A 114,331-nucleotide genomic window follows, 5' to 3' on the forward strand; every position below is an offset into this window, starting at 1 on the left:
CCCCCCAAAGAAATTTTCTCTGTTGCTGGCTTGCTATTGGCTGCCATAGTAATGGGGGAGGGGGACTGTATAGCAGGGGTGGGTTCTACTTACCTTTACTACTGGTTCGCAGCGCATGCTCTTCTGCGCATGCGCGGAAGCGTTTTGATGACGTCGGGGTCAGTGGGTGGAACCTCCCGCTGGTTTTACTACCGGTTCTATAGAACCGGTACGAACCGGGGGCAACCCACCACTGCTGTATAGGTATTTGGGATGGGGAGGTGAGCTGGTGGAGATGTCTCGTGAAAGGGGGGAATTTTCTCATCGTCTTCAGCGCAGCTGAATAGAGTTGCTGATAGTCCGACAAGGTCAACCGTTCTGGCATACCAGAGGGATGGGAACATCTGAAGATGCACCTCACATGATGCCTTGGGGAGGCTGAGGATTGGACATTCAGCCAGGGCTGTTGGGGGGAGGGATTTGGACATACTTTCAATAGGTAATTTTCGCGCCTATTGCCTCAGATCTTGCTTTCTTTTCATTGCATTCAGTTCATGCTCAGTAAAAGTACCTTTCTCTACAAACATGGAGTTGGGGTTTTTCCTTCTTGGGTTTTGAACGGAGGCACACCTGACACTATCTCAATTTTATTTTATACCAGTTTTCTAAATAAATATATCAGCGAAATAGTTCACTAGTACTAAAGGAATTGTTTGCTCTTACTGGCAAAGCTATTTACTGCCTGTAAAGACAATAGTCCCATCTGCACATAGGGGTTGTACTCATTTCAGATGTTTTCCCATGATTCTATGCTCTTTGGGAAGCACATGTTCCAGAGGAAATATGACGAAGAGAATTTTGCAGCATTTCCTCAAGAGCTGCAGAGCAGATGGTTTCCTATTGGCAAAGGCTTCTGCTTGATCATCTGTGGAGATTCTCAGTCATCCACGTCATGGTTGCCTTAATGGTGCTTTTTCAAAAGGCATGTTTTTGTTTTTCTTTGTTTTTTCATGTTCATGAACTGAAGAAGCTTCTTGGATAAGAAGCAAAATGTCTTCAAGGAAAAACAACAAAACTCTACTTACCTTTTAAAAAAGCAGTTTTGGGACTTCTGCTTCATCCCATTTCCCATCTCCTAAATGTTTTCCTTTCTTCTGCAGCCAGAGGTACCTTGCCCTCAATTTTCTGTTTGCCCCAATCGCCCCTCAATTTTTGGAGGGTCCGGAGGCCACACAAGAGCACATCCAGGGGTGCTATTCAGCAGATTCTGACAGGTTCTGGAAAACCGGTAGCGGAAATTTTGAGTAGTTCAGAGAACCAGCAAATATCACCTCTGGCAGGCCCCAGAGTGGGGTGGGAATGGAGATTTTGCTGTATCCTTCCCCTGCCACGCCCACCAAGCCACATCTACAGAAACAGTAGTAAAAAAATTTGAATTCCACCACTGAGCACACCCCATTCTTGCACAACCTCCAGCGCCTCCGAAAAAGACACAAAAATGGGGCTTGCTTTTGAGAATAGTTACTGGGTGTTGATCAGTGGTGAAATCTAAAATTTGTTACTACCAGTTCTGTGGGTGTGGCTTGGTGGGGGGTGTGGTAATGTGACTGGGTGGGCATGGCCAATTTTTTTTTTTTTTTTACTTTTAAAACCATTTTTTCTACAACCTTAAGAGGTTGCAGAAAAAAAATGCTTTTAAAAGTCTCTGACGCTCAGGCAACTCAGCTGGGATCGTCAGAGGCATTTAAAAGAAAAAAAGCCTCTGATGATCGTGCGACTCAGCTGGGCATGGAGGGTGGCAGGGATTTTTGCTACCGGTTCTCCGAACCACCCGCCTCCATCACTACCAGATCGGGCAATCCGGTCTGAACCGGGAGCATTTCACCCCTGGTGTTGATGAACACCTGTGTATCACCCAAAATGTTGTGGTGTGTCACCTTTGAGTCGCGTATTGTAAGTTTACCATCACTGATCTAGAAGCATTTGAACGAGGGAGAACTTTTCAACTACAAGTGTGGATGGAGCGAACACTTGTGAGACTGAGAAGATGGATCCATAGGCTTGCAAGCCTATGAATGAAGAAAACAGATAGTCCTTGACTTACAATCACAATGGAGCCCAAAATTTCTGTTGTTAAGTGAGACATTTGTTAAGTGAGTTTTGCCCCCATTTTATGACTTTTCTTGCCGCAGTTGTTAAGTGAATCACTGAGGTTGTTAAGGTAGTAACACACTTGTTAAGTGTGAACCTGGCTGCCCCATTGACTTTGCTTATCAGAAAATTGCAAAAAGCGATTCCCTGACCTTGGGACACAGCAACGGTCATAAGTATGAAGCAGTTGCCAAGCATCTGAATCTTGATTGCATGATCATGGCGATGCTACAAAGGTTGTAAGTGTGAAAAATGGTCATAAGTCACTTTTTTCTGTGCCGTTATAAATTTGAATAGTCATTAAATGAACTGTTGTAAGTCGAGGACTACCTGCAATAGGAACATATAATTGAAATATTGTTTCTTCATTCATTCAAAATTAAATATTTTAATGTTACGTGTGATAGGATTCCTGTGGGGGGAAATGAGTAATTTACTTTTAGAAATTTAATTTGGTGGCGCTATGTTTTTATTTCAATATTGGTCTCTATGTGATGTTCATTTTCAGTTCACGTCTCTCCCCCAACTAAGTATGGTTATTTTCACTAACATAAATGAAATTAAATTTCTGGTTAGATGTTCAGTCTTAATTTTTTTTAGAAATGAGTTCTGCACACATACAAGCAAAGGTACTAACATACTGACATCTCTAGCTACTAGAACGGTTCTTTGTTTTATTTGCTTAATTTTCTTTTGACTGTTATGAACTCTGGAGAGCCCCTGCAGGAGTATATTTCACCACATATTTTCTTTAATGAAAAAACAAACAGCAATGCGCAGTTCAGTTGATAGGAAACTTCTCCGAAGGACTTGGTTCAAACTGGAAAACGTCTCACACGTTTTTACTGCAGTGGCCCAGAAATCCCTCTTGGTATAAACAGGATCTGCTTTCTTATTCATATGATAACTCATCCTTCACCAGCCATTGACATATAGAGATAGTCCTCGATTTATGACCACAACTGAGCCCAAATTTTTCATTGCTAACCAAGTCACTTGTGAAATGAATTTTGCCTGATTTTACGACCTTTCTTGCCACCGTTGTTAAGTGAATCACCACAGTTGTTCAGTTAGTAACACGGTTGTTAAGGGAATCTGTTTCCTCCATTGACTTTGCTTGTCAGAAGGTCACCAAAGGTGATCACGTGACTCCGGACAATGCCATTGTCATAAATATGAGCCAGACGGCTGTCCAAGCAGAAAAATATCCATGGGTGTGCTACAATCGCATGCAAATGCTTCCCTTTAAGATTTGACCTGGTGCTGTGCTGCCACGGAGACCAAAATATAACATATTTCAGTGGTCTAGCAATTAACAGTGGAAAGGACCAAAAGGGCAAGTTTCCTAATTCATCAAGGGATTGTATGAATTGGTCAAATGAGTGAGGGAAAAAAAACCCTGTGGCTCAGAAGAGAAGAAGGCTGAAGTGCTTTTGTGAAGAAATTGCTCAATATTGAGAAGGCTGATTCAGCATCAAGTGCTCAGGTAAGCACTGTGTGCCCAGATGTTTATGGTTTTAAAGATCAGTCCTGAGTATAACAGTTGGCTCTGGTATGGCTTCTAGCAAGATCTTCTAGAGCCCTGGTGGGGCAGTGGTTAGAATGCAGTATTGCAGGCTAATTCTGCTGACTGCCAGCAGTTCGATTTGGCTCAAGGTTGACTCAGCCTTCCATCCTTCTGAGGTCCCAGAAGGACCCAAATTGTTGGGGGCAATATGCTAACTCTGTAAACTGCTTAAAGAGGGCTGTAAAGCACTCTTTACATCTTAAGTCTAAGTGCCAGTGGTGGGTTTTAGATTATGTTACCGTGTTTCTCCGAAAATAAGACCCTGTCTTATATTTTTTTGAACCCTGAAATAAGCATTTGGTCTTATTGCCATGCGCTCAAAAGCCCGATTGGGCTTATTATCAGGGGATGTCTTATTTTGGGGAAAACAGGGTACCACCAATTCGTCTCCTGCATGCATGCATGCTTCACGCATGTATGCGTCCAGTTCGTGCATGCACCTTCCTTCCGTGCATGTGCCTGGCCTTCCACGCATGTGCTTTGCTCGCACCCAACCTCAAAAACGTGCCTAAATAGGATGTTATAGAGCCAGGGCAGGTGGGTGGGCCCACCAGCAATTTCCACTACCAGTTCGGGCGAAACGGTTCGAACTGGCTGAATGCAACTTCTGCTAAGTGCTATTGTTATCTTCCACATTACCCGCGTGCAATCATATGTGTGATAAGAGTAACTGCTAGCACCAAAAGTTTTATGTTTCTCAGAAACCGGCAAACACATGCTCAAACAATCCTGGCATTGGATGGAGAGCTACAGCATAGAACAGGTTAACCACATTTCTTAAACAGGACCTGCTGCTTCCTGATAAAAATGGACCAAAAACTATTATTTCTCCTCCACAAATGTCTGAGCCAAAACGATGCCAGCCTCTGAGTCTCTCGGTTCTAAAAAAAAGTCTTCCCATTTCCTGTTGTTGAATTTGTATTGCTATTTTTGTGTGTCACACTAAAATTGGTATTACGTGTTCTACTCTACTCCCAAGCTAGCGAGAAGTCACACCACAGCAAAATATAAACTCCTTGTATTTATGGCTTCAGAATTATAAACAGCCTAGTTTGTGGTGTGCAATCCTTTCTCCAGAAGGAAATATCCATTATGTACACACACGGTATATGAAAAGTTCAAAGGCATGTAAATGGCTAGAGTTTTGGCAGATGGCAAATGAGACAAAGATGTTGTAAGACAGATCTATAAAGGGCTTTGTTTTGACTCAGAAATGTTTTGTAATAGAAGCACACATGCCTGCAGCTCCATTACTGAACCTTGTGTCCAGTATTAAAACCATTTGCAGCATTGATCATTGCTGCGCCATCAGTGTGTCTGTTATACCCATTTGCTCAATAAAATCAAAAAGTGAAAAAAACACCAGAGGGAGAGAGGGAGGGAGGGAGAGAGAGAGAGGGAGAGAGAGAGAGAGAGAGAGAGAGAGAGAGAGAGAGAGAGAAATGTAGCTCAAAACCCATTTTCTCAATTGCGACATGTCTGCCATAGCTGTGATGTAGTCCAGACAAGAAGCACACTTAGGAGTATCACCTGTATCTTTATTGTAACATTACATTTATTTTATTTATATTTTTATTTTATATCCAATTTATATACCGCCCTTCTCCCTGAGGACTCAGGGCGGTGTACAGCCGAATAAAAACATAAATTACAAACATTAAAATAGTATTAAAAGAATATATATAAATTTGGCCCCGTAATTTAAGAACAATAACAAACCCATTTGCCCGGCTTGCTGAAAAAAGAGGGTTTTAAGGGCACGGCGGAAGGCACCGAGGTACATTGACTCTTGTAAGTCTAAAAGTATATCCCCCCACCCCTGTCGCCCCACCCACTCATCTTTACAGTCCAAGAAACTACCCTGTTTCCCCCAAAATAAGACATCCTCTGATAATAAGCCCAATCAGGCTTTTGAGCGCATGGCAATAAGGCCAAGCACTTATTTCAGGGTTCAAAAAAATATAAGACAGGGTCTTATTTTTGGGAAAACACGGTAGGAGAGTCCCTTCTGAGATGTTTGCCATGCCTCACTGTGGGCTTAGGTGCCTCTTAGCTGCCCATTGCCTAACCTGTGGCTCTTCCTCCTGTCTCCCAAGGCCATTCTCACTGCCATTAAAATGCCCTTCCACACTTTCTCTAATAATGCAGAGGCGGCTGAAGTGAAAATTCCTGTAAGACTGTCAGATAACCTGTCTACTTAGAATGGTAGATTTAGTAAAAATGTACAGAGTATAGGTGAATTATAGTGTGATGATATGACAATGGTTACAGTCATGCACAAGAAGTGAATAAGAATTGTTTAATTTGTGGAAAGTCAATAAAACATTTTTTTTTAAAAAATGATGCACTAACACTGATGATGTTACCTCGTTTGGTAATGAAACGTCTGCAAGAAAACAACCAAGTTCTGAGAGCACCAAGGACCCCTCATTTCAACCCTGAGCTACAAATATTCTCCTTTATTGATAAAATGACTAAACAAACACTGTTATGTGCAACACTGACAATATTAGGTTTTCAAATTTATTCATTTATTTATTAGGCTTGTTTGCCACTCAACTTTATTTCTTGTCCTCCAACTTCCTTCACCAATTCCCCACCCCCATTTTCCCCCTTCTTCTTGGGAATAATTGTGCATATACAGATTCTTCTCCTTTGCAACTTCGGACCAAGCATCTGAGAAAGTAGATTGAAATCCACAGAAATGCATATAGTGGTAAATATAGACCAATCTCCAAGGTATCACTAGATTTTTGTTTACTTGGATGGCTACAAAAGACCAATATTTTGAAATATGAATTGGAAATGCATGATAAATAAAAATAAACATGGATACATCTCCAGAAAATGTTATAATGTTTGTGAAACACTAGAGGGAATCATAGCACCAAGCACCAAGCCAAGGGAGCACAACAGACCCATACAGTAATAACTAATTCTCCAATTTATTTGGACAGCTTACAACATTACACTGATCTGTACTGGTGATTATTCTAGTAAGTTGCTTTTGTGTGGCATACTTAAAGATGGACAGCCATTAATTCATAGGATCAGCCAATGGTTGTCATATTAGCATTCTTTATCCAGCTGAGCTGATTTAATTCCTAAAATATGTATAATACTGAAACCGCTATAATCAAGTTTTCTTGGGATCACTAAAGCAGTCTCACTGTGGACTCCACTGCAGGGAGTCTTACAAATTCTGGTTCAATGTAGGCTAGCTGTAATGTACCATAATGCACTCTGGTAATCTCCAGAGAACAGGAAGTGGTGGGTGGTTGCTTAACAATTGTTGAAGTGTTCCCCTGTGATTTTCTGTAGTTCCATTCACGGAGACGTCATAGCGGTTACTGAATTTGCCCATTTCCTGGGTTCGAACAGTACACTGAATCATAAATTAACCAACTGATCATAAGTCAGAAACCGTCCAAAAGCTCATCTATGCTATGCTTAATTAAGCTTACTCTAATATTCCTATCACCCATCCCCTCCCACTTATGACTGTATGACTGTAACTTGTTGCTGTATCCTTACGATTTATATTGATTGTTTCCTAATATGATTCGATTGCTTATTTGTACCCTATGATTATCATTAAGTGTTGTACCTTATGATTCTTGATGAATGTATCTTTTCTTTTTATGTACACTGAGAGCGTATGCACCAAAGACAAATTCCTTGTGTTTCCAATCACACTTGGCCAATAAAGAATTCTAATTCTAATTCTAATATATGTTGCAAATAATGTTAAGTGAACTCTGTTAATCAGTGTTGTTTTGGGGAAACTGGAATGGCTTTTTATAATCTTGGACATTTGTTACTTGGATTGTAGTTCCAATTATTTTTAGTTTTAATTCTTGCGCGCAACCCAGAGACCTTGTTGTATAAAAGAAGCAGCCATATAAAGGATTTAATATAAATAAATCAAATAATGCAGCCATTGTGTTTTTAATTAAATGCAGTTAAAGCCTGTGTTGTGAACACAATCTCTAAGAAGAAGAAACCAGCTTATGAAACATGTAGAATTACATCCCTCAACTGGAAATGTCCTACGAATGTTCTCGGAAGATGAGTAAGAATTCTGGAATCTGCAGCATCAAGATTTCCAGATCCTGAAGGGATGCAAAATAAGGAAACCCAACATGGATCATCATTATTCAAACCATCCCCAAAATACACATAACAAGTTTGTCGACAATCATCTCATAGACTCATACCCTGCAAAATGTTAATCAGAGCAAAATGTTAATTCTCACCATTCGATTCCCATCTTCCCTTCATCTTCCATTTGTCCATAAAATCAGATGTCTCTATTGTCTCCAAGAAATATTGACTCAATCAAAAAAATTTATTTAATTTTATTAAAACTCCAAAATTAATGTGAGCGAGAAGATCAAATGAAAATCTCTCTCTTTAGTCATCTACAAAATGTTTTGGGGTACTCCAAATCTTTTGCAAAACATGCTTAATTAGATCCTTTAAGATTTTCTCTGGTTAGTTTTAACTTGGTTAGATTTCCGTGGTTTGGCATTTTGTACAAACCCTACTCACTTGGTTAGTGTATAAGTCAACATTTTTTAAGATCTCAGAAAAGGTGTAATTCAAAAACTAAATTAAAAATATTAGGTTAAGTAAAAGCCAGGGAGCTCAAACAGGAACATATTGATTTCTATTTTTATTGCCTACATTTTGAGGCCAGATTTCTAGATGAAAAATATCTAATGTGATGTAATGTAAGTCCATGTAATACAATGCTAATTTAACACAAGATATATGCAAGCAATTAATTAAAGATGTTGATTAAGCATCAATAAAGATTTTAAAATATATTTGCAGTAGGAAACTAATCATTGAACCATGGAATAATGGAGTTGCTAAAGATGCATTAGAAGAGGATAGAAAACCCCCAAATAGACAAATCTTTACAATATCTAATACTTCATATATTAAAGGCAGCAAGGATTACTGTCGCACAGGGATGGAAACAAAATAATGCACCAGGAGGGGAAACAGTAATTCGAAAAATTCTACAATGTGCAGAAATGAATAAGATGACGCTGGAAATTAAGAAAAGGGAAGAGTCGGAGTATTATAGAGTGTGAAATAAACTATATGATTGGTTAGAAAAAAAAATCAAAATAATTCGGAATGTTAATTTAACCGGGTTAAAACCAGGAAGTGTAAATTGCTGAACAGTGTCAACCGGAAAATGATGGTTTTGTAAATAGATACTAATGTAAATATAAGTAGGTAGATGAAAGATTGAATAAAAATAGAGAATACATATCCATGTCGATACAGTAAGCTGTAAAATAATATATGATGTAATGTTATATTATGTTTGTTTTAATGTATTTTTGTTTTTTGTTGTATTTTTCTTTACTTTGTTTTTAAAACTTAAAAACTCAATAATTATTTAACTCAAAAATTATTTTTTTAAAAAAAAAGAAGAAGAGGACAGAAAAGTAGCACAGAAATGGAATGTTTTGCTTGTCTTCATGTGGAGGACACAAGACACACATCTACACCTCAGCTGGTTTCTTCAGAAGGAAGATTAGACCATTTTTTAATTTTTTTAAAAAAATTTGATTTATATGCCGCCCTTCTCCGGAGACTCAGGGCGGCTTACAATGTGTTAAGCAATAGCCTTCATACTTCTGTATATTTATACAAAGTCAGTTTATTGCCCCCACAAACTGGGTTCTCATTTTACCTACTTTAGAAAGGATGGAAGGCTGAGTCAACCTTGAGCCTGGTGAGATTCAAACTTACAGTAATTACAGACAGCTTGATGTTAATAACAGTGCTTTAGTCTGCTGAGCCACCAGGCCACTTTGCCACAAAGTGAGATACAGGTTTTTTGAATGTAGCTAAATTTACTAAATTAGGCAGATTCTGGGTACCCATTATGATTTCATCATCAATTGCAGTGGTGGGATTCAAATTTTTTTGAATCCCACCACTGCAACCGGTTCTGTGGGCGTGGCTTGGTGGGCATAGCAGGGGAGGAATACTGCAAAATCCGCATTTCCTCTCGATCAGCTGAGACTCGGGAGGCAGAGAATAGATGGGGGAGGGGGCCAGTCAGAGGTGGTATTTACCGGTTCTCCAAACTACTCAAAATTTCCGCTACCGGTTCTCCAGAACTGGTCAGAACTTGTTGAATACCACCTCTGATCAATTGTAATACTATGTCCTGTCCTGTCCTGTCCTGTCCTGTCCTGTCCTGTCCTGTCCTGTCCTGTCCTGCTCTGTTCTGTTTTGTTAGGTTTTATTCCAATATTTAACTTTGATTTTGGCCTGTGACCATAGTAAAGGTTGATTTAAAATTGTGACAAAAAGAAGTAACAAAACATGTCATAAATCAAATTGACAAACTAAAACCAAGTTCTCTGAGACCAGATAATATCCTCCAAAGAATTTTTGAAGAACTGTAATATGAAATTGATGTTCTTTTCACAAAAATATGTAACCTATTTAGTTTTAAAATCTGTTTCCAGGGATTGGAAAATAAACTCTGTGACTGTTCTTTTTCTTTTAAAGGGATTAGGTAACATTAAAAGAAACTCTGGGCTACTTTAGTTAACAACAGTTCTTGGGAAAGTGGCTAAAAATATTATGGAAGAGAAAATAATGATAATTCCTAAACAGTTTTCCTGTAAAGGAATCAATATGTCTTCTGAAAATGTAAGTTTTGATTTACAACTTCTAGACTTGTTGAGGTTAGCAACAAGTGTGTAGACAAGGGTGATACAACAGCTCTTATTTATAGGTAGTCTTTGACTTATGACCACAATTGAACCCAAAATTTCTGTTGCTAAGCAAGATAATTGTTATAATGAATTTTGCCCCATTTTATTGCCTTTCTTGCCACTGTTGATAAGTGAATCACTGCAAGAGTTAAATTAGTAACAGGGTTGTGAAGTGAATCTGGCTTCCCTATTGACTTGTCAGAAGGACACAAAAGGTGATCACATGATCCTGGGACTCTGCATCTGTCATAAGTATGAATCACTTGCCACACATCTGAATTTTGATCATGTGACCCCTGGAATGCTGCAATGGTCATAAGTGTGAAAAACAGTCATAAGTCACTTTCTTCAGTGCTGTTGTAACTTCGAATGATCATTAAATGAACTGTTGTAAGTCGAGGACTACCTGTACTTTCCAAAAAGCTTTTAACTTCAAAAGTTCCCTTGAGTTTCCAATTGAGTTTCCTCATCAAACTCAATTGTCACGGAATAAGTGGATAAGCAATCTGAGCTAACACAAGAAAAACAGAGCAGAAATAAAAGTGAATTTCTGAAGAGGAATCCCTCAGGAACTTGCGTTGGGATCAAGATTTTTCAATTTGTAGATGCATGCTTTAATTGAGGATGAGCACTGAAGTGACCATATCGATGGACAATACCAACTATTCAGAGTGGTTAAATCAAAAAGAGATAATGAAAAATAGTATAAGGATCAAAATGGCAACAGTAAGTCAAAGTTACCACAAGTAAAGTGAAGCAAGCTGAAATAACAATTTCAAATGTTACATTAAGAGGATCTGGACCAGAGGTGGGTTTCAGCAGGTTCTGACCAGTTCTGGAGAACCGGTAGCAGAAATTTTGAGTAGTTCGGAGAACCAGTAGTAAAAATTCTGACTGGTCCCGCCCCCATCTATTCTCTGCCTCCCAAATCCCAGCTGATTGGGAGGGAATCAGTGGTGGGTTCCTCCCGGTTCCGCTGAGGCGGTAGCGATGACAATATGATGTCACCAAACCAGTTCTGCCCCCCCGCCCCTCACCAGAATAAAAGGTTATTCTTACCTTTTATTTGGCCCCACCCCCAATCTATTGCTGCCTCCTGAGTCCCAGCTGATCGGCTAGAAGGAAAAAAACTGTTTAAACTCTTGCCGTGGGCTTCAAAGGGCCACCCTACAGCTGATCAGTGTTAAAAGGCAGTGTGGTGGTAGATCGGTGCCTCCAAAAACAAATGGGTAGACCAGTGCCTGCAAAAATAAATGGGTAGACCAGTGCCTGCAAAAATAAATGGGTAGACCATTACAGCTCTGCAAGCTGTTAAAAGCCTGGTAGACCAGTACCTCTGCTAAATCCTAAATAATTGTCACATGACCATCAAGCCACGCCTACAGAACCGGTAGTAAAAAATTTTAGAACCCACCCCTGGAGGGAATAGATTTTACAGTATCCCTCCCCTGCCACACCCTTTCTGTATGGTTTGCCAATTGCACAGTGGCAGATAGGACAGTGCTCCAGAGGGTTAACATCATTGCCCAGAGGATCATTGGTTGCCCTCTCCCCTCTTTGGAAGAGCTTTATAGCTCCCACTGCCTTTAGAAAGTCCAAAACGTTCTTAAATATCCATCTCATCCTGGGCACCCTTTTTTTTGAACTATTACCATCTGGCAGACGGTACAGGACAATAAAACAAGGAGAAATAGGCTGAAAAACAACTTCTATCCCAGAGCAGTAACTATATTGAATTCTATTGTATAGTGCAATATTAATGCAATATCAGGGGTTTTCGATTCAGTTGTATAGATTGTGAAGGCTGTGTGTTTGTGTTTTATTTTTATAGTTATGTACACTGAAGATGGCATTTAATTTCGTTGTATGAGGTGCAATGACAATAAAGTAAACTAAGCTAAACTGTAACACCAACATCCACAGTGAGCATTCAGTGTGCGGCTAATATTTTTTTAAAAATACATGCTTGCAATCATTAGTAGCACAGTTCAAAATAGAACTTCAGGTGTAATTAGGCCTGTTATGAATCTATGGCAAGATTGCCACTGCTGTATAGTATATAGCCCTCGCCATCACACCTTAAAAGGAATATAGAGATAGGAAAGCTGCAAAAAAGGGGCAGAGAGATATCATAATATTCAAAATCAAAATTACTGGCTAAAATTAAATGCATGCGGATGCAGATTGCAGCATTCTCCACCATCTATCCTTCTCATCTTTCCTATTACCTATTTCCTTATCTTCTTGTGACTATAACTTTGTTGCTTGTATCTTATGATTTATATTGTTTTGTTTAATATCCTATCATAGTATGATTTATGTTGATTGATTATTTAGTATCCTATCACTATCACTGTTGTATCTTATGATTTATGATGAATGTATTTTTATTATGATGATGATCATGATTGATCACTTGTTGCTTCTATGTACAGTGAGAGCTTAGGTACCGGAGACAAATTCCTTGTGTGTCCAATCACACTTGGCCAGTAAAGAATTCTATTCTACTAAGTCAAGGATAGCTAGTAGCGATGGCTTTATTAAAAGGGGACTGAATTAGTTCATGGAAGATCAGATGGCTATTTCTTACCTCTTTTAATATTGCCTTCTGGGGAGTGACAACAGAAGGGATTCATCCATCACCCTCCAGTCTTGACTTGAGAACTTCCTGAATGTAAAGTTGGCTACACCACACAGAACTCTTATGACCTGATTCAGCAGACTTCTTATGTTTTGGTTATAAAAATATTTATTCTTGGTCCCAAGCTATTCATTCAGGTAACTATGGAGCTTCTCAGTCATCCAGGTCATGGTTGTCCCAAAGGTGCTTTTCCAAAAATAAACTGAACTTTCTTGGGGTTTTTTTTTTCTTTGAAAAAAAAGAAGAAGCTTCTTAGATGAGAAGTGAAAGTTTTCAAAGAAAAAAACCCAAGAAAGTCCGGTTTATTTTTGGAAAAGCACCTTTGGGACATTCAGTCAGATAGGCTTCCCAAGATGCCTCTGTCAACAAGAGAAGATGATTGATTGATTGGCTTATTTATTTATTTATTTATTTATTTAATGTGCTGTCTAGAAAAAAGTGGAATGCCACCTTGGTTATGGGTAGATCTCCTACCTGCCTTTTATTCAGGGCAAGCTATCCTAAGATAGTTCCTCTGTGATTGATTGATTGATTGATTTTATTTAATTCATTTATGTGCTCTCAAGAAAAAAGTGGAATGCCACCTTGGTTGTGGACCTGCCTTTATTTGAAGACAAGCTATCCCAAAATAGCTCCTCCATGAACATGAGGGCTTCTTTTGGCAAGCATTATCAAAAAGAACTTTTTGCTTAAGTGTACTTGAGTTCTAAACGATCTTCCTGGATCCTTAGGACAACTATGAAAGATGGATCTTCACCAGCTCTCAGTCATGCTGATGGACTGCGTCAAGAAAACCATTGGCTCCAGCTCAGCATGGCAAAGCTAGGATGCAAAAAAAGTTTGTAACAATGCTGGCCTTGGATGGCTTGGAAGATATGCAAAATCTCGCATGTATTCAGAAAACGGTGTCCCCAGATTACACTGTGAAAGCCCTGGATATTTGATTTTACAATGGTTACATTTCTTGTCAATACAGTATTTAAATATGGAAGGCATAGTAGTCCTCAACTTATGATCACAGTTGGGATCAGAATTTCAGCTGCTAAGAAAGCTAGTCATGCCCAATTTCCCCTTTTTTTGCCATCTTTGTTAAGCAACCACTGTGCTATCATGTGCCAAAAGCTGGGGGGAGCGCGGGGGGAGGGTCATATGTGCACATGCCCACACTCATAATTCAATGTGCCACGCCCCCTGCACATGCGTGCATGACCCCCGCGCTCCTCCCAGCTTTTGGCACATGATGGCCCAGTGGGCCCAGTAGGCCCATTTTTTGCCCTCCCCAGGCTCCAAGGCTTTCTTGGAGCCTGGGGAGGGCAAAAATGGCCTTTCCCACCTCCCAGAGGCCCTCTGGAGGCCGGAAACAGCCCGTTTGCTGACTTCCAGTAGGACCGGAAGGCCCGTTTTTTGTTCTCCCCAGCTTCCAGAGGCTTTCTAGGAGCCTGGGGAGGCCAAAAATGGCCTTCCCCACACACACCCAGAGGCCCTCTGCAGGCCAGAAACAGCTTGTTTTCTGACTTCCGGTGGGCCAGGAAGGCTTGAAAATTAGATGGCTGGTGTGTGCATGAACGCTGAATTAGGGCAATGCTCGTGTGCCCACCGATATGGCTCCGTATGCCACCTGTGGCACATGTGCCATAGGTTCGCCATCATGGCCCTAGTATGACCATCATAGGTGAGGGGAGAAGGGACAGCTTTTGTGCTTGAAGGCCTGACAGAAGAATTGTGTGTGGTGTTGTGAATTTTATAAAGTACCCAGCAGATTTTAGTGTTTACTATCTAGCACAGTGTCCCAAAGGTGCTTTTCCCCCCATCATCCAGTCAGAGCTGAAGAAGCTTCTAGGACGAGAAGCGCAAGGTCTTCAAAGAAAAACCAGAAAGTCTAGTTGCCTCTTGGGAAAAAAAAGGCACCTTTGGGACAACCATGACCTGGATGGCTGAGAATCTCCGTAGACATCTAGCACAGTGGCTCTCGACCTTTTCTTCAATACAGAACCCCTTTAAATATCCTTTGTGGCCAGGGACCCCCAAGACTTGTAACTCACTCAAGATTTAAATCATAAATCATTTCTTCAAGCCTTCGGGGACTGTCCTGTGATGTGGGGCGTGCATAAGCGCACCAGCGTGCCTACCGTCCCCGTCCTAATGTTTTCTCTTATTCATATCCTTTTCATGTATTTATAATTACGTTTACACTTGTAACTGTTAATGTTGCCAGGTGTCCACTATTTGAGCGGACAGTCCGCTTTTTTCACATTATGTTCACTGTTTTTTTTCACAAAATAGTGGACATTTTTTTTATTCAAAAGCTTTATTCAAAAGCTTTATGATGAAATTAAAATGTAATTTAATATTTTACATATTATTATAATTTGATATTTGATGTTTTGAATTTTAAGTAAAGTTCTGAAGTGATTAATACGTGTTAAAATGTTTGTAAGAAAATATATAATTTAATTGTAAATTTTTAAAAAATTTTTTTACTACTTAACCACCCACCCCACCGCTATTTTTTGGAAGCAGACCTGGCAACCCTAGTAACTGTCATAAAAGACATGCTTGATGAAAAATAAATAAAATTTGAAAATAAAATCTGTTAAAATAAAATGTAAAAATAAAATACACCCCCCCCCTTTAGGACCACTGATCTAGCACTAACACGGGTGCTTACTCCTCAGAGGAAACATAACATGTGAAACACGCCACCTCCCCCAACCTGATCCTTTCCAGGTGAGTAGGACTACAAGCCCCACCAGAGCCAGAGTGGCTGTGGATGAGGGCAACCTGGCATATGCGAATTGTGGAGGGGCACGTGTTTCCTCAAGGCAGGGTCTGTGGAACGGTGGCTGGCGGGTCTGGAAGGGGTCCAATGCACGGATCCCATGCAACGGAGGTGCAAGAAGAGACAGTCGTCGGCTATTACGGATTAGAGAAGGCCCGTCGGATTCTACGGAGCAGAAGCTCCTCGTCGGTCTCCGGGGACATTCTGGGGGGGGGGGGTCAAGAACCGAAGAGCCCTGAAAATAATAGGAAACATCTCAAATGAAACATTTGCGACAGAGCAACTCCTCCCTTCCTGTCTTCACCGCCCGCCTAACCAGCCTTCCACCCCCCCCACCCGCGCCGCATTTGTCTGCTGCCCGCCCCGCCCCGCCCCTTTTCATTGTCCTCCCCTTCTGTTTATACACAAAGACCCCCATCCTCCCCCTTTCCCTCTTTTCTTCCCGTCTCGGGCTCCGTCCTCCGTTCGCTTTCGATCTTTCCTCCCCTTCACATTCCCTCCTTCCTTCTCTCTCTCCCTCCCTCCCTCCTTCTTTCTTTCTCTCTCTCTCTCTCTCTCCCGTCTCCCTTCTCCTCTGAGGGGATTTTAGCAGCCGGGCGGAGGTGGAGCTCGGCGGCAGAGGATTAGAAGTGGATGCGCTCAGAGACCGGCAGAGATTTCCCCCACCCACCCCGTCGACCAACCCGCCCGCCAGCCCGCTCCGCCGTCGTGTGCCCTCGCCTCGCGAACGCGTTTTCTTGGAAAGCAGCCGAAGAAAGAAGAAGAAAAGGAAAAGGATCGGAGCGCCCCAACCCTTCACCTCCAGCAAGAACCCTGACTCAGATCCGCCTAGATCCCTCCCTTCCTTTGGACTGGGGGAGGAAAAAAAAAAAAAAGGAAGAGAAAGCGAGGCGGCTGGAAAAAAAAAAAAAATCCCCTCCATTCCGAGCCAACGGACCGGCTGGAGCCAGACGAGCTTCCTCCAAGCCATGGACCAAGCGAAGGATCTTCTCGTCTCTCGCCTGCCTCGGGCTTCCAAGATCCAGCTGGCTTGAAAAGCGTACGTATAGGAGAGAGATCCATTGCTTTGCTTCCTGGTTCGAGGGATCGGGGGATTCCTTGGAGGCTTGGAGGAATCGACGACCCAGATCTTCAGTTGGGGTTCTCCTCAGATGGTGTGGGGGGGATCCCCATCTGGTCAGCCTCCAGATCCCGTCTGATTTTCCTCTGGATCTTTGAAGCATTCCGCGGGAGGCGGAAAGTGGAGGGAAAGAAAGGGTCTTCGGATCATCTCCCTCTCCTGGATGTACAGTACACGTGTTGGTTCCTTTCTGACGTTTCTACGGATCCAGCTCTAATTCATCGGAAAAGAACTAACCCAGCTCCTCAAAGGGTTGTTGTTTTTTTCATCTGCATCACTTTTGCATATCTGAGGACTGTGGGACGCACTAACGTTTACTAAGAAGATTATTTTAAGGCTTCTTTTCCAAATTCCTGGAGGTATCAGTTCTTGGAAGTCTCTGGATGTACACAATTCTTTTTCAGGGAAAATTACCAAGCAGCATTAATCTTTTGGGCTCCTAGATTTTAAATGAACCCATCGTCTGGTTAGATGTCTTGGCTTTCCACAATATAAAAGTTGGATTGTGGTACCAAAACGTACTTTGGTGTTTCCATTTGTTCCATCAGTTGTTTTTGTAGGCTTTTGAACAGCTGGAATTAACGTGAAATTCTGACGCTTGGATTCCGGTAATTTTGAATTATATTTATCTTATTGGCCTTTTTGTCTATCACAATCCTCTTCCTGTCCAACTTTGGGGGTTTCCTTGAACCAACCCAGATCTCTTTTCTTTAATAACATTCAGTTTCATCCTAATTCGCTTTTTAAAATTCTAACGTTTATCACTGTTGCTACATTTTTTTGTAAAAATTCATCAAAATCTGCCAATTTGCCAGTGACAGGTTCTCAAAAACCACCTCCCAGTCTAGTTTCAGACTAAAGACATGTCCGCGATCACTCTAGAGATCTGTGCAAACATTTGTGTCTGAAGCACCAATTTTACTTAAACAGACCACGAGAAGGGGAAATCCACTCTATTCCTCCCGGATCACCTTTGTTTGCAATCAGATTCCCTCTCTGGGGTGAAAAGCCTTCTCTATTCTCTTGCTGCAATCCTGTACACCCGTTGCCTGTTAGTAATTCTCGCTGCATGCTCATTTCTGAGCTGATGGCATAAAACTGCTCTGTAAATAAACCTGCCCCATTGTCATCCTCTTGCAATGTCCCTCGCCTCTTCCATATCACTGCACAAGGCGTTTTTAAAAAATAACTAGATTGCTTACTCAGGCACAACTATGTTCCTTGCATTTTTTTTTATTAACAGCCATTAAGAAAGGTTAGATTAGAACACCGATAGTGACACAAAAACACATGGAAGGAAGCTGTTTTTTAAAATCCCCCTTAGTTCCTCTTCTCCTTTTTCATGCTCTTCCACTCTTTAACTGCCCTTACACTGGCCATCAAGATGGGGGTCAAATCTTGTAAACAAACCTAATCTTTGCCTTGCAAGGATGCCTGGATTCCTTGTGTAAAGAGCCTCCCCCCCCACCGTGTAGAACTGTCACCTCCCCAACACACCAGAGACAGTGTGTGTGACATGAGTTGGAAAGAGTGAGCGGATGAGGAGAGGGAGGAGGAAGGAGGAAAAACATCAAAGGTTGAGCCTGAAGGAAGCCTTTTATCTCTCTCTCTCTCTCTCCTTCCCTCCCTCCCTTTCTCTTTCTCTCTCTTTCTCTTTCTCTCCCCTCTCTCTTTCTCATAGCTAAAGGGACTTAATTTTGCAATATCTTCTGACAGATCATCTTCCTCTTCCTGATCCTTTAAGCTACTCTTTCCCCTTTTCTTTCTTCTGAATGTATTCCTCGGACTCTCCCACCTTTCCTTCTCCTTTTCCAATCCAGCTCTCCCTCATTCCACCTCCATCTGTCACTTCCTACCATTTTTATTTCTGGAGCCTCCATTTTCTGTTACTCTAATACTGTCTTTCTTCTCCTTTCCAACCGTTTCCCATTTCTCTAAACCCCCTTCTACTCATTTCCAAGTCCATTCCAGATCCTCTTCTTTCTCTTTCTTCACTCCCCCTTTTATTCCATTTTTTTCCATTGCCTCTTTTGTTTTTGTGTTGCTTTTCGTGTTAAGTTGCTCTACCAAGCCCCTTTCCCCCTCCTCTGTTTTCCCTTGCTTTGTACCTTCTCGCTCCTTGAACATCCTACCAAATCTTTTCTTTTCTTTTTTTCCAATCCTTTCCCCCCCTAGATTTCCCTCCTGTTTCCTGCTATCTCACACCTCCAGCAAAGATGTCTTCAACTCCTCCACTGCCAGAATGGAAACTTCAGTTGCTGGAGCGTCGGCGAAAGGAGGAAGAGGAGGCTCGGCGGCGGGAACAGGAGCAACAAGACCGCATGGCTAAGATGCCGGCTTGGAAACGGGAAATCATTGAACGACGCCGGGCCAAGCAAGGTTCAAGCACTTCTTTTTCTGAACCAAGCGGACCAGGGGAAACTGAGAGCGGCCCATCCTCCGTGCCTGCTGCAACATCATCCTACCAAGAGGGGGAGCCAGAGAGTTCTGTGCTACAGGAGAAGATTGGGCCAGTCCACCAAAATCCTTTCATTCAGCTAGAGAAGCGCCGCCATCATCATGAATCTGGCCCTCCAGAAAATGAACTTGCAAACACCAAAGCTAAACAAATAGTGGATCTATGTGGTCAGATTCCAGGCGTCCGGACCCTGCGGGCAGACAATGTCATTATAATTGAAACAGCCCATGGGGCACCACCGGCACAGCTGGCTAGTGACCGCCACTCGGGAGAAGCCAAATCTGGCAGCATGGAGTCCCTCAATGAGCTGTTGGCCCGCCGTGGGGGCAGCGTGACTGAGATCCGTGCAGGGGAGGTCTTCATTGTCAAGTCGGCTTTGAGCCGCAGCGTGGAGGATCTCAATGCTGTGGGCCGAGCTGAGCATCGGGCATCGCTGCCAGAGCAGCGCCAAGGACGGGTGAGCAAACTGCTCAGCCGGTTTAGCCAAGAGGACGGTGGAGGGATGGTGATGCCATCGCCCCCGGTGAAGTCCCTCAGCACTGAGAATTTAACTGAAAGCAGCAGCTTTGGAGGAAAGAAGCCAGTCCATTCTCTGGCAGACCCCATCCCGGCCCGGCTGCCCTTTGTCAATCGCCTCCCCAGTCCTCCCTGTGACCTCCCGGGACTGACACCTCCAGGACCTTGCACTGTGGCATCTTATCGAAGCCAATTTGAAGCTAAATCAAGCAGTGGGGAGGGCTGGCCAGATAGTCCCCCAAGGCGCTCACCCACTGGGAAAAGATGGGGAAGGGAGGCTGTGTCCCCAGATAGAGGAGCCAGGATGGAGAGCAGTGATTTGGAGGCGGCAGTGGAATGCCACTCAACTGAGGACGATGTCCAGGGCAAAGCCTTGGCCAACCTGCGCCTCCATTCCAGGAACTCCTTCATGGTTGTGCCACCGAGGGCTTCGGCCTCCCCTCCCCCAGAACCCAAACAGGAAGCCAGCCCTTCTCCTCCTTCAGCCAAGCCCCCAGTCCCCACTTCCTGCTCTTCACCCAGCTGTGAACAACTTCTCCCGGACGCTGTGGAGGAGCCGCCGCCCGAGGCTGAGGCCATGAGACGCAGCGGCAACAGCAAAGTTAAGGAGGATGTCAGGATGGGAGGCCTGAGCCGGGTCTCATCCCCGCATCCAGCAATGCAGCGTCGCAGTGGCAACACCATCACAATCAATCCTCGGAAGGCCCCTGTGTCACCTGTCACGGCTGTGGAGAATGGCATCGAGAGCTCCCCGCCAATGGCCACGATGCCCATGAAGAAGCGCTACCCCACAGTGGAGGAGATCCAGGTGATTGGAGGCTACCTCTCCCTGCAGCGATCGTGTCTTGCAAAGAACGACCGGCATCGGAAAAAGGTAGGTGATCCTCCAAGCCCTTCTGAAGGCCAGCTTTGCAGCTGTTTGCATTTTGTAAACATTCACACTTTTGCATTTGTCTCGTTCTAAGGCCTTTGGGCAGCCACAACTTTTTCAGGTGACTGGTGTTGCTCTTTCACTTGCTATGCCCACCAAAACCACCATCCTGTCATTGCTATTACCTTTTCCTGCATTCTTGTTCCTTTATTCCTCTGACACTATTGGAGATATTTTTTACCTCAGAAAGTGAATATTTCTAGAACAATTCAATTTCTATAAATTCTTGTTGCAGGATGCAGGATTTGGTTCAAAGCTGGTAACCAAACTACACTTTTGCCTTATTAGAACTTGATATTTTTAAATGTAATACAAAACTTTGGCTTCTGTAAGGCAGATCCCGAATTCCTCCCCTTTTTCAGATGAGCAAATGAAGCAAAGAAAATTGAATTCGTTCTTGGTTGGCACGCAAGTTCAGGATACCAAGGCTTTAAATCCCTGTCTCAAACTCAGTGCTTTAGCCTACAGTCCCTGACTTTCCATTGACAATGCACTTGTAATACTAACCTTTCCTTTTATGCTAACTACAATAGTGCAAAATATATTTTTTTTGTCTGCTGAAAGGTCCTTGGGATACAGGGCAATTTCACACCCTGCTACACACAGTAAAACAATTAATCTCTAGTACCTCTGATCACTTGTTCTGCAGAGGTCAGTGAGGTTGCCTCCAAACTGAAGACTTGGAGATCCACCTCTTCAAGGATTTGGGAGGCTGCTGTTTTCTCTGAATGAGCTTTCCACACTAAGAACAAAGATGGAAGGAGCCACACAGAAAACCAACACCACCGTCCCAAAATTCCATGAATGATTAATTCTTCACCCAGTCACGCTTTTTTTTTTCTTCCTCTGTGCTATATTGTCCCCAGTTGCTCTGTGTTTATCTCTTCTACACGGTTCTGCCTTTTAATTTCCTCCTTACGTTGAGTGGTCAGCAATGCTCAGAGGAAGACAGCTACATCCTGCGAATTGCATTAAGGTTTCTTAACGTATGATTAAAAAAAAAAGAAAACATGCTGGATTTGAGGCTTTTGATGTTTTGTTTTGATGATTTGAGGCATTTGATGTTTTTGTGCAAGTTGCAAAATACTCTTTGGAGCTTCCCTTGCACGTTTCAGGGTCCACATGATGCCTAATCACAAGGAAATAACTAATATAGATAGGCAGGTAGAATTATTTTATTCATTTGCAAATTAGTTTCGCAGGCCAATCTTTAATGTCCTTTAGACACATGTGACATTTATAGGCTGACCTCAGGAGTGGCAACTATAGGCCAGCTCCTTTGTTGTGTTGACTGCATTTTCCAAGCACACTTCCAGAATACAAATCTTTGCTTATTTCAAAGGGAGATCTATATCATGGTTGTAGTTAATATGCAACCACCTGTTCATCTGAAATTTCACTGGGTGTTGGCTGTGACCTCTTGAAAGCAATTCCTGCTAAAAAGTCACTTGTTCCTATTATGGAATGAGACATTAAGCACTTTACTAAATTTTAGCATCCATTCTCCAAAGCATTTATTTATGGGGTGTGTGTGCTACCAAATCCATATAGATTCACAGTGGTTCATGGCGCATGAACAAACTAACAATATAACGTTATTAGTTAATTCTAAACCAGTAACAAAATCATACAATAGTGGGAACCCCATGATTCACATAATGACACTCAATCACTTTACCATTTTCTTTGAGCGACATATACCTTATGTATTTGTATAAAATGATAGGATAGAATAGAGACATTAAGAAAAGAAAGGTTTGCATTTCCTAAGGAGCATGTCAAAGATGAAGGTTTTTTGAAGCTAAAATACTTTTTTTCCCAGCTAAATATGACATTCGAGCACAGATTTTCACATATTCCGCTTAGAACCAAGCATTGGGGTGGAGACTGAGGACTAGAAACCTTGTTCACTGCGGAGCATGGCAGGATAAAGAAATTGTGAAGAAAGGTGATTTGACTTCCCCTAAACAGCATCTCCCCTTAACTTTGCTTTCCTTCATCATCTGCTTTCTAAGTGCTTGCTTAGAAACTTTCTCAATTTTCAGAGGACAATATGGTAAAAATATGAGCAGAAGAATTAAACACCTGTATACCATTACTTTCTATCGGCCGGTTCCCCCATTTAAGATCGTAACTCTGCTTTAAAATGGTTGTTCCTAGACACAGCACATTATTGAGCATGTTGTTTTTTCTCTCAAAGCGTCTATGTGCAGATCAGGTGTATATTTTTAGGATGATGTATGAACTGGGCCTGTTACCAATTTTCCTCCCCCCCCCAAATGAAAGTGGAATGGCAGGAAACATGTGTAGGTGCCAGTTGGACCATTTAGTAAGAAGATTGATTGAGGTTTAGGGCTGGCAAAGCAGAAGTATATAAAAAACCAGATGAGGAGAGAATGTAAAGAGATCTCTAGAGTAAGTGATATAAAGACAGGAGAAGGCATGATCAGAGCAATGAGCCAAGGAATAGCCTGTAGCAGCCATGCATTTACTTTTTAATGGAATAAGATCCACTATGAGACTTCCAGATAGAACATAAGATGGGAAATGCATTCTCACGTTGAGGTTCCATTGTGACTTTGAGAGACAAAGGGATGTCTGGTCATTTGTACTCCGTATCTGCAAAATTTATTTGGTGGAGTAAAGATCAGTCATAACTGGACATCATATTAATTAGCTGGAGATTATATTAGCATCAGTAAAGGTTTCCTCAATTTTCATCCAAGTCTGGTTGCCCTCCATTACTTGTACAGGAGAGACAGATCTCTATGGTTTTTTGGGAGGCGGGATATGACATTCCCTCTAAAGCAGGGGTGTCAAACTCAAGGCCTGAATCTGGCCCGAAGGATGCTTAGATCTGACCTGTGGGGACGCTCTGGAAACAGTGAAGGACCGGCCTGCAGTGACTCTGCCAGCGAAAATGGAGCTCGGGAGGGCCGTGTGCAGCCCTCCCAACCTCCATTTTCGGCTGCGATGGCCTCCTGCAGCCGTCTGCCACAGGGGTGGGTTCTACCTACCTTTACTACCAGTTCGTAATGAGAGCGCACATGTGCACTTGCTTCGCTTGCGCACACGTGCGCATGCTTTTGCGCATGCACAGATCATCAATGATGACATCCGGGTGGGTGGGTGGAGCCTCCTGCCTCTTTTACTACCGGTTCTAAAGAACCGGACAGAACCGGGAGCAACCCACCACTGCTCTGCCAGCGAAAATGGAGCTCGGGAGGGCCGTGTGCAGCCCTCCCAACCTCCATTTTCAGCTGCGATGGCCTCCTGCAGCCGTCTGCCACAGGGGTGAGTTCTACCTACCTTTACTACCAGTTCGTAATGGGAGCGCACATGTGCACTTGCTTCGCTTGCGCACACGTGCGCATGCTTTTGCGCATGCACAGATCATCAATGATGACATCCGGGTGGGTGGGTGGAGCCTCCTGCCACTTTTACTACCGGTTCTAAAGAACCGGACAGAACCGGGAGCAACCCACCACTGCTCTGCCAGCGAAAATGGAGCTCGGGAGGGCTGCATATAGCCCTCCCGAGCTCCGTTTTCGCTGGCAGAGTGCTCGGGCTACCACAGGCGCCCCCAAAATGAGTGACATTGAGCTGACCATGCTGGTCACACACACCCAGCCCCCGAGCTGAAACACAATCCTGTTGTGGCCCTCAATGAAATCGATTTTGACACCCCTGCTCTAAAGTGTCATGTTTAGCAACCTAGGTCCAAGCATGTCCTCTTCCTTGAGTATCAGTTTAACATACTTGAGCCTGAGGATCCAGAATTTGCTGCCCAGTGTGTGAAAGGGGTTGGTGGTCAGGCTGGCATTGAGAACATCATGGTACTGTTTGCACACAGATTTCCACAGACGCCTTAAGTCCTTCTCCACAAAAGCCTTTTCAACCTAGCAAGTCTTACCCCATGGTCTCGGGTCACCAGATACACCCCAAGCAGAATAGAGGAAGCTTGTTTTTTTTCCCCGTCCATCATAAGAAAGTTATTTAGTTAAATCATTAGCAGTTGAAGGGATTTATGAAGACTTTTTTGTTGTTGTTGTTGTTTTCTGCAGCTGGCTTTAAAAATGCTGCTCGCTTTCTAGCCCCTTGTTGTAAATCTCTTCCACTCCTCCTTAGGCTTATGAACTGGGTTTCTTCTCAGTCCTTCCAGTTTCATGGCCAAGAAAATGGCATACATGGTGATGAATTCAGTCATTGATGAATGAAGCCACTGGAATCAAGCAGGACCCAAAGGAAACTGCATTTATAAGCCACGTATAATATCCATGATGATCAGTGAATGAAAAGGAGGTGGGGTGCCCGGAGTAACTAGCTAGCAATTTAACTAAATATAGCCCTTACGCAGATCTTTTGTCAGCTTTTCATTATCACTCATTAAGGAGAGCCCTTCTTCTGGTAATTAGTTACTGCTGGAACATGGGATTCTGTATATTATATTGCACTCAGCTAATAGCTGTAAATGGATTTGAAGATTCTTGACTTTTCAAAAGGAATTTTGGGCTTTATATTTAAAAGACAGAGAAGTGGTGGGGGAAAATGGCCAAAGTATTTAATGTATTTTAAATGATTTTTAACACTTGTATTATGTATATTTTACTTTTTTGGCTATTCACCGCCCTGAGTCCTTCGGGAATAGGGCGGTATATAAATTTAATTATAAATAAATAAATAAATAAATTTTTAAGAAGTTCAATTAGGCATATTCCATGCTAATGGCTCAGGGTCTTGAGTATCTAGGAGACCACCTGTCAGGCACAGAAAATCAGAAGTTCAGATGAATAGATATAGGTTTACTGTATGCTGAAACTCTACAAGAATCTGAACTACTAACGATCAAAGTTGATGGTAGATAAGAGTCAATGGAAATCAAAGTGGGCTGGATTTTGATTGCTTGTGGACACAAAGGTACTTGAGACTGATGACGTGTTTGACTGCTCCCTCAGGCTCAGACTGGTCACTTCCTACATCAGCTTTCCACAACAGTTTTCTCCTATCCTGCCCAAATAACTGGGAAGTACCTCCTGATGGTCCTCCTAGTAGGAAGAATGTAAATAAAAAGCCCAGTGGTGCACATACTCTATAGTGGCCCCTCTTCTCTGGAACAGCTTGTTTCCTGGAACCATATGGTCCCCACCCTCATAAGCCTTCCAGAAGATGGTGAAAATGTGGCCCTTCCAGAGGGCCTTTGGGAGGATTGACAAATCATGATGCCTGTCATCCCTTTGAGGAAGGTCAAATCAAGCAACAAGTACCACCAAGATTCCAAAAATCCTCCTTTATTGTTGTAGGCTATATTAAAAGAATTTTGAAAGCCTGTTCAGAGCCTTCAATATCCTTTTCTAAAGACAACAAGGTCAAGGCAGGGCTATTCTGAGTCTCCTTTTTACATTTTCTACTTTCCCAGCTGCTATTTCTTCTTTCCCACTTCTCCCTCAAGGCCAGGGCTCAATTTCTTGAAACCATTGCCTTTCAATTTAATCATTTTTAGTGTTATAGTTTCATTAATGTTGGAAGAGCCGAAGCACCAGGTGAAGGGGGGGGAGGAATGGGTCATTGTGCAGAAAATGTATCTATGTGGTTGTTAGGAGTCAAAGCCAATTTGTGGGCCTATAATCAGTCTAATCATAAATTAATTTTGCATTTGTATCTTGTTAAACCCTCTAACGCTGCCTAGAGTTTGGCTGGTTTCAGATGCTTAGATAAATTTTAGAAATAAATTAAAAATAGGGTTACACTTGTAGCTAATGCTATAGCCAAGTAGGGCTTCAGATTGGCTAGAAAAGCATTTATTTAAGTTGCCATTGTCTTTGATATATAAAAATCAGCTTGGGAATGGTCCAGTGGTGGAATTCAAATTTTTTTACTACCGGTTCTGTGGGCGTGGCTTGGTGGGCGTGGCAGGGGAAGGATACTGCAAAATCCCCATTCCCACCCCACTCCTGGAGGAAGGATACTGCAAAATCCCCATTCCCACCTCACTCCTGGAAGAAGGATATTGCAAAATCTCCATTCCCACCCCACTCTGGGTCCAGCCAGAGGTGGTATTTGCCGGTTCTCCGAACTACTCAAAATTTCTGCTACTGGTTCTCCAGAACCTGCTGAATAGCACCCCTGGAATGGTTATATATTGGTGATAGAGAGTGATATGTCGGAACAAAAACCTCTTTGCTAAGACCACAGCTATGGTTTACTGGTAAGGATCTGAATATCCCAAATGCATCTCACTGTCAAATGCAATCATCTCCAAACTGTTGTGTTGCAGAGATGCAGAGTCCTGCACGCAGTCAGGAGAAGGAGAAAAGAAAACCACAACAATGTTTTTCCTCATATCAGCCTATAGACAAGTATTGCATATTTACAGGCAGGATTCTCTGAATTCCAGCTAATCTTTGTTTGAAGAAATTCAGTGACTCACATTCCAGAGGTAGAGACAATTGCCAGATCTGTATTTTCTGAGAATTCTTCACTACCATAAATACATTTTACTTCTTCGTTCTTTACATCATAAATCATATGTAAAGAATGTAAAGTACAATTCTGCAATTCATAATCATATTAAAGGCGAAATTCAACCAGCCAAATCTTTTTTTTTTTTTTTAACTTGCTGCAACAAGTACAATGGTGTAGAACAGAAACAGTAGCAGCGGGTAAAATTCCACTGCTGATGTAACTGAGGGTGTCAGAACTTGACAATCAAGCAAATGTAGTTTGATGTTTCATTTTTGGGACCTTGGGATTTCCAGTTAGTATCAATCAACAGAGGACCGAGGAATAATCCTGCTCCTGCTCTCTAACTGCAGCTTTGCTTGCCAGAATCAGCAGATGAATGTTTTCACAGCAAAGGCATAAGAATGATCACCTGTTTGTACCTTCAGATTAAGCTTTATTAAAGAAAGGTAAAAAGTAATTGCTATTGAAGAAAAAAAACAGGCAGCCATTGGCCAGGACATTAGAGAATGCAATTCCTTTGTGTAGATCAGGGGTCAGCAACCTGCGGCTCTGGAGCTGCATGTGGCTCTTTCACCCCTCTGCTGCGGCTCCTTGTCATTCAAAATATGCATCACAACCAGCAATGTGGGACACCTGCCGGCACATGATTTACTGAGCTTTTCAACCCCCGGTAGGCCAACCATGTATAAATCCAAGAAAAGAAAAGTTTCAGAAGAAAAACAGAATGTTTAATTCAATTATATATGCTGGTTTTGTGGCCGCTTAAAAAATAGTCAGGCATAGGAAGGGTTTTGTGGCTCCCGGTGTTTTCTTTTCTGTGGGAAACGGGTCCAAATGGCTCTTTGAGTGTTTAAGGTTGGTGTAGATAGTGGAACTGTGAGGTTTTCTGATCACATTCCTGAGAATTCGGGTAATTGATACCTGAAGGAAGAAAATGTATATGGTGCTGTCTTCACTGGTCTATCCCTATGACGGGTGAAGGGTTGTTGGTTTTTTTGCTTGATTTGCTTTTTTTTTTTTTGTGCATGTAGTGGACTTGTGATGCAATTGCTCTTTCAGGAAAAAATAAGTTCATTCTGGTATTTTAGATCATAGAACATAGAAATGAGAAAGAACCAGTCGTTAACAGTTGTGGCCAAAATGAAAGTTAGATTTTTTTAAAGAGAGACATGCTGCTTCAAGGATCAACCTCTACTGCTGGACTTGGCTGCCACAAACTCTTGAGTTCAAATGGATTAATTCTAATTCAATTAATGGCTAACCTTTTTGCCGTCGCGTGCGAAAAGCACGGGGAGCGTGGAGGGGTCACGCGCACACATGCCCACACCCATAATTCAATGTGCCCCGCCCCCTCACGCATGTGTGCATGACCCTCCCCTCCCCACACTTTTGGCACGCGATGGCCCGGTGGCCTGTTTTTCGCCCTCCCCAGGCTCCAGAGGCTTTCTTGGAGCCTGGAGAGGGCAAAAACGGCCTTTCCCACCCCACCAGGGATCCTCCGGAAGCCGGAAACAGCCTGTTTCCCGACTTCTGGTAGGACTGGAAGGCCCGTTTTTCGCCCTACCCAGGCTCCAGAGGCTTTCTAGGAGCCTGAGGAGGGTGAACCCCCCCGGGGGCCTTCCGGAGGCTGGAAATGGCCCATTTGCCGACTTCCGGTGGGACCGGAAGGCCCAAAAATCACCTGGCCAGCACGCGCATGCGCACTGGAGCTGAGCTAGAGCAACGCTCGCGTGCCCATGAATATGGCTCCGCGTGCCACCTGTGTCATGCGTGCCATAAGGTTCGCTATCACAGTTCTAATCCATGACTTACAACCATTTGTTTAGTGAACGTTTAAAATTACAATAGCAGTGAAAAAAGTGACATGACAATTTTTCACACTTATGACCATTGCAGCATCCCCATGGTCACATGGTCAAAATTCAGATGCTTGGCAACTGGTTCATATTTATGACCGTTTCAGTGTCCCGGAGTCACGTGATTACCTTTTGTGAGCAAAGTCAAAGAGAAAGCCAAATTCACTTAACAACCGTGTTACTAATTTAACAACTGCAGTGATTCGCTTAACAACTCTGGCAAGAAAAGGTCGTAAAATGGGGCAAAAACTCACTTAACTGTCTCGCTTAGCAAAATAAATTGTGGCCGTAAGTTGAGGACTACCTGTAATTTATCATGCAGTTGGAATTGACCTGTTCACTCACTCCTGTTCAGGCATTATTTTCCCATGTTCCGTTCTCATTATTCTGAGCATGCAAATGAAGAGAAGGTTCCTCTGCTTACAGCTTCACTGTTGGCAGTGGAGAACCGAGTTCCGCATGAGATTGGTTTGAGGTAATGTACAAATTCAGGGTTGCCGGCAGATGTTGGCTTCCTGCAACAGACAATCAGGTTTTGAACATGGAAACTCCCTCTTCATTTGCTGCATGACTAGCAGAGCCGAGGAGCAGATTATCTCCTCTCTATGTTGGGCATAGAAACTTTTTAACTCCCTGCTAAGTGCATTCCTGGGATTGCTTCTGCATAATGGGTGAAGTCTTCTGGATAGAATTCATTCCTATAGCTTCAAGAAAAACAAATTCATAAAAAAGAAAAAGGAGAATTGAGCTGGGGGCTTTCTTCTACTCTTTTGAGTGATCAACCATTACATAGACCAGTCGTTCTCAACATTTTTCTACACTACAGACCTTCTTTAAATGCCTTTTGTGGTCATGGACCCCCAAGATTTAACTCCCAAGATTTAAAGCACTGGACTTAATGAATGAGGTTGAGAACCACTGGTGTAGACTCTTGATCTCTTCTTCCCTTTGCCAATCAAGTCTTTTCATATTCCTTCGCTTTCATCTTTACATCAAAGGGACTTGTGTTGTAGAAGCATGGCTGGCTGGGGAATTCGTGGATTTGAAGTCCACAAGTCTTAAAGTTGCCAAGGTTGGACACTCTCTGGTTTAGAGCATTCCCCATAATGAGATTCTAACACACCTATTATGATTTATTAGGTCAACCTAGCAGCTTTGGAACATGAGTTGAAAAAAGGCCACGATTCTCTAGTACAGAGAATTTTTATAGTGTGTCTGCTCTGGTATCAACTGATTGTTGTATAGATAAAGGCTTTCTCTAATTTTATTATCATGCAATATCTTGTTCTTAATTTCTATATTTAGAACTTGGAATCTACCCAAGACCTTTTTCTGCTTTAGGCGTGAATGAAAAGGGGCTTTCTCCTTCCATCATATACACTAAAAAAATGTACAAGCCATTCGACCTTAACTATGAATTATTGCTTTTCATTAGATTTTCAAGGTAGTATCCATAGCTCTCTTGCCTCCAATCTCTTCCACCCAACGACAGCCTGAGCATTACATTGTCCTGAGTTAATCTCTAGCCAGAAATGCATAGCTATGTTCTCCAACAGAACAAATAAAGACTTAGGCATTTTACAGTCCCCAGGCCACATTCAGCCCTTTGGGTATCCCTATCTGGTTCATGTGGATTGCTTTTATTTTTAAAGATGATTACTTTTTTTTTTTTTCAAATTGTGTGTGTGTGTGTGTGAGTAGACATCTTCACAGCCCTATTGGTTTGGTCCTCCATGACAGTCCTAGTTTCCCATGTGGCCCGTTGGGAAAAATAATTGCCCACCCCTGGAACAGAGAAAAAAGGCTATTGTATTGCTGCCTGAGACAATCACCTCCCTTTAATGTAGTGGTTCTCAATCTTCCTAATGCCGCGACCTTTTAATACAGTTCCTCATGTGGTGGTGGTGGTGGTGATCCCCAACCATAAAGTTATTCCTAAAACCATTGAAAATACGTGTTTTCCGATGGTCTTAGGCGACCCCTGTGAAAGGGTCATTTGACCCCCAAAGGGATCGTGACCCACAGGTTGCGTTAATGGAACCGTGAGTCTACTTGCCTCTCAAAATAATATCCATCATGGGAAGCAAGAATTTTCCCCGCAAAGATTGACAGGATTTCTGAGAACCCAAACACAGCTGATTATTTAAGGTTTAACAACCTTAAACTAAAGAGCCTCTTGATCCGGGTGAAGAAGGAGAGTGCAAAAGTTGGCTTGAAACTCAATATTAAGAAAACTAAGATCATGGCATCCGGCCCTATCAATTCCTGGCAAATAGATGGGGAAGAAATGGAGGTAGTGACAGATTTTATTTTCCTGGGCTCCAAGATCACCGCAGATGGGGACTGCAGCCAAGAAATTAAAAGACGCTTGCTCCTGGGGAGGAAAGCTATGGCAAATCTAGACAGCATTCTAAAAAGCAGAGACATCACCCTGCCAACAAAAGTGTGTATAGTCAAGGCTATGGTTTTCCCAGTTGCAATGAATGGCTGTGAAAGTTGGACCATAAGAAAGGCTTAGTGCCAAAAAATTGAGGCCTTTGAACTATGGTGCTGGAGAAGACTCCTGCGAGTCCCTTGGACTGCAAGGCGACTAAACCGGTCAGGCCTAGAGGAGATCAACCCTGACTGCTCTTTAGAAGGCCAGATCCTGAAGATGAAAATCAAATACTTTGCCACCTAATGAGAAGGAAGGACTCACTGGAGAAGAGCCTAATGCTGGGAAAGATTGAGGGCAAAAGAAGAAGAGGACGACAGAGAACGAGGTGGCTGGATGGAGTCACTGAATCAGTCAGCGTGAGCTTAAATAGACTCCAGAGGATGATAGAGGACAGGAAGGCCTGGAGGAACGTTGTCCATGGGGTCGCAATGGGTCGGACACAACTTCGCAACTAACAACAACAGCAAACCTTAAATAAGCAATGCTTAGCAATGAAAATTCTTGTCCTAATTGTGGTCATAAGCTGAGGACTACCTGTATGCATTCCATATTTAAATACTGTATTCCATTAATATGAAACCAAACAAACAGGATTTTCACACTGTGATCCATGGACACTGCTGTCTAAATAGATGCTACATTTTGAATATCTGGTAAGCCATCCAGAGGCAGCATTCCGCTAAACCATGATTTGCATCCTAGAGCCGCTACTTGTGACCTTCCCAATTGGTTTCTGACAAGCAAAGTCAATGGGATAGGTTGGATTCACTTAATGACCATGTGATTCACTCAACAGTTGCAGTGATTTGCATAATAACTGTAACAAAAAAGGTCGGAAAATTGGGCATGACCCCCCCCCCCAATAGGGCCCATTAACATCTGCTCTTGAGTAGCCATTAAAGGGAAACAGAAAAGCCTAATTTTTGATATTCGTCCTGCCCCACCCTTGCCTTTTCCATCTCTCTGACTTGTCTTATTCTGTCCAGTCTCTTTTGTGGCATTCCTTAGGAAAATTCCAGCCTTTTATTTCCCTCTTGGATTCTTTTTCCTTTCTTCCTTCACAAATAGTCCTTTTATCTAGTTGCTTGCCCAAAGCAGCCAGCCTTCATTGGATTTCCCCCTCCTGCCTCCAGGCTGCATTTCATTGGCGTGAGCTGTCACCGCTTGGCTGGTGTCCAGAGCTGACACAACAACCTCTCAGAGGAAGCAAAGCCAGCTGACATCAGCTGAATGCAAGTCTTTGCCCGTTGGCCTTCTTCTTCCTCTTTTGAGCAAGCAAAGCGACGGAAATCCATGGGCTCTGACTTCTGGCCTGGGCCGAAAACCCCAATCAGGAAAGACAACATTCAAGAGGATTTTTCAGAGGACCTCACCAGCTCACGTGCTAGGGGAAAAGTCAGCTTAGTAGTCAGCTCAGTGTGTTTAGCAAAGATGGAAAACGCATGAAGAAGACATTGAGGGCCCTAGGAGGATCTCAGGAGGCTTCTAGTTAGCATAAATCTTCATAAGCAGCAGTTGGTCATTTTGTTCTTCGAGATACTATCTCTCTGAGGAGCACTTTTGCTGAATTAAAACACCTATGAGTCAAACCTGGCCGAAGGATACAGGCTCATGTATGGAGAATTTCCATGGAACTGCTGGGAATGGCACCTCCACTTCAGGGTGTGAATCGTTTAAAGAGGAAGAACAAAAGTGGAATGTTGGAAGTCTTTTATATCATAGCAGCTAGTTGAGCTGCTTGCTGAGGAAGGAAGGAAGGGTGGAAGGAAGGAAGGAAGGAAGGAAGGAAGGAAGGAAGGAAGGAAGGAAGGGGAAAGTAGAAAGAAACTGGAGATATGGTTGCCTTCATACCTGAGAAGGCTTTGAGTCATTCCTCAACTTGCTGAGCACATTGTAAGCCGCCCTGAGTCTTCGGAGAAGGGCGGCATATAAATCAAATTAAAAAAAAAAAACTGCAGGGCAACGAAGGAGGGAATCAACCATACAAAAGAGCTTTGCACACTTCGTGTTTGTTGTCAGTGTCTCAAATACCCTAATTCTGGGCCTCAAGTAGGACAACCTAATGCAAGAACTTCCATCATGACATTGTAGTGGGAGAAAGCAGCTATTCCATGTATACATCATTAGAATCTGAGACACATGGCAGCAATTTTAATTCTTTCCAAATCCAGAGCCACTTTCCTCTCAAGAGGCAAACTGAATAGTGTACTTTGCATATTATTTTTACTTTCATTAATTTACCTGACAGTTGTGTATTTGGGGGGAGGGGGGTGTCTTCTCTCCTCAGCTGAATTGAACAGGTGGCCGGAGGCGATAAAACCAGGATGCATGGCATCTTCCCTGTTTTGATGCCTTCAAGTCAGCGTTTGCAGGGACTTTTCTTCAAGATTTCCAAAGAGGCTCTTTCCTTAGGGCTGAGACAATGTGGCTGGCCCAACGTCATCCAACTAGCTTTGTGCCTAAAGCAGCACCTGTCTGTACTAACAGCACCATGATTTGGTAATATTCATGCAGCACTTATTACAATGGCCTGTAAAAATCCAGACAACCACCAGGTGATAGGAAAGTGTTACAGAAATGTCTATTTGCTGCCATCTAATGATCATTTCAGTTACTGCAACCCAGATCTAATACTGTAGTCTCAATTCACGGTTGGTGAGCCAACCTTTAGCTATCTTCTTAATTTCCTCAGTACTATAGTAGCCTTTTAAAAGATTTTTTTTTAAATGCTCATTTTTTCCTGGATAATACAGGCCTGTAGCTCATTATTAATTACAACATTACAAATTGTATGTGTTCTAAACTGTTCAATCTTCACCAGATCTATTCCGTATTGAGTCCCTCTGAGCTTACAAGAGTTTATTTCTCAGGGGCTAAATTAGCACATCATATTCAGTTTGTTTGTTTTAACTGTAGATGAATAACTACATTACAGCCAGCTGGGTCCACACAGAATACCTGTCGCAGAAGGAAAGGTTGGAAGGAACTTTGAAAATTAGCTAATCCTGCTTAGTGTAAGACTGTAGGGTTTTATTTATTTATTTATCGGTTTGATTTATATGCCGCCCTTCTCCGGAGACTCAGGGCGGCTTACAATGCGTTAAGCAGTAGCCTTCATACTTTTGTAAATACCTGCTTAGTAGGGCTTTCAGTCCCCCCTGTTCTTTTTTATGCAAAGTCCTCATTTTACCTACCTCGAAAGGATGGAAGGCTGAGTCAACCTTGAGCCTGGTGAGATTTGAACTTGCAGTAATTGCAGGCAGCTGGTGCTATTTAACAGCACTTTAGTCTGCTGCGCCACCAAGGCTCTTGGGTTATAGCATTCCCAAGAAAAGCCATTTTGCCTTTGTTTAATGGAATCATATGCAGGCGGTCTTCCACTTACAGCCATTCATTTAGTGACACTCAAAGTTACAACAGCCCTGAAAAAATGAATTATAGATGTTCCTCCCCCTTAAGACTCCTGCAGCATCATGTGATCAAAATTCAGGTGCTTGGTAATCGGCATATATTTACAACGGTTGCAGCCTCCCAGGGTGATGTGATCACCATTTTCGCGACTTTGCCAGCCGACCATCTCCCAAGCAAAGTCAAGAAGAAGCCAGATTTGCTTAACCACCACGTGATTCACTTAACAACTGCATCGTTTGCTTAACCACTGTGGCAAAAAGGACATAAAATGAGGTGGTGATTCGTTTAACAACCCCTTACTTGGCAGTGGAAATTCTGGTCCCAATTGTAGTTGTAAGCTGAGGACTATCTGTAATGTAAGGATTTGGATAAACCACAGATTTAGGAGAAAAAAAAATCAGTGGTTGGGTTCTTACGCTAAGCCAGTGGTTCTCAACCTGTGGGTCGGGACCCCTTTGGGGGTCGAACAACCCTTTCACAGGGGTCACCTAAGACCATCGGAAAACACATATTTTCAATGGTTTTAGGAATAATTTTATGGTTGGGGGTTACCACAACATGAGGAACTGTATTAAAGGGTCGCGGCATTAGGAAGGTTGAGACCCACTGCGCTAAGCAAAAGAACAAGCACGTCATATTATGGCTTATTACAATCTAGGAACGCGCCCATTATGCTACTAGACAAGAAGAAGAATACATTGTTTACATCTAACCCAGTGGTGAAATGTAAAATTTGTTACTACCGGTTCTGTGGGCGTGGCTTGGGGGGGGGGTAATATGACTGAGTGAGCATGGCCAACTGTTTTAAAAATACTTTTAAAACCATTTTTTTCTACAACCTCTTCAGCTGAAGGGGTTGTAAAAAAAATGCTTTTAAAGCCTCTGACGATCCCAGCTGACTTGCCTGATCGGCAGAGGCTTTTTTTCCCTTTAAAAACATTTTTTCTATAACCTCTTCAGTCGAAGAGTTTGTAGAAAAAATGCTTTTAAAAGCCTCTGATGATCCCAGCTGAGCCGCGCGATCATCAGAGGCTGTTTTTTTTACTTTTAAAAACATTTTTTCAGCCAAAGAGGTTGTAGAAAAAATGCTTTTAAAAATAAAAAAAGCCTCTGATGATTGTGTGGCTCAGCTGGGCAATTGGGGGGGGGCAGGGATTTTTGCTACCGGTTCTCCGAACCACTCACCTCCATCGCTACCAGATCGGGCAATCCGATCCGAACCGGGAGCATTTCACCCCTGATCTAACCGCCCCAGTCTATGCGATTGCTTCACAGGCTAGGCTAGGGCTACAGATCTGGACTCCAACAATCCAGTTGATCAATAGGTGGCTGTGAGGAGGACTCTTTGCTGCCATCTAGTAGTTCTCCAGATGTTTACATGACAAATCTGCAGAGTATTTTTAAAACGGTTATCTATCCTGATGCTCCAGCTTCAGATGTCATGCTTAGCCATGGAGAAATCACAGACTCCAATTAAAGGATCTTGTGAGAAAGGATGGAGGCAAGGCAACCCCATTAATCTTCTAAGTGGCTTAGTAGGTCATGTAGATATGTTCACTGAACTTGGCATGATTTATTCTCAAGGAACCGTTACAGCTTATTATTTGCATCATAATATCATATAATTGCGGCTTATTTTTTGCCCTCATTATACCCATTCATACATCCAACATTGACAGAAAGCATTGGTGTGGCAGTGTAACTATCCCCAATGAGCATATTACACTTTACCAGACAAACATGTGTAACGATGCAATTTGAATCTCTCCTTTCTTTCTGGCACAGCCCTTCTATTGGCAGAGAGTTCCATCCAGGACCCCAGCAGATAAGATAGTTTTCCTTCCTTTTTGTCTGGATAACCGTTTCTGCCAAGAGAGAATTCTTCTTTTTGTTCTGTAATTTCTTGGTTCTTAAGATGTTGGCTGCTTCTCAACTTGACCTGTTTCTTGCCAGCTTCTGGCTAGCCATGTGGCTGCTGAGTGAGCACCGAGAGGCCATTAAGGCATTTGGGTGACGGCAGCGCTGTGACAGTTACTAACAGAGGCATGGTTCTTTTCACTTTTTCACGCTGTTGCAATCTCAGGGAGCTTTTTATCTGCAAAGGACTTGCTCTCTTGTAGAGGAATTTCATTCTTCGCCTCTGGATGCCATTCCCATTCCTCACTGCAAAAGATTTTCTAGGGTTTTAGCAGAAGAAAAGAAGAAAGGAAACCTTTTATGGCGTACGCCTGTGCTTTTCACAGCTGCTTGACACATAGAAATCTAACAAGGGAAGCTTTTTCCGACATTTAATTTTTAGTTTGGAAAAGCTCAACCCATTAACTTTCTTTTATTAGGTTGCAGATCAACATACAGTAACGGGGCAAGCCCAAGAGAGAATAAAGTTGGCTGTTCTTTATTTTGGAACGAGCGGTTTTCTTTATGTCCATAATGAGATAGTTTATGGCCTAGAAAATCTGTATTAATCTTTTCATTTTTTTTTTGCAAGAGAGTAATACAGCTTTCAAATTTTTCCATCTTGATTTTGACTATTTCCCAATTTTAGGGTGCAGTACAAATATGCCTTGTAAATATAGAGGAAGTCTCTTTAATATATCACATTTATATATGATATGATATCAACATACATTACATACATATTCTGTATTGATATATAAATATGATCATGAGTGGTGTGGTGGCTTAGTGATAAAGACACTCGCCTCCCACTCGAAGGGGTTGAGAGTTCAATCCGAGGTAGTGCTAGATGTTTCTCTCCTAGGGCGCAAAGAAAAAATATTTACTGCAAACTCCGTGTGGTGTCAGGAAGGGCATCCAGCCAGTAAATGCTCAGCTCCATCCACTCACCCCGACTCTACCCCAAATTAAGGTCGTAAAAAGGGAGTTATATAAATATGATCATTTATCATTTCATATAGACAGAGAACAAGGAGAGAGAGAGAGATACGGGGGGGGAGAGAGAGAGAGAGAGAGAATGAATATTTGGTAGCTTTACAAACATGAGGTTTAAATGGCATCAGTGCAGAACAGTAGGTCAAGCCCTCCCACTCCTAAAAATAAGAGTTTAGCCCCTGTCTTTCTCTTTTATAACCATCAGTAAAATTGGGTAGATGAGGATAAAGAACCAGGGTAAAGATAATATTTGGCAAACAGATTAGCCTTCTATGGTTGAATTTATTTTGTGATGCTTCCAAATGGCAGGTATTGGATGAATTGGATTCAGACTAGGACTGTAGTGGGCAAAAACTTTTGTTTACTCTAAAATAAAACTTGGCTGTAAAGGCATGAGAGACCACTCAGCTCTATCAAGGGAAGCAATGAAACTGAGATCCAAGTTTAGTGGTCAGGCAATTATTCTGTGAGGAGAAGAAGGCAAGTTCAGTTTCTAGCATGTCCGGAAAAATTGGACTGCAAAGTAGTTAAATTTATATTCATTAAATTTGGAGACTACTCCTGTCACTCACAGAGTTCCATTGGGCACTTATCATATGATGAAGTGGCTTAATGCTGCTTTTTGGTTTGTGGCTTAGAGTAATGGGTGACACAGATAATGTTGACTGGCAAATCATGGTTTATATCTTAATATTATGTTATGAACCAGGCTAGTTCAACAAATGTGGCTGAGCATAATTTGTGAAGCCAAGCACTGTAACGGGTGAAATGTTCCCGGTTCGGACTGGATCGCCCAATCCGGTAGTGATGGTGGCGGGTAGTTCAGAGAACCGGTAGCAAAAATCCCTGCCCCCACCCCTGCATGCCCAGTTGAGCCGGGCGATCATCAGAGGCTTTTTTTTTTACTTTTAAAAGCATTTTTTCTACAACCTCTTCTGCTGAAAAAATGCTTTTAAACGTAAAAAAAAAAAACCCTCTGATGATCGCCCGGCTCAGCTGGGATCGTCAGAGGCTTTTAAAAGCATTTTTTTTCTGCAACCTCTTAAGGTTGTAGAAAAAATGCTTTTAAAAGTTAAAAAAAAAAAAAGGTGGCCACGCCCACCCAATCACATCACATTACCACCCCCACCAAGCCACACCCACAGAACCGGTAGTAAGAAATTTTACATTTCACCACTGCACTGTAAGATAAAATGGAGAACATACAATCAAAGGGACCTAAATGCTCAACATTATTGCAGAAATCTGCTATCTGGTTTTAGCCAAATGAGATGCTCCAAAGTCTTTGAAATCAACAGGTAAGAGGCCCAACATTTGCCTGACTTCATAGTTCTCACAATTAGGCTGTAATGGGAAGCTTCTTCATCCATCCCAACGATGCTTTTTCAAGAGGCAACTGGACTTTGTTTTTCCTTGAAGATGTCTCGCTTCTCATCCAAGGGAAGCTTCTTCAGTTCTGACTTCTCATCCAATTCTTCTCATTCTCATTCTTCAGAACTGAAGAAGCTTCCTGGATGAGAAACGAAACGTCTTTAAGGAAAAATTCTTGAAAAAGCACCTTTGGGACAACTATGACTTGGATGATTGAAAATCTCCATAGACCTTGCTTCATCTAAATCTGCTAAGCCTAGGAATGTATAGCTAGTCAGCACCAGAAAAGCCCAGTTTCTCAGGTATGTTTTTGCCTGAGAAAAAAAAAATTACAGCTTGATTTAGAAGAAGCAAAGGGAAGTTTCCCCTAGCAGAAGCTGCTTGCTGTGTTTTTCCAAAGGAAGTCATTAACCAGTACTGAGGTATGAGTTGCCACAGTTACAGTAGAAGGCCTCTTTTCACTCTTCACCTCTCTATGCCAAATGCCTTTAAGCAACCACCCAATATATTCGGCTCACCTCCAATCCATCCCTTCTCCAATTGCCTGAACATGAGGAGCATTCTTATTTATTTATTTATTTATTTATTTAATTTTTATACCACCCTTCTCCCGAAGGACTCAGGGCAGTGAACAGTCAAAATAACATACATATAAAATGTGAAATAAAGCAATTTAAAATGATTAAACCAATTTGGCTCATCGGGTTAAGAATCTTCAGCATAAAAATTTAGAACAATTAGAAGAAATTTATGCCAGCCCGGCTTGGTGAAACAGAAAGGTCTTAAGTGCACGACAGAAAGTACAGAGATCTGGGATCATTCGTATCCCTGGGGGTATCCTGTTCCAAAGGGTAGGTGCCTTTAATTAATTAATTAATTAATTAATTAATTATTTTTTTTTTTAACTGAATCCAGCCATTTGGGTGACAGTATCTGATAATCCAGTTGTTGGGGCAGGGGGACTTTGTGTAACTCACTAGAATCCTATCCTTTAGGAGTGCGCCAGGGTGTAAATATTATAAAATAAATAGAAATTTAAAAGTTTTGCTTTTTATCAGCATCACCTGTTCCTCCCTTTCTCAAGAAGCAACGGATGGAAACTAATCAAGGAGAGAAGCAACCTAAAACTAAGGAAAAATTTCCAGACAGTTAGAACAATTAATCAGTGGAACAATTTGTTTCCAGAGGTTCTGAATGCTCCATCACTGGAAGTTTTTAAGAAGAGATTGGACAATCATTTGTCTGAAATGGTGTAGGATTTCCTGCCTGAGCAGAGGGTTGGACTAGAAGATCTCCAAGGTGCCTTCCAACTCTGTTAATTTGTTATTACCCCTCAGACATTTGATGCCATCTTTCAGTGTCAACGTCCTTGTCCTAGAAAATGTTCTGGGACGCTTTGCAGTCCATTTTAATAGCTTCCTCTTTGGAGAAATATCGAGCGTAGCCTGCTATTTTTGGCCGATTGCCTTCGAACAATCTTAAGATAGAACGTGCCAGATCTCAGTGATTCCATTGCTAACTCTTTCTGACTATCCTATCTTCAGCATATATATTTTTGCTCCTCTCTACATCCAGTTCCATCCAGTTTTGCTCCTCTCTATATCCAGTTCCATCTCAGGTTGTATCTTTCTAATCAGAAGAGGCTCTCCTAAAAGCACAATTTATTTTCCCACTTTATGGCCAAAGAGGGGATTAATTGTTAATCAGAGTGCTTGGGAGTTGTCATCTTTCACCACTACTCTTTATCAGCTGTTTGCGGTGCCAATCTTTAGAGGTACTTGTGTTCAGCCTCAACTGGGAAAAATCTTTGCCAGCTGATTTACACACATCAAGTTTATTAAAACGCAAGTATATTTTGAGCTGGGTCCCCCCCACCCAGAAAACTGGAAAGCCTTTCTGTAAATAATAATTTGGAAAGACATGCTTGCAAATGCTCTGGGACCAGACAAAGGAAGTATTTCTTCATCCCTGGCACATTTTGTTTAACTTCTTATCCAGCTGTTGAGGTAAATAGGCAACTGATTTGCTGCACAGGAAGTAAAGGGACAGATGGCTAACAAGACTATCACTTGCACTCCTCCCTTTGCTTCCAAGGCATGTATCGGTGGGTTTCCTGATCTTTCCCTTTTACAGGAATTACATTATTTGCACAATGACATCATGGCACATGTGACGTCATCGTGGCTTGTAAAAAAACACTTATGTTGGGAAAGAAGCTGAGAGAAAATTCTGGGATGGGAGTCAGTGGGGTAACAAGGTAACTAATTCTTAATTCTTAATTCGGGCTTAATGGTTTTGTGGAAAACCCTTTAATTTGAAAATAGACATCATTTTGTTGTAGAAAAACTGTGGGAAGGGAGGGAGGGAGGGAGGGAGGGAGGGAGGGAGGAAGGAAGGAAGGAAGGAAGGAAGGAAGGAAGGAAGGAAGGAAGGAAGGAAGGAAGGAAGCAAGCATCTGTACAGGTAGTCCTCTTCTGACAACCATTTGTTTAGTGACTTGTTCGAAGTTACAGTGGCACTGAAAAAAGGGATTTACATCTGGTCTCACACTTATGACTGCTGCAGCAGCCTCACAATCACAGGATAAAAAAATGGGCACTTCATAACTGGCATGTGTTTACAACAGTTGCAGTACCCCGGGGTCATGTGATTGCCATTTGCGACTTTTTCAGCCCGCTTCCTACAAGCCAAGTCAGTGAGGGAAGTTGCATTTACTTAATGACTGCGTGATTCACTGAACAACTGTAGTGTTTTGCCTAACAACCATGGCAAAAAAGGTCATAAAATCTCCTAACACCTGCCTTACTTAGCAATGGGAAATCTGATCCCAATTGTGATTGTACGTTGAGGACAACCTGTGATTATATATACGTTTACCCCAGCAACTATTGAGTATAAAATGTTTTTACAAATATAAGCAGGAGAGAAGACTGCACAATCAGCGGGCCCTGGAATGCCATTTATTTTATTTTACTTAAAGGATTTATAAGGCCACCCAATTCTTGTGATTCTGGACCATCTCAAGTCTGGTATTGACGAAGGGCTTATATGCTGCTTTTCATATCATTTGTCCCTCTCTGGTGATCACCTGGGCTTTTCTTGGGCTGCATGGCCCCAGATCTCTCCCTGAGGTCTGTCTCAGAAAATGGGGGATGCTACAGATCCAGTATTTTTGAAGTGAAGCTGATTTCAGAATTCCGACTTGGTATTTTCTCAACTGGCAATAGCGGGTTTGTATCAGTGGTGGGTTTCAAAAATTTTTACTACCGGTTCTGTGGGTATGGCTTGGTGGGCGTGGCTTGGTGGGTGTGGCAGGGAACGGATACTTTAAATCTCCATTCCCACCCCAATCCAGAGGAAGGTTACTGTCAGGTTTCGAGGTTGTCTCAAATAAATTGCATTTCAAACAAAGTCTTTGATAAAAACTCCCATTTATTGAGCACGACATTCTAAATCCGACTCCATTGTAGCCAACACTGACTTCCAGACTCAAAACCCTCCCTTTCTGTTCCCCACTCCCCTGCACTCATTGGCCATCTTCCAAGTCACTCTACCCCTAATCTACTGCTCCAGCTCAAAGGAATTTCCCCGCTCCCATCCCATCTCCTAGGGGATATTATCTCCAGGGAAAATAAGTAGGTGAAAAGTCAAACGTCCTTTTCCAGATGCCTCCGCTTCTCCTTCTTATGTCAGCACTAGAGTAAATGCAACTTGAAGTGCTGACAGCTACTGAAAAATCCCCATTTCCTCCCGATCAGCTGGGACTTGGGAGGCAGAGAATAGTTGGGGGCGGGGCCAGTCAGAATTTTTACTACCAGTTCTCCGAACTACTCAAAATTTCCGCTACCGGTTCTCCAGAACTGGTCAGAACCTGCTGAAACCCACCTCTGGTTTGTATCGTCAGCCACATAAAGAGTCACATCAAATCCATAATTTTTACATTGCTCTTTTTTTAGTTTCCACTGGTACAGTCTATTATCTGAATTCAGTTGAGTTAATATATTCATGATTCCAAGGGATGATCTGCTGATTTCCAACTCTTAGCTTCCTCCTTGATTTCCTGCCCTTTGGAAATGACAGTCCTAGTCACAGTTGTGCAATTTTACCTTCTGGGTAGCTCTTCTTCCTTCTGCCTCCTCATATTTTGTTTATTCTTTCGTCACAATGTATTAGGGCTGAGTGAGCAGAGTTGCACAAAGTAGCATGGAGAAAATGCAAAACAGCACATCCTGGGTGGTATGGCAGGCAGAGGGTGGGTGGGGGAGAGACAATAGCACAATTGCACACTCTGGGTTGGGATTGCAACCACTGCTTTCCTGTTCTATTTCTTTCCCCATCGTGGCTTCATTTGTTCAACTGCACAATTGTGTCTGAATCCTCAGAAGTCAACAAAGAGGACAGTCCCACAGTCAACATTTTTTATTCAATTCTTTTTTTATTCTGCTTCTGTATGGGTCACATTCTCTGATCTTCCTTTGGTGTATGGGTATCAGAGGTGGGTTTCAGCAGTTTCTGACCAGTTCTGGAGAACCAGTAGGGGAAATTTTGAGTAGTTCGGAGAACCGGTAAATACCACCTCTGACTGGCCCCGCCCCCATCTAGTCTCTGCCTCCCAAGTCCCAGCTGATCGGGAGGAAATGGAGATTTTGCAGTAATCTTCCCCTGGATTGGGGAGGGAATGGGGATTTTACAGTATCCTCCTGCCACGTCCACCAAGCCATGCCACACCCACCTAGCCACACCCACAGAATCGATAGTAAAAAGTTTTGAAACCCACCACTGATGGGTATGTTTTAGGGGTGAAATTGTGGAATTGGGATCGTAGAAACCAGGGTGGATTTGATTTAAATCACAATTTAAATCATGATTTAAATCACTAGTAAAAAGGCTTGATTTAAATCAACTCGATTTAAATCATAATTTTTAAAGAGCAACTGTCATCTCTGCTACTCCTTTGACCCACTGTTGACTCACTGATAGTCCCAGTGTTGCAGAATATACAGCCTCATGCTACATAACTAAGCTCCATTTCATACTGAATAAACTAAATTATTTATGTATCTTAAATAGAAAACTATCTTACGATAGATTTTTACCCCAAAAGTTTTTTATTAAAATAAATTCGATAAAAATCAAAAAAATCTGATTTTTTTTATTTTTTAAAAAAAATCATTGATTTTTATCCACCCTGGTAGAAACACCCAGGAGCATAGAAGAGTTCAGAGGCAGATGCATGAATAAATGTCTTAAATGTATTTATTCATATATTAAAGCATATTAACTGTACAAAGGCTGTCTCAGTATTCATTATAGGATAGGGGGCACACAGTGTGTGTGACTACCCTGATCAGAGATCAAGTCTCATGAGGAACAAACACAAAGAGAGAGAGAGAGAGAGAGAGAGAGAGAGCAAGGTGGAAAAGGTTGGAGGGGGTTTTATACTCAGGGTAAGCCCCTCCTTTCCACATAGGGGTGGAGACACTCTCTGCTTCCACTGGTGTCTATATGACACATGTGCCAATGGCTTGCAAATACTTGACAGAAATGCTACCGATTCTGGCTGGTTCGCCTGGACCGGTAGTAAAAAATGCTTTAAAAAAGTAAAAAAAAAGGTTCCGGTGATCAGGTGTGACAATCAGCTGTGCCGCGTGATCGTCGGAACCTTTTTTAAAAAACTTTTTAAAAGAATTTTTTTACTACCAGTTCGGGCGAATAGGTAGTAAAAAAAATGCTTTAAAAAGTAAAAAAAAAAAAAAAGAGTTGGCCACACCCACCCAGTCACATGACACCCCCCCACCAAGCCACGCCCACAGAACTGGTAGGGAAAAATTTTGGATTTCACCACTGGTATGTTTGCTTTAAAGCTATATTTTTGAATACATGAAAGGAGTAAATAAAAAGGAATATTAGGACAGGGACAGTAGGCACGCTGGTGCACTTATGCACTCCCCTTACAGACCTCTTAGGAATGGGGTGAGGTCAACAGTAGACAGTCTAAGGTTAAAGTTATGGAGGTTTGGGGATGTAACCATAGAGTCAGGTAGTGCATTCCGGGCATTGACCACTCTGTTGCTGAAGTCATGTTTTCTGCAATGGAGTTTGGAATGAGTTTGTATGAGTTTGTATTTATTATTTGCTCGTGTATTGTGGTTGAAGCTGAAGTAGTCATTGACAGGAAGGACATTGTGGCAGATAATTTTATGTATATCTATTTATGTGGGGTGCATGCCTTACCAACAGTATACATTTGGCTTTGCCTCTTAGCCAGTAAGATGGGCAAAAAAGATTATCACTTCCATATTTATTTATTTATATCCTGTCATTATTATTTTTATAAACAACTCATATATACCTAATGTTCCTTCCTTCTCCTATTTTCCCCACAACAACAACAACACCGTGAGGTGGGTTGGGTTGAGAGAGAATGATTGGCCCAAAGTCACTCAGCGGGTTTGTTTATATGCTTATAAAACCTATGCCTTGCTTATCACATCTCGAGAGACTATAGCCGGCCTGGGATGTAACAACAAGCTGGTTGAGAGCTAGTGTGTTATTTTATTTCTTCATTTAATTTAAGGACATCATACAAGAAAATATCTTGCTGGATTATAGCAAAAAATTATCCAGTTGATTGTGGGTGGGTGGCATATTTGGCAACAACCGTGTTACTAACTTAGCAAGTTGAGTGATTCATTTAACATCTGTGGCAAGAAGTGGAGTAAAAGTCATTTAACAACTGTCTTATACAACAACAGAAATGAATGTTGGGCTCAATTGTGGTCATAAATCGAGGGCTATCTACATACATATACACATGCATAGATACCAATTAACAATTTAATTGTATAGAAATAAAATAATAGAAACAATAGAAATAAAAATAAATAAATAAATAAATAAAATAAATTTACAAAAAAACCCCCAGAAGAATCAAAGTGCAACAAACAGACAAAATAAATGGTATGTTACTGGCCACATTATATTGTATCTTGCATCTTCACCTAGTCATAATGAAACTCTCAGGATGATATATGCACTCCTCTTTCCTTTTAGCTCTCAGTGCAGAAAGATGGAGATGTTCCTATTCTGTCATGCCCCCTATGTGCAAGTTTTTACAAAACTTTCGACCCCATAGAGCAGTGCTTCTGAACCTTGGCCACTTGAAGATGTATGGACTTCAACTCCCAGATTTCCCCAGATAGCCAGGCTGGCTGGGGAATTCTGGGAGTTGAAGTCCACACATCTTCAAGTGGCCAAGGTTCAGAAGCACTGCCATTGAATTCTAGGTATTTGATTAGTCCCAATAGGATGAATTGGTCACATGCCAATAGGATCTCCTATTGGTCAATGTACCCATGAAGAGTGGGCATCTCAAACAATATCAGTGAGATAGATAGGTTCACTCACCCAGGAGTGGATGGGACAGCATGGCCAGGTTCTGGGATTAAACTGTAAAATGATTTCTTTCGTTTTTGTTTTGTGAACCATCTACTCTGGTTTATCAAGTATGGTTTAGCATGCTGTATGAATCCATTCAGTTGTGGTTCAGTCCACAAAGTATGGCTTGGTTACTAGATTGCCAGTTCTTCATGCTGGCCTACTTAGGCCAGGACTTGGGAGAATTAACATTGGTGGATTGTACGAAATACTGTAGGAGCAGCTCCAAGCTTCATAGCAGTCCTGAGCAGGCTGGGCCTGAGCAATGATGTTTATTTATTATTTATTTTATTTTATTTCGAATTTATATACCGCACCTTCTCCCGAGGGACTCAGGGCGGTGTACAGCCAGATAAAAACATACAATACAAACATTAAAAACAATTAAAAGGATATATATTAATTTGGCCCCAGTTTAAGATAACAAACCAATTAAAAATATTTAAAAAATATGTTAAAAAATATATTAAGCCAGCCCGGCTTGCTGAAAAAAGAAAGTTTTAAGGGCACGGTGGAAGGCAGCGAGGTCTTGGATTCTCCTTAGATGTTTATCCCAACTCTATTACTTTATAAGTAACTCAAGGCTGTGAATATTTATTTATTTATTTATTTATTTATTGCAATGTATATGCCGCCCTATCTCCGAGGACTCAGGGCGGCTCACAACGGTAAAATGCATAATTCCTTATTAAAACGATATAAATTAAAATCCAATTTAAAACAGTTTAAAATTCATTAACCCCCCCCCATCAGTCCAGGCTAGGGAACAACCAGGTCTTCAACTCGCGGCGGAACGAGCGAAGGTCAGGGGCCATCCGGAGCCCCAACGGAAGTTGGTTCCAGAGGGTGGGTGCACCCACAGAGAAAGCTCTCCCCCTGCGGGTCGCCAGCCGACACTGTTCTCTCTGACCGGTCGCAGTCTGTGTTGACAGGGGGGCAGAGATCGACCCCGAGGCCCCTTATATGTGGGGTGCCGCAGGGATCGGTTCTCTCGCCCCTTCTGTTCAACATTTATGTAAAGCCGCTGGGCGAGATCATCCGTGGTTTCGGGGTGAAGTACCATCTGTACGCTGATGACACCCAGCTGTACATCTCCACCCCGGACCACCCCAACGATGCCCTTGAAGTGATGTCCCAGTGCCTGGAGGCCGTGCGGATCTGGATGGGGAGAAACGGGCTCAGGCTCAACCCATCCAAGACCGAGTGGCTGTGGTTTCCGACGTCCCGATATAGTCAGCTGGCGCCATCGCTGGCTATTGGGGGCGAATCATTGGCCCCCACGGAAAGGGCTCGTAACTTGGGCGTCCTCCTGGACTCATGGCTGTCTTTAGAAGAGCACTTGACGGCCGTGACCGGGAGGATTTTTCATCAGGTTCGCCTGATTCGCCAGTTGCGTCCCTTTCTAGATCGGGACTCGTTACGCACAGTCACTCATGCCCTCGTCACCTCTCGTCTGGACTATTGTAATGCTCTCTACATGGGGCTCCCCTTGAAGTGCGGCTGCCGGGGCCTTGGACCGTGTCGTGCCTTTGCGGCCTCTGACCCGGCACCGAACTCACCTAGCTCCTTGGTTCTCCGAGGAGCTTAGGGAGATGAAGCGCCGGAAAAGACGCCTGGAGAGTAGTTGGAGGACCAGCCGCTCCGAATCCGACCGAACACTGGTGAGGTCTCATATTAAGACCTACCTAGTGGCAATAAAAGCGGCAAAATCTAGCTATTTTGCCGCTCTTATCGCGTCATCAGATAATCGCCCGGCCGCCCTGTTTAGGGTGACCCGCTCCCTCCTCCATCTGTCAGGGCCGAGCTGAGGACTTTGTGCAGTATCTGTATGATAAAATCGCTCAGATTCGGGAAGGGCTGGCCTCTGACTGGGTATGTCCGGATGGGATGACTGAGGCAGGTCTTGAGAGTGTTATCTGGGGGGAGTTCGATCCTGTGGCTCCCGAGGACATGGACAGGGTCCTGGGACGGCTGAATGCGACCACATGTTTATTGGACCCGTGTCCCTCCTGGTTGGTACTGGCTTCCCGGGAGGTGACACGAGGCTGGCTCCAGAAGATTGTTAACGCTTCTTTGAGTGAGGGGGTCCTGCCGGCCGCTTTGAAAGAAGCGGTTGTGAGGCCCCTCCTCAAGAAGCCCTCTCTGGATCCGGCTGTTTTGGCTAACTATCGTCCAGTCTCCAACCTTCGCTTTGTTGCGAAGGTTGTTGAGAGTGTGGTAGCACAACAGCTTCCCCGGTACCTGGATGAAACTGTCTATCTAGACCCGCTCCAGTCCGGCTTCCGACCTGGGCACAGCACGGAAACGGCATTGGTCGCGTTGGTGGATGATCTCTGGAGGGCTCGGGATAGGGGTTGCTCCTCTATCCTGGTCCTGTTAGACCTCTCAGCGGCTTTTGATACCATCGACCATGGTATCATGTTGCACCGGTTGGCGGGGTTGGGGGTGGGGGGCACCGTTCTGCGGTGGTTCTCCTCCTACCTCTCTGACCGGTCGCAATCTGTGTTGACGGGGGGGCAGCGGTCGACCCCGAGGCACCTTGCTTGTGGGGTGCCACAAGGGTCGGTCCTCTCGCCCCTTCTGTTCAACATTTATGTAAAGCCACTGGGTGAGATCATCCGTGGCTTCGGGGTGGAGTTCCATCAGTACATCTCCACCCCAGGCCACCCCAACGATGCCCTTGAAGTGATGTCCCAGTGCCTGGAGGCCGTGCGGGCCTGGATGGGGAGAAACAGGCTCCGACTCAACCCCTCCAAGACCGAGTGGCTGTGGCTTCCAGCGTCCCGATATAGCCAGCTGATGCCATCGCTGGTTATTGGGGGCGAATCACTCGCCCCCACGGAGAGGGCTCGCAACTTGGGCGTCCTCCTGGACGCACGGCTGTCTTTAGAAGACCATTTGACGGCCGTGGCCAGGGGGGCTTTTTATCAGGTTCGCCTGATACGCCAGTTGCGCCCCTTTCTAGATCGGGACTCTCTACGCACAGTCACTCAGGCACTAGTCACTTCCCGCCTGGACTACTGCAACGCTCTCTACATGGGGCTCCCCCTGGGGTGCACCCGGAGGCTCCAGCTGGTCCAGAATGCGGCCGCGCGGGGGATTATGGGGGCGACGAGGCGCTCCCATGTGACACCTCTCCTGCGCGAGCTGCACTGGCTCCCGGTAGTCTTCCGGGTGCGCTTCAAGGTGTTGGTGACCACCTTTAAAGCGCTCCATGGCTTAGGGCCGGGGTACTTACAAGACCGCCTACTGCCACCAATAGCCTCCCACCGGCCAGTACGCTCGCACAGAGTGGGCCTCCTCAGGGTGCCGTCCGCCAGACAATGTCGGCTGGCGATCCCCAGGGGGAGAGCCTTCTCTGTGACGGCGCCCACCCTCTGGAATAACCTTCCCCCGGAGTTACGTATAATAACAGACCTCCGGATTTTTCGTCGGGCCCTGAAAACTTATTTATTTCAACTAGCTGGGCTGGCTTGAGCTAAATTTTAAATTGGTTTTAAATTGGGTTGTTTTAATTTACGGCCAGAATATCTAATTATTTTAATACTGTTTTTTAAATTTTGTATGCTTTGTTTTTACTTAGGCTGTGCACCGCCCTGAGTCCTATTTGGAGAAGGGCGGTATAGAAATTTAAACAAATAAATAAATAAATAAATAAATGTCGGCTGTCGGCCCCTAGGGGGAGAGCCTTCTCTGTGGGGGCACCGACGATCTGGAATGAGCTCCCCCCAGAGATACGGAGGATTCCGGATCTGCGCACCTTCCGCCGCGAGTTGAAGACGCTTTTGTTTCATCAAGCTGGCCTCGCCTAAATCTTCTCCCTTTTAAGTGTAAATTCTAAATTTTTAATGGATTTTAAAATATGGGTATTTTAAATTGGGTATTAATTCAGCCAAATTTATTTAATTCATTTTATTCGATTTTAAATTTTGTATATTTATGTGTTTTATTTCATGGCTGTGCACCGCCCTGAGTCCTTCGGGAGTAGGGCGGTATAGAAATTCAATAAATAATAATAATAATAATAACTGTCTGGCCAACGGCACCCTGAGGAGGCCCTGTCTGTGGGAACGCACCGGGTGGTTGGGGATTGTTGCTGGCTGCAGGGGGTCCGGCAAATATCTCGGGCCTAGGCCATGAAGGGCTTTATAGGTGATAACCAGCACCTTGAACCTCACCCGAAGGGCAACCGGTAACCAATGCAAGCCACGCAGGAGGGGTATAACCTGATATACCTGGAAGGAATATACCTGATATTCCTTCCTTCTCCTACCGGTATTTCCCCCCACAACATCAACCCTATGAGGTGGGTTGGACTGAGAGAGAATGACTCACCCACTGTCACCCAAACAGATTTCATGCCTAAGCAGGACTAGAACTCAGAGTCTTCTGGCTTCTAGACCAATACATTACCCACTACACCAAGCTGGCTCTTGCAATTGTTCTTGCAAGTTATAGTCCAAATACAACTGTCGTGTATTTTTATGTTTCTATTAGGTAATCCTAAGCAGTTTGGTCTCCCTTCATAAGATCCAGTTCATAGCTTATTTACATTGTGTTCTGTACACTACCTCCACTTCACAGTTGTTCTGAAAACAGGAAATTGCTAGGGTTTTTTTGGTGGTGGGGGGGAGGAATGAGGGCAGGCGGGCGGAAATGAGAGATGCAGAGGCCTCTACACAGAAGTAAAACTCAGGAAGTGGGTTACTGCATTTAGTGAAGAAGGAAGGAAAGGACATAATCGTGTGCCAGAAATGACTTGGTGTAGCAAAGTTAAGAACAGGGCAAAAGAACAGAAGATAGGATTCTGGGATTCTTGAAATTCCCTACTTAGAAAAGAGAAAATAAAGTCTCCAGTCTTTACTCCCTTAAAAACATCTAGCCATGTGACTTTCCAAACTTAGAATGATCCATAAAGGCCTCTGTATCTTCTGTACTTTGTATGATGAGGTTAGCAACTTGACATGTTCTCCCGTGGTGATCCCTGATGGAAGGATTTGGAGATCAGAAATAAAAAGGAAAGTACTCAGCTATGAAAATCATCATGGTCTCGGCTGGGTTCACAAGCCATGATTTCTTTAACCAAGTTATAGGTTGTCCTTGACTATAATTGAGGTCAACTATAATTGACCCTGGAATCACTGTCATGCCAGTTGTTAAGAAAGTCATCACACGATTGATCCAATTTTTGCAGTGGTCATTAACCAAATGCCACAGTCACTAAGTGAACCGATTGTCCACAATGGATGGTTTTTTTTGCCAGAAATTGGAAATGCAGAAAACAAAGTAAATTGCAATCTGCAGCACAGTGCAAAGTACCTTTTTTGGCGGAGAGGGGGTTGTCATAACTTTGAACAATTCCTAACCGGAACTACCTGCATGTTAGTAAGCTAAATTTGATTGTGTTCAGGGATATCCACAACATGGCCGATGCAACTGTGCAATTTAAACCCCACCCTTGTTTACATGCATTATGATACATGTCGAAAAGGGAGAAGCCTTATATCAGTGATGGCTAACCTTTTTGCCATCATGTGCCAGGAAGGGGAGGGGGGGGGTCACGCACGTGCGTGCCATACCCATAATTCTATGCGACCCCCCCACCCCCCTGCTCACTCTGCTCCTGGCACGCAATGGCCCGGAAGGCCCATTTTTCTTTCTCACCTGGCTCCAGGACCTCTCTAGGCATCTGGGGAGGGCGAAAACAGCCTTCCCCACCCCTCCGGAGGCCGTCCAGAGGCCAAAAATGCCCCGTTTGACAACTTACAGTCCCATCGGAAGCTGAGCTCGCGTGCCCACTGATATGGTTATGCGTGCCACAGGTTCACCATCACGGCCTTATATGATTAAAGCAGGGGTGGGTTCTACTTACCTTTACTACCAGTTTGCACCGTGCCCGCTTGCACGTGGGCATGTGCAGATCACTTGTGATGACGTCCAGTTCAGTGGACGGAGCCTCCTGCCGGTTTTACTGTTGGTTCTATAGAATCAGTCCGAACCGGGGGCAACCCATCACTGGATCAAAGGTGATGCTCACCATCTTGACTATTTTGAACCTCTCGCAGGCACCCCTGACTGAGCCTTAAACAGTGACTCTCTTAATAAACCAAATCTTGCTTCAGTTCAGCAAGACTGCTGGAAGAAAGCTGTGTTCCACTTGGCATTATTGTGATCAGTTAAAACAATTAACATATTATTTATTATTTATTTGATTAATTCAATTTGTATGCCGCCCCTCTCCGAAGACTCAGGGTGGCTATCCCAGCTTCCATGAATAAAACTAGGGATTTCATTGGGGTTAGGTGTAACCTCTATATTCAAAGAGGGCCTCCCGTTTATAAAATAAAACCGCTTCAATTAGAAATGAAACAAAATGTTCTTGGTTCTTTTTGTATATAGGTAGTCCTTGACTTGCGGCCGTAATTGAGCAAATGCTTAGAGTGTTAGGTGATTTGGTTCAGGAATTTGGTTAGTCCACTTTCTGAGATATTTTGTTTTGATTTGTTAATCCCTCAGATCTCCCTGACCACCAGCAAGATAGAACTGGTCTGTTTTCAACTGTTGCTTCCCTAGTGAAGTATGCTTTATTCTTCCTAAAAGGTCTTTTATACATTTGGAAATCCCAGGGTCTCCTCATCTTGCTAGAACAGTGTTTCTCAACCTTGGTCGCTTGAAGATGGGTGGACTTCAACTCCCAGAATCCCCCAGCCAGAAGCGGGTCCTTTGAGGCGAGGCTTGTATAGTGCAAGCACCCTGCTTCCTCACGAAGCACCCTGGGCTTTCTTTCTTTTTGTTTTTGTTTTTGCCATCTCTCCACATCTGGCTTTGCAGTTTTGCCACTGGGCATCTCCTCCTTCACCAGCATCTCTTCTCCCTCTCTTCCCTCCCCCCCCCCGCCCACAGCAGCTGCTCTGCCCCACCCGCAGGTCTGCTCCCCTAAGGAATGCGCCAGGTCTGAGTCACCCGCTCAGTCTCTAAATAAGGGCAGAAGCGCTTGGCCGGGGTGGGAGGGCCAGGACAGCTGCCTGACGCTACCTCTTGTGAGAAGCGAGGAGAATTTTGCAGAACCTCCCTTCCTGCACATGCTGCCACAGCAAAGGGAAAAACCCAGATGGGAGTCTGTTACTCCTCCCAGAAGAAATGCTTTGCTATCCAAAAGCTAATGATGAATCAAATGCCACATACCCATTTTGTACTTGTAGTTACAGTCTCTTGCTGTACTTTAAAAGAAAGTTTCCATGTGCCAATCTCAACTGCTGGTGTCTACGTAAATATAATCTTGGCACCAATGCATGAATAATTCTTTCTTTCTTTCTTTCTTTCTTTCTTTCTTTCTTCTTCTTCTTCTTCTTCTTCTTCTTCTTCTTCTTCTTCTTCTTCTTCTTCTTCTTCTTCTTCTTCTTCTTCTTCTTCTTCTTCTTCTTCTTCTTCTTCTTCTCCTCCTCCTCCTCCTCCTCCTCCTCCTCCTCCTCCTCCTCCTCCTCCTCCTCCCCACCTCTCCCTTCTCCTCCAACTCCATAAAACCATTGTCAGCTCTAGGCTTCCTTCATCTTCCCTCCAAATGATAACTCTGCTCAGTCAACCAGAGTTGTGCTGCAACCAAAGCAACAGCGCTGGTGGCCAGAGCCCAGTTTATTTAGTAAGCAGCTATGCCAATCCCAAATCAGCTGCGAAAATTTCCAAAAAATTAAATTTGACATAGAGAATCCCGGAGGAATGAATGGAATTGAGTTGGGGGTTATGATGCTTTGAGAAGAAGAACCAAACTCATCTCCTATCTTCTCTAAATTAGTGTGGTTTAGGTTCAGTTAGGATTGTTTATTTTTTACTCTCTTTCTAAAATTGCCCTTGATAGCTAAACTCACATGGAAAGCCTGCTCAGGGTAAATGGTGGTTTGCTCAATTATTTCAGTTTTCTGAGTTCGCAGATTACAGAGAACCATATACTATTCTGCACAGGCTGCATTCGAAGAATACCCTGGATTAAAAACATGGTTCAGCGTGGTCTTGTGCAAACAGAGCTAGTGTGTAAAACTAAAACTTAAAAATGGAATGCGGTACAAACCCTTTTCTGCTGATTTCTTCTGATCAAATGGGTGTAAAAGGTGAACACAAGCCAGTTTCTCTGTACCTTCAATTACTTTGTGGGATTATTTCAGAGCCTAGTTTAACCATACATACATTTGTGTGACCCAAGGAAAAAAGTGTTCCTCTGAGGTAAGTTTTTTTGGAGACATGGTAAGAAGCATATTCACTGAATCATTCATTCATGTGTATGTAGATATATTGTACATATAAACATTGTACACACCACCCATAGGGAATAGAAGGGGGAAAAGAGTGCAGAGAAGAGCAACAAAGATGATTAGGGGACTGGAGGCTAAAACATATGAAGAACAGTTGCAGGAACTGGTTGTGTCTAGTTGAAAGAAAAGAAGGACTAGGGGAGACGTGATAGCAGTGTTCCAGTATCTCAGGGGCTGCCACAAAGAAGAGGGAGTCAAGCTATTCTCCAAAGCACCTGAGGGTAGGACAAGAAGCAATGGGTGGAAACTAATCAAGGAGAGAAGCAACCTAGAACTAAGGAGAAATTTCCTGACAGTTAGAACAATCAATCAGTGGAACAACTTACCTCCAGAAGTTGTGAATGCTCCAACACTGGAAATTGTTAAGAAGATTTTGGATAACCATTTGTCTGAAATGGTACAGGGTCTCCTGCCTGAGCAGGGGGTTGGACTAGAAGACCTCCAAGGTCCCTTCCAAGTCTGTTATTTTGTTATTCATCCTAAAGGAGAGATTGGCCTTTCTCAATTTGGGTCATCTACCAGAGTCTGGGAGACTTGAGGATGCTGCACAGCATCTTAGCTGTCCCTGGCACTGCACTCTTCTGGACAGAGAACTTAGAACATGTCATAGAACATTAAATCCTTGGGTTGGAAGGGAACTCTGAGGTCTTGTTTGAGGTTGTTCCTGAGATCTGTCGGAGCCGCTCTCCCAATTTAGGACGCACAGCCCTGAGTGCTCCTACCACAACAGGGACCACTTTGGCTTTTTACTTTCCATGTTCTCTTTCTAGTTCTCGCTTCAGACCCTGGAACCTCTCCAGCTTCTCGTACTCCTGATGTTGTTGTCACTTGGCACCAATTTTTAATTATATTAATTAGTAATATAATATATAACTAATTAATTTTAATTAGCATCCAGTGCTTTTTGTCAATCTGTTGTTGTTGTTTTTAAAAAAAGGGATATTAGATGGTGAAAAGGAATATTAGATGGCGAGGGATAATAGCAGAACAACCAGAACAGAGGTGCCCTTTACTGACATAAATGGGAAAATAAAGCATTCGGTCAAAGGGGGCCTTGAATTTGTCAATCATTTCAGGGCCTCTGCACTCACTGTCTCAATGAGACACTGATCGTCGAGCATCCCGGTTGCCTCGCGCTGCCCCGCCTCCCCACTACGCAGCTGATCCACGGCTCCAATGGCAGTTATTTGGGATGCCGCTGCAGCCGCCAGCTTCACAAACCCAAACAGAGGACCATAAGTACCCTAACTTCATGGCTTGAAACTAGGGGTGAAATCCAGCAGGTTCTGACAGGTTCTGGAAAACCGGTAGTGGAAATTTTGAGTAGTTCGGAGAACTGGTAGCAGAAATTTTGAGTAGTTCGGAGAACCGGTAAATGCCACCTTTGGCTGGCCCGAGTGGGGTGGGAATGGAGATTGTGCAATATCCTTCCCCCAAGAGTGGGGAGGGAATGGGGATTTTGCAGTATCCTTCCCCTGCCACGCCCACCAAGCCACACCATACCACGCCCACCAAGCCACGCCCACAGAACCGGTAGTAAAAAAATTTGGATTTCACCACTGCTTGAAACCCAGGTCTGATGAGGACCATGAGAGTTCTTATCCCATACATCTAGAAGGCCTGTGATTGGGAAGATTGATTTATGTTTTATTAAGATTGTTGTTGAGGAATCCATGTTTCTTTGGACAGTTCTGTGGCTTTAAGCAATAGCATTTTATTCATATAAAAAATATAAAGATCTTCCTAAATTTTTGGATTTCTTGCAGGGATAGCGTAGTATTATAAAAAGAATGAGGAAAGACTTTGTATCAGATTAGGAAATATACATATACAAACATATAAATATAAGGACCTTGAAACGAGGCCTAGTAACATACCCGTTGGATAGTTTTGCTGGCATTTGAAGATCAAGTTGCGGTTAAACAGAGTTGTCCGAACCAGCCTCTATTGCCCCTGCTGTCAACTTGATTTACAAACCAATCTCTGCCTCTCCTCCTCCGCCTTCACCTCTACCCTTGTCATTAATAGACTTCACTTAATTGGGATTAACTTGGATTAATTCCCATGGGAACTGCTTGGGAAGGAGATAATGTCAAAGATCGCCTGTTCTTCTGAACTCTGTGCAGCAGGGCTGGGAAGAACCTGCACTGAAATGGGGAAGAGGCAAAGGCAGGATCCTTAATACCATTTCAGGTAGTCCTCGACTTATGATCCCAATTGAGTTCAAAATGTCCATTACTAAGCAAGACAGTCGTTAAGTGAGTTTTGCCCCATTTTACGACCTTTCTTTCCACAGTTCCTAAGTGAATCACTGCAGTTGTTAAATTAGTAACACGGTTGCTAAGTGAATCTGGTTTCCCCGTTGACTCGGCTTGTCAGAAGAACCCAAAAGGGGATCTCATAACCCCAGGACACTGAACCTCTCATAAATACATACCAGTTGTCAAGCGTCCAAATTTTGATCAAGTGATGATGAGGATGCTAGAACGGTTGTGTGCAAAACAGTCATAAAGTCACATTTTTCACTGCTGTTGTAACGTCAAATTGTCATTAAACTAATGGTTGTAAGTTGAGGACAGTACAGGAAAGAGAAGCATGGAGATAAGACCTCACCTTTCTTCGGCAGAATTGGTGAAGCCCTTCCAGCTTACCGATTAAAAATAGGCTTCCTGAGTTTGCAAATCTCAACCTGTGCTATGAATCATTTATAGAGTACATTTGAAAGCGGTGTAAATGAGGTGCTTGGTGTTTCTTTGCTCGTGTCTTTTCTTTGCATTTTTTTCTTTGTGCCTTTTCTTATACCAACCCTAGTGGTGCCAACAGATATATTTCAAATTCAGGGACTGTGGCCACATAGGCTGAGAATTCTGGAAGTTGACATCCTTATGTCTTGAGTTGGGGAAGGATGCCTAGATTGAGTCTTCCCCACCTTCTTTCAATTTTGCAAGTGATATTGGAGCAAACTCTGACAAGATTGTCATCTTCATGCCCTTCTTTCATAAGAGGTGAAAAACAGGATCTTCAGTTAGACCTAACAGATTGCCTCTCATGCTTGGCTTCTCTTAGCGTGGAATTAGATTTTCTTCCATATTTTTTCCCCCACCCACCTCTTCATGTTGCTGAGTTTTTATCTTGCTAAGAAGCCACATTGTCTAGTTTAAGCACTTACCTCAGCTGTCTTAATATAGTTGGTAATCCGTTTCAGACTGTTTCATTCATTTGCTACAGTGAAGTATTGTGGTAGAAGGTTCTTCCAAGTCTATAAAAATCCCAGGGCATACGATGATTTGCCAGACAAAAGGTTATATCCCATGGATAAGAACAAATGGAGCTCAAGATGGAATCTGCTACCAGTACAAACCCTCATTCATTAAAAGCATTCATGGGATGCAGGAAACGTCTGCTGTACATGCTCACAGTTACTCTTTGTTACTTCACAGTGTTTCTGAATGCCTGCTCCATAAGCTGTTGCCATCGAAGTAGGTTCTTCTCAACTGCCCCTTGATCTCCGAGGCCAGGGCAAGCCCTTGACCCAGACTTTCCATCCTGTTAGATAGCTTTTATTCTAAATAAGATCAATTCTGCAATCCGTTGCATGCTTATTACGGAGTGCACCCATTAAGCTGTGTCTCTTGAGATTCAGCCAGAAAGCTTTAAAGAGAAGCTGAATCTTCAGGAGCAGCTGGGAAACTCTGTGGAAACTTCAAGAACAGGTCTACAAGATGGAGCTAGCTAGATGGACCAATTGACTGACGCAGCAGAAGGCAGCCGGCCCAGAATTTAAAGGTGTAACTGTCAATTTGCCACTCGGATCTCTCTCCCCTTCCCACTATGCATTTACTTAACATTGTAAGCTCCCTAGATAGGCTAACTTTGTGTTTGTACTCATGTATTTGATGTTTTCTACCTCCTTTATTATTTTTATAAATAACCCAAGGCAACGTATTTGCCTAATATACTTTCCTCTTCCTAGTTTTCCCATAACAACAATCCTGTAAGGTGGGTTGGGTTGAAAGATAGAGACTAACCCAGGAAACTCAACTCTGATTTCTAGCCAGCCCCTTAACCATTGCACCAAAGTGGCTCTTGCTGGTGTTTTTTTCTGGTGTTTTTTCTATGTAGCACATGCTACTGTACATATATTGATGTGCATCCCAAATGGGGATCATCCGGGGGGTGGGGGCTGACTTGAGATCAGTTAAGACAACCTACCTGCTCATCTTGACTATTTCTTTACCCAACCTATCCCATTGACTTTGCTTGTCAGAAGCCAGTCGGGAAGGTCTAGGATGCAAATCATGGTTTAGCGGAATGCTGCCTCTGGATGGCTTGCCAGATATTCAAAATGTAGCATCTATTCAGACAGCAGTGTCCATGGATCACAGTGTGAAAACCCTGTTTTGTTTGGTTTCATAATACTGGAATACAGTATTTAAATATGGAATGCATACAGGTAGTCCTCAGCTTATGACCACAATTAGGACAAGAATTTTCATTGCTAAGCATTGCTTATTTAAGGTTTGCTGTTATTGTTAGTTGCGAAGTTGTGTCCGACCCATCGCAACCCCATGGACAACGTTCCTCCAGGCCTTCCTGTCATCTAACATCCTCTGGAGTCCGTTTAAGCTCACGCTGACTGATTCAGTGACTCCATCCAGCCACCTCATTCTCTGTCATCCCCTTCTTCTTTTGCCCTCAACCTTTCCCAGCATTAGGCTCTTCTCCAGTGAGTCCTTCCTTCTCATTAGGTGGCCAAAGTATTTTGAGTTTCATCTTCAGGATCTGGCCTTCTATTTTTTTTTTAAATAAAGTTTGTTCCCATTTTTTAAAACAATGCTTTACATATATACATACAAAATCATACATCACGGAGAGGGCTCGCAACTTGGGCGTCCTCCTGGATTCACGGCTGTCTTTAGAAGAGCACTTGACGGCCGTGACCGGGAGGATTTTTCATCAGGTTCGCCTGATTCGCCAGTTGCGTCCCTTTCTGGATCGGGACTCGTTACGCACAGTCACTCATGCCCTTGTCACCTCCCACCTGGACTATTGCAACGCTCTCTACATGGGGCTCCCCTTGAGGAGCACCCGGAGGCTCCAACTGGCGCAGAGTGCGGCCGCGCGGGTGGTAATGGGAGCGACATGGCGTTCCCATGTAACACCACTCCTGCGCAAGCTGCACTGGCTCCCGGTGGTCTTCCGGGTGCGCTTCAAGGTTCTGGTTACCACCTTTAAAGCGCTCCATGGCTTAGGACCTGGTTATCTACGGGACCGCCTACTACCACCAATAGCCTCCCACCGGCCGGTACGCTCCCATAGAGAGGGGCTCCTCCGGGTGCCGTCAGCCAAACAATGCCGACTGGCGGCCCCCAGGGGGAGAGCCTTCTCTGTGGGGGCACCTACTATCTGGAACGAGCTCCCCCCAGAGATTCAGAGGATCCCGGATCTGCGCACCTTCCGCCGCGCCTTAAAGACCTTACTATTTCACCAGGCCGGCCTGGCCTAATTTTCCCCCTCTTTTATAAAAGATTTTTAAAATTTTAAATATCTTTTGTATTTTATATATTCAATTTTAAATTGGTTTTAAAAGTTTGGGGTTTTAAATTTGTCGGGGCCAAAATTATTTAATTTGATTTTATTCTATTTTTAAATTTTGTATTGTATGTGTTTTTATTGTTTGGCTGTGCACCGCCCTGAGTCCTTCGGGAGTAGGGCGGTATAGAAATCTAATAAAATAAATAAATAAATAAATAAATAAAATTATTGCAACTAACGTATACAAATATGCGCCTATACCACCAATAAAATCCGTTTCGTTTCCCTCCCTTTCCTTTCACTCAAATATACCATAAATTCCAACATTCATAACAATCAGAATCTTTTTGGTTCCTAAGTAATTTCGTTAACCGATCTGCCTCTGCGCATTCTGTAATTTTACAAATCAATTTATTCTCTGTGGGTATTAATTCGTTTTTCCATTCTTGCGCGTATAATATCCTAGCTGTGGTAATAATGTGGAGGATCAAGTATCATTTTTCCTTAGATATTTTATCTGGTTTCATTCCCAATAAAAAAGTCTCAGCTCTATATTATATCCTGTAATTTCCACTATCCAATTCCAAATCTTGGACCAATATTTGCCTGCTTTGGGACACATCCACCATTGGTGATAGTATGTCCCGCTACCATTCCCGCACTTCCAACATGCCGGGGAGGCTCTCAGAAACATTCTTGCTATTCTTGCCGGGGGGATATGCCAACGATAGACCATTTTATAAATGTTTTCCTTGTAGGGGGTTAACAAAGTAAGTTTCATATTCCTATTCCATATCACATCCCATTTATGCAGATTTGGGGAAAATCTGAGATTCCTCCCCCAGGCAATCATGGTGTCCTTAATCACCTCCTCACCAATCCATCGTAATATCAAGAACTGGTAGCACCTTGAAAGTAATTTCTTTTCAATTCCCAATCAGATTTTATCTAGCTCCTGTACTGACCTATAAATTCCCTCCTTTCTGACTCTCGATTGTATTTGGGCATACGCCCACCAATCTACCCTCTTGCCCTGATTCATAAACTGGCCTTCTAAAGAGCAGTCAGGGTTGATCTCCTCTACTAGTGGATGATAAAAAGCACACATGATTCTAAAGTCATAGAATTGGAAAAGGTGATGAATGAAAGAAACCCCAAGGATCATCTAGTGTAATTCTGTGCAAAGGACGTGAAAATAAATCAAACCATCCGAGAGGTAGCCTTCAGTCTCTTCTTAAAAATCTCCAAAGATGGCAAAATGCATAACGTCTTCTCTCACACAAGAGATACCCTCTTGCCAGAGGAGTGCCTATGGGGCAATTTAATATTATTTTCTGAAAGTTTATCACCTGCTCTACTTTGTACTCTGTATCGGCTGGAAAATAGTTGTAGTGTGTGACCTGGGATGATGAGGACACATCCTAGGAAGCCAAGGAAGAAAGGTTTACTGGCTAAAGTGTTTGCAACCTTTTTATTTACATATCCCAGGATACTGCAGCCCCTTTTGCTTGAAGTCCTTCAACTTTTTTTTAAAAAAAATATTAATATTTCTGCAGTTTAAACCCAAGCAAACTACACTAAATCTTTTCAGGATGAGAAGAGCTCAAGAAGCAGGACGTAAGAGAGTTTTGAGGGGTCCTTGGTGTTCTCCGAGTTTGGTTGTTTTCTTGCAGATGTTTTGTTACTAGGTAACATCATCAGGGCTAGCACTTATGATACTACCTAATTTGGGTAATGAAACATCTGCAAGAAAACAAGGAAGCTCAGAGAGCACCAAGGACCCCTCATTTCAACCCTGAGCTACAAATATTCTCCGTTTTTGATAAGAGGGTTTTGTTGCAAGGCAGACATAATTTGATGTCTTGCCTGCATCCTTTCCCTTAATTTAGTTCTCCAGAGGCCACACACACTCAATTACACACTTTCCTTTAATCTTACTGGGCTTTCCAGATGCTCTGTACTCCTACTCCCATGATCCCATCCTGGACCCTTAATGTGTAATTCTCCTATGGCTCTAAATGTAGCTACCGTACCATAAGTGCAACTCAAACTCATTAAGCCTTTGTTTTCTTATAAGGCATCTTTCGCCTCCTAAGAGATTTAACCCCTGGAGTCTCACTGGAGTATACAATAACCTCCCTTCAAAAAGTAAAGGACCAAATTATGATTTGCTGAAACAGTTACAAGAAACTTTAAAGACCATCCCTGTTAAGTAGAGAGACTTAAGGTAGAAGCAGATATGTAACAATAACATTCATTTACTTACAATTTATGTATTTGTTTATTTGTTTATTTATCTCAGTGACCCCCAACCTTTGTGGGTTGGTGGCCCGGCTGGGGGGGAAGGGGAACTGTACACATCTGGGGGGCGGCACTTGCGCACACAGCCGTTGCCCAAGTGGCGGGCCTACATGCACGCACGCACGCGAGCCTGCCAGCCTGCCATTCATGCAAATTAAACTGCAGTGAGTGCTCCAGCTAGCCACTCACACAGCTCAATTCCGAACAGGCCAAGGCCCGATAGTGGGCCGGAGTTCGCAGGTTGGGGATTCCTGATTTAGCCAATGATTCTGGACAGCTTACAACATAGAAAAAAAAAACATTGAAAAACATTAAAACCATCATAAAAGCACAGCAGATAAAAACATCAACAGATAAAATCATTGACACAAGATGGTTAAGAAGTGAGCCAGACACATGGAGGGCGGGCTGGGGGGTGGGGGGATAGGTATGGTTGAATTTTGATTAATCAACCACCTCCAGTACAAAGCTCCCCCATTGGCTCCCCAAGCCACCTGATGTATGATATGGTAATTATGATGTAATTTACATTCCATCTTTCCTTGGGGAGCTCAAGGCAGCATATGTGGGGCGGGGTCAACCTTCTCTAAGGCTTCTGCCATCTAAGCATCTTAAAGGGCCAGATCTACTTTAGCATAGCGTGCCTCTTCAAATTGTTTTCTAGGGTAATGTATCAAAGTGGTGAATATTGATCATTCTCCCTGATCTCCTATATCCGGGATGGTGAACCTATGGCACGCGTCTCCGAGGCACAGAGCCCTCTCTTTGGGCATGCACACCATCGCCAGCTGCTCTTCTGGTTTCCAGTGCATGCATGAGCACTGGCCAGCTGGTATTCGGGATTCCGGCGCTCCAGCATGTGCACGCGTTCCAGTTTGGGCACTCTGTGTTGAAAAGGTTCGCCATCACTGTCCAAAATTATACTATTGAAAATGGAGAAGATTAGGGATAAATAGAAAGGGTTTATTGTGTTGATATCTGGGAATTTCTGGTGCTCCATATAAAACCATGGGTTTATGGTTCTATAATCCGACCAGTATGTTCTTTGCATCAAGTTTTGATTGGCAATTCTCTACCAGGATTTTCCTTCAAGAATGAAGAGTTCCTGCAGGCTAGAAATTGCCCCTGCCATATGAGTACAACACATAGGATGAGCCTGTGGGAATAAAACGACCCTGCCTGTACATGTTCTCATCCTATATTTACTTTACCTGACACAGAGTAAACCCCATTAAATTAATAGACCTTATTTTTGAGTATGCATGTACAAGATTTTACTGTTAATCTAGTGAAGGCTTTCCAACTGATGTTCTACAAATGTGAATTCTTCAACTCCATAATGTACTCTGTTCTCTGAGGATTAAGAGGATGAAGTCTATTACATTTGTATGGTATCTCAAAGGGAAGGCAAATCTAGTTTGAGACAGGCCAAGGGTATAATCTGCATAGCCAGAAGTCAATGGGGTGACTGCAAGTATGGATCTGTGGTATTTTCCATCCATCCATCCATCCATCCATCCATCCATCCATCTATCCATCCATCTCTTCCTCTTTCTCTCCCCACCTGCAGCTTAAGATTTCATTCAGTGAGAATCAGCTGGAGAGGACATTCCAATACCCATCAGAAAGTTCCCTACTGGAGGAGTTCGGGCCCCCAGAAGAGTCAGAGTCTTTGATTAGCACAAACCCCCTTGGTGATGAGGAAGAAGAAGAAGAGGAGTTGCTGCTGCTTCATCGTGGCCTCCCTGGCCTGCTCAGGAGCAAACCACTTATTGTAGGTGAGTATCTGGCAACACCCTGGAAATGCTTGGATTAGAGTGGATCGCAAATCCACTTTCCACAATCACCCTTGACACAGATCCTGTCTCTTTTTCTGGGTTTTCAATTGTAATTTGCAAGTTGGGCTAAAATGGGCTGACAACCTGTTATATTGATTGGAAAGAGAAGAAAGTAGACAACTGCCATCGTATAGAGATTAAGGAGTTTTTACACATCTGTCAAATGGGACGTGATGGCTCAGTGGCTAAGATGCTGAACTTGTCAGTCGAAAGGTCGGCAGTTCAGCGGTTCAAATCCCTAGTGCTGCATAACGGGGTGAGCTCCCATTACTTGTCCCAGCTTCTGCCAACCTAGCAGTTTGAAAGCACGTAAAAAATGCAAGTAGAAAAATAGGGACCATTTTTGGTGGGAAGGTAACAGCGTTCTGTGTGCCTTTGGCGTTTAGTCATGCCGGCCACATGACCACGGAGACGTCTTCAGACAGCGCTGGCTTTGAAACAGAGATGAGCACCACCCCCTAGAGTCGGGAACGACTAACACAAATGTGCGAGGGGAACCTTTACCTTTACACATCTGTCGTTCGTCTTGCAGTAGCAGATGTTGTATGTAGTGCTTGAAAGCTTCCCTAGGTTAAAAATTCCCTGCTTATCCTCATACAGTGGGAACTTTCAAGATGGAAAGGCTCACAAAAATCAACCTCTGTTGATCAAAAGAGCGCATTCACTGAGCTGAATTGAAAGATTTGGTTCAGGAATAATATGATCTATTTCCATGATAGACAGAGCTTTCGACAACCCTGAAGAAAGATTATCCCTGAACATCAGATGATTCTAATTACCAAAACTATATCCAGCAGTAGCAACAAAAGGAGAGCAAAGGTTTTTTTTTTTTTTTTAAATCATCAGACTACAAGTATTTGTAATTGAGATCAGATAAAACCCTAATTTTCATCCAGATCTACCCCCACTCCAAAAACAACAACAACAAACCTCTGTACCATTATAAATAGAGAAGATACTTGTAAAACCAGAAATGCTATAGCTGGAAGAATAGAAATAAACAGGAGCCTTAGAGATAATACTGAAGTGCCACCTAAAGGCCTTTTTAACAAGTGCAAAAATCAGGAATGTTGTTTTCCTCGTTTGCTAACTATGCCGGTATTCTTTCTTTTCCTTTTTCTAGATGAGTCCTGTCGGCGATAGCTTATCGTCTTTTTTTCCTGGTGTAGGAAAAGGTAGAATCCATTTCAAGATTGAAGCCGTGTTCCAAAATCCTTCGGCTGGACCTTGAATCTCTTTTTGTCTTCCAATGACTGACATACCAAGGAAAAAGAAACAGGGACCAATAAAGACCTATCAGCCTTTTTCTACAGCTTTGAAGGCCGTATGTTTCTTCCTTCAGGAGTTACGCTGCATCTTCACCCTTGATATGGCTCTTCTCTTTGCGTTGACCCTGAAAACAGAACCTCTTCGCTTAGGAACAAGTATCAAACATCTAGATGGCTTCAAATTGTGCAAAATGCAGTCCAATCTAGATGGGAATCACAACCAGTGCTTTTCCTGCCGCTCCTATCTGTCAGTGAGGAGCCTGTGGACATGTTTTAAAACTTTCCCTGAGGAAAGACCATTGAACCTTCAAACACCAAGGGCTAACATCATTGACCTATTTTACTCCTTACCATCAACCACACAGCATTTGAAAGCTTCAGTTCTGGGCTGAGGGACATTGATGTGACTTTGTCTGGTTGTTGTTGTTGTTGTTTTTCTGCTTTTTTTTTTTTTTTTTTTGATAAAGTATCTTGTCTTGTTATGATGTTTAAAGGAAAACAAAACAAAGCACCATATTTCGGGGGGGGAGACCAGGGAAGGTTACACACACTGCTTATCAGTATTTGGGGAGTGGGAGGGGGGCCATTGAAGAGAAAGTCAATTCAACATAGCATGACTCTAGGTGTGAGTAATATGGCATGTAACTGGGCAACGGGGACGGGCCTCTCTGTGTTTTAAAACAAGAGCACTTAGTAAGGCATGGAATTGAGCAATTAGGGAAAGGTTATCTCTGCACGGGGGGCAGAGACCGTTGTTCTTTGTGGTGGCATTTTGTGTTTTCTCTCTCTTTGACTTCAGGCTGGGGTGGTCTTGTGGAACAAGGGGGGTGGGGGAGGCAGGGGGGCAGGGATGGAATGGACAAACAAAGCAGAATCAGGAGAAAAGTACCGCTTCTGGTTTTAGTCACATCCATTTCATGTTTAGAATTCACAACTCATATGGTCTTAGATGGGTGGGCATGAAGTGAAGTGAACAGAGCCATGAATGGTTTAAAAAAAAATGAAGCGATGCTTTCAGGGGTGGCCACAGGGGAGGGTACAAAAGGTCTGGATGGTGTCTACAACAACACACTCGAAGGACTGCTTCTTCAGTTGGACAATTGTGGCTGCCAAATTGACCTTTTCCCCTCCACTCACCCCGGATGGATTTGGATTATTTGGCCAAAAAAGTATTATTACTACTAGCAATAATACTAGTAATATTATTATTCTACCAGCCATTTTGATAGGTACAGGTAGTCCTCGCTTAATGACCATCTGTTTAGCAACCATTCAAAGTTATGATGGTGCTGAAAAATGGGACTTATGGCTGGTCCTCATGCTTAAGACCGTTGCAGTGTTCCCATGGTCATGTGATTGTGAACCAGGCACTTTTCAACTAGCTCACACATAACAATTTTTCAGTCAGGTGGCTGCCATTTGTGACCTTCTCATCCAGATTCCAACAAGCAAAAAATCAATGGAAAAGCCAGCAGGAGGTAGCAAGTCACGGTCACACAATATCTTGCTTAATAGCCATGGATGATTCACTTAACAACCTCATTGCTTAATGATGAATTTTGCTCTCTGTATCATGGTTGTAAGTTGAGGACTACCTGTACTTGCCATTCTGCACTGCATAGTATTTTTAACTAGGACAAATTCTTAACTTAATTAAGGTTAAGGAAAGCAAAGCCACGGTACATTTGTTTGAAGATGTTTACCTGGCGACTTCTATGCACCACCTGAACATCTGAGCACTACCGCTCAGCTTGCACACCTTGATAAAGACGTGTTCATTTTTGAAGAGAAGAAGAAGGAGCTATAGCTTTTGGGTCTCTCAGGATGACCTTCCACCTTGGGCAGTGAGAAAGGGGGCAAATCTTTTGTAGTGCCGATAATAAAAAAATGAGGAGGTGGGTTGACTCAGGGAAGCCGAGGGCCAGAGAGGCCCTCCAAGCCCTCCACCCTACCCCATTTCACAACTCAGGTCCTGTCTCAGGGCTATAATAGTTCACAATTCCACATTCTGGAACCAAAAGTATAATTCCTTTGTCCTCCTGGCTGAAAGTCTGACCTTAAGATGGAAGTGTCCAAATAAAATTGAAACTTTTTCTAAATTGTTGAACAGGAATTTTCTCTTCCCCAACTGTGAAGCTTGGTTGACTTGCTCGATTAAATTACTCAAAGAATGGCACAACTCATCAATGGAACAAGAATGCAGATTGAGAGAAAGTTGATGAATGTATGGGAGGAGAAAGGTGAGGCTTTAGGAACAAAAATTGTTGAGCGAAGAAGTAAAAGTTTGAATGGAAGGTGCAGAAGAGAAAATTACATATCTTCTCTCTCCCTTCATTATTAATTTATCTATCTGTGCACCCTTTTTAATTATCATTTCTCCTTTTATTTTGCACTGCCGGGACAGCCAAACATAAAAGCCCATGAATAAGTGAGAGAGTGACTGAATACTGCAGACATATTTTTCTTTGACAGGTGTGTGATGGGGTCTGCAAAGATCAATGTATGTTAAATGAGGGCTGAAGAAGCTGTGTCCAGCCATTTCCATCAGTGTTTTTTTGTTACATGTAATTATTATTATTAACAATAAACCAGAATGATGTTGCACGATAATCTAGTGGTCTTTATTCCTCTACTCATCATGACAGTTACATAGATCTTTTCCTTAAAATAGCCATCTTGAACACAGTACTTAAAAGAAATGACAATAAGATGTTCCTTCGCGGTCTGCTGGTCACATATATCTGTTATATCCTATGCACTGTTGGAAACAAAATGCTGGACCAGCTAGACTTTGGTGTGCTCCAGCAAAACATTAAATTCTTACCTTTATTTATTTAATGAATTTATATAGCCGTTCATCTCATAAATGTGACCCTGGGCAGTGTATAATGAAACAAAGAGTTAAAAAGTCTAAACAACCATTAAAACCATAAAACATACATATAAATAAGACAGGGAAAATGGATCAATATCCTATATTCAATGTAACCATCTTGCAGGCTCCCTGTTTCTATGGGATCCCGAAGACTATGGGGGGAAAAACATTTTAAGAGACATCTGGAAGATTAATAGAGTTGGTGCTAATTTCTCATTAGGGGGAATGATGTTCCAGAGGGCAGGTGCCATCAGATAAAAGTCCTTAGCATATGTTACCCATAACATTACTCTCCTGCTGGACTTGCTGGGATAAGTAGATGTAACCAAGGAGAGGTGGTCTCTCAAATAACCTGGCCCCATTCCATACAGGGCTCTGAGTGTTAAAACCAACACCTTGAACTGAACGCAGAAGCAAAGTGGCAACCAATGAAGCTTGGTTGCCTAGGGGTAGACATAACTGCATGTACCGTGACTGTTCCAGTGGTGGGATTTAAATTTTTTTACTACTTGGCTTGGTGGGCGTGGCATGGCTTGGGCATGGCAGGGGAAAGGATACTGTAAAATCTCCATTCCTTCCTACTACAGGGGAAGGTTACTGCAAAATCCCCATTCCCTCCCGATCAGCTGGGACTCGGGAGCCAGAGAATAGATGTGGATGGGGCCAGTCAGAGGTGGTATTTACCGGTTCTCCGAACAACTACTACAAAATTTCTACTACTGGTTCTCCAGAAGTGGAGAATACCACCTCTGGACTATTCCCCTCTTCACAACCAAAATAATTCACATGACAGGTTCCTCTATCCCTCAACCCTGGTATAATCAAATAAATAACCCTTATGTTAGAATAAGAATGGTTTGCTCTAGGCTACCGCAACAAATAAAGCATACAACAAAGGATCTTGCTATACCTCTCCCTTATTTTTATTATACCTAATCAGGGAAGGATTGAAACTTGTTCTTGACATCTAACATGTGGATTAGGTGCTCCTCAGGGGCAAAAAAAAATAATAATCCTGATTTTAGGGCGATCCAGTCTGAGGGAACACAAATGAAGTTCTAAAATAAAGAAGGGGAGATTAAAGAGCAAGTAGTACAGCACTGAAAGATTGTGACAACCAATGGTTTAAATGAATTGGCTCTTCTGCATTCTCCATGCACTGCAGTCTAAAACACAGAAAATGTGTAAAGCTGGTAGAGGTACCGCATTCACCAAGCAAAATCCCTTATTTCAAAACACCTGCTCTTGAATGGAGTTGCTTAGGATTTCCCTATTTCTAAAGGAATTTATTTATTTGTTTGTTTGTTTGTTTGTTTGATTGATTTATATGCCGCCCTTCTCCGGAGACTCAGGGCGGCTTACAATGCATTAAGCAATAGCCTTCATATTTTTATATATACCTGCTTAGTAGGGCTTTTGGCCCCCCCAAGCGGTGTTCTTTTTTATACAAAGTCAGTTTATTGCCCCCACAATCCGGGTCCTCATTTTACCTACCTCGAAAGGATGGAAGGCCGAGTCAACCTTGAGCCTGGTGAGATTTGAACTCGCAGTAATTGCAGGCAGCTGGCAGCTAAGTGCTACTTTAGTCCACTGCACCACCAAGGCTCTATCTTTCTTCATCAGATAATGAGTTTTGCATATAACGCTAGAAATAGAGCACCGGTTCACTCACTCACTCACACATACTCTCTCTCTAAAAATGTGGAAGAGCAGAATAAGCTGCAGATTCCATAGCTATGAGAAACTGCCATAACCTGTTCAAACTTTTGTGTTGCTAGGTTATGTAATGTAGCAACCTATCATCCTTGACCATTTGTCACACTGATTGGGGATGATGGGAATTGCAGCCCGAGGAGGGTTAGGAAACAGTTTAGATCAGAGGTATTCAAACCTGGCAGCTTTAAGACTTGTGGACTTCAACTCCCAGAATTCTCTAGCTATGCTATGCTGGCTGGAGAATTCTGGGAGTTGAAGTCCACAAGTCTTAAAGCTGCCAAGTTTGGGGACCCCTGGTTTATATAGTTTTAATTGGAAGCCTCCCTGGGCTACTGGACTTCCACTCCCATAGTTCCATTATAGAGACCAACAAACTCGAGAGCAACGTACGTAATCCTACTTTAAAAAAAAAACCCGTCGCTTTAAGATGACGAAACTTTCGCCTTTCTGAGCTTGCTGATTGGCTCCCAGCAGCACGAGCCAGGAAATACTATCACGCAGGTCGAAAAGGCAGGGGGGGGGGTAAGGGGGAAAACAACGAGATTTGGGTGGCGGGTTCAGCATCCCGCTGCAATGGCGGGAGACTTGGAGCGCTGGGTCTCGAACCAGCTCCATACCCTTCTGGGGCTGAGCGAGCGCCATGTCGTTGCTTTCATGGTGGGCCTGGCCCAGCGGAGCCGGACTCCGGAGGACTTGCTCGATCGCTTGGAGGAGACCGAGACGCTGCGGATGACCGAGCCCAGCGCGCGCACCTTCGCCCAGCAGCTCTGGGAGCGGGTGAGACGGCTTGGCAGTTGAGCGCGCGACCCTCTTCGAACACCGGGACTGGGAGGATATGTGTGTGTGCGCGTGCTGTGAGAGGCGGGGCTAATCCAGAGGCAGGGCTATCGAAAAAGGGGTGAGAAATAGCAAGTGCTCTATGGCAGGGGTCTCCAATCTTGGCAACTTGAAGACTGGAGGACTTCAACTCCCAGAATTCCCCAGCCAGCATTGCTGGCTGAGGAATTCTGGGAGTTGAAGTCCTCCAGGCTTAAAGTCGCCAAGGTTGGAGATCCCTGCATGGAGGCAAAAAAGTAATAATATCCAAATCGGTATTAACATTTTACACAATAGACGTAAGCTTTCCTCTGAGTGTTCAAGACCTTTTCCTCAGACAAAATAGGAGTGGAAGAGAGAGTGGTATACCAGATTATATCTCAGGGGACATGATGGAGAGCCCCCAGATGTGCATATGGGGATCTTAACTGGTGCTGAGAGACGCGAAGCTGCAATAAGGATCGTCTTTTAAAACTGCTAAGAAGACAAAACAAAGGAATGGTTGTTTCCTGGGGTTTTTTTTGTTTGTTTTTGAATGTGTTGAAACAAATTCTCTTTAGCTTTGTGGGCTAAAAGCTTTTTATCTAACGTAAGGGATCCCAAACTAGTTGGTCCTGGATTTTTTATTTTTATTTTTTGAGTTTGAAAGCTTGCAACTGTTCAATGACCATCAAAACCACCCGTCATATGGAACACGATGATTATACAATCGTATAGAATAGATGGTATCCCTCTTCCCTCCCCTTTCCTATTTTCTTCTTTGAGCATGACTTTCAAATTGTAGATCCGTTTTTCACTGATTGTGCATGGATCACTTGACACCTTTTCCACGGAGTATCAGAACAAAGAAGCTTTAAAGAGCAGTAATTATAGCTAACGATAAGGAGCAAGAATGTGAAAGTACTGTATTTGATTACTTGAATCCACTTATTAAATTCTGTAGAGAGTAAGGAAGATGACCTTTAGAGATATACAGACTCAGTTGTCTAGGCATTGTTGGTGGATACTCCCTAATTCATTGAATTTTAAGAAGGAGGAGGTGATACAATTCCATTCAAATCTTTACTGTCAGAGTACAACATGTATACAATGAGATTGGCTGAGCCTCCCTTCATGCACCCCCCTAACACAATACAACTCACAGTGAAAGAAAAAAAAATCCCTAGCCCATTGAATCCTACTAACAAACAGTCCTATTGCACCATGTGAACTTATTGCATGTCGCGCCTGCAAGTCAATCGTACTATATTGTTGTAGTTATTTTTCATTCAGGAGTCTGACAACCCACGGATAAAAACTGTTCTTCAGCCTGTTTGTGCAGCTGCCTATGCTTCTATATCTTCTTCCAGTTGATAGAAGAATAAAGAAGGGCTGACCAGGGTGTGAGTCATCTCTGAGGATTTTCCTCATTCTTCCAAGGCAACGAGCCCTAGTGATGTCGTCTAGTGGTGTCAGGGGACAGCCCATGAGATGTTTTGTGCTGTGCTCACCACCCTCTAATGTCTTTCTATCCGCGGCTGTCAAGCCAGCATACGACACCATAATGCAATGAGTGAGGATGCTTTCATTTGTGGACCGGTAAAAGGAGGTCATCAGTTGTTGTTCCACTTTATTATTTCGCAAGCCCCTAAGGAAGTGGAGTCTCTGTTGGGCCTTTCTGGCCACCTGGGTCGTATTGATTTTCCAGGTGAGATCTTCGCTGAGATAGACTCCCAGCAATTTAAAGGAGGAAACTCTCTCCACACAGCCCCCCTCGATGTAAAGTGGGGCAGGTTTCTCTCTCTTCTTCCGGAAGTCTAACCCCGTCTCCTTTGTCTTGCTGATGTTCAGGTGCAGGTTGTTTTTTAAGCACCATGTCAATAGTTTTTGAACCTCCCCCCTGTACGCGGTTTCAACTCCACCTGTAATAAGACCCAATACGGTGGTATCATCTGCGAACTTAATGATCACAGTGAATGGATCAGACAATACAAAATCATGTGTGTACAGTGAATATAGGTAGGGACTGAGCACACAGCCCTATGGGGAGCCAGTGCTAAGCTTCAGCACTGCAACACAATCATAGTTGGCAAGTTTTTGTTAGTGTAGCCCATCTAAATAAAGAATTTTGTTTGTGTGGTCCACATAGTGTGACTGATACATACCTTGAAAATTATGAAATCTTAACCAGGAAATGCACTGATTGGATGGACGCAAACTGATAGCTATCATCGTGGAGCTGATGGGAGTTGAAAGTCAAAATTTCAGAAGGGCACCAACATCACTTTTTCCTGACTTCAAACTAGGAGTAGTTCTCCAGCTGGAAATGGAATTTATTATTTTTTTTTCCTGCCAAAACTGATTCTTCTTTGGTGTTCCTGCTCTATAGTAAGGATGGTTGCACCAGATTCCATTAATTTTTCTTTCTTTAGAAATTCAATAAGAAATAAATGGCAGTGTGAAAATAATATATAGCATTTGGTGATTTTGAGTTTTCAAGTATTTTGCATGAATTGCCTAGTGGTAATCTCTAGAATATCTCATCAAGTTGCCAACAATAAATGGAGGGTGAAGACCTCATAATGCACCCGGTTAATGAAATCTTGGCAGAAGTAAGATGTGAATGTTCCTTTATTCAATATTTTACTCAAAATTAATTCAATATTAGCAAAAGACTTGGGAAAATTGGGAAAGCCGTGTGTCTTCTAGGCTGGTGTTAAGGAATAAGAGCTACATTCTCAAAAGGTTTATGTTGGGTATATGTGTAGAAATTATAATGTTTTGAGTTCTAACTGATTTGTCCACTTTCCCCAATGGTAGGTTCCACACCAGGTGCCGCAGGAGCGTCCAGCCAGATTAGCTGAGCAACAGGCCTTAGCCCTGCAGGAAAAGAATCGTTCATACACTCTGTTGGAAGACAGTGATGATGAAGAAACCGGTAAAGCAACAGCAGCCCGAAACTCAAAGCGTCATCACCCCTCACAAGGTCCTGAGGGCAAGCAACGGAAACGGCACAAACACCTGAGGCAGCGCAAGGAAGAAGAGGAAGACAAAGACTCTGATGAGAAGCCTAGTGAAGAGGACACGGGACGGTGAGCATCCATCTCTTGCAAAAAGCAGAGTTGTGAGAAAAATAAGGAAAGCCACAGACATTCCTTAACACAAATAAGACCAAGGAGCTTATAGTGGACGATAGAAGGAATAGATCAGACATCCAGCCCTTGCTTATCAATGGAGACCGAATGGAGCACGTGGCCAGTTTTAAGTTTCTGGGTGTTATCATAAAAGAGGACCTGACTTGAGGCGCTCACATTGCAGCTCCAGTCAAAAGGGCCCAGCAGAGATTATACTACCTGAGACTTCTCAGGAAACAACAACAATGAAAAACTGCTGGTGACCTTCTACCGCTGCACCATAGAGAGTATTTTAACTTACTGCATCTGTGTATGGTTTGCCAATTGCACAGTGGCAGATGGGACAGCACTCCAGAGGGTCAATGTCATTGTCCAGAGGATCATTGGTTGCCCTTTCCCCTCTTTGGAAGAGCTTTATAGCTCCGGCTGCCTTAAGAAAGTTCAAAACGTTCTTAAAGATCCATCTCATCCTGGGCACCCTTTTTTTGAACTATTACCATCTGGCAGACAGTACAAGACAATAAAAACAAGGACAAATAGGCTGAAAAACAACTTCTATCCCAGGGCAATAACCATATTGAATTCTACGGTATAGTGCAATATTGGGTTTTCAATTTCAATTATATAGAATGTGAAGGATGTATATTTGTGTTTTTATTTTTATAGCTATAATGTACACTGAAGACAGCATTTAATTTTGTTGTACTATGTGCAATGACAATGAAATAAACTGAACTAAACTAAACTAAACATTCTTGCTTTTCTTGGCCTAGGATTCCAGAGGAAGATTCAGAGGATGAATGGGACCGGAGTGAACGAGAGCGGCTGCAGGACTTGGAAGAACGTGATGCTTTTGCAGAACGTGTAAAACGCAAGGACAAAGAGAAGACTCGCAATATCCTCGAGCGATCAGACAAGAAGGTGTGGTCTCGGCCTTTGGATTTTGCTTTCGTTATGGCGGAAGCCCTTCTTGGTTGCATTTGTCCTAACTGTTCTGTCCATTCTTTTCTTATATCACCCATTTTTGCATTAGCATTTCACCTGGGGCTGGAAAATTTAGCTAAAAATTGGATATTGGAGAGCTATAAGCACATGCAAATATATACATACACACATATACCTGCCTATCATGAATATTACTGAATATATACATGATGATTCTGTTCAGGCATAAACAAGATGCAGGTTTTTTAAAATATAACACTGCTTTTTTTTAGCCATTCTAGCCAAAAGGCAGACTTGAAAGATATGTAGATAATGTTTGGTAAAAGTGGAAAACCTAAAAAGATTCCTGAATATGTTTTTTGGAACAGGAATCAGACATAGTTCTCTTAAGTGTCTTTGTAGGCATCCTTTCCACTTTCTGAGGAAAGCGAGAATAGGGAGCTAAGGAAACGTGCAAAATTACTGAACTGTGATAATTTGCAGAAGTTTCAGAACTTTGTATACAACTTACGGTTTTGATTTATTTTTAAACCATGGTATAGTCCTTATTCAACATTGTGCAAGACTAATGGCTAACATTTTAATGCTGATTCATTGAGATATGGAATCTTTTATTTCAGTCCTGCTTTGCAAGGCCTTCATTCCCAATATGGAAACATGTGACTGACTCCTTTTCAATCACTTTCAAATCTCTGCTATGCCAGCTCCAGAGTTCTCATGTTTTGGCCTTTGGTGGTATTTTCTTCCTCTTCTCATACCTGAAAAATATACCTAATACTTATATTATTTAGAAGAGGAAGTTCCACTTTCTTGCTGAGATTATTCCCAACTTTTCTGTAAGTCTCTGATAACTGCTTTGTTGCATGTCTAAATCTGTAGTCCTAAAAATACAGGTAGTCCTTGATATATACCCCAATTGGGCCCAAAATTTCTGTTGCTAAGTGAAATTGTTAGGTTAATTTTGCCCCATTTTACGACATTTCTTGCTACAGTTGTTAAGTGAATCACTGCAGTTGTTAAATTAGGAACATGGTTGTTAAGCGAATCTGGCTTTCCAATTGACTTTGCTTGTCAGAAGGTCACAAAAGGTGATCACATGACTCCAGGACACTGCAACTGTCATAAATACTAGTCAGTTGCGAAATGTCCAAATTTTGATCACATGATCATGAGGATGCTGCAACGGTTGTGTGAAAAACGGTCATACGTTACTTTTTTCAGTGCTGTTATAACTGAACAGTCACTAAATGAACTGTTATAAGTTGAGGACTACCTGTATTGCATCCAACATTTGTTAGCAAGGATTTTTGGAACTGCTGTGTTTTGAGTTATTATTGTATATTTGTTTCCTGATTACGTCGAGGTTAGGCATATGAAGAAGCTCAAAAGCGTTTAAAGATGGTAGAAGAGGACAAGAAATTCATGGTAAGAGCTTGATTTTATCATTGTGTTTAACATAAAGAATAATTTGACAGTGAACAATAATGAGGTATTGACAGAATGTGGGAGAGTATAAAAGAGATACAGGAAAAAAGTGGACCAAGTTGAGTGATATACTCCTGATCAACAAGTCTGGTCTTTAAGCAAAGGAAACAGGTTTTTTTTTAAAAAAATGTATCTTTTTTGGCAAGCCAACAAGACAATAATGAAAATAAGTTACAAGAAAATGTTATTAAATTTTTTCCATGTTATAAACTTTTAGTTCTATTAATTTATTTATGGCCAAAAAGCCCAACTAGCAAATTAGAAATGCAGTCTAAAATGTGACATTACGTATACCAGTTTAAAAAGTAAAACTCATTGGTATGGTGTTCAAAAACCTAGTTTTTATGGCCATAGTCTGGCTATTGCCTCTGTAGTTTTAGGATTTTCAGATGCGAGTAAAATGTTAACATACTCAGAAGACTCTCTTCCTGTTTTTGAATTTAGAATAAGCCAGATAATATCCTGCAGAAGACTCATAAAATTCACAACACAATGAAATATGATCCACTGTGTCAAAATCAATATCATTACGGGGCAAAATCTTTAAGAGATCAAGATTTTTTTTTAAAAAAATATCATTTTGAAAAGGCTATTTTGTGCTTACTTAAATATAAACTATTAAGATATTTATCGAGCTGTAAATTGTAATTTTTAAAAAAGTTACAGGTGAACACAGAATTTTGACTTTGGCCATTAATTACTATATTGAATTATCACATAATCTTTGTTTTATACAATAAAATATTGATGCCATACCCGATGGAAAATAATCAGGATCAGTGCCCATCTGACTGATCTTTGGGTCACCTTATCAATCATATATCTGCAAAAGATTCATTTTGGGATTTCCTGAAGCAATCTTTGTTTGAAAAATGTATAATCATTTTTAAATGATATATAATCATGCTTAGCCAAGCCTGCATTTTCAATGGGTATTCTTTACAAAACAATTCAATTCTTTATTGGCCAAGTGTGATTGGACATACAAGGAATTTGTCTTTGGTGCATATGCTCTCAGTGTACATAAAAAGAAAAGATACATTTGTTTAAAATTTCACCAGTAATTCGGCTATGTTATTATCTGCTAATGTAATCCAACTTGGAGCTGCATATAAAATTTGAGATGTAATTTTTGCATTAAAAGAGCCTTGATAGTACAGTGGTCTAAGCACCCTGTTATTAACACAGCTGCCTGCAATTACTGCTGGTTCGAATCTCTCCAAGGCTCAAGGTTGACTCAGCCTTCCATCCTTTCTAAGGTAGGTGAAATGAAGACCCAGTTTGTAGGGGCAATAAGCTGACTTTGTATTAATATACAAAAGTATGAAGGCTATTGCTTAATGCATTGTAAGCCGCCCTGAGTCTCCGGAGAAGGGCGGCATATAAATCAAATTTAAAAAAAAACAAAAAAAAAAACCTGTACCACTGCAGGATCAATCCAGCCTCTTGAATAAAAATCATAACCACCGTAGTAGATTTTGCTTTCAGAAGAATTGCCTTGCAATGACGTTGCCAGGATAGAGCACAATTAAATAAAATGCCCAAATAACGCATGAAAATCGGCCTTCAACATTTCTTTTAAAAACAAAATCATTCAGACTTGTCACAAGGATAAAAACTCTTTTCTCTTCCTATACGTCAGATTCCAGAACTACGTAAGAAATCCCGTTGGGAGTATTTAGCCAAACGGGAAAAGGATAAAATGGAAGACCTGGAAGCAGAAATAGCAGATGAGGAGTACCTCTTCTCTGAGCAAGAACTATCAGCCCTTGAGCAGCAGGAGCTGGAGTACAAACGCAAAGTGCGCGACTTGGCCAAACAGTACAAACAGGCTGGAGAGCAGGAGAAGATGGAGAAGCACAATCGGTACTACATGCCTGAGGAGAGCCGCAGTAAGGTAAGGGTGGTGATGTGTGGCAAAGTTTGGAGCCAGGGATGGGTGAGATGAGTGGTGGACTGAAGAAAGGACATAAAATATTGTTTTCAGGTTATCCCGGTGGTCTCCCGTTAAAAGTTTACAATAATCAGGGCTAGGAAAGAACTCTACCTAAGATAACCTGCAGGTAACCAGGAGCCAACCTGTGTGGGGCTAAATTGCATCTAGATGCCTAGCAAGCACACAGGTTGCTTCACTTGGAATCAACTCAACAAACTGAACATGGAAGAGCAAATGTTTGGTCAATTCTGGTTTTTGTCTTCACAAGTATCCACCAGGACAAATGGGGGACTCATAACAATCCTTATCAGTCCCATTATCTGAAATACTTGGTTAGCAGCAGCTTGTATTTCTTACAATGTTTATTGCTATTGTTTTATCATTTTTCTGGACTTTTTCGAAACCGAAAATTTGCCTATAATATTAAGAGAAGCTTCTCTGTCTTTCTGCTTGTTGTTTTATTTTTTGACCTGATCTATTGCCAAATTTCATCTTAACCATTTTATATAACATTAAAAACAAAAATAAGATGTTTATTATAATGAAACAAAAGAAAAATGGTCCCCCAGAACATAAAGGCCAATTCTTCTCTAAATATTTCTATTTGCTTTTATTTCTGCCACATCAGATTAAGTCTCTGTGTCTGAACCCAAGCACTGAGATTTAGGCCTATTGCTTGCTGTCTGTTTCGCGGGATTCTGGTTCTTGGGTCAGTAGACAGAATGTATAAAAAGACAATGGAGTTGTAATGCTTCCTGAAATTACATGCACTTGGGGATATAACTCAGTGTGTCTAACTGGCTGGAGTCAGTGTACAGTATACTTCTGAAGAAAATGTGCAAAAAAACTGTTGAACTGGAACCTTGGCTACTGAGCTGCTGAATGCACTGGTGATTCTCTTTGATTTTGTCCTGCAGAAGATTCCTGATCGTTATGAGGAGCCCCAGGCAGAGGATCACATGGCTCCAAGAGATGAGCAGCGGCGCTGGGAGGAAGACCACATTGGGGCAGCTGCTCTGCGTTTTGGGGCCCGGGATGCCAATCAGCGCCATCCTCGCAAAGACTATGAGTACGTGCTTGAGGAGGATGAGATGATCCAGTTTGTGAATGCTGTGCAAATGCGGGGCGCAAATCAGAACAAGGTGAGAAGGTGCAGGCTGGGAAATAAAGAAGATGAGACTCTGCAAACGCTAACCTAGTCAGGAACTCCTGGTGGAAATTCAAATCTTGTCTCCGAAAAATATCTATTTCTCCGGGATGTAAGGATCAATTTATTTCATTTATTTATTCAATTTCTATAGCTGCCCAACTCAACGAAGTGACTCTGGCCAGTTGATTAGAGCAGAGTTCCCCAACCTTTTCGGGTTGGTGGCCTGGAGCTGGGGGAGGGAGGAAAGTGGGAATGATTCTGTGGGAGGAGCAAGGGCATGTGTGTGTGCATGCGTGCACACAGGCATCTGCAACATTCACGGTGACACACAAGTGGGGCTTTGATGAGGCTCACGTGAGTGGGGCTGTATGCATGCAAGTAGAGATGCACGCACTGTCCAGCCACTCACACGGCCCAGTGGCAATTAGCTCTCAGCCCAGTAGTGGGCTAGGGCCCACAGGTTGGGGACTCCTGGATTAGAGATCTCACATCGACAAATTAAGTGTCTTAGAAACAAAAGCTGGGCAAATACCCTGTTTCCCCGGAAATAGGACCCAACCAGAAAATAAGCCCTAGCATGATTTTTCAGGATGCTTGTAATATAAGCCCTACCCACAAAATAAGTCCCAGTTAAGTTTGTCAGCCAGATGGATGCATTTAGTACCGTATTTTCCCCCCCAAAATAAGACCTAATGTGTCCTTTGGAGCAAAAATTAATATAAGACCTGGTCTTATTTTCGGGGAAACATGGTAGCTCTGCCTCAACAGGAGGAATACTAGAAAATGGGAATTTATTTCGATGAATCAGTGAAAGGAAGCTATTTATTAAATATTACAATATTCAGAACATAGATAAGGAATCTAGGATTTGACAGTAGCACAGAAGTAGAAATAGCAGATCTCGTAAGTGTGTTTGTTTTAGTTTTCCCCTCCCTCTTAAATCCCAGTGAGTCAGGGAGGAGCCATACTGAGTCTCTTCCTAATATTGTATCCTTTCCCAGGGCTCAAGGCAGGCTTCTGCCCTGGTTTGGTTTTGTAACAGCTTCTGAATATTTCCCTTAAGGCCACCACTCTCTGTATTAAACTGCTGCTTAAATATGGGTGACCATATTTAAGTCCGAAAGGAGAAGGGCGGTATAGAAATTTGAATAAAGTAAAGTAAGTAAAGTAAAGACCAAAGGAAACTCTCGTAGCTGAGTCAGACTTACTAGCTGAATATCTCTATAGAATCAATTAAGGGAATCAAATAGATTGTTTCTGGGTTGTTATCAAGCAGTATGAAGGATTGTGCCTGACAGCTTTGACAGGTAACCAATGGTAAACACCATTGATCTACGGTGCCTCCCACATTCTGCTTGCGGTATCAGTTTTGTCCAGGGATAAGAAATATAGAACCAAAAGGACTCCACCAGTTCTTGTTGATCCAGGGAAGCTTGTCTAATTCTGTTTCCTCATTGCCAGGAGGAGAAGCCGGAACTGTCCCAGGCTGAACTCAAGAAGTTGTCTATCCAGGAGGTGCGCCGCAGTCTTCCTATTTTCCCATACCGTGAAGACTTACTGGCTGCCATTGCTGAACATCAGATGCTCATTATTGAAGGGGAAACCGGTTCTGGCAAGACCACTCAAATCCCACAGTATTTGTATGAAGAGGTAACTCGATAGGGAAGGGGAGAATAATTGATTGCAGGAGTGAAGGAGATCCATGGTGAAGCTTACAGGAGGGAAATGCTGCTTCTTTGGTCCCTACTTCATGCTCGGGATTGGTGTTCTGAAAGCAACAGGGACCAATACCCGACTTGTGTAATCATAGACCTGCATACCATATTAGGATTCAGTTTACATTGCAATTTGGTTCTCCAGAAACTGAGCTGTGGTTGCCTTTGGCTGGACTTCAGCTGTCCTGTTCTCTATCTCTGCCCCAGTGCCTTTTTCTGGATAAAAAATACTGTGTGTGACCAACCATACGCTAAATAAATAAATAAATTTTTCTGGAAATCATGGTAGTCACTGGCCCATGGTTGCTCAGGGTTTGAACGGGGTATGTGGACACATATTATTTTGAGCTACAAACAAAACTCAAGGAGATTCCAGTTTTTAAAACATTTGGTCCATGAAGATTTTTCCCTAATTTCTGCCCTCCATTCCAAATGAAACTTAGGATTTTAAAACTGTTAAGATTGTAACAGTGGGGCAAGAATCAAGATGAAAAAATGCACATTTTTTTTAAAAAAACCACACACATCCCCTCAATTATTTTATAAGCTGCCCACTTGTTCAAGCTTTGGACAGTGTATATACAAGGAAATAAATAAAACAATAAGTTAACATTAAAAACGAAATTATGATTCACAGCCTTCGTGGCAAGCCAAAAACCCACTGAAAAACAATCCAGAACTTTAGAAGGGAAGATAGCATTTTCTACAGTGTCTGTGTTCTGATTTAACCACATTCTACAAAACCCACATTTTGCTGCCCACTCAAAACAAGTTGAGTATTTACATTTCCAAAGATGCCCTTGAAAAATGGTTTTTGATTTTAGGAATATTTAAAATGTGCATGTACTAAAACTTTTGAATTAATGCTTTGGGATGATTTACGCAGAAGAAACAAGTCTATTTTTCATACTTGACAAACCCCAGGTGTTCCATTGTGTGCATATTAGTATATCCATAAAGAATTGAGTGTGTAATCCAGTGACCGCAGCAGAAAGAAATTTTAGCACTTACACAAATAATTTTATGCACACCCATAAATTATTGAGTGCGGCTATGAACTGCTGAGTCCCAGCATGCATAGTATTTTAGCTCCTACATAAACCATTTTATGCACTTAACAGCTTTGGTATTGAGATCTTGAATCATGGAGATTCTCTCTCTCTCTCTCTCTCTCCCTCTCCCTCCCTCCCTCCCTCCTTAATAGGGTTACACCAAGAAAGGAATGAAGATTGGCTGTACTCAACCCAGGCGAGTTGCAGCTATGAGTGTTGCTGCCCGTGTTTCCCAGGAAATGAATGTCAAGCTTGGAAATGAAGTATGTTCTGAAGAGGGAGACGGGAAGGAACGAATTTGTGTAGTTTATATTACCAATCCTTTTAGGCAGTTTATAATCCCTGATCTAATTTTGGGATGGCCAGTAATTATTTTAATGGCAGCCTATATCGTTGGAGGAAAAGTTGGTTCTCTGGCATGAAAAGATTCACATTCAAATAGGGCATGCATTATTCACCTATAGAATTCGGTACCACAAAACGTGGTGATGGATACATTGAAAGACAGGTATATCAAGGGCTTTTAGTCTTGAGATTCTGTTTTATTTCTGGATTGGGGGTAGCATACCTCCAAATATTAGTTGTAGATGTACAGGGGTGGAGGAGGGATATAACTGGTTGGCTGATCCAACGGGGCTCCTTATAAATATAAGCATTATCCCAAACTTTCAGATAAAAGTCAATGTGTCCCTTGTTCACCCTCATTTGCCATGGACCTGAAGGCAGTGATGTGTTGGCCATCATAATACTCATTAGCCTCATAACAGTATCTATTTCTCGAGATAATACAAGCATTAATATTTCCTTGGAGAGGAGATTGTCTTCTGGTGACATCTTGGATATGTCTATATAGTTTTCTTAGCAACAGTATGGAAGTGGTTCACCACTGCCTGGTATGTGGTTCACCATTACCATGGTATGTGCTCAAAATTCAGATGCTTTGCGACTGGTTCATATTTATGACGGTTGCCATGTCCTGGGGTCATGTGATCACCATTTGCGATCTTCTCACAAGTCAATGAGCAAGCTAGATTCACTTAACAGCCATGTTACTAACTTAGCAACTGCAGTGATTCACTTAACAACTGTGGAAAGAAAGGTAAATTGGGGCAAAACTCTCTTGCTTGGTAACATAAATTTTGGGCTTGAATTGTGGTTGTAAGTTGGGGGATATTTATATTTTTTTGGAGGCTGCCTTAATTTGAATTAAATAGAATTCCTGGAGAAATGTTGCTTTGTGTGTAATAAAGACAGCTCTGTGCCCTTCCCACAGGTAGGGTACAGCATCCGTTTTGAAGATTGCACTTCAGAGCGGACAGTGTTGAAGTACATGACGGACGGGATGCTGCTCAGAGAATTTCTCACCGAACCTGACCTGAGCAGCTATAGGTGAGTAACAGCAGTGGACACTTGCACTAATGGCTTAATCATGGGGAATGCATGGATGTTGGTTTGTTTTCAGATAAATAGCTGAAGTAGCTTTCTGATAGCAAATTAAATTGCACTACTCAGATCAATTTTAGCTCAAATCTTGCCAACGTGACTAACTAGAAAAATAACTTTCCAAATTCCACAGAATACTGCTAAATTTTAAATTGCTCGCTGAATAAATTCTGCTGAGAATGAGTGAGCAAAACCATACCTATGCTAATGGTTTTTCAAACATAAATCTCAGCCCAGAGGTGTCCTTTTTGGATTTGCATGATAAGCTGGATCTAGGGCAATAAAGGATATTTCACGTGAGGGTCTGATTTTAAAATTGCTGCAAAGAGTGCAGTCCATTTTAGAGCTTGCTTTGGGATCATAGTTGGAAAGAAAGTCTCCGCAGTTCTGAGAGTGGTGTGCAGTGTGGGACCATAGCAGAGGTGGGTTTCAGCAGGTTCTGACCAGTTCTGGAGAACCGGTTGCAGAAATGTTGAGTAGTTCGGAGAACCGGTAGTAAAAATTCTGACTGGCCCCACCCTCATCTATTCTCTGCCTCCCAAGTCCCAGCTGATCGGGAGGAAATGGGAATTTTGCAGTAACCTTCCCCTGGAGGGGGGTGGGAATGGAGATTTTACAGTATCCTTCCTCTGCCATGCCCACCAAGCCATGCCACACCCACCAAGCCACACCCACAGAACCGGTAGTAAAAAATTTTGAAACCCCCCACTGGATCATAGTGATGATCATTTAATGAGTAAGCTATGGTTTTGAAAGATCTAGATTCAAGACTGATCTCTGCTGCAGATTCCTTAAAATTGCAGTCTTTGTAGTAGACTGTAAATTGTAGTCTTCCTACCTTAGTAAAAAAAAAAGCGAACACTGGCCTGATTTTAAACAGACCTAAGATCCCTTGCAAATGAGTAGAAATATTTCATGAGTATCCAGCACCACACCCTTTCTGGCTTGCTTTCTAGCGTCATCCTCATCGATGAGGCTCATGAACGCACGCTGCACACCGACATCCTGTTTGGTTTAATCAAGGACATTGCTCGTTTCCGGCCTGAGTTGAAGGTGCTGATTGCTAGTGCCACCCTGGACACCGAGCGCTTTTCCACCTTCTTTGACGATGCTCCCATCTTCCGCATCCCAGGGCGCCGTTTTCCTGTTGACATTTATTACACTAAGGTTAGCAAGCACAAAGTGTTTTATGTTTGTAAATGTGTAAAGGGCTGAGGAAACAGAGAGGCAAAGTCATCAACCTGGAGGTGGCTGGAAGGAGAGCATGTAAGATTTCTAGAATGCCAATTCCTACGTCCAAACTTGAATTTATATGCTCGGAAGTTGAAGCTGTAGATTGTACCTATCTTCATTTTATAGCCGTTGTGTGCTGCCACGTCACAGGCTTTCTTCTCATAACTGGATTTCATTGTATTCAACTTTCCTAACTTGGATTATCTTTTGTACAGTCATTTATTTCCTACAGGTAGTCCTTGACTTACAACCACAATTGGGACTAGAATTTTTCCGATACCCTTGCCCTATAACAAGTCTTTCTAGTTTCACAAAATGAGAGCAAAAGGAGAAAATCGCCTATAGAAGAAGCATATCTAATCCAGAGCAGAAAAACTGAGTGAGGAACAAGGACAAACAATAGTAGAAGCCATTAAAGGAGATGAAGTTGTGTTTATTTAACTCAAGAAGAGTGACGGGTAATCCTCAGTCATCTTGCTGCTCTACTGTCCCTGCCATCCTCAGTTGATCTTCGCCATCTTCCTCCTCCCACTGCTGCGAGGTCTGCCTGACATGCTGCATGGCTTTCCAAAGCCATGTCTGGCCTTGCCCCAATCCTACGCAACCTTGTCCAAATTGCATGCAGGCTTCTTGCAAGGCTTTGGAAAGTTTCAAAGCCTCACGTGAAGGCCACACGTGATTTGGAGAATGCTGCACACAGCCTTGAGAAGAAAGCCTGACGCAACCAACAACCGGTCAGGCATACCTCATCAGCAGTGGGAGGAAGAAGGACCAGGTCAGGTATGCCTCATCAGCAGTGGGAGGAAGAAGATGGCGAAGGTCAGCTGGGGATGGCAGAGGAGTGCAGGGTGAGGCAGCGGAGTGCAGGGCACCAAAAGGACAGAGATGCAAAGGGAGATAGTTGCGGAGAGTTGAGGTGCCTCTGTGGGCAGCCCACTAAGCACTCAAATGTTGATCACATGCGGTTATAGCAATAGCAATAACACTTAGACTTATATATCGCTTCACAGTGCTTTTATAGCCCTCTCTAAGCAGTTTACAGAGTCAGCCTATTGCCCTCAACAATCTGGGTCCTCATTTTACCCACCTTGGAAGGATGGAAGGCTGAGTCAACCTTGAGTCTGGTGAGATTCGAACTGCCAAATTGTAGTCAGCTGGCAGTCAGCAGAAGTAGCCTGCAGTACTGCACTCTTAAGCACTGCCCCACCAAGGCTCACATGCTGTAACTTTGGGGATTAGGTGTAACTGTCATTTGTTCATCACTGCCATAACTTTGAATGGTTGCTAAACAAATGGTCACTAACTGAGGACTACCTGTAGTGTGATTGTCCTCCCTCTGCCTCTTCCCTCTAGGCACCAGAGGCTGATTATCTGGAAGCCTGTGTGGTATCGGTGCTGCAGATTCATGTTACTCAGCCCCGAGGGGACATCCTTGTGTTTCTTACGGGCCAGGTAAGCTCTTGTGTGTTTTCTCCTAATTAACTGCCATTACTTATCAGTATTGTAGTATAATAAACAGAGCTTAACTTCCATTTTTATTGGCAGGAAGAAATTGAAGCCTGCTGTGAGATGTTACAAGATCGTTGCCGGCGCTTGGGCTCCAAAATTGCAGAACTTGTGGTCCTTCCAATATATGCTAATCTGCCCTCCGACATGCAAGCCAAGATCTTTGAACCTACCCCACCAGGGGCCCGGAAGGTAAAAGCTGGTTGTATAAAGCAGGAAAGGAAGGTCTGGCTATTTGGGGTCAACCTGTGCAGCTTTCATTATTTAGAGCGGGGATCTCCAAACTTAGCAGCTTTAAGACTTCAACTCCCAGAATTCCCCAGCCAGCATGTTGCCCAATTTGGAGACCCCTGATTTAGAGAGTTGCATTTGAGATGTTTGGAAAAGGAGAGAGTGGAGAATTTTGGCCCAAGCGTTGCATTTGGGGAGATGTGGTTTCAGACATCAGTTGTTTAGTATTCTATTTTGTCGCTTGAAGGGAATCAATATTGTGAGGACCTCTTTTTGGTACTCATGTGCTGTAGATAGTTGAAAGGAGATGAACATTAGGGGTGTGCACAAAAGAGAAGAGGTTTTGCTTTGAGAATGAGATAAAACAGCCAGGTTGGCAGTGTTAAAAGAACAATTTCTGAATTCTTCAAGTGTTGTATGTTCTATTTACTGAAGAGTTCAAGTATTTCACTGTAGAGGCAATAGGAACACAAAACAAATATCTTTGTATGGTCGAATAATGTCTGTTGACTGCTATCTAGTTCTCTACCTACAGGAGAAAAATAGGATTTTTTTTTAAAAAAAAAATTGAAGTGAAGTCTTTTAAAGCCTGCTGTTAACCCAAGTCTTCCTATACCAGCTATCGCAGAAGCTCAACAAAGAGCAATACTGTACATAGCATTCAATAGAGACCACAAAAACAATAACAGAAAAAAAATATATCTCTAGTTCTTGGCTTGAAACTACTCTCTCTTCATATTGTCTATGAATAGTGCTCATTTCTGTATTTGCAGCCTGCCAGGAATACTCAATAAGGAAACACATTGTTTGTGCAATTAACATGTAGAAAATTCAGCATCAACAGAACGTTTACAACACAGAAATAAAAGCAACATTGAATATGTATTTTACAACCTGCAGCCTGAAAGCTCAACAGCATTATTAACAATGCTTATGTAATGTACGCAATGCATAATGTATTTTCATGTCCCTGTTGGCTGCCTACCAACAAAAGAAAGCACAACATATGCACAACTCTTGCACAAAATATAACCTCTAACCTCCCTAGAGGAAAGGAGTTTTGACAGAACCATACATTCATCTACCAGGCAGGAAAATTACAGCAGTACTGACATTTGACATTAGCCTTCCCAAATTGCCTTTGAATATAGGTGCAACATCTTGTCTGACTCGGATAGATCAGTGATTGCCTTCCAGCAATAGCAACATTTGCTTCATGTATGTATGTAAGCAACTTTCCCCTAAACCTCCCCTCTTCTTCTTTCATCTCGTCTCAAGTCAGTAATACAGGGATGTAATTGACCTAATAAACTATACCAGGGGTCCTCAAAAGTTTTAAACGGGGGGCCAATTCACGGTCCCTCAGACTATTGGGCAGTCGGACCAGCTGGATGGGCGTGGCTAGGTGGTCATGTGACTGGGTGGTCATGGCTAGGTGGTCATGTGACTGGGTGGGCGTGGCCAATTTAGCAGTCTATTAAACAATACACGCAAATTAATCTTTAAATTGTTATGCTTCTGGGTATGGAAAGCAGGTTAGTGAAGGGATGTGGCTGCCTTGTGGGGGGGGGGTGAGGGACTTCTATTTGTTTGTGTGTGTGTGTCACTCTCTCTCCCTCCCTCCCCCCCAAAGGCTGGGGACGCTAAAAATGGGGCCGTTTTTTGCCTCCTCAGCTTCCAGAACAACTCTGCCACCCAAAAAGGGACCCATTTTTGGCCCCCTGGGGCCTCTATGTGTCCCGTTTTTGGCCTACTTAGCCTCCAGAAGGCAGGTAGGTGGGGTGATGTGGGTGGGGCAGCCTTGTGGTCCTGCGTTGGCTGTAGTTTGAGGACCCCTGCACTATACTGACTGTCCTGGATTTAAAGGGAGGGGAGAAAATCAGAAAGTCAATCACAGCATGAAAGAAAAGGACTCAAGACAATTAGATTTTTCACCTCCATAGTAAAGATATTTGAAGCTGTTTTACCAAGACATACAGAATGCCATTTCTCCATATAGCATTTTTTATTTGTATTAGCTGATTCTTGGGCAGAGATCTTTCAGAGACTTGTTTCATAGAATGTTTTTAATGAAGAAATCAGGATTACAGCTGGACCTCCTTCATTAATCAGTGTTGTGTTCTACATTTTATTGATTTATTTGAATAGTCCATTTGAATCATGGTGACTTAAAACAATGTAAAAATAATCTGAAAACATCCATGGTTTAAAAAAAAAAAGGCATGCACTATATAAATAAGCTACAAGAAGAGATATGTTACAGCAAATAAATTAGCTAAGATAATCACATTCCAGGTAGCAGATAGGCCCTCCCCCAAGGCCCAACAGAAGAGTAGGGTCTTTGCTACCTTCCAGAAGACCATCATCAAGTTTCTGGAATAGCGTTTCTCAACCTTGGCAGCTTGAAGATGTGTGGACTTCAACTCCCAGAATTCCCCAGCCTTCAAGCTGCCATAGTTAAAACATCTTGTTCCAGGGTGTCGATGCCATGACTGAAAAATACTAACTTCTGTTTTGAGCCCCTTCATCTCATGGAACTAGGGTACTATAATTTATGACATTTATAGTATAAGTAGGTGCCTTACACAATCAGTTATGAGTATCTCTTCTCTCCTCAGGTTGTTGTGGCCACAAACATAGCAGAGACATCACTGACCATAGATGGCATTATTTACGTGATTGACCCTGGGTTTTGCAAACAGAAGAGTTATAACGCTCGCACGGGCATGGAGTCACTTATTGTTACCCCCTGTTCTCGGGTATCTGCTTTCAGTATTTTACTTCCCCATTCTCTTCCCCATCCAATCTATCACATTTGCTGAACTTGAATGTCTTCAAAGTTATCTGAAGCTTTAATCTGGTTCTCTTATTCGTGTTGGTGCTAATTTGCTTGCAGGAAGTAATTTGTTAAGAATGTAGTTAACCTGGAAACTGTTAATAAAAACCACAGAACAATGAAAAATCATCAGGGATTTATTATCTGTGATTCTGTAAAGCTATGAAGTTGTGTAGAAATCACTTTTGTAATATAACACATCCATGTAATGGTATTCACCAACCCACCAATGGTGAAGCTCTAACCCTGCAGGGGCCTTAAGAAAAATACTAGTTAGAAAGTGTGCATAACATATTACTGTAGATCAAAGCAAGGGGTAGTTGGGCAAAGATTGTTACGAGAGTATTATGGTGTCAAATAAATTCTCTTATTGAGTCCTGTGATAATGGAACCATTAATCAAAAACCATCAGAGCATCTTTTCTAATTGCAGTCTCTGAATGTTGAGGAAAATTGGGATTTTCTGAAATATAGGTTTTGGAAATATACTTTATTCCTTCGGGACATTATAATATTACTAAGCACTTTTAGAAATTTGTAGCGGTGGTCTACTGTGTAGATTTTAACAGGCTTAGTTTATGTCAATCCAAATAAATTCTGAGCAGTTTACATTTCTCTCATATGTAAATGTTAAAATAACAAAAAATAAACAAGTCAGAATATATGTAATTAAATCTAGATGAACAATTATTATTATCTTAATTTCGCTGCAGTGAAGATAAATGGTGAGAGAAAGATATTTATTGCCATTTAGGCTGTGAAATTTAAGATTGTCTTAGTTGGGGAACCCAAAGGTGCTTTTTTGAAGAGGCAACTGAACTTTCTGGTTTTTCTTTGAAGATGTTTCGCTTCTCATACATTCTTCAGCTCTGAGCTGAAGAAGCTTCTTGGATGAGAAGCAAAACGTCTTCAAAGAAACACCAGAAAGTCCAGTTGCCTCTTCAAAAAAGCACCTTTAGGACAACCATGACCTGGATGATTGAGAATTTCCATAGACACTTAGTTGGGGAACTACTTATTTTTCTCCTACATTCACTCTGGAATCTGATGAAATAACTGTTGCAGTTCTCACTGATCTCAGTAAAAACACACACTTCGTATTCTCCATCAGGCTTCTGCCAACCAAAGAGCAGGCCGGGCAGGCCGTGTGGCTGCAGGGAAGTGCTTCCGTCTCTACACAGCCTGGGCGTACAAAAATGAGATGGAGGAAACCACGGTGCCAGAAATTCAGAGAACCAACCTTGGCAATGTAGTGCTTCTTCTCAAAAGCTTAGGTGTGTATTTTGGGTAGTAAAATATGGGGATTTCATGCTCCATCCTAGAATATATTTACAAAGATTTCCCACAATGGAAGTTGGATCATTTTTAAGGGTTAAATTTCAGTAGATGCATCTTCTTATGATGGAAGATGGAAATATCTAGGCTCAAGGTCTTGTAGATACTAGAAAACTTGTATATGCAATACTTAGCCAGGTTGTATTTCTTCTCTTTCTTCAGGCATCAATGATTTGATTCACTTTGACTTCATGGATCCACCACCCCACGAGACTCTAGTATTGGCGTTGGAGCAGCTGTATGCCTTGGGGGCCCTCAACCATCTTGGTGAACTCACCAAGGTATGATTTCTTATTCAAAGCTATTTTGTCAGGGCAGGATGCATATTTTGAAAGGAGAGAGATTGTCTATCAGTGGGAGTGAAGTTAGAAGTTGGAAAAGAGACTGAAGCTTCAAATTTGTATTCAAATTCAACTATACTTTCTAGTTACTCCTTAGTTTAGGTTCCATGGATACAAATTATTTTCATTGTGTTCTTCAAGGATAGCATAAAAGAGGACTTGTCATTATCACATCAACAATAACATGAAAGATTTCTGTTCAACTTGATTTGAGCACTAAAGTGTTCTACTTTAAGTAGGTGGGCCTGAATCAAGATTACTTTTGTGCTACAAAATAAACAAAGATGGATGGATGGATGGATGGATGGATGGATGGATGGATGGTTGTATCTCAGCTCAGTGTACAGTTATTATGAGGATAAAAGACCAAGGATATATGAAGCTTTGAGAAATTTGGAAGGAGGTACCTAGTTGCAGAGAGAGGAAACAGAAGTGAAATGAAGAATGGCAGATATTTGAATGTTTTGTATCTGCTTGTCCCTTTCTATTCTTAAGAAAAGGGAGGCCTGCTGGGATGGCTAGTGATCAGAACAAGTGTCACAGATGTCTTTTAAGTTGTTGCACGCATGACTTCAAAATATTTGGCCATATACTTGGATCAGAAATACCGTATTTTCCGGCGTATAAGACGACTTTTTAACGCATGAAAATCTTCTCAAAAGTTGGGGGTCATCTTATACACCAGGTGTCGTTCTCCTGTAACTAGGCAGACCAGCCTGAAAGACTCTGACGAGCCTTAAATAGCTCTGGCGATCCAAGCTCTGACGATCTGCTAATCCGGCAACTCAGGTGGGATCGCCAGAGCCATGTAAAAGGAAAAAACTTTTCTCCTTTCACATGGTTCTGGCGATCCAAGCTCTGACGATCTGCTAATCAGGCAACTCAGCTGGGATCGCCAGAGCCATGTAGAAGGAAACAACTTTTCTCCTTTCACATGGCTCTGGCGATCCAAGCTCTGACGATCTGCTAATCAGGCAACTCAGCTGGGATCGCCAGAGCCATGGAGAAGGAAAAAAGTTTTCCCCCTCCAGCTTGCCTACCTTAGCTGCTAGTCACAACGCTTGCCTTGCTTCACTTGCCTGAATCCATTCCATCAGCAAGCAACTCCCTGCCTGCAATCAAGCAGGCAGGGAGTTGTGGACTTCAACTCCCAGAATTCCTCAGCCAGCAAAACAAAGCTGGCTGAGGAATTCTGGGAGTTGAAGTCTACAAGTCTTAAAGTTGCCAAGGTTGGAGACCCCTGTTCTATTGGGTAAGTTTTTTTCCCCTTTGGGATCTTTAAAAAAATAGTTAATTGGGGTTTTTTTTAGTTGTTCTTTTTTAGACCTAGCCATTTAAAGTTTAGGAAGTTTTAAATTTAGCTTTCATATAAAAATAAAATAAAATAAAATAATATTTGTGCAGCTTTCTGAGATTTAGTGTGTTTTTGTAGTGTTTCACTCTAACTACACAAACACACAAAATCTCACAAAGCTGTATGTGGAATTTTGTGTGTGTAAAGTGTGAAAGTTGTTTTTTTGGGCTTTTTGTGGCTGTGTGAGGTTCCTGCTTGTTGCAGGGGCCATTTTGGGTCTAGCACGGCTGCTTTTACATTGTGGGTGAGCCAGTTGATGTTTTTTTATTTTTATTTGGTGTGCGTTGGAAGAGGGGTAGTCTTATACGGCGAGTATAGCCCAAACCCTATATTTTAACAGGAAAATTCGGGGGTCGTCTTATACGCCCAGTCGTCTTATACGCCAGAAAATACGGTAGTGTTTTGACTTGTGGGAGGTTTTTGTCCTTTAATTGAATTTATTAACTCTGTATCTTGTATTTAGTTGGGCCGGAAGATGGCAGAATTGCCAGTTGATCCCATGCTCTCGAAGATGATTCTAGCTTCTGAACAGTGAGTCCTTATCTGCTTTTTCTGCTTTTTTTTTTTTTCTTAATATGTTTGGCCTTATTCACATTTTTTCAGGAATCACAAGTGCAGCATACTGTATCCATCTCCTGTTTCTTAGTTCAGTCCCTAATTCTCTACTACATTCTTGCCAGAAAATTCCAACATATTTTGAACAACAGTGATTATGTTATTACGAAAATCCTATAGATCTAGAGTATTTCTAAAATTTAATAAATTATAAGCATAAAAACATTCTTGATTAAGTGTGGATAGAATTAAAATAAATTATTATGATTAAAAATGCTTCCAATTCTTGAGTAAAATTTTAAATATTTTATATTCTTTTCAAGAGTCCACCTTACACGCTTGATATTAATTATAAATTGACGTGTTTCTAAAGTTTCATTTGTTTAAAAGCTCTGATTTAAACTGTGACTTTAAATAATATTTTTTGTTTAGCTTTTCATCAATTGATTGTTAATGTATGTCTCCTCCTTTCAATCTGTCTGTTCCCATTTTTCTTCTGAAGTTTTCCGATTGCTTTTATTGCTGTTCTTCAGTTTGACTTTGTTTCTACCACAGTAAAACCCAACATTACTCTTTCTTTACTGGAAATTCCCCAGATACAAGTGCTCAGAGCAAATCCTGACCATTGCTGCTATGCTTTCAGTCAACAATGCCATTTTTTACCGTCCTAAGGACAAAGTGGTTCATGCTGACAATGCCCGCATGAATTTCTTCCTGCCTGGTGGAGACCATCTGGTTCTTCTCAATGTTTATACTCAGGTGAGGATGAAATGTCAAGGCTACTAGCCTGGCATCCTGCAGATTTTTAGAATTGCAATTCTTAGAATTCCCAGTAGAAAAGAATATTTCATATCCTGGATAGTAGAGGTGGGATTAGCATATGGAAGAGAGGAAGAAATAACTCTAATCTTTGATGAAAATTTCATTAGATGATTTTTTAAATCCCAACCAGCCTTGCATTTATTGTAGAGTGGTATATCAAAGGTCCCTTTATTTATTTATTTTTTAAAAAAGAGGATACAACAACCTAATCAAGGAATTACCAAGGAGAAAACCACCCCACCATCAAAATTGGCAGGGCAAGTTGCTGTATAAACAAGGAACAAACCCCACTCCTTTCTAGAACAGATGATGTTATGTAGTTAGGAAATATATTCTTTTCTATTGAATACTTTTTATTGCAGAGGTCATTCAGAAGAATGATAATTAATGGTTGCTTCTTCTCTGTGTGTTTTAATAGCAGTTCTAGGATATTAGTGCGGGATTTTCCAGAGCTCATACTGCATCAGGTTCTATTCTCAAGAGATACAAAATGAGCGTTTTCTGGGACTGAGGACAGTAGCTAGTACAGAAAGGTTATTAATAGTAGAGAACATGTGGGACCTGATGTGGTGATTAGGGTTAGGGATAGTTTGAAAGTTTGAAAGTTTATTAGATTTCTATACCGCCCTTCTCCCAGGGGACTCAGGGCGGTGTACAGCCATATTAAAACACATAAATTTATAAAATTTAAAACCAATTAAAATCAAATATATAAAATTTGGCCCTACCTAGTGGGTGGGGGAGGCCCGGTGTAGGGCCTACACTAGGCCTTCCCCACCCAAGGCACTCCATGTTCCACTTAACAACCTGTGTATACATTAACAATCACATTGGGAGAGCAGGGTGGGGGTTGTGAAGTGATATGCTTCACTTAATGTCTGTTATGACTTCCGACTGTAATAGGCTAGCTCCATTACGGTCATAAATCAAGGACTACTTGTACTCCATACTGTATAGTCAAGTCACTGAGAATATGGCATTCCTCACTTGAAATCCCAGCAAGCCTTTGATCTCTATTATTCCTCCCCTTCTCTCTTAGTGGGTAGAAAGCGGTTACTCCATGCAATGGTGCTATGAGAATTTCATCCAGTTTCGTTCTATGAGGAGAGCTCGAGATGTACGAGAACAGCTGGAAGGGTTGATGGAACGCATTGAGGTGGATATTACTTCCACTGAAGGGGACTACGTTCCTATCCGCAAGGTAAAAGCACCCTGCACCTATTATTTTCTTCTGCTCTGGATTTGTTCCTTTAGACAAGTGTATATGTATTTGGCATATCCACCTAATTTAGAAACCTTCATAATGATAATCACATTGTCAACCCTGAAGCAGTATTGGGTTTCAAAACCCTTCGCTACTGGTTTGTTTGTGAGCGAGCGCGCGTAACGCTTCTGCTCATGCGAAGAAGCATCTGGTGGGCAGAGCCTCCTGCCGCTGCCGCTACTGGTTCGCCCGATCCAGAGCAACCCACCACTGCCCTGAAGTGAACTTGGCTGGGGCCATCTTTGAGGCTTCAGGGTTGCTACTAGATGGGAGGGGGAGGGAAATAGCAGGGGTGTGGTAGTCAAAATAAGAAGTTTTCCTGTGGGAACTAAGGTCATTCCAATAGGTGGCTGGGAGAGGAGGAGCGAAGTAACCAAGCAACTGGCCAGCACCTCGATTGGACCATGTGACTGATGACTTGGGGAAGGAGGGAAACTCTCTCTTTTAATTGGGTGAAAACTGCAGGAACTTCAGAGTCGGTTTACACCAGTTGTGCCAATATGATGTATCTAATAAAATTGTCCTTTGAGGGTTCTACCTGCCTCGGAGTTCTGCTTCCTATGGGGGCATTATTTGGAACGCTGACACACATTTTTTTTAAATAAGAGCCAGTGATTTCTAAATTTGCAGAAGGTACTTTTTAATGTTTATTTATTGATATTTTTTTAACTCTGCTTTTCATCCATTATTTAATCTACAGTCTATAAAAATAACTTATTTTGTGTTATTTAAATTACAATACAATGAGTTATATCCAGATTTAGAGTAGAACCTTTGAAACTGAAAGTTGGTAGTGACTAATTTAAGCTCATTTGGTTTCAACACATTGACTCATAGTTTGACGTCTGAATCCAACTTAATGTATTAATCATGGTTTATTGAACAAATCATACTAACCTGGTGGATTATAAGCCATATTGGATGGATTTGCAGAAGATGCTAAGCAAAAATGAAGACCATTTATGATTTAACAGTCTGCAACTTCAGCCATCGATACCATTTCTTTCATATGCCTGCCTCACATTTGGCCCTTCCTGCTCTGTTTCTATAGGCTGTAACAGCTGGTTTTTTTTATCACACTGCCCGGCTAACCCGCAGCGGTTACAAAACGGTCAAGCATCAGCAGACAGTGTATATCCATCCCAACAGCTCCTTGTTTGAAGAGCAGCCCCGCTGGATCATTTATCATGAACTGGTCTTCACCACTAAGGAATTCATGAGACAGGTGAGTTAAAACACCTGCATGCACTTCCGAACCTTCTGAAGAAAAAGTTTCTCCTCAGAGATAAAATATTATCTGTGCTCAAAGGAAAACTGATGTGTGAATATAGCAGGTGCTTTAAGTCAAATAAAAATGTTGCCTTTAAGCATTAGAAAATATCCATTATTGACAATTGAAATAAAGGAGGAGACAAATTCTTTGCTTGTGAATTTGTAGCGTTTTATTGTAGGCTTCCTACTGAAGTGTCAAACAAGAGGTTTGTGTAATATGGAATTAATTTGCTCTCTTGTCTTTTCAGTGGATTTAGTTCTCTGTTCCATTCTAGCCTAACTCAATATTTTATATACAAGTCACTTCACGTTGTTGTTGCTGCAACGGTAAAGACAGAGGTGACGTCTCATTGGCGGATTAAATGATTAAAAGAGATGGAGGAGAGATTCAATAATCGGGTATTAGTGGGATTTTTGTGGAACAGCGGTTCTGGATTTCCTTTACAGCCAGTTCAGTTACCCTTATTCTTACATCCGATGCATCGCACTGGATCACCTTTCCATGATCCTTTGACCTTGCTGATATGCAGGTCAAACCGGGCCCCATCCACATCAGCCCATCCCGCTCATTCAAACAGGGAAGGTATGCTAAAACCCTATCAGTCAAAGAATGTAGGCTGGCAGGAGCTAGGAAGAGGGCTTTCTCTGCCGCTGCCCCTGCATTGTGAAAGGCCCCAATAATTTGACCTTCCGCAAAGGGGTCAAAACTTGGCTGTGCAGCCTTATGTGGGGAACACAAAGGCCCACACAACAATGGAGGTGGCCAGCCCTATGAGAACTCCCCCCTTCACCTGTATTAACAACTAATAACTCCCCATCTTGGAATTCTTCACCCTTGGAAACTTTTATAATGTTGTTTTTATAATTATAAAATTTTTAATCCCAAATTATTCTGATTTTAATGTTTAATTTTATTGATACTCCATACCGCCCAGAGCCCTTTTTCAAGAGAGATGGACAGTTAAGAAATATGAAATGTTTATCATTCATCCACCCACCAACCTCTCTCATCTATTGCTCTCATCTATATCTACATCTATCTGTCCATCCATCTCTATCATATATATATATCTCCCTCTCCCTCTATCATCTACCTACCTATCATATAATCTGTCTGTCCGTCCGTCCATCCATCCATCCATCCATCCATCCATCCATCCATCCATCCATCCATCTATCTATCTATCTATCTATCTATCTAATCTAAATATGTCTGTATCCAAGAGACAGTGCTGAAATCAGGAGCCTAGCTAGAGCTGCTTTTGTGTTTTCTGTAGGTGATTGAAATTGACAGTACGTGGCTGCTGGAAGTGGCCCCTCACTACTACAAGGCCAAAGAACTGGAAGATGCCTCCACCAAGAAACTGCCCAAGAAAATGGGGAAGACGCGAGAAGAGCTGGGATAAAAGAAGAACTTGCCTTCAGTTCTGACTATTCTGGTGCTCAATAGCACCTTTGGACACTTTTTTGTAGAGCTGTACAGTTTTGCTGTTACTCAGAGGCATAAAATAAACCCTTTTTTAAAATAAGTTCCCCTGTGTTATTTGCTTGCATTTTCCTTCTAGACAAATGTAATCTTTAAGAAATCAATTTCTTCTTTAAAAAGACGCTTTGGAATGCATACAAACAGAATTCCGTGTTCAAATCATCAACATTTTAAGACAATATTATAGCATCCTTGTCTTTGTATCCTGCCTTTTTTGTGGGATGTAAAGGCTGCATCCATGGAACTTTTCTCTTTTTATCCTTGTTAATTGTAATTTTGGGATATAATTATTAGCATAAAGACTTCCTGTACGTTCTATGGCTGAGAAGGCACTTGAATCTCATTCTCCTATTTGGGGCACTTTGAACCCAGCATCAAGCTGTTTTTCAGTTCCACTAAAATAAGCAAATAAGTACTTCGATTTTTCTCTATTTTGTTGGATGAGGGGGTAATAAGAATAACCAGTTATGCACAACACTGAGAAGTTGCATTCTCACACCTGCTAGAAATCTTAATCTCAGTAGCATATTTTATAAACTTTTCCATAATTCATTACCAGCAAGCAGAAAACCTTAGTAGTATGCAGCGTGTTTCCATGCAGCTCTCACAAAGCCCGAATTTGTGTGTTCAAAGATGCTAATAGAATAGCACACAGATATGTGTTGCAGATAGCATTTTCTGAAAAAAAATTTGGAAAAATTTTGAGAATACGCTACCTGCAACACATCACAAATTCAGACTGAAGGAAATTTTCCATTCCAGACGGAGACATTTGGTAGAGAGGTATTATGCAACAAACCAAAATAAGCTCTGTTCTTCCGTTCCCCCCAGGTTTTAAACGCATGAAAGTGACAGTCTCGTTCCTGTTGAAAAGTAAGCCTTAGTTGTGGTCCCCTGGGAGCAAAAATGGGCCGCGGGGGGACGGGGACACGCTGCCCCCCCCACACTCCATTTTTGGGCCTAGTAGGCCTCCCTGCTGCCTCCTGGGAGCAAAACCCGGCTGTGGGGGGCAGGGCGCCACACTCTATGCCCCATTTTGGGCCTAGGAGGCCTTCCTGCACTTACCTGGGAGCCAAAATGGGGCGCAGGAGGGCTCCTGGAAGGGGCAGGGAGGGGATGGGGCAGGGCCAGCCAGCAATTTAACCACCGATTCTCCTGAACCGGCCCGAACCGGCTGAATCCCACCATTGGGTAGGGACTTCATCGTGATGTTTAATGGATAGCAGGCCTCTGATCTCATTACGGATGAACGGAGGTGAAATTAATTGCCTCCTGGTAGGATCTTTAGCCTAAGGCACAACTACACATTCTTGCAATGTAAACTTTTTTTTTTTATTCTGTACAATATTAGACTGCAATCATCTTTACAGCACATACTAGTGCAATTAACAGCACCAACATGGGGCAACATCCACACTATACAGAAGAAACACAGATATACAATGAGTTGTTTAGTGGCATCCTCCTTGTCGGACAGGTAGATGAACCAAGAGAGGTATTGACAGGAGGGCAAGGCTTTTAACTCTCCCCTATAGACTCTTGATGCCCCTTGCTGCTAATTAGCCACGGCAAAAGTGATGGCCTCTCGTCTGACAGCTCCAGGCCCAGCAACGACGCTACAGCAAGATTCTTTAGCTTGTTCTGAAGTGGCTGGGAGGGCATGAGCTGAAAGGAAAGAACACCAAGTTAGTTTCTACAGATTTACAGCTTTCTTGCCAAAATCTAAGCAAAGGGATCTTTTTTGGGGGGGGGGGGGCAATTGGGAATCACACCAGTATCACCTCCTGCAACACTGCTCATGCTCAGGAACTCACCTTGCTTACTTTGTGACACTTAATTAACCCTTGTGGATTTAAGAAGAAAGTGGAATAGGCATCGTAAATTCTGGAAGAGGAATTAAACGAAAATTAGCCAAGCAAGACCACATTCTGCCGTCCTCTTAGACAAATAACAGCGGTAGCATTATAATATGTCTTGAGTAATCTGTTTTACTCTGTCCTAAACGGCTTGATTAATTTTAATTGCACTTACATCACAGGCCAATAAGCATAGCAAATCAGCCCATATTAAGGAAGGATTCAGAAGACCAGCCCTGATGACTAAAGGAAATAGTAAATCAATAGAAAAGAATATTTGTAGCTCAGGGTTGAACTGTGGAGTCCTTGGTGTTCTGTGAGCTTGGTTGTTTTCTGGCAGACGTTTCATTACCCAACTAGGTAACATCATCAGTGCTACTGCTAGTGGACTAGCCCCGATGATGCCACCTACTAGTTGGGTAAGGAAATATCTTCAAGAAAACAACCGAGCTCACAGAACACCAAGGACTCCACCGAGAAGTCTCTCAGAAAATGGTTAGACAGAAGCAAGACTAGGGCATTCTATGCCTGCTTTTCTATTTCAGCCTTTAGAATAGAATAGAATAGAATAGAATAGAATAGAATAGAATAGAATAGAATAGAATAGAATAGAATAGAATAGAATAGAATAGAATAGAATAGAATAACAGAACAGTTTATTGGCCAAGTGTGATTGGACACACAAGGAATTTGTCTTGGTGCATATGCTCAGTGTATATAAAAAGAAAAGATACATTTGTCAAAAATCATAAGGTACAACACTTAATGATAGTCATAGGGTACAAATAAACAATCAAATCATACTAGGAAACTGTCAATATAAATTGTAAGGAAACAAGCAACAAAGTTACAGTCATGCAGTGATAAGTGGGAGGAGATGGGTGATTGGAACGATGAGAAGATTAACAGTAATAGTAATGCATCTAATGTGAATAGTTTGACAGTGTTGAGGGAATTATTTGTTTAGCAGAGTGATGGTGTTTGGGGAAAAAACTGTCCATGTATCTAGTTGTTCTGGTGTACAGTGCTCTATAGCATCGTTCTGAGGGTAAGAGTTGAAACAGTTTATGTCCAGGATGTGAGGGGTCTGTAAATATTTTCACAGCCCACCTGCAGTTTACAGGTCCTCAATGGAAGGCAGGTTGGTAGCAATTCTGCAGTTATATCCTATGCAGATAGGATTACTATCCTATCGGAGGTGCCTCACCTGTAAAATTCAGGTTTATTCCTGAAGAAACGCATCAGGAAGACGTGGAAAGGCAGTCCTCGAATCCGCCACCGCACTTGGATGCTCCAGTTCTCAGGATGTTGCGTCACCTTCATCACCTCTAGGTGCATATGAACAAAATAGTTCCAGGCCAGAAAACGGCACAAGTTAACAGCCAGTTGATATACCATTAGGCCACTGGTGGTAGAAGTAAGAAGAGAACAGTTCGAATTGGGATCTCCTGTATCACCGCACTGCGGAAAAGGCTAAAGGTAGTCCTCGACTTACAAACACCGATTGAGCCCATACTTTCTGTTGCTAAATGAGACATTTGTTAAGTGAATCGTGCCCCATTTTATGACCTTTCTTGCCACTGCTGTTATGTGGATCACTGCAATTGTTCAGTTAGTTAGAAACATGGTTAAGTGAATCAGGCTTCCACGCTGACTCTGATTGTCAGAAGGTCGCAAAAGGTGCTGACGTGGCCTTGGGACATGGCTACTGTCATAAATATGAGTCAGCCGCCAAACTGTCTGAATTCTGATCACGTGACTGTGCAGATGCCACAACAGTTGTTAAGTGTGAAAAACGTTCGTAGTCACTTTTTTCGAGTGCTATTGTAACTTCGAATGGCCACTAAACTAACTGTTGTAAGTCGAGGACTACCTCCACTTCCTTATCTACACATAAACACACCTTCATGCATGTTTAAATAATTCTCTCACCGTGCACTCTTTTCCCATGTGCATCGAATTATGACTTATACATCTATTTTCTATCTTGTCCCATGTAAGACTGATGATGATACAGCAGCTTCCCAGTTTTGTGGCCCGGGAGGGGGGGCCGGGGGGAGGGAGAGAAGATGGTTCCACGCTGAGTAGCCAGCAAGCACACAGCTCCATTTGTGTGAGCCGCATGCATGTGCGCCCCCACTCATGCAAATGGAGCCCGCGTGTATGCACTCACCCACTGTTCGAGCAAGTGGGAGTGTGTATATGTGGGGATGTGTGCATGCCATTTCCGTTGCCCGGTTGCAAACACCTCACGGCCCACTAGTGGGTTGCATCCCACAGTTGGGGACCCCTGGATTACAGGTGACTCTTGACTTACAACTGTAATTGAACCTGCCCATTCTGGTTATAAGTAATGATGATTTTAACCTTTTTTCAGTGGTCATAAAGCAAGTGCGACAGTCACATAGTGATTTGATTGTTCACTATGGGTTCACTATGGGTTATTCAGCAAAAAACATAAAACAACCGGTCATAAGTCAAGGACTATCTCTATAGCACTAGCCAAATCAAAATAACACATCCTGAGTTCTTATCTCTGACTACAAAAAGATTCCTTCTAAGTAAAGGCAGCCCACATTTACAGACTTGTTTAGCAAACATTCTCAGTTATGACAGTGATGAAAAAGTACATTTTGTGACCACATTTATAACTGTGCAGGTCTATAAAAGAAAGCTGAAGATGCTTGTCCTTGTAAAGGAAAGCACAGTTGCAGATTCACTTAGCAACCAATTTGCTTAAGGACCAAGTTGTGGGTCCCAATCGGGGTCACTAAATGAGGACTACTTATATTTCCTTCTCAGGCATAAGAGTGGCTTAGTTGCAGCCATAGCATTTGGAAAGGAAGACTGACTCTTTACCTTCAACAGGCACTCACGACTATAATAACATTTATATCTGTAGTACAGATTACAGTAGATTAAGAGCTGCGTTTCATTTCCCAGAAGATGCTTGGAAACATTCCTGTCTGCAACATCTTAAAGCAGCTTCATCTTTTCTCAGGATCATGTGACAATTCCCAAAGAACTCAAGAAAAATCGTGGCTGCTTTAATAGGCTACTCATTAGGCACAAGGACTGTGCTCCTATCTTTTCCAAAGTGGTTTTTGGATACCAAATCTAAAATGCTGGATAGTCCACAAATCATTTATGTACTCTTAAACCACAGGTCCCACAACCCCTGCTCCGTAGGCTGGTACCAGGCTGTGGCATGCCAGAAACTGGTCCGTGCAAACAAAGACCCATCCGTGGGATGCAGGCAGCATGTGAAACCATGCCTACAGCAAAAACCTCTCGCTATGGAACTGGTCCCTGGTGCCCGAAAGGCTTTGGTGGGGAGGGCACTGCTCTTAAACTTTAGAAATTAATTATATTGAGGAAAGAAGTGGCAGCTTTAATGAATCAAACAGATGACAATACACAACCCTTACCGTTAATAAAATAAGGGTTGCAGCAGCTTTTAAAAGTTCTTAAGCTATTTGTCAGAAAAACTATAAAGCAGAGAGTTTAATAGTTATTGTAGCAATTGACAAAATGCCACGTCAGTACCAAGCGATGGCCCAAGACTTTTTGTTCCTACAATATGCTCTTAGATGAAAATTAGCCAGTTTTCTTTCAGCGTCAGTGCTATTCATGAAATCTTTAATTAGATAAAGTAGTTGCTTTATCAGATAGGGTTGCAAAGAATTCCATTACAATCATTCAGAATCTATGAAGCCAATTCCAGATGCTTCCTTGATGGGCCTTTTGCTAATTGCTAATAATATGCCAATTGCTAATAATATTTTATATAGCCAAGAAAATGTATAATTTGTTATTAATTTGTTATTACACACCTTCCTTGCTATACAGAATTACTAATTCTGTAATTACTAATAATCGTCCCTATAAATGGGGAAAGGGCTAGAGCGCAGGTGTCAAACTTGCCATGTCATGTTGCCGTCAGGCGATATATCGCAATGTTTTTTCCCTCCGTGGAGCTGGGGCAGGCGTGACCTGAGTGTGCCGTATCCAGACCACGGGCCGCCAGTTTGACACCCCTGGGCTAGAGGGTGTACAAGAAGTCTCACCACCCCCTCAACTACGGACAATGGGAGTGGGGGAGGAGAATATTGTACACATTTAATAAATAAAATACATATATTGAAAAGAAGGCAAGTTATTATCTTCTCTCATGACTGGTGTTGTTTTGCAAAGATTGTTCTTTGTGAATCAGATACACTAGCCATGGTTTCCCGTTTTCTAAGATCAAGGCCCAACTATAAATTATAGCTAGATCTGGGAAACATTTCAAGGGGGGAAAAAAATTCCCCAGCTCTCCAATGGTTAGATTATGGAACTTTTCACATTCAGTAAAGCAGGGGTCTCCAACCTTGGCAACTTTAAGACTCGTGGACTTCAACTCCCAGAGTTCCTCAGCCAGCAAAGCTGGCTGAGGAACTCTGGGAGTTGAAGTCCACGAGTCTTAAAGTTGCCAAGGTTGGAGACCCCTGCAGTAAAGGACAGACAATCCAGCCATCAGATATTCTAACTCGCCACCCTCCCTCCCTGATTCAAGACTGACCGTGTTTTCAGATGCAGGATCTCATTGATGAATTCTACGTCCCGAGAATACATTCTATAATCATGAGTCCTCGAAAAAAAGGCTGGTAACTGGAGGGATGGAAGAGAGAACAAAGCAGAGCAAACCAAAGTGAGAAATTTATAGCTCAAAGATTCTCAGAAGTCCACTGACATCACTTTGCCTTGAGAGTTTTATGCTTAGGTTCTGTCCAGTATAGACAAAACTAATTCTTGTTAAATTCTAATGCCTCAACTTTCCACGAATAGGAATGCAGATTTCACAATCTTAATTTTTATTCATGAATGTGTGTTGTATCAATAATTAGTTAATAAAACATGTTGAGATCCTACATGCTTACCTGACGTGCATGCATCAGCCTCTTGGACTGCACAAATAATTTTCCACTATTGTGGGATTGGGTGGAATATAAATCTGCATAAATCGAGACCCTTTGTGGATATTTTTGGAAATCAAATCAAAGTTTCAACCTGCTTGCAGAAAAGACTGATAATAAACTCTCCTCAAGATAAATCCTGTTTCTGCAAGCTTTCAAATTTAGTGCAATATATTTTTACACTTCCTATTCCATCTATAAAATAATTTAAGTGTTTAAGATAGACAAAACTGCTTTCCAACACATTGAACCAGAGGTGGGTTTCAGTAGTTCTGACCAGTTCTGGAGAACTGGTAGCGGAAATTTTGAGTAGTTCGGAGAACCGGTAGTAAAAATTCTGACTGGCCCCTCCCCCATCTATTCTCTGCCTCCCGAGTCTCAGTTTATCAGGAGGAAATGGGGATTTTGCAGTAATCTTCCCCTGCCATACCCACCAAGCCATACCACGCCCACCAAGCCACACCCACAGAACCGGTAGTAAAAAACGTTGAAGCCCACCACTGCATTGAACCATTATTCTATGACTGTGATGGTGAACCTATGGCATGGATGCCACAGGTGGCACGCGGAGCCATATTGGTGGGCATGTGAGCTCAGCTTCAGCGCACATGCGCACACCAGACAGCTGATTTTTGGCACTTCTGGGCTCACCTGAAGTAAGGAAACAGGTTGTTTCCTGCCTCTGGAGGGCCGGGGGGGGGGAGGCCCGTTTTATTTTTCTCCAACCGGAAGTTGGAAAACGGGCCGTTTCCGGCCTCCGGAGGGCCTCGGGGGTGGTGGTAGGTGGTAGGGAAGGCTGTTTTTGCCCTCCCCAGGCTCCTGGAGAGGCTCTGGAGCCTGGGGAAAGCAAAAAACGGGTCTACTGGGCCCACCGTGCCATTGCGTGCCAAAAGCAGAGGGACAGTGGGTGGGGTGGGGGGTTCACATGTGCATGTGTGGGGGGTGGGGCGCATAGAATTATGGGTGTGGGCATGCACACACGTGACCTCCCTGCGCTCCCCCTGCTTTTGGCACACAATGGCAAAAAGGTTAGCTATCACTGGTCTATGAAGTCAAATATTCTTTACATTAATAAACCACATAATCATCTGCTATGTAATCTTTTTACCTGCAGATTTAGTATGCTTTGAACTACACTGCCTCCTCAAATAATTGTCTTAAGTCATTTCCTATAAAATATTAGAATGAACAGCATTATAACTCCAATGACTCAGAGGTTTATTGCAAATCACAAATATTAAACATATTAAACATATTGAGTCTTGTATAGGAGGTGATTAAAGCAAAAATCATTACTCTTTCTCTGGTAATTAGGAAATGCAGGTGTGCTAAGGCAGATAATTAAAAAGAACACATCAGTGCTATCCTACAAACTGCAACAAAGGGCTTAAACACACCAGAAGGCAAACATTTTGTTCTTCTTTTAAAGGTTATTCAAATGTATGACAGTGAGGATTCCTAACAAAGCTTCTTTTACCAGCCCAAAGCAAAACATTAAGATAGATAGTTGCCTTGAAGCGATCCAAAAAGATTTTGGGATCTTGGAATCTATTATAAAACTAAGTCACATTTTGTGTCTTGATTTAGCAGTGTCATTGACCAAGCCAATAACCTATTTGAATGCGCCTCATAGAAAAAAAAAGGATAATTGTATATTTAAAAAAACACCACCGAAGAGAAGGAATTTGTCATTAAGTACTATACTTACAATTTATTGAAGGCATTTACTAGTTACTCTAAAAATCATATTTTATTGTAATGTACTTAAAAGTATATATTTTTCCATTTCTGGCTGCTGGCACAATTTATATAAGGCAGTGATTAATGGTATGTATGAACAGATGAGGTTAGAAAAGAAAACCTCTTTCTTAGGAATTGCTTGAACCTCAGAACAAACAATGGACCACAAACAGGGGTGGGCTTCAAAAATTTTAGGAAGGGGTTCTCTGCCAGGTGGGTGTGGCTATGGTGGGTGTGGCCTAGTCGGCCTCCTGCACTACGGCGGGGGGGGGGTGTTTTTGCCCTCCCCGGGCTCCGGAGGCTTTCCTTGAGCATCCGGGAGGGCGAAAACGGCCTCCCCAAGCTCCAGAGGCCAGAGCCTTCCTGAACTTCTGGTAGGCCCGTACCCTGCACTTATCTGCATCCAAAGGGCCGCTCCTTGGAGGGGCTGGGCTGAGTGGGCGGGGCCAGCCAGGAGTGGGATTTAGGGGTTCTCCAAACTGCACAGAATTTCAGCTAGAGGTTCTCCCGAACCCCTGCGAACCCTCAGCAGCCCACCCCTGACCACAAACCATAACTCGCTCATTTGCCCACGGTACACTTGACAAAACTGCCTCTCTTGTAACAGTCTTTATCCAATGCCAAGTTCATAATCAAGTAGTCTCCCAGCTACCTGCCATTTTACAAAGGAAAAAAAAATCTAGTTCTCTAAATAGCAAAAAAGCAAAATCGGTACCTCTTCCCGTAATTTTTGGTGCATGACTTCGAGGTGCTCCTCCATGTCACGGTTACTGCTGGTAGGCGAAGTGACCGGGGAGGGAGCCCCACATGTAGCTTGGAAAGGCGCAAGGGATGCGGGTGCTGCCTCCGATGTCTGATAAAGTGATTGCAAATGCCAGCCATGAAAGAGACTATACAAAGAGTCAAAAGAAGCACTGTCCAGTCCTTCACTAGGTCGTATCCTTAGATTATCCTCTTGCCTCCCGTTCTCCAAAATGATGGCATCTTCCATGCTTTCAGGGGGGGAGGGAACGGCTGGTTGGAAAAGGGACCTGGTCTCCAGGTTGCTGAATTTCAGTCCATATTTGATTACAGTACAATTTTCTGCCGAAGGGTGAGGCAGAGCTGGAAGGTGAGGGGCAGCTTCTGACAAATTCTTGGAGAATAGGGAGGGAAAAGTCAGTCTTATTGGCGTGGAAGAGATAAACTCAGGAGGTAATTTATCCCAGGAGGCAGCCACATCCTTAAAAAAGAGAGAGAGATTTCAGAATAAAGAACCTAATTATCAAAAATGTTGTATTCTGTCCTTGGCACTCCTGAAAGGCAGCTTATTTTCCTGGGCTGTCTGATCTCACCTGACAGGTCTGCACAGTGACAAGCCTTTTCTTCACGGAAAAGGAGGTTTGCTTTTATCTGGGTAATGCATAGAGAGCACTGAACTCATTATTTTATAGAACAGAATTTTGGTAATCAAGAAAAATCTTTGATAGTTAAATACACACCCTATTTGGTGGTTTGGGCTTTTTTTAATTAAGTGCCAACTACAAGATATGTTACGTGCCATAATTTATTCTATTTTGAGAGAAGAAATCATCTCAGAACAACAGTGGGGTGCCATAACGAGAACATTTCTGCATGGTACAGGGTAAAATAAAAATTTAAAATCGGCTCCTGAAAATGAAAGTCAAATCTAACATAAGACAAGAACCCAGCAACCATTTTGTAGACAAAAAATAACTTTCGTGTTTTGTGAGCACAAAGCAAGTACAGACTGAGGTTCCTAAGACTGAGGTTCCTAGCTCATAGGCCGATTTGACCAGAAACAGGAATGAAATACATTCCAATGCAAGATCTTGCACTGGGTTTTTTTTACTCTTTTACTATCTCTGATTTTTAGTCTAAACAGCCGCAAGATTAAAACTAATGTCATTCAATACAACTAATCCTGCATTATGCCGGGATTTAATCACTGCCTCTGGGGTCAAATCCACCACCGAGTAGCAACTTTTGGGAAGACTGCCAGCCACACACACCCTCCTTAAGATTTTTTTTTTCAAGCGGTAAATGAAACCGCTTTTACCCGCAGGTTACACACATCCTTGCAGCGACAGCAGAGCTTCGACGGATCAGCCGGGCGAGCTGTCACCGGAGAAGCACCGCAGGAGGATGCGTCAAGTCCCGGGCAACCTTTAACCGCGCTATAATCCTCCCTAGCTCAACCCGATCCAACCAAGGTTTTGTTCGTCCAGCCCGGCAACGCCGATCCCCCGCAAGGGAGATCTGCAAAGGTGACCGATTGGTTCGCAATTTGTTTTTTTTTTTGCAAAGGATCCAATTGCTTCTGTCTTCTCCGCGGTCCGCCGGTGTCCCCACCCCACCCCACTCCTTGCAGATCCGCCCCAACCCCACTCTGCCCGTCTTTCCCGCGAGGATCAGGGATGCCCGGCCACGCCCGGGTCCCGCTGCCTTTCGCTTACCCGCGGCCGCAACCGCGCCGGGTGGCAACAGCGCGCCGAGTCTCCCTGGCCCAGGCGGAACGGGCTGCTGCTGCTGCTGCCGTCCCACCTCCAGGAGCAGCGGGCGCCCACGCGCAGGGCAGCCTTCGGGCTCCGCTGGTACATGGCGCGCGAGCGCGAGGCAGGCGCCTTCCACGCGCTGGCAACCCTTCTCCTCCTCCTCCCCCCCCTCCCTCCAGCCCGCGAGCCCCTCCAGCAGCGAACCCCGCCGCCGCCGCTGCTGCCGCTACAGCCGGCTTTAAAAAAAAAAAAAAAAAAAAAGGCCACGACGCCTGCGCTAACTATTGCGCAGGCGCACGTCTCCAGTCTCCTTGACCGAAGGAGGAAATGGTACGCCGGCCTTAGAGCCGGCGTGAACTTGACGAGCCGAGTCCGTAAGTACGCCTGCGCACTGAGAAGGTCGGAGAGGACCAGCCGTCAGACAGACGTCCCACGCTGCTTTTCCCAGCGAGACTTCCGGTTTTTGGCTTGTAACTGTTGGGGGGGAGTCTTCCTGGCGGGGAGAGCTGGAGCTCTGGAATTATTACACGTGTAGCTTGCAAGGGTTAGAATTGAATAGAGCTGGGAGGGACCTTGGAGGTCTTCTAGTCCAGCCCCCTGCTCAAGCAGGAGACCATAAGTAACTGTCTAGTCCAGAGGTCTTCAAACTTGGCAGCTTTAAGACTTGTGGACTTCAACTCTAAAGCTGCCAAGTTTGGGGACCCCTAGTCCCTTCTTAAAAGCCTCCTGATGGAGCACCCACAACGTCTGAAGGCAAAATTGAAATGTCAAACAGTGTGGAAAGGCATCCAGCGGGTTTCCCGCAAATCCTATTCCATTGCATTCTCTCGAATTTTCTCCTACTTCTCCTGGTCTTATGTTTTTAGCTAGTGAACATTTGAAATCATGTTTTCTTCCTCTGGAATATTTGTGTATATTTGTGCAAAAACCTTGTGGTTGCTAAAGTGATTGTTGGAATCATTGATGCCCTTTGTGGATGGCACTCAGGAGGATTCCGGACGACCAAGTTGTTTCCCAGGACATTCTACAATACAGGTAGTCCTCGACTTAAGACCACAGTTGATTGAGGCAAAAATTTCTGTTGTTAAGTGAGGCATTTGTTAAGTGAGTTTTGCCCCATTTTATGACCTTTCTTGCCACAGTTGTTAAGTGAATCTGGCTTTCCCATTGGCTTTGCTTGTCAGAAGGTTGCAAAAGGGGGGACCACATGACCCTGGGACATTGCAGGCACCAGTTTGCTAATGTCTGAATTTTGATCACATGACCATGGGGGAATGATACAAAGGTTATCACTGAAAAATGTGATAACAGCACTTTTTTTCAGTGCTATTGTAACTGGTCACTAAATGAACTGTTCTAAGTTGAGGACTATCTGTCGTTAAATTTCTTTTTTTTTAAATTAATCATTGGATTTGGGCAGTTTGATTATTTTTAATTGCTATTCATTTTTATTTTAATTTCTACCCTGGATGTTTTAATTCTATTTATATTGTGCAAAGGGCTGTGGGAGCTATTCTGATTTGAGGGTAGGTGTAAATGTAATAAATATTTTGGATGTAGATAGAAAAATTAGATTACCTCAAAGACAGGCAAGATACAGCTTCCTTTTTCCTTGTAGTATTTTGAAATAACCATAACTACCCCCACCCCAAGGTTCTTAAACTCAGACTGGTAAGAAACACAAATCTGCAATCAGATTCCTGTTGCATGAAAAAAGTGAAAGGTACACAACCTTCTGGAAATTTGGAAAATACATTGCAAAAATGGATGAGGGAGGGAGGGTTTGGTCGTTCCCAAGAGTACAGGTAGTCCTTGACTTACAACAATTCATTTAGTGACCATTCAAAGTTACAACAATGAAAAACGTGACTGATGACCATTTTCACACTTATGACTGTTGCAGCATCGCCATGATCATGTGATTTACATTCGGAGCCTTGACAACTAACTCACATTTACGATGGTTGCAGTATCCCGGAGTCATGTGATCTCTTTTAATGACCTTCTGACAAGCAAAGTCAATGGGGAAACCAGATTCACTTAACAACGATGTTACTAATTTAAGAACTGCAGCGATTCATTTAATAAATGTGGCAGGAAAAGTTGTAAAATGGGGCATAACTCAATAAATGTCTCACTTAGCAACATACTGTAAATGTTGGGCTCAATTGTGGTCATAAGTTGAGGACTACCTGTATTATAGGTAGCCCTCAATTTACAACTATTTATTTAGGGACTGTTGAAGGAGCATGGTGGCTTATGTGGTTAGGACGCTGGGTTGACGATTATCAAGCCCGCATTTGAGATCCGAGTGCTGTTGCGGGCCCGGGTGAGCTCCCGTCATCTGCTCCATCTCCTGCCAACCTAGCAGTTTGAAAGCGAGGAATCACAAGTACATAAATAGGTAACCACTTCGGTGGGCACATTAATGAACTGGGCGTCCCCCGGGCAACAGTGGTATCATTGGCTAATTCTTTCAACCCAGAATGCCTTAGGTGCTTAAAGCATGAATGGAACAGGATGGGAGTTGACTGTTCAAAGTGAGTCACAACTGGTTCTTGCACTTACAACCATCACAATGTCCCCACAGTCACATGCTCAAATTAGGGCGCCTGGCAATTGGCATGCATTTATGATGGTCGCAGTATTCCAGGATCATTTGATCATATTTATTTATTTATTTATTTAATTTGATTTATATGCCACCCTTCTCCGGAGACTCAGGGCAGCTTACAATGCGCTAAGCAATAGCCTTCATCCTTTTGTATATTTATACAAAGTCAGCTTATTGTCCGCACTACTGGGTCCTCAATTTACCTACCTTAGAAAGGATGGAAGGCTGAGTCAACCTTGAGCCTGGCGAGATTCAAACCTGCAGTAATTGCAGGCAGCTGGTCTTAATAACAGGGTGCTTTAGACCACTGTACTACCAAGGCTCTTTGCAACTTTCCCAGCCAGGCTTTGACAAAGTCAACAGAAATCAGATTCGCTTAACAACTGTGTGATTCATTTAATGACCATAGCTAAAAGATTGTAAAATTGGGCACGATTCATGTTAACTGCTTCACTTAGCAATGGAAGTTCTGGTCCCAATTGTGGTCATAAACTGAGGACCACTTGTATAGCTATTTACCAGAATGTTTTCTGTCATCTACTCTTCACATACAACCTCTTCTAACTTTTGTCCCCTTTCTGAAAGCTGGATGGATTTCAAACAATTTATTAAGTGCAGCTCTTGTGGTTTAGTTGTCTGAATAACCTTTTAGAGCCCATCTAGGGCTTAGAAGATTTTGGAGAGAAGACTCTCAAAGACTGCATTTGGAATTTTGAGACTGTGTCCTCTGTCAAAACCCCACGCTCCTGGCTGAAGTCATCATTTTACACAAAAATCGTGGCTGATAAATTTGCCTCTTCTTTAAAAGAAAGCAAACTTTCCTTTAAAAACTCATTTTTGATAATGACAGGGCACGAGGGAGTCATTCTGGAAATTAAGTAGTGAGTCCTTGATTTGGAGCTGCAAAGAGTTAGCAGCAATGGTGATCCTTGTGATAGACCTCTCGGTCCCGCAAAAAAGAACATTCCCATTATTTAGACTAAGTGCCTTGCCACTGATGGTTAATATACTGCCCCATGATTGCCTGGGCTGCTGTCCAGATGGCATACACGAGAGAGTTTTGCAAATACTATTGCATTGTTATTTCTATCAGTGGTTGCAACCTATTAATTTTCCATCGTGACTGATCTGGTGAGAACAGTCTATTTTTATTACCAGAAAAAAGCCTACTCATTTATTCATTTAGCACATTTCTATGACTTCCCACTTGTCAAATGATTCAGAGCAGTTTGAAAGCAATAAAACAAACATTAACAACGTGACCAAACTGAGATAGTTGTAGTCCCACTAACGAAATATCTAGGCAAGTCACCAAATTTTGTTTATGATTATCTTAAGAAGGATTTGGATTTACTACTGACAATCTCTGTTGACTGATTTACCTTCTGCTCAGACAGTCTGCAAATTCTATTAATTCTCTGGTCTTTTCACTTTTGTGTTTATTTGGCTGGATAGTAGTGTTTTCAATATTTTAGTCTTCAAAGTAAGTTTAACTGCATACAAAAGTATGTGTGTGTGTGTACACACAGAGAGACATTGATTACCCTAACTAACACATCTCTAATATTACTACAGGTATTTCTAATACGTTCACCCACTAATACATTAAACAACTAAGAAGGCATTACGCTTCGTAATTTTAGTCCTGTTTTTTACAGAGGCACAATTGAGAGTGTTTTAATAAACTACATCACTGTTTTGTTTGGTGGCAGCAGTGCCTCAGATAGTCTATATAGAGAGTGGTAAAGACAGCAGAGATTATAGGAAGCTTGCTTCCTGTTAGTCAGGATCCTGCTATAAGCACTATATGCATAGAGCTCAAAGCACTGTTAGAGACCCCACACACCCACTTTAGGGTCTGTTTCTGTTGCTGCCTTCTGGGAGGAGGTTTCGAAGTATTTCTAGCAGAACTACCCGATTCTGTAATAGCTTTGTTCTCTATGCCATCCGTCTGGTAAACTTGCAAGATTCGTTTTTCTCGCCTTGTACATGTATACATCCAGACTAGAGTGTTGTTTCTCTGTGTCATATAATATATGTGGGTATATGCATAATTTTGTATTTATTTGTTTGTTTATTTGTTTGTTTATTTAGTCATTTATGTAGTGTATATTGGAGGTGGTGACCCTTTGAGAGCTGTATGCAATGAAATTTCATTTTAAAGTATGGCGATTAGTGTACAT

At 42.5% G+C, this 114,331-nt stretch overlaps 3 protein-coding genes across 4 annotated transcripts; 2 read left to right on the top strand and 1 right to left on the bottom strand.

Moving 5' to 3' along the window:
* Positions 1 to 16,285: 16,285 nt before the first annotated feature.
* PPP1R18 (protein phosphatase 1 regulatory subunit 18) lies at positions 16,286 to 68,618 on the top strand. Of its 2 annotated transcripts, XM_034421636.3 has the most exons (4): positions 16,286 to 17,597; positions 19,165 to 20,837; positions 64,473 to 64,680; positions 65,864 to 68,618. In XM_034421636.3, the coding sequence occupies exons 2-4, from the start codon at positions 19,206 to 19,208 to the stop codon at positions 65,881 to 65,883; spliced, it is 1,860 nt and encodes a 619-aa protein (XP_034277527.2). In that variant the 5' UTR covers positions 16,286 to 17,597; positions 19,165 to 19,205; the 3' UTR covers positions 65,884 to 68,618. The 2 variants fall into 2 exon arrangements, with proteins under 2 accessions (XP_034277527.2, XP_087740000.1); XM_087883874.1 differs by lacking the exon at positions 65,864 to 68,618 and having other exon boundaries at positions 16,308 to 17,597; positions 64,473 to 64,733.
* A 2,400-nt stretch (positions 68,619 to 71,018) lies between these two features.
* On the top strand, positions 71,019 to 98,531 carry DHX16 (DEAH-box helicase 16). Its single transcript, XM_034421635.2, has 20 exons — positions 71,019 to 71,376; positions 74,215 to 74,486; positions 75,302 to 75,449; positions 76,842 to 76,898; positions 78,601 to 78,855; positions 79,812 to 80,036; positions 81,506 to 81,694; positions 82,964 to 83,074; positions 84,085 to 84,200; positions 85,211 to 85,421; positions 86,841 to 86,939; positions 87,033 to 87,185; positions 89,843 to 89,983; positions 91,171 to 91,333; positions 91,557 to 91,675; positions 93,553 to 93,620; positions 94,241 to 94,403; positions 95,506 to 95,667; positions 96,782 to 96,955; positions 98,280 to 98,531. Exons 1-20 carry the CDS (start codon positions 71,173 to 71,175, stop codon positions 98,406 to 98,408), a joined length of 3,159 nt encoding a protein of 1,052 aa, XP_034277526.1. The 5' UTR covers positions 71,019 to 71,172; the 3' UTR covers positions 98,409 to 98,531.
* A 1,267-nt stretch (positions 98,532 to 99,798) lies between these two features.
* Positions 99,799 to 109,742, bottom strand: C2H6orf136 (chromosome 2 C6orf136 homolog). Its single transcript, XM_034421634.3, has 6 exons — positions 109,496 to 109,742; positions 107,755 to 108,261; positions 104,906 to 104,994; positions 101,552 to 101,749; positions 100,303 to 100,372; positions 99,799 to 100,153 (listed from the first exon to the last, which is right to left on the bottom strand). Exons 1-6 carry the CDS (start codon positions 109,637 to 109,639, stop codon positions 100,007 to 100,009), a joined length of 1,155 nt encoding a protein of 384 aa, XP_034277525.2. The 5' UTR covers positions 109,640 to 109,742; the 3' UTR covers positions 99,799 to 100,006.
* Positions 109,743 to 114,331: the final 4,589 nt, after the last annotated feature.

The sequence above is a fragment of the Pantherophis guttatus genome, chromosome 2 (assembly GCF_059756535.1).
Source record: "Pantherophis guttatus breed Tessera chromosome 2, ASM5975653v1, whole genome shotgun sequence".
Lineage (NCBI taxonomy): Eukaryota > Metazoa > Chordata > Lepidosauria > Squamata > Colubridae > Pantherophis > Pantherophis guttatus.

What these genes read in the sequence shown, in the direction of transcription:
- PPP1R18 (XM_087883874.1), top strand. Translation starts at nt 19,206, where the DNA reads ATGTCTTCAACTCCTCCACTGCCAGAATGGAAACTTCAGTTGCTGGAG. An exon ending in ACGACCGGCATCGGAAAAAG is followed by an intron (nt 20,838 to 64,472) that starts GTAGGTGATCCT and finishes CCCCACCTGCAG; the next exon opens with CTTAAGATTTCATTCAGTGA.
- DHX16 (XM_034421635.2), top strand. Translation starts at nt 71,173, where the DNA reads ATGGCGGGAGACTTGGAGCGCTGGGTCTCGAACCAGCTCCATACCCTT. An exon ending in GGGGCGCAAATCAGAACAAG is followed by an intron (nt 80,037 to 81,505) that starts GTGAGAAGGTGC and finishes CCTCATTGCCAG; the next exon opens with GAGGAGAAGCCGGAACTGTC. An exon ending in TTGACATTTATTACACTAAG is followed by an intron (nt 85,422 to 86,840) that starts GTTAGCAAGCAC and finishes TCTTCCCTCTAG; the next exon opens with GCACCAGAGGCTGATTATCT.
- C2H6orf136 (XM_034421634.3), bottom strand. Translation starts at nt 109,639, where the DNA reads ATGTACCAGCGGAGCCCGAAGGCTGCCCTGCGCGTGGGCGCCCGCTGC. An exon ending in ATCCTGCATCTGAAAACACG is followed by an intron (nt 101,750 to 104,905) that starts GTCAGTCTTGAA and finishes TTCTACCACCAG; the next exon opens with TGGCCTAATGGTATATCAAC. An exon ending in AATAAACCTGAATTTTACAG is followed by an intron (nt 100,373 to 101,551) that starts GTGAGGCACCTC and finishes TTCCTCTTCCAG; the next exon opens with AATTTACGATGCCTATTCCA.